Here is a 113,860-nt window from a genome sequence, read left to right on the forward strand (position 1 = left end):
ACCTACCTATTTACCTATTGACCTGTGCCAATTCCAGCGTTTTCTCAACGACTTAGCATTCGCGTTGTTGCGAGAGTCACGAAGAGCAAGACTCGGTAAAGTGCAAGGTCTCCTTGAAGGGTCGTAAATACATCTTGGGCAGGTTGATTGCTGCGAAGAAAAGACGAGCTGTACAGACACTCCGCAAGATTTGACGATTTCTTCAGAGCTCCATTGGCCTGTCGCCATTTTGGTTTTATCGCCCTTCAGCAGCAAAACTCCAAAAGCAAAACTGTCCTCTCTCGTGCTCCGTTCGGTTCATCCTCACCTTTGATGCTACATCGAGAGCTGACGACAAATTTACGGTTAGACACGAAATCTCACGGCGGAGGGGTGAACGGTGCTTGGGTTTGGATGTGGCCACTACTGTGCACCACGAAAAATCCGTAAACCACCGGTGGGAACCACCGCGACATTCTCTCGATGAGCATACCGATGCATTAGCGTTTACGACCCTCCGCGATCCCTTACCCGCAACAACGGCGGAGCGGGCTCGGTGCACTTTGCCAATTCAAGTGCGAGACGCTTTGACTCCTCTCCGGTTGCCGATCTCTTTCCGCTGCGGAACCCCGCAACGTCGATTGCTCACGCCCGATCGTAAATTACTACGAATCTTTCGACTCCCGGTCCTTCCTCGAGCTCGGCGTCTCCCACATTTTTGACGTTTACTCTTCACTAAATCTATTTTACTACTGAATTATACACAAAAATGAGGAATCCTCTCGAGGCCAAAACGCAATATCGGAAAAGATCTTTGGCCTTGAAGCACAATGGACGAATCTCGGTAGTGCCGTTCGGGCTCGAGGGCTCGATGGATCGAGCGCGTTCGTTATTTTTATCAGAAATTGAAAATCGTGTTGGACGAAAATATTTTTCGAAAACTCTCGATAAAACTAGCGAAAGAATTGAGAGCGGAGGAAATCAACTTTTTTTCTTCGAATAAAATCAAATTTTTATTTCTTGGAACAAACCATTGGCAAAAACGTTTTTTCGCATCTCCGTACAACGGTTCGAGTAGAATTTCCACATTTTGTTGATCCGTTGCTTCGCTCAAAAAAAGTTTTCGAGGAGCGATGATAGTTGGAAGGAAAGAAAGATCCGTCGCCGCGGAATGAATCGCGAGCGCGAATGGGAGTGTACCGCGGCCAGGAAAGATGTCCGGAAAAATAAAAAAGCTGCTGGGAGTTAGTATGAATCGTCGATAAAACCAGTAACCGCGCGCGCGCGCGATTACGAGAAGTTCTCATCGAGAAAAAAGCAGTTGAACGTACGAATCTCTCTCGCGGCTCCCATTTATCGAGGGATTGTGCGAGTGTGTGCAAGCTGCTCGGTGCTGGTTCGCGATCGGCCTTGCCAAGGCCTCAGCGGACCGTTCTTCTGTTAAGGAGGTACTCGCACGCATACGAATGCACGTGTAGTTACGACCGTGCAGGAGTCGCGCTACAGGGTGTCCGCGGGCTGAAGCTCCGCGATGCCAAACTGGATTTCGAAGCGAGTTTCGAGTCGAGAGTTCTCCATTTTTCATCATTTTCAAAATCGGCGTTGAATTCCAGTTCGAACGAGTCGCCAAACGCCAAAAACTTCATCCAACGATGAAAAATTAGCCAAACATTTATCGACTCCTTCCGCTCCGGAGTCGACTCGAAATCCTTGCCTCCGGCTCGCGGCCACCGTGTACACTTTTTTACAGGTAAATACACGAGACTCCGAACATCGGCCCGGATAGGAAATACGCTCTCCCCGGCTCGCTCCTCCACGTTCGCGTAACTACTTAAAAAGCTAGTTTATACAGACGCTGCGCGCACACTCGTCCGCGAAGAGAGATCCTCCACGTAAGTGGAGCTCGCTGAGTGAAACGGTTGAGCAGATGTTTAAATGTGCATGTTTCGTTTACACGCTGTCTAAGATCCGCGCTAAATATATTCCGCTGAATCTAGAATATCGCAGACCCAACGTACCTCTCAATTGAGTCGTTTTTTTCGCTGCTTCATTCAACTCGAATGCAACTTTACTAGGTTTCGAATGTAAAGTCGCGGAGTCATTGTCAGATTTGATCGCGGTCTCTGAGCGCGAATCCCGAGTCAAATAACGCTGCAGCGGTGTTTTCCAGTCGAATGGCATCGGGCGGATCTTCGTGAGGCGTCGGGCACAGGATTTTGGCCGATTTCTGACTGGCAAATTCATTTTTTCAGTTTGCGAGTTTTTCAGCGTGGGTCGAATTTGTTTTCTCTCGTTTAAAAAATCTCTCAAGCGCTCAGTTTCTTTTGAAGTTAGTTACAAAAATGAGTTTCGTGGCTCGAGGATCTTCGAAGACTTTGGGAACGACGATCCCACTTTTCTGCAGGGAGAAACAAGGGACGATCGCGATCGTTCCAGTCTCGCGAACGTAGTTTTAACGTGAGGAAACTGACGTCGAATTTCAACGCCGGTCTCAGTCGAATTTCTCGCGCATACCAGCGCGGGCTACTGTACACATCGTTGTCCCACGATTGTACAGTTAAAACGTTAGAATAACGGTCACGCTTAGATTTTCGGGACTGATGGATCCACGCCGTCGTATCGCCTTGCGGCTTCGCATACGTACGAACGCGTACACGCCAAAAAAAGTAAAGCGGGTCACTATTTGTTTTTCGGAGCCGCAGGAAATCACTGTATCGTCGTACTCGCTTTTTAATTGAACTATTATTTTTCACGACTTATCGAAACTTTGATATTAATCTGAGGGGAAACGAAACATGCTCGTTTGCGAGGTGAAATCCAATGTTGATTATCGCAACTTATTTTGGTGAGAAGAAAATTCCGAATTTTGGACTCCCTAGTTTTTAATGGGAAACAATTTCTTTTTGCAATTTGAACATTCGGCCCCTCGGCTTCGTAGCAACAGGTCGGCCTCGTACTTTTGGAAATTAACTTGACATAAAATGCTGAAGTCAGTTTTCGCGGTCGTAATGTTAATTTATTTATTGGAATTTATTTATTCCGGGATGCGAAATTCAGGGACTAGAAGTGTTGAGGACGAAACGATCGAGTTTGAGAATTGTTTCTTTTTTTGAAAATGAATTCTGCGTTGCAGGGTTGATTCGGTCCAGGCGTAAATCTGCAGTAGAGAATTTGAGAGCAACCGCGACCGAGTTCAAACGTTCACTTTCAAATTTTTTTCCTTCTTTGATTCGAATGATTGAGTCGTGTCGAAAAAGCGTGGATATGATCACGATTACTGAACTCGAATAAAAGGATCGTTTGTTGGAACGAGATGAATGGAGACGGAGAGATTGATCAGCCATCGAAAACGATGTCACACGATTTCGCACTACGTTGTTTTTTTTCTGTCTTATCGATTCGACTGACGACACGATTTTTTTCTTATTCTCTTTTCTTTACCTCGGTGTTCCACCAACGAACTCAGAAGAAATAAAGACCGCGTCGGTGCAAGACCACTCGTGTGTGTCGGACCATAAACTCTCTATAACAAATATGCATGAGGCCTTCCAAGCTCAATCGCCAAATTCAACATCGTCCGAAGTTTTTTGTTGCCAAATTTTTCCCACTTGGCTCCGACGATTTGTCCAAATGACTTTTTTTACCCTCGAAACATTGCTCGAATCGAAGAGCAATTTTGAAAAAGAACTTCGTCAACGACTGCAGTACGATGGCGAAAGTGAAGTACGAGAACGAAAATAGCAACGTCGATTCACGAGCCTATTGCGTGGGCTGCTTTTTGACTCACGAAAGTGCGATGCTGGGGCTATGAAAATTTGACGAATTTCTTAAGCATTTTCGATTGTCGAGCTATTCAGGAATATTTTTCTTCTAAATCGCATCAATTCGTCATTCTTAGGAAGCGTTTCATCGATTTTTATCACTTTTAAAGGTAATCCATGAAAGATTTATTTGGATTTTTGCAAAACTCGTAAAAACTCTAACAAAGAGTGAGTTTACGATGCAATGCCCCATACAAATCGAAACCGCGTGTATGGTTAGTTTCGCGACAAATTTTAGCTACAAATACAAATCGGAGGCAATGAAAATAAATGGAACGGTGCATCGGAAAAGAAGTAATAAATATGGTACAACATAATCTAGTTAACTAAAGCGAATTTAATAAATCATCGGAGCGAAACGAAGCAACGTTCAAGAGACCGCTTTACCCATCAAAATCCTCAAAATGCTTTCTCTTTTTAATGCCTACTTTTTATCGATGTTTTGCCAGTGTCTGAAAGCCTACGGAGTGTTGGAGTGCAAGTGTGACTCGAAATGTGTTTATGCCAGCGAAAATGCTGCTTTTTACCACGTTAAAAGTGGACGAAATACGAGAGAAGAACGGCGACGATAAGAACGAGAATTTGATGAAAAAAATATTGATAATTATCTTCAATTTGTTGCTTGATTCATGATTCATTGCTTGCTACCGGTTTACGGAGGCTAACAGGAGATTCGATCGGGGGAACGAAAAAGTTACGTCACACGAAGCCTGCACTACCCAAAATAGACGAAACGAATGCTCAGTGTTTCTAGTGCGAAAAAATATAATGGTTCTCGTGCGAGGAGCTCGTGACAAAAAAGTTTAGCGAAGTAAGAGCGTCAAATAGGACTTTCACTCGGCGCCATATTGGCAGATCGACTCTTATCTTTCTCTCACAATTCTTAAACTGGAATAAAATATGTCACGTGCGAGTGCTACGTACGAGCGATGTTTCGCCTTTCTTGGTGGAGGAATCGAGAGCTCATTAGGGCGACGATTCAACGGAAAAAAAGCTTCAATTCCTCGTTCATTAATTGACCTTGGGCTTAAAAACGAAATATGATCGTGACACGTGGTGGATAAAAATGAGAAAACTTTTTCCAGTTTTTATCTCTCCGTCCTCCTTCGAGGGTTACAAAAAGTTGAACAATCTTTTGTTTACTTCGTCGAAACGAAGGGACAAAAAACTCGAATGTAACTCGAACAAAAATCGATTTTGCACGAGTTCGAATAGAGAGCGTCCATCCACAAAAACGAAAGAGCCCCTCCGAGGGCAAAACTCTTAATAAAAGTGACCCCGATAACCATTTCTCCGTTCAAAGTGAAACAAACACTGGGACGCGACGAGGTTTTTCCCTCACACCTTTTTCCCCGTTTCCACGAGTCGCTTCGTAAAGGATTTTCGTGTTTTCAGACATCGAGAATCACGCTTGTCACCCGGCCGGGAAAATATTTGGGCAAAACATGGTCCGTTAGAAAGGACCGTTAAAAAGCGATGCAATTGGAAGGCTGCGTGTCCTGTGCAACACTTTTTGGTGACGGTGGACACCCGAAAGCCGGTCTCGAAGAAAAAATTATTTTTTCCAAGCTCCGTGGACGCACAATAACCTCATCAGTTTCGATACGGAGGTTCCTGCTCCGAGAATGCGGAAGCCAACGAATTTTGACGAATCGGCGGTAACCCCGGCGAGGGTCGCGGTCACGAGCTTTCCCAACTTCCTTGTGATTCTTCCCAATGCTATTCGCCGCATCGACTTTTCAACTGAGAAGAAACCCCCCCGTGGCGCTCCGCACTGTCGACATTTCAATCTCCGTGGCCGCAAAGTAGCTGAAAGCATGTATACAGACATACACAACGGTGCTGCTTCCCTCTCCTTTTATTGTCCTCCCGATCCCTTTCATTGTCACAAGTGCATGATATATACGTTTGCATTATATCCATAAAATACCTGCTCCGACTGAAAATTTTCCTCCACCAATGGTCCCCCCTCAAGAGCGTTGCGGTAGACCCGAATCTCGTAACCGCGTCCAATTCTCCTGTCAACACGCACCGACACGGCGTACTACGGAGTCGAATGGTCCGTGCGAAGACGCAATTCTTCGAGGGATTATCCAATTTGAAGATCGCCTGGGCCCTCTGGCAAATGCGCAAGTTACTCCCTGCACGTTCCAGTACGAGACCGTGCACAGTTTTCATAGGACGCAGCTTTCCAAGGGCGCTTGCTACCCTTTCTGCCCATTTTTTTCATAAATTTCAAGTTTCTCATCATTCTGACAATTTTTTCACGATCGTAAGGCCTGAAAGGGCTTCCGAGAACGACAAAGAGCGGAAGAGTGATCGGAAGCTCCCCTACAGGAACGTGAATATTGACAGCGCAGGAATGAGGTCGTATAAAAGCCCCGAGTAAATCCACAGGAATAAAACGAATCTGAAATAAATAGTAAGAAGTTTTCAATGCAAGCAGCCGTGGGCCGCATTATATCGTAACTTCCTCAACGTTGGATTTTACGCTTTGTTCACTTTTACCGTAAAAACTCATAATTGAGTGGCTCGCCGATATTCCGCTGGTTTCTCATGGACTCTCTGCATGTGTAAGGAGCGCACGAAGTGGTTGAATCCCCGAGACCGCATCAGGCTCGTGTATATATTCGATGTTCGTTATTCTCGGTGCGCGATTCCGACGAGCCGGAGCGAAGAGAGCCTTCGCTTCGTTGTTTTGCTTTCTCTTTCGGGAGTGGCATGCTCTAGTTCACTCGCACCGTAATACAGCCCAGTGTCCGCAAGGCATCTCATCACGTACAGCTCAAGCATCGGACTCACGTGTTGCCTCCTCTCCTCCGAGCCTGCAAGCACTTTTATATTCGTGTGTACACGGATACACGAATGTACAACTGTTTGCTCAGTACAATGGGGCATGCAGAGACGTACGTGCGTAAGGATATACGCACGAGCGTTACGTCTCCGCTTCGATTCTCCACGATCTACTAAGTACGAGCCGTGGCCATCGACTATGAACGCGATCCTATTCGAAATATCTACAATCACTGCTCCTGGAAGAAAAATAGAGACGGAGATCTCATCGCGAGATTAGTCGCAACGATCAAATCTTCGCAGAATCAAGCTCTTCGAGAACGAATTTGGAGGCATTCGAATGTGGAATTCCTCGCTCGGATTTCGTCACGTTCCGCGGACGCGCGGAGGAGCCTATCGATAAACGTGCAGAACGGCGTTTCATGATTTTAGCTTCAACCTTTGCTAACGAGGAACGTGCGTCGCTGGAGAATCGCCAGCTCCGAAATTTCGTTTCTCAATATTTTGGACTCAGTTTCTCAAAGTCCGTGTTCTGATACAAGAATCTGATCCGGCTATCGCCGGTGTCGGTGGACGTTCCCGTGTCCTATTCCACTTTTTTTCCTCCGTCAAAATTTCTTCGCTTATAAGATTTTCCGTGGACGATCTGCCTACTCCGTCACTCTCTCCGATTCTCGTTAGTTTCGATTCTCCTTCTTCTTCGTTCTTCATCTCTTCGCTTTTCTCTCTGACATCGTTCCACTTGTTTCCTAATTTTTTCCTCCCCGATATTTCCTTTTGGCTTTTCTCGTGAGCGTTCTTCTTCTCGTGTCTCTTCGCTTCTCAGCTCTGATCCTCTGCGTTTACTCATTTTCGAAGCCTCTTGCCAGCTGGAAATTTACAAAAATCATTAACAAAAGTGCAGTTTTCTGGATTGCTGGAGAACCCTGCGAGAGATATTTTCATCGGAAACATCGATGGCAACGAAACTTGAATTTTTTTCACCATTTCACTACTTTTAATAACTTAAAAATTCGACTCGGATAGACGAGTTGGAGCGATCGGTGGGGCGTTTTAATTTGCATGAAAAAGTAGATCGAAGCTTTCCTTGAAACGCGACACGCCGGAGGGGTCATTCGGTCGACGTGACAAAGTGTCGAAAAATGTGCTGGAACCTCATTTCGAAGAGACGCCACTTTCTTCGTTCCCACATCGTTCGAATGTAATCCGTTTATGGTCTTTCGGTGGCCATCATTTTTGTCCTTGGTCCATTCGACCTAGCTCGAAAGTGTTACAAGAGGTCTCCCATTGCGCGCATATCAAAATACCGGAAGCAGGTCTAGAAAAATCGAAAGAATATCGTCAATAAATAGTCGATGTTTCTTCATTGGGAACATTTTCAAAAAATACTTTCTCTCGATATTTACCAATTTTTCGATCTCAATGGTGCCTGATAATTCACAGAGTTTTTCTCTTCGTCGCAGAATTTTTATCACTAAGTTAAAAATAATGTGATAAAAGCCAAATTTTATTTAAATGCTCATTGAACTGATCGACTCAATTCGTCGCCTCTCCTGTCATCCGGAGCTCGATTGGGCAACAACTTGATCCAAAACCTACGAATCCATCGCTCAAAATAAGCGCAATTATCTCTCGAAAGACCTTCGAACACGTTGGATTCTATTTTCCCTCGTTCTCTGTGTTTTCGTATGAATTCAGTTGCGGCGTGATTAGTGTTGAAATCCAGAAGGTGCAACGAGCGTTCCCGAATCTTGGTATCTCCGTGCGAATTCCTCAAGCGTAAAACGGCCCCTCCGATAGCTTCAATTGCTGATGAGAGAGAACATGAAAATTCAAATAATGTTTAAATTAGCACAGCAGAAGTGTTTTCAGGAAGAAGAAATTTGAAAAAATGATAAAAAGGGCTCGCCCGATATTTCGAGCCGCAAAATCATTCTCCATCGGCCAAGCCCTTAAGGGGATGGACCAGTCGGTATATCGCAACCATGAGTGCGAGAGAGATAATTGAAAATTTCGAAATCGAAATGCTTTGACACAGTTTGGCCGATTAAAAAAAGGCCCTGTCAGTCGATTTTTGCCATCATTCTGCGTAGGCTGACATAGCCTTTTTCTAATCGATTAAACTGTGTCAAAAAATTTCGATTTCGAAAATTTCAAGTTTGGTTAACCGACTGATCCATACTCTTAAGGAGTTAATTTCATAAAATTTGGTAAATTTATCCTTTCAAAATATATAAGACAATACATTTTTTTAGATTTTTCTACCACATAGCTCTCGAGTAATTGAACGCTAAAGTTCACCTGTATGAGCATAAAGTTTATATACAGTTATACATCTCGTGCATAAGAACTTCGATATTGAAAAAAATTGTATTTGTGTACTAGATAGCAAAGAATGTCAACACCAAATTTGATGAAATTCTCACATTTCGATATCGTGATCCACCCTCCTTAAGAATGCAGATAATAAGAAAAACAAACGCCGAGTAATTTGTTACCTGAAGAGCAGCGAGTAGTCGGGCGAGTGCTCACAAAAATAGAGTCGGTTAATATTGTAATCGATCGTAAAAAGCAACGGTCTCATTAAGGGTGAGTTAAGACTCGTTATTAGATAATTAGGCGGCGTAGAAACGAAACGGGAATATCGTAGCCCGGAAATATTTTAATGGGTCAGGGAAATGTCATTAGCGCACGTAGTCCCGAGAGCTCTCGGTATAATTAGTATTTTCGTGCGTTACCAAATATGTACCTCGAAATGAGACGGAGCGCTGGAAGAACGTGTTGTTTGAGTTTTGAGTGAAAATTGAAGTATGGAAGGAGCTCGTCGAAGGAAGCGATACGAAAAGCATCGTTTGTGAATGCTCGGTCTCGACGAACGCAGAAACCACGCGGCGGCGATATGGAGATATGAAAAGTTGGAAATTTCGGAATAGAGTGATCGCGATTGCGTATGAATCAAATAAATTAAGCAATAACTCAATTTAAAAGGGGAAAAATGAGTGCTCAATGCGCGGAGACATTGATCCACGTGTCCCGCGACACAGTTCAACGTCACCGTTAACCCGAAAATGGTGCAACGCGCCAGCATCGAACGGCAATAGCGCCCCCCCAGTTATGTAAAATAAAGCATTAAAAAGGAGAGAAAAAAAGCGTGGAATCGGCCACTCGCGACAGCCGGACGAAAAAAACCCTCGGACTTTGCCATTGTCATCGAGGCGTGGAGGCTCGTGGCCCAAGATCGGGCGTAGAGCCCACTTGACTCGCGTACCGAAGAATTCGGCCCTTACAGCGTTACATACGCGCGAGAATCGACCGAGCGTGCGAGAGCGAGAGAGAGAGAGACAAAGACACGACCGCGCTCGATTGGTCACGAATTTCCGTTCGACAACTTTTTGCCCGATGTCTCCTTTCCCATTTTTGTCTCTTTATCTCTTTACCTATTGCAACGTACAGGGTGAGCCTAGAACGGTGCTGCTCAACGGCGGACCCCTGAAATCGATTTTCCGATGGCCAACGCTGCAACGGGGTCGTTGCTTTTTTCTTGACACGAAATTCCCGACTGAAATGTCGGTATCTAAAATACGATTGTTGCACGCATCGAGAAAAACTACTGCACGAGCACACACATTTTCTCTCGTAAGTGCTAATAACGATACATCGATTAATTGCTTTTGACATCCTCATTTCCAGCACTGATTACACGTTCTTACTTCCTTATGTAAAAGCGGAGGCACACTGAGATAAATGAGCGCATGGAAAAAGATATCCATAGCACGCTCGTAAAATGGGAGAAATAAAAAAAAACTTCAATAACGCATAATTTGCGCTCGCTGGTGCACCGGAACTCGTGCAACCTCGCGAGTAATCGGATGCGACAAAGGCCATAAGAAACAATTGAATGGAAAAAAGCGCATTAATCTGTGCCTTAGAACCAGATCTCACTGTATGTGCGTTTTGCGTTTACGTATTCGTGCATCTGGCAGTGTAGACTTTTTCCTCGACAACAGCGCCATAATTACATTCGCGACTTATTCTCGTTGGCTTTTGTGTTATTGGACAAGTTGGTATTCATGTCTACGAGTAATAACGCACGATCACTTGTCTGTTTAGTACGTGTTCACTAGTGTAAGCATCGCTCAAAGGAGCTGACACAAAAGTACACATATATAAGACGTTCCGCCACCTTCGGCCGAGTTTTAGACTCTCACGTTCCACGTTCCACAACTTTCCACCGGATTTCTCGTTTCTCGCCTTCCTTCATATTCGTTCCAATGATTCATTCCTCTCGATCGTCCCAAATTCCATTAATTACTGTACCTGAGCTACTTACCACGTTAGGAAATGAGCCAAATTCTCGGTTTTTCCAACTCCATCGATCACCCATTGACCGCGAGACGGAAATCTCTGTTCCTCTGTTCCCTACGAACCTAACCTTCAAATCTCTGTGAATACGACACTCTTATTCGCATGAACAAAAAATCAAAACGAGGAAAAACTCGTTCGAAGCTACCCCCACACAGATACCAAGTTTATGAAAAAAAACGTGAAGAATCTTATTTTGCTTTGAGAGTAAATTAACTGTCGGAAACTCCACGCCAAAGTTCTTCGTCAGATCAGAATCGGTTACACCACACCCGACGAGTTAATGGAGCGTCCGGAAACCGGAAACATTAAACCCGCTTAGCAGCGGGCCGAATCTTTACGAGTTTTATCGGAATGGCCCATATAAGTAAAATAAATATTTTTATACACTCATCACGCGTATAGACGAGGCTCTCACCAACACGCGCAACTTCTTCGTATCATAATGGCCCATACGTGTGTTTAATTAGTAAATCACATATGTGCTCTTATATACATAAATGTCATGTATTCGTGGTACATAAAGAGTACACACGGGGCTGTACGTGGGTACAAGTTCAAGAACAATGGTCGTCACGATCTGTAATATACGATTTTGCACAGCACACCGAGCCGAAGTCTGTATTGTGACTCCAGCCTGTGTGCCACTAACCTACAAACACGGTTACCTATGTTATATACCACATTGGGCCGCTCTGGTCGTACGTACTCGGACCGAACACCATCGCCGCCGAGCCATCGGGAGACTCGGAAACGAGCCTCCGCTCGGTTATTCCTCACTCTTGTCAGTATTATGTATGCCATATATTGTAGATGTGCGCTCTGAAATTTATGTGGATTTTGTCGATAAGTTTCGGAATTGACGTGGCGCGTGCGCGCGATCGACTACCTTACAATTTTCATATATTTATGATGTAAAAAAACAACGATAGACATTAATGCTTGATACTCTCCACTCATATTGAAAAGGTCAAGACTTTTCCACGAGGAAATCGAAGCATCTCTCAAGATTAACTGTTCTATAAGCATTATGAGAAAATGGTTGGCTGAGGTCCACAAGTGTGTTGTCGGGCTTGGAGTGAATCACTCATCGAGCGATATGTGTAATTACGGAACTGCGTTAACCTAATGACGGTCCTGTCAATATCCGTCGGTGAAACGAGTTTTTACTCGCGTATCAAAAATTCGGGATCGCCTGAAACGGTCAAGTTTATTATAAAATTGTCCATAGGGCTCGTGATGATAGCGCAAACTCGAAAGTGCACTTTAAGCGCGCGCTAACGGTTACGTTTATCCCGAGATCTGCGCTCACTTCACTCATCTTCTACCGAGACTCGTACAAATAAACGGATAAATCAATGTCGCTATGAATTTCTATGTTTTCATAATTTCGTCAAGCAGCCGTTATTCGCAGTCAATATTTCTTCGAAATCGTCACACGGTCAGCACAAACATGGGTTAGAAATTTTCCAAAACGTCTAAAGTGACTCTCCACAAACGAATATTGACGAACGTTTTTATTCGTTATTTCTACATTTCGTAATTTACCTCGATTGAAAAATGTTCAAAATAGTGCTCATCAAGTTATCGGTAAAAATGAGTTGCTCTGGCAATCATCGATTTAATAAAATCATGAAATTTTTGACAAAAGGTTAACGATCGAAGTAAAGTCAGTTCGTACTAATGTATGTGGAAAAACATCAATTTGACTCATCAACCATTGAAGATCGATTGTACCGAAATAGTCGGATAACGACCTTGAAACGTTCTTCACCGGATCACCTGTGAACTTGACACTCATCGCGAGTGATTCTCAAAATATATGTATCCACTGAAAATAATTTTTCGCGAATACCGGCACGTTTTTGTCCTCATTCCATATCTTACACATGTACCAGCGTCGGTTTGAAAAACGCGTTTTTTTAGTTTTTTGCTTTTCAGCAAAAAAATTTGGCACTTTGCCATTTTCCGCGGACTTCTGTAAAAGCAAACGTGGCGATGGCGCTTTACAGAGCAAATATTCGATGTGCACATATATACGCATATTTACGAATGTATTCTAAGCAGCTTCTTCCTGGCGTTCGCGAGGTGGCGTTAAACTCTCCATCTCGATTGGCCCACTTGTGAAACAGGACAAAACTGGCACACCATTCTCGTGTCGACGGGGAAGGAAAGGATTGCTCGTCGATGCGAGTATTGCGAGTATATAAAAGCGAGGGAGACAAAAATCGTGGGTGGGGAAGGATACGCTCGACTTTGAATCCGGTCTACAGAAACTCGTTAATCATCGTATACAGGCGAATTAAAAACGAAAAAACGGACAAAACCTTTTGGCAGAACACGCGTTTCGCTTTTGCTGCGCGTCGGAATAAAAACCTGTGAAATTTTGCACCCTTTCCAAATATCTCCGTCTTTTCCACGCGTTTTCAGAATCTACTCTGGTCCGGTTCACACATAACCTTATTTTTAACTGTAACGTTTTCATTACGTCGTTACGCGGTGCCGTGCTTTTTAGGACCCACTCTTAATTTCGATCCTGATGGTAAATAGTGCACAACGTAAACGTCTCCCCCAACATCGAAAGCCTAAACAATTAAAATGCTTTCTCACTCTTCGTTTGGTCTCCAAGTCACTGCTGCTACATAAAAATTCTCAGTTTCAAATATTCACATTGTGAATGAACACGGTTTCGTGATAGATGCGGGATGCGGGCAACAGAGTCCTCTGTGATGACCCCTTTCTTTTCTCCCTCTCCGTTAGGAGAGCCATGTGTAAAAAAAAAGACCGATCCGAACGGTAACACGGAAAAGTGAGACTGAATCCCAAAATATCCTTTGATTACTCGCAGCTTCCATTTTTACATCCGTAACCCGTAACCCATCGATTTCACACGTTCGCGACTCGATTCGTGTAAATAATTCTGTTATACTGATCGGTACGCGGAAAAATATGAAAGAATCGTCGACAGACGATCGCGAAATTCATTTTCTGAAAGAGCAATAAAAATGTATGTACAGCGCGATATTCCGATGAAAAGAGATTTATTGTTCCGAAATAATAGTGAATTCAAATAAAAATTCAAGAGTATTGCAGGTGATCGTCAATTTACATGTCGTTAAATTGGCGTCAAGCTAATTCCTGGAAGAGAGGTTAGGAAACACAAATTTCGGAAAAAATAGAACGACCGAAAATGATATGTCCCTAGGGAGTCTCATCGATCGAATGATCCGGTGCCTCAATTTCGTGAATTAATGGATTCCTGAAAATATTAACGATAAAAAAAATACAAATGCTTCGTAACGAATTAGGATAAAACTTGGAGGGGTGGATTGTGTTGGGCCTATCCAAAAGTGGAACTTGGATGAGACTGTAAAACTGTGTCGCTTCTTCGTATACACTCGCTCCCCTTCCCCTCGTGCGACTACTTGGTATGTCCTCATTTTTTTTGTGACCCCCAAAACTCGAGGAAGAACTCGCGTCAGAGTCACGAGCTCCCACTCCTGCTTGATTTTCTTCACGTAAGACAGCCCCCCGGATCGAGTACGTGTGTGGCAGGCAGGATCGTGATGTTGCGGGTGTCTGACAATTCACACTTTATTTTTCATTTGTCGACATTTCGATGATAATCGGCGAGTATTTGAATCGAATGAACTTCGACATTTCCATTCGTAAAAGCTAGCAAATCGAGAAAGTTCAATCAACAATAATTTAGTGACTTGAATTATGAAACGTAAAGTGAAAAATCGACAGACCGGTTCATTCAAACAAACAAAATTGGGAAGAAAAATCAACGAACTTCAGCACACTCGAAAACTTCATCGAGATTTGTCTCAATCCAAAATCGAATGAAGAAAAAATTGTTATTGAATTCGACTGGGACACCCTTTGTATAAGGCACATTTCGAAGGTCACGTGTATGCCATAGTTCCTCACTCTAAATGATTTTGGAAGATGACTAAGGTGTAATATTACTCGTGTAAGCGAGCGTACCGAAATATGTGTATATAGGCACGTGTGCACCTTATAGTCGTTGGTCCTAAATGTACAGTGTTATATGAGATATTCTATGGGAAGTGGAACAGCTTCTAGACCGGATCAGTGGTTTTAACTCTCCTCGAGTATTTTCCGCTTCACCGGTTCGCTTCAAACGTAGGAAGAGTCAATTTTCAACAAAACTTTAAATTTTCATAACCTCAAACATCGATACCAAAACGATGTGGAAGACAGCAGGTGACATGCGATTAACGGATAATTTTTTTACGTCATGTGGTATTTTACGTCAGTGGTTTTAACTCTCCTCGCGTATTTTACATCGAGTATTTTTATAGCAGGTGACATGCGATTTTTGGATAATTTTTTTACGTCATGTGGGATGCAATAAGAACTCAAACGCCAAAATTTTCATTTGGGTTTGTTGACAGGTTAAAATACTGAAGAATTTTTGAAAAATTACACGATAAGACATTCGGTGGAAAGTTCATTTTGAGGTGCAGCACTGAACATTTTTATATCCACCCTTCTCATTTGCTTCTCATTTGCATGGGTTTTTGGAAATGAAAAGTTTTTCAACCTGAAATTTCTTTTGTCATACTTTTTTTTCAACTCACCAAACGTTCAGGTTCAGATTAAACAAAAACGACGATTTGTGCCGACTGTAAAGTATGTATTTTTTGTATAAATAGAACAATAATATGAAATCTTTCAACGACGCAAAAAGCACGCTCCAAAAATATGTTGGATGATTATTTTTAAACTCTTCCTCTAAATAACATCTTATCTACACTAGCTCGGATAAATAGCCACGTCGGACAACGTATTTATAATGAAATTTGTACATTCGTCAGCATTTTGACCACATTTCGATGCTTACAATCTTGTGCATTCGCAACTCGAGCCATAAATAAGAAACTTGAGTATGGATCAGTCACCTAAACTTACTTGGAATTTTCAATATCGAAATTCTTTGACACAGTTTGACCGGTTAAAAAAGCTCACTCAGCCCACGCATGGCGATGGCAAAAATGGGCTGACATTTTTATTTTTTCGATTGGGCGAACGGTGTCGAAATATGTCACTTTCGAAATTTGCAGCTATCTTTCTCGCCTCACGTCTCGTCTCACGTACCGACTGATCCATGCTCTTAATAATACACGAAGATTCTCAATTAAAGCTACATTTTTTCTCGCATATGCATGAATTTACACTCACAACTGTGGATACACCAGCGGCTAGAGTCGTTCGAACAATTGACTTTGTTTTCTGTGCTCTCCATTTGATCACGCAAATGAAACGTGAAAAATGTTGGTATTGAGAATCGGATAATTTGTTGCTGAAAATGATAGAAACGTGGAATATTTTGAGTTGTCAATGATCGATAGAATTCGTTATTTGCTATTACAAATTCCGTCGTAGCAAGAATTCAGGTTTTCGTAAATCAAACAAATGATGGTCAATGCCAGCATGAAAATATTTTGCGACTTTTGATCGGCTCAACGAACGTATCCACAGTTTTCTTATGTACACATTTATACACGGTATCGACCTCTTCCCGGTCACGATTCCATCCTTGGAACAAGAGTTCCAAAAAGCTTTAGCGCTCATAAAAATTGCAGAGATTTTTCGATCGGCGTTTCCTACACTTGAGGGCTCGCACGATGACTCAACTCGTACGATAAGAAAATATTTCCTGTGTATGTACGCGAGCTCGGCGAGCCAGAAAAAACTGCTAGTCAGGAAGCAACATTTGTGATTCCCCAATTTTTCATTTCGCGAATCATTAGTGTCGGTTGATGAAAAACTACGAATTGTAGATTGGGGAGGAAAAAAAGATTGGCGAATTACAAAATTTCATTTCGTTCGCCGGACCACCAACGTTGCGAACTTCGGTGTCATTTCTTTGATTTCTTTTACGAAAAATCGAGAGGAAAATTTGTCTAGCTACGGATGTCGGCCGAGAAGGGGTTAGAAGAGGTTAGAAGAGGCCTGACGTATGATAAAACGTATGATAAAGACGATGAAAATGGACGAGGAGAGTAAAGTTCAGGAGTAGTATTTCTTAATCTCCTTCAACAACGGAGTCTCGGTGAGTTCGTTTATCTCAACGAATCGTTTGTTGGCTCGACTGAAGTAGTAAATATCGCCGGTGTAGATATCGAACCAGAGGGCATGGATGTGAAGGTCGTGTCTCTCGAGCCGTTTTTTCAAGAATCCGTACGACGCGACGTTCTGTAGTTGCTGGAGAGTGTTGATCTATTAAAATGTCAAATAAATTGCTTATTTTCTGTGAATTATGCAGAATTTTATTTTTATCAAATTCCGAGAGATGCTGACCTGCGACAGTTTGTCCTCGATGGCAAATTTGTCCTCAGGGTCGATGTAAGCGACGAATTTCCGCATCGGTGTTTCAGCTTGGAAAAGTATGGGCTCCCGAAAACCGGTGATTTCGAGTTGCTGAAACTTGGCCAAACTGCTGCTCGCATGGGCGCAGAGCCAAGCTCTCAAAGGCGATATTCTTCGGTTAGCCTTTCATTTATAAAAGCGTTTCGTTCTTTGAATGAATGTAGAAGAAATTCAACTTCCCTCACCAAATGCAGAGTTTTTCAAAAATTTTATTCTCACTTGGGACGCGAACTCTTCATCCCTCAGTGCGTAAAGTAGATTCATGGCTTTGCAATCGCTGTGACCGCAAACAATAACGTGCCTGATGTCGTTGACGACGCATCCGAGTTCCAGGGCAGCAGGCTCGCACATCGTTAGTTCATCCACGAAATGTTGACAGTTCGGAACTATGTTGCCGGCATTTCTCACTGCGCGAGAAACAAAAAAAATGTATTATTCGATGACACTTTCCATCGACGTATTTTTCGAACACGTAAGTTATTTTCTCGAGACACTGGACAGCCCGAAGTTTAAAAAAAAAAAAAAAAAACAATTCTCCGCTCAAAGTGAACAAATATTATTGTTACGAAAGAGACGAAAGCTGACTAAGCGCCGCTGTTATCGTTTACTGATAAAACCGTTTTTACATGTGAATTCATCGTACCGACGAACATGTCTCCAACGTTCGTTTCCGTAAATCTAGTCGGGATCATCCGAGAGTCCATGCAGGTAAAGAATACTGCTTTGGGCTGCGGTCAAACGAACGACAGAGATCAATCATTTATTTTTCAAACGTTTTATTGTTGTTGTTGTTGTTGTTTTTTTTTTTTCCATTGTTCCAAAAAGATCGGAAATGCGTTTTCATGAACAGTCGATTCGTGATTACGACGAGCGAGTATGTATGAATTATTGTGTGTATTTCTGTACATGTAAATAAAATATATTCGTATTCATATGTACAAGAGACTTTGTGGACAATGATCCCTGTGACCTTCAGTTCGGGAACGAATTGCAGTTGGAAAAAATTTGACAACGGCTTATAGAGGATAAAATTTTCTACCAAAAAGACACCGACCACCTTCCCTCATTTTTGACAGTTTGTTCTCTGAGAGGCGAACAAAAAAATCGTGCGAGTGCTCGGTTTACGTGAAACGCTCTCGGAAGCAAATTTTCGAAAAATCGAGCATAATCGATCGGAAGCTTTTTGTAGAAAATTTTATGATCTACGAAATTGATCGTGTACATTTTTACTTGATCTGTGAACGTTTGGGCGAAAATCGCAGTGAAAGCGCGCAACTTCGTCAATGTCCGCGCGACCCACCGGCCGTCAACGGGCGAAGGTCAAATAAAAAAACGCTGTTAAATTTTACAACTGGGAATTCAATGCGTAACTGAATTCATCGGTCATTACTCTGTTAGCGGTAAAAAACGCTGTGAATAACACTTGAAAAAATTGGTTCAGTTTTCCTCCTTCGAAGGTTTTAGTGCTTACTTGGAAAAAAATGAAAAGAATATTTTCATTGGATTATAATAGGATTCACTAACACGAGTCAACACGCAAGAATAAATTTTCGTTTTTGATCTTCGAGCCTTGATTAGGAAAAGTACGAAATCAGGAACCAACCCTTAATGATCAATTTCAATGCTCTTAAGCATATTCTTGAAAAAATAACAATGTTGGAAAATTGATGAGTACTAGTCGTAAATGAAAAAAAATGAAAAATGTCAGCCATGTGCATTCGTTGTTAAAATTGATTGAAATGCAAACACGTGAGAATAGATAATAGTATAAAAAAAGAAAATTGTAATGACATTTCAGAAAATACGATTGGGATTGACGTCTACATAGTAGACGTGGAAATATTATTATGATTATGAATTAGAGGAAAACATTTGAAATCGTGTTGAGTGAATACGAAAAACTGTTATCGTGAATGAAAAAGAGTCGAATAATTGCTTACTCTAATATGAAAATGACGCAAGAAACACGATAATGTGACAAGCTATTTTTAGCGGCAATAAAAAATGTATATTTCGTTCATGCATGATTCTTCACGAAATAGAACTTGTTAGTTTGTACCGTACCTCGGGGTGATCCCTAACTTGTTGGAATTGTTTCACCATTCCTTCGCGATGACATTTTCTATACTTCATCACTCCCTTCAGGATTCGATCCATTGCGTTGGTTTATGATTGAATAAACACGATGGTGAGTAAGTAAATGGAATTTTATTTAGTTTTGTTACTTCACTCAACTTGAATATTCAACATGTTGATCGGGATGACACGCAACGTGCACTGTGCACCGTGGGTGCTTGATGACAGCACGGTTATCCGCCATTGCCAGATAGTCGCCTCGAAAAGTATTTCATGCCGGGCCGCGGCCACTGTTACCGTGAGATGATAAAAAAACTGTAGTATTATAATTATCGTACGTCTGTGAGGCTTGGCCGACTGATTTTAGATTTCTCACTTTTTTAGAATACATTTTTTAGTTTTCGTATTCATGCACTGATTTTTAAATAGTATATTTACCAGCATGCGCGCTAGAACTTTACAAATTGCAGTACCGACCGAGCGACCGACGACGTCATCGTGCTACGCGCTCTCTCTCCACGCCGTTGCCACCTCAATCATGACTAACTTCAAGTTTGTTACACTTCTCAAAATAGGTAGAGGGCGTTGCGAAACGCAAATGGTCAAAAAAATACACTGAAAAACACCATCGCATCGCATGTAAACCTATCCAGTTCTTCACTCACCTTCATCATTCGCCTCTGTTTTTTTGCCGTGTCGAAAAAGTTACACGGAGAATGGAAGAACAGCAGGAAAATGGTGAATTGGCTGTCGCCGAAACGAATAACGAGGAACGAGATGTGAGTCATTAATTCATTCAACATTAATCATTTATTTCAAGTAACTCATTCGGTTATGTGTTTTCGACGTTTCGCCCAAAAAAAATTACGTTTTTTTGCAATTTCATCAACCTCAATTGTTTTTGTTTTGCCAATCTACTAAATTCGCACATTTTTCTCGTTCGGATGAGATAATTAAATTTTATCCGACTTGACATCAATTCGTCGTTTTTCTCACAGTTTACGGTGACAATTGAGCAATTGAGCCACAAATAGTCACGAGGTTACGATCCTCCATTAATGGAAATCGTCACGTCATCGCCAACAATTACGTATAGTAATTCAAAATTTTGTCCCATTGCATGAATAGCCCTACTTTTTGCATTCTTTTCGATACTTTCTTCCTATTCAAACACTTCACCCATGCATTGAATCAAATTCCGTTTTTAGTACTTCCAAATTTCATTCAAAACTGTCGGTCATTTGAAATAAGTGGTTTAGAAATAATGAAAGGAGCAATTCCATTCTTTTGAAATCCAAAAACGCACTGAAAAATTCTCAACATCGTTTTTTATAATTATTTTCATAGTTTTTTCTTTTATTATTAATTATTTTGATAGTATTCTACATTTCTAAAGTATCTAACAAAATTATGAGTCCCAAATTTTCGTTGTTAGAATTGATTTTTTTAAAGTTATAATTCATTATATTTTCTGATTGAAAAGAAATACCAGTTACATCAAAAAAAAAATCACAAAAGTAATTTAATCAACGCAATTAAACAAAATGGATGAGAAAAGTTCTTTCTATGGAATCTATATCAATCAATGAAATCTTTGAGCATACATTTTTTTGAATTTTGACATTAAATTTAGATTACTTTTCAATGAGTAATGAGAACCTGATTGGAGAATTGAATTGAAAAATAGAAACTGCAAGTTGCATTATTTTAATGCAATATAACCTCCATTCATTTCTCAATATATTCAATTCTCTTGTACCATGAAATTTTAGATTATCAATGACGATGAAGTTTGCAAAGTTGGAGTCCAACGAAACGATGTAAAAAAAGCCTCCAATAATTCCAATAATTCTCCAAATTCATTTCCTGCTGAATCTGCAGTTTGAAGTTTTTCAACCTGTACCGATACTTTGTGAAATAAAAAATTGGTGAATTAGAAATGTTTTTTTCGTTCATTTCGTTGGACTCGAACGTTGCAAACTTCAGCATCGTAGATTATCAAACATACTTTATATAAATAAGAAAATCAATACAGTTGTGAAGAAAAATAAAAAAATGCTTGTATCTTGGGAGTTCAAACTCCAACTATATTCAAATATAGCAACTATAGATTTGAGTAGACTGTGATAAAAAAAATCGAGCTATGCCAAAATGGCAGAATTATAATCTATAAACAATAAAATTTTGTACGTATTGGCATAGCACAAACTTAGAGTTGAACTTTATGTTGCAGATAAATGCAGAAATTGACGAACAGCGAAGGAGGTACCAGCCAACAAGATGGGAATCTTTTTTCGCAGTAACGAAATCATTAATAATCAGAGCATTAATCATATATTTCATAAGTTCTTTCTTCCAACGGTCCCAACCGGACACAACAAATTTAAGCACAAGCGCAGGTAGAAGTTTACCTGCGGTACGGGTACTTAATATGTTTGAGAATGGTACCCACTTGGATCTCAATGTTTTCATAAGTGAATCTGAGGTTTTCAAAGACTTTGGTAAGCCACAAGCTCATGTGTGGACTGAAAAAAATCTCATTTACGGTGATTGGTCGAGCGGTCCGGATAACGATGGATCCAGGGTAATGACGCACAATTTTACACCATCCGATCAGCTGAAAAAAAATGGCTCCATTTTCCTACATGTCTATGTAACAAAAAGTGGAAAATCGCCAGATCCAAATTCTGGCAAAGACATTTATGCTGGCCACTATGTATCATATGCCAGGAAAATGTTGAACAAATTCAAAAAAGTCAGATATCAGAAGAGGCATAATTTGCTGACCGGTGAAACAACCGCGAGCGAAGAAGAAATCAAGGTGAGAATAGTATTGAGAACAAAAACACAACACTAAGTATGGATTTATTTGAATCTTGTCACTTCTGCTCAAATTTCAAATCGACTTATGAATAAAAATAGTCTACGAGAGATTTAAACTTATCATAATGAAATCTTTTGGTAATCCTGTCAATAATATTTCATGTTATTATCGGTTACAGAAAGCAGAGGTGATGGATCAGGAAATAGTATCTCACTGGCATCCAAATATGACTATAAATTTAGTGACTGATCAAACCAATTGGGTGCAGGGACAGGTTCCTCCGCCGCTCGATGAATGTCAGTAAAATTCTGCTTGATTATTGTTCTAAATTTTATGATGATTATGGGTTTATAACCATTAATATCGTTGTAGGCTGATTTCAAAAGCTGCATTTTTTCTGCTCAAACGTAGACTTTTCTCTATCCCAAACGATCCAACGATATTGAACATTTCGTTTTACATAATAGTGGGATTTTTCGCACTTCAATGGCATTGCTTCGGTCTTCAAAGGCGCTGTGATTGAATACTTCGATGCATAATTAAAAATTGTTTTTCGTGTTTCCAGACATCGAATTTTTACCCAACGGTATGATGTACAAACCTGCCGTTTATCTCAACGATTTTTGGAACATGCAGCGTGATTATCAGCCCTTGAACGACTCGATCAAAACCCTGGAGCTTCGTTTGACATATCAACCGTTGTCCCTCTTCAAATGGCAACTCTACACAGCTCAGTCGATGAGAAATAAGTGGACATCGTCACTTATGGGTACGAAATAATAATTATTCCTCAAATCTCAAATCAAATCATTTCTAAGTGAAATTTAGCAAAGTTTCAAATGATTTCAAGTGATTTTTTGAAACGTCACATTTTGCATACACGAAGAGAACAAATATTTTCACTTTCAATCGTTCGAAATGCGAGCAAAAAATGTGTCAAAGTTTTATAAAGAAAACCATCGTAAAGTGGATCATCTCACAAGTCCTCATGAAAATAAAAATTTAATTATTGTGTTACCTCAAATGATATATTTCAGGCGATGTAGCGGACGAGGATGACAGCGATCAAGATACCATGAAAGAAGCCATTCTCGAGACGAATCCTTACCTTCTTGGTATGACGATCGTTATTTCGATACTTCACAGTATTTTCGAATTTTTGGCATTTAAAAACGGTGAGTAGTGACGATATGAAAAGGATTGTTCTCCTAAACTTTGATTCAACTTATGTTCCCAAAACTATTGGAATATTTCTGTAAATTCGGGGACAAACATTGAACGAATTATATAATGAAAAAATGTCTGTTTATTTTGTCAACAGATATCCAATTTTGGAACAATCGTAAATCCCTGGAAGGTCTTTCGGTGAGATCGGTATTTTTCAACGTGTTCCAATCGCTCGTAGTGCTCCTGTACGTTTTAGACAACGAGACGAACACGGTAGTTCGTATAAGTTGCGGTATAGGTTTGTGCATAGAAATTTGGAAGATAAACAAGGCTGTGGACATAAGTTTGAACCGTGAATCGAAGATCCTCGGATTATTCCCAAAAGTATCATTCCGCGACAAGGGTTCTTACGTCGAATCGTCGACCAAGGAGTACGACAGACTCGCATTTAGATATTTATCGTGGGCGCTTTACCCATTGCTCGGTGGTTATGCGATTTATTCGTTGATGTACCTCGAGCACAAAGGCTGGTATTCGTGGGTCTTGAATATGTTGTACGGTTTCCTATTGACATTCGGATTCATAATGATGACGCCTCAGTTGTTTATAAATTACAAGCTGAAGAGCGTTGCTCATCTGCCATGGCGTATGATGTCCTACAAATTCTTGAACACCTTCATCGACGATATTTTCGCGTTTGTCATTAAAATGCCAACGTTATACAGATTAGGCTGTTTCCGCGATGACATTGTGTTCTTTATATTTTTGTATCAACGATGGATTTACAAAACCGATCATACGAGAGTCAACGAGTTTGGTTTCACCGGCGAAATGGATGCTCAACAAAAACCTATCGAGAACGACCAAAAAGCCATTGCCGAAAACAATAGCAATTCTAAGACAGATAATTCGAAGAAAACTAATTGATTTTCGTGGATCATCGATCGTCCGGTTCATCACCGTCGCGTATTTATATTCGATTGATCTTAAATATTTAAATTCAATGAAATCGAAGTTTAATTTCAATCTCTCGATCAATCGCAGTATTAGGTGTACGAAATAAATTGTTGCGAGGTTGTAAATTGTAGATACGTGATGTTATCAATCGCCCCAAATTCTCGCGGGCGTCTGCGTCCTTATCGTTCCCATACTAAACCAAAACTACGATCGATCGTCAAGAACAAAAGAGCCAGCCGAGAAGAATTTAGTCAAGTCATTATATTAATTAAATCAATGAAAAACAACTAAGTACAGAATGATAAATAACCAAATGACAAACCAATTGTATTGTGCGATGTTCGTTCGCTTGCGACGATTTTAATTCAATGCGCTCCGTTTACGCATGTGCCCGCAAAGAAACGTCGACAACCGTTGGCGCTCTCCCATCGAGTTCAACTGCTTTGTGAAACTTTCCAAAGTACGATATTGCAATAATAAAAACAAAAAATCTACTTGATACGAATCTCAACCTTATTTCTTATTCCGTTCATTTGTCTCGTGCTCATATGCCATAATTTTGACAAAATTTTTCTTTGGAATTATCTGTTATCGTGTTTTTCTTGACAAAAATCAAGCCACACTCGCTTCTGTATGGAATCAGGAGAATTTGCATTTGAAACTGTTTTTGGACTCTCGGAGAACTGCTCGGCATCGGGGAATCCAAATTTTTCAATACTCCAGACATTTCCGCTTGGATTACATCGAAATTTTGACGAATTTATTTCTTCAGGTTCTTTTCGAAAATGAAACGAATTCACAAAAGTACAATGAAATGTACAAGTAAAAATGATGAACGGTTTTGTAAAAGAGAAAAAAAAATAATCCAAAGGGGTTGGAGTTTCGGAATGAGGCGCCCGATGGCTCTCATGCCAATCGAACCTATTTGCGGCTCAACGAAAGCTCTAATCTGTTAATAACTGCCCGGACAGGGTTATCTCGAAAAAATTAGCTGATTACTAATCAGCGTATTGTAAATCGTCAGTTTTATCGACGAGGCTATTGTGGGAACAACGAATCCGTGCGGAAAGAGAAAACGGGTAATCGGGCATGCCAGAATCGTTGAATCTCGGTGTGAAAGTAAAAAAAGATACGTGATTTATCGATTTTCCTCGACCGAAAGCAAGCAGAGACTTTTTAGGATTTTGTGATAAGTCAATCTTCGAAAATGGCTCCTACGACTTGCAGTCCGGATTCTAAAATCACGTGGATCTCGACATGCTTCAAAAATACTAGAGCGGAATGTAAAAACCGTTTTTTAACGGGATCCCAAGCATCTTCATAAATCGTTAAAATTATTCAGACAATTTATATTACCTGACGTGATTCCAATTCACGAATTTACTCTGAGCAGAAAAATACATTTTTTCGAGAATTTGCGAACCATAATCGGTCAACCTTATACCGAATTTGAAATTTACCGAAAATCTTTTGCTCGATGTCTGCAACATATCCCAGAATACAATTGTGGCGTTGACTTCATCAACGCTCATTCTTTGTCTCAATAAACCTGTCAAAATTACAATAATCACTTTTTCTGATTCTGAACGGTTGCTAAATTTCCACGGATTATTGAACAGATAATAATTATAACGCATCGTAAAAGTCTTTTCTAATTTTATTTCGGTCTACTATATTTATTACACGGTAAAATTATCTGCCGATGAAATATACTACAGAGTCGCGTGCCTACTTCAAACTTGGAGAACTAAACAGTTCTGACCGACGCTTTCAGCACTGATGAACATGTGTACGTATTAATAATCCATTCCTGGAAACAACTGCACGACCCAACACCGACTACCAAGTTACAAAGATCATTTTGTGGAAATTTAATAAAAACTAAATAAAACATAGTCACTCCCTGCTCCGAGCGCTATCTTCGTCTCGTAGGGCAAGTATAGATTAAACCATGACAAGCACAATTGAATGACTAAACGTTTTCGAAAAGAATTACCATTAATTTCAACATAGTACGTAATTCGTAGACGTTCCAGCGTCAAGAAATGTATGGAAGTTATGAAATTTACTTAACTCAGATAAATTAGAATATTTGCAAAATTTTTGATAAATATTCGGAACGACGAAGCTTCGATAAGCGTGCTCGCATCACAATTCGTGGCGTATGTTGACCACCTGCTGGGAAGTTGGAGAAATGAAAAAAGAAAATGGAGAATAATCGACGAAAAATTTATGGTGCAGTTCACAAAAATACGCCAGAAATGAAGCAATTTTCTTTTTGTAAAATTGAAAAGGGATTTCTTGTGAAAATGAATGTCCTTCATTTCCACGATAATCTGTAATCTAGTCTGATTTATTTCCGAAAACTTTCACGCACGATTACACTCTCAGTCGTTTTGTTGAGTTCACATGTACTTTGGATAACGGTTATTAAGGTTTTTTTAAAGTTGAATGTTAAAAAACTGTTTGAAGCTAAGTCTACGAGTGCAAGTTCGATAAAAAAAACTCGTTACATCATGACAGGCGTTGACTAATCTACAGTTGAATTCGAGGCCGTTCAAAGGTTGTAAGAGTTAACCCTTCGGCGTGAGTTTAAAAAATCCTCAACAAAAGAAAATCACAAAGCGACGGAATGTTATGAAACTTCAAAAAACTGTACGATGTTCGAAAAAATGTTAGAAGTGACAATAGGCGATAGTCGTAATCGATAAAACATGTTCATGAAAGCAGTCGATTACGGAGCGTTGTAAAAGAAACAGAATAAAAAAAGGCAAAACGCGCGAGTGTTTATTTACGCGAGCGTACAATAAGTAACAGATAGTGCGGTTGCAGTAGTGATAAAACTAATAATAAGATGAGATAGCTTGAAGCATTTCTCGATGAATCCTAGTAACGGGACCGAGTCGAACCGATTACTTGAGGTGGGGGTACAGTTATAAGTCCGTAGTACTCGGCCAATAACTTGCAGTTTGCAGTCACTCGCGACGCGATCAGTGAGAACGGGAACTTGCGAATTCTTGTACGTGGACTACGAGACGAGTGTTTTGCTTGTATCGTGCGTGTGGCTGGGACTCGCGCGAGTGCAGATGTGTGTAAATGTGGAACGTGTTTGTTTGAATTACTATTACATTGGTGGGCGTTAATCTTCTAGAGGGTAATTTTATACTCTGCAATAATAATAATTATTCTTATTGTTCCGGGGATAAAGCTTTTTTGATTGTTGTGTTATGCGTGGCGTACGATAGGATTATTATTGCGTATACCGAGTGTCCAAAAAATTCGGTCTCGCACATTTTCGAGATAAATACGGAATTGAAAGAATTACTTTTCGGACACTGTGAGTATATAATTTGCAAAGGTTAAAATGTTTTATCAAACTTCACGTGGATCCAATATAGCAGATGATAGAGAAATATCTTCGTAAAAAGTTTTATCATCGACTCGAAAATACACGCTTGACAGGACGTTTTATGTGTAAACATTTTTATTGCAGAATAATAAATAACACGGGCCGTTTCGCAATCGTGAATTCGTTGAGTCTGAATAATTCTTTTTTTTTATATTTTTGTCAGTCCCGACAGGAAACGGTTATTATTTTACATGTATGTTTGAGACCTTCGAGTCGTTGCACAACCATCATCATCCGAATGGTGATTCGCCTTCTCATTTAATGGAAAAATAATCGCGATAATTATTCCTATCCGAGACGAGTAGTAATTTTTTGTAAAGATCTCATGATTAGTCTTTCTACAATTCCTTGTAACAATGCCTGAATTGGAGGTCCTCGAGTTATTTATAGCCGGTGTAGTTCGAACAGTGAAAATAATAATATTCGGCACGATGTTTCCTCATCTTTTTTCCCCTCACTTTTATAGTCACATCTCTCGTTGTGATTGGGCAAAACTTTCTACAACTTACTTCGCTCCATAAGACAACGTCCGAGCTCTCCATTCGCCGTGTCCTTCAACAAAATAATGCCGATCGAATCAACAAAAATACCTAACCGTCAATATTCTTCTGCGAACCCTCGAGATCAGCTTTTTAGTATCACGCCTGACAAATTGTTTGCGATGGAAAAGGATCGCGAACGTCACTGAAAGTTTTATATAAAAATACGAAAAATAATACAAAATCAGTCCGTTGAGGCAAACATGCCAAGTCATGATTCTTCTCGCGTTCGACAAAATTATGGCCTCAGTGGAGCCTCGGGATGATAATGCACTTGGAAAAAGTCGAACTTGTCGCATCAAAGATTTTCCCAAATCTTCTAGTCGCTCGAGCTCTATTGTGTCACGAGAGCGTATCAGTCGCACTGTAAATCACTCGAAAAGCTAGTAAAAAAGCTACCGAGGCCAAACGCGATACGGGACTATACGACACGCATCTCCAAGCAACTAACGTAACGCGGAACTTGCCGTATGCGCTTGTCTCCGACTACGATTCTTTTTTTCCACCTTCGTTAAGTATTGTACAATTATACTTGTAAACGTCATTAGATAACAGTGGGTATTTAACCGTCGTGGGGTATCTATCGTCAAGCTGTCCTTCGCGACAGCGGAGGGATTCCCTTTTTGCTTGACTCTGAGAATTTCGAACGCCGGCCATTGTGCACACCGTTTCACCGATCCCGGTAATATTGACCTTCACGCGCTTGAAATCAAAACACAAACAGATTCGATTTTTGGTGGCCAGCGTCGATATTTTTCTCGGAACTCGGAACTAAACATTGCCATTTCCAAGAAGAACTTCTCACTCCGCGGAGAAAGTTTGGCAGGTTTTTGTAGTTTTCCAAGAATATTTATAATTTTAAAGAAAATTGAGCTCAACGTTGCAACTTTTTGAACAAATCGACCGTTTTGACGGAAGCTGAGACAAATGTTGCACTTTTTTGAAAAAGTCTATTACTTTAGAAAATTAGGCTGAACGATAGAATTTTCTGATAAATCTAACGAGTTCGAAGAAAATATGGGCGTGATGCCGAAAACCGATGATCGGACGGAAGCTCTGCGCAAATCTCCTCTCGACGTTCGGAGATAACTTTCTAACGCATTCCCGTGGCTACTCGCAAGGATTACTCAGAAAACGAATTTTTTAAATATTTTTTTGGTGTTCTGTCAAAAAAAAAACAAAATTCCAGCAAACTGAATCCATTTTGGTAGACTAAAAATTAGTCAATGTGCCAATTTTTTCGTTGATTAGCCAACGATCTAGTTCGTCTAACTTAATCGTGAAATTTGTTCATTGGCAATCTTATCTTGAACTTGAATTTTACAAAGGCATCATATTACTTCGTTAACTTTTAACATTTATTGAAAATTTCGTAATTTCTAACTCATGTCAGACGGTGAATAACATTAAAATTGACTAAGCTCTTACTACGAAGATCCTTTTTTTAAGAAAAACCTTACAGAGTGAACATTGCCACGACCATTTAGACCGTTCTATTACTAGCTTGATTATTTTTATTCGCCACATTGAAGATCGAACAAACTCGTATTTCCGCTTTATCTTACGCGATCCGAGGAAATAATCGTCTTCAGATACCGTCTTGATCCAAATTTTTTGAGAATCTCAAAAATTATACTTTCATAATAATATTAAAGTTTGTATCGTTAGAATACGATGAAAATAGGATTTTTGTACTTTTTTTAAAAACCTATTAAAATTGTTCGTTGTAGGCCTCCGAACGCTGACACGATGAAAATATTCGTAAGAAATTGGGCTGAGAAAAGGGGCTCGTGGTACCGCAACGAGACAAGCTTAAAAATCATGTTTCGTGTTTTATATTGACAAATTGTTAATCAGAGTAACGCATTGTCATTTGGAGGACGAGCGAGTTTAAAAGTACGACAATAGAGTGCAGTTAGATAAAAGAAACAGAGTGTGCACCCGCGCCCATGATCGATCACGTAATTCCATTCTCACAGTCTCTCTTTCACGAAGACTATGAGCCCAGAATCGTTCGATGTACATGACTCGCTTTGCATGATAAAAGGAGTCAATTGATGATTTAACCGGAATACTGGGGAGTTGATGGATCTTCACGGCTCGCAGGCCAAGAGAAACATTATTAACTATACAGCTGTGTTATTATTATTTCTTCCATTAAATATCAGGGACACTTGAAACAGATCGATGTGATTTGAGACAGCAGCCGCGGCTTATCGGCTGAACGATCCCATTGTGTTTCGTAATAACTCTCATTTCCAACGTGATAAATAATCTCACGGGAAATTCTCTTAAATTCACTTGTTTCGTATTTTATTACTTTATGATGGACTGTATTATGATGTCTATTGTCACTTTATTATCGTTGATTTTGTTACTTGTCACTTCGTATTGCTCTGCTTCTGTTTTCTCGTTCAAAGGGATTCTGGTTGTCATCACCAAAGTGGGTTTTATCATGGTTTTATTTTCCGATCAAATCACTGTTTGTCATACGAGCCGGAATTATATATATTGCTTTCGAAATAATGTTTTTTCGTGCCTCATTGTTTCGTGGGGTCCCAAAAAATGTGCAGACTTTTCAAAACGGTCGATCGATTGCTCAATCTCTTTGTCCTAACTCTTCCCTGCGACGAACGCCCGATAATCCGACCTCAATGAAATCTAGTATATATTCTCGGCTATCCGACTCTGCGACACCGCATCGGTAACAAGAGTTCCCGTTATCTCGATAGAGCGAACTGTAAACGGCCTGATTTCGCCGTGCATTCGAGCGCTTTTCGAACGCTGACTATTTACACAAAATGTTAAAATAATGCTTCGTCATTTTTTCCATATTTATCAGTACGCGGATTCTGTTCGAGGATTTGAGTTTTATTGCTCTCGTTGCATTACAGTACGATCAATGTTCGCGCACACTTATAAAAGAATTTTTTTTCCTCAACCTTGCAATTCCTTTGACGTATCAAAGAAAATTCTCAGAATTTCTGCAGTTACCACTTCTCGAGGAATTTCGCACGCGAATTATGTGTGAAAAGTATGGTTTATTTTTCTTGCGTTGGGACCGAAGGCCTTCTTTGTGAAAGTGTATAACGAAAAGTACTTGGATCATCCTGAGAGCTCGTTGAAATAACCTTGATTTCAAGGGTCCTGTGTAAGACGAACGTCTTTGAGGGCTCTTCGATCAGCCGCAGCGACCGATCGCCAAGATGTGACCCGCAAAAAAGTTTGTTCTTCGGTTATTGTTCTTGCTCTGTCCCTAACCAAAAAGACTCACATTTTCTGATCTGAATAATTTTTATTTTCAATGGAGCATAGATAATGCAAAAACAATTATATTTCCGTTCGCGTGTATTGTGTTGAGCGAGAAAAATTTCGAATTTATATAACCGGGTTTTGCATTGACAATGTTGTACGAGCATGTAAAATTATAGTCGTCATCAACGGAAGTCGATCGGTTAAAAAATATTCTATATAAAGTAATGTTGACGCAATGATCGTTCACAAATTTGCCTGAGTGAGATCACATCTTGATTTCTGTTTTTGTCTTGTTTACGGTTATCCTCTTTTATTGTCTGCGAAGAAGACAAAAACTGTGTTTTTCTGATGCTGAAGAGAGTGCCCGGTGCTTGCTCGCAGGCATACGGAGAGAGGGCGCGAAAAGCGAAAAGTGGGGAAAGGGAGAGACAGAGAAAGAGAGAGGAGTGAGTGAAAGAGCGAGAGTGAAAAAGAACGAAAAAGAGAGAGGGATAGATCAAAAACGAGCAGCGCGGTTATAGTGAAAGCTCGAGCAATTTAGAGCCCGAAGTACACGGAACGCACAACCTCAAGGTTTTGCAATCGCGAATACCTTTGTACAAAAAAACTTGTTGATTTCTTTCCACAGTACTTTAAATGTAATCGAAAACATGGAGAATCAGGGAAATCATTCAATGGACGAATTTTGTGGCTCTAAGTTTTGGGTAAGTGTCATATTTGTCTTAATTTCCTTTCCATTTCGCCTATGAACGTTCATTTTCCACGCATTTTCCATGCCGAAAATCGACGTACCCGAGCTTTCAAAATTTTCAATGACAATTTCGATGACCATCGATATTCATGATGATTCCTTCAACTTTGTGATTCAATCATTTCCACTTGTTATACAGTTACATTTTTCGTGTTTTCCGGCCAAAATTCACAAATACGGAGGTTACATTTTCGTCCTCAAATCTACATCTTAACGGCTTCACTCTTTTTTGCGTTCACTTCTCTTGGAAAACTGTTAAAGTTTTTCCTCGAAACTGAAAATTAGGTTAAAAAAATCTACACGAAATTTCTGAAGTTATTACACACGCAGGATGATAATATTCTGGATACCATCCGTGCAAAACAGATGAAATCACTATCAATGTTCTGTAAGGTTCATGTAATAGGAAACAATTGATAATTTGAAAAATTTGATAGAAAAGTTCAAAGACTACCCTTCCCACAAGTTTCAACAACGTTCAATTTATATTTACCAAATTTGAAGAGCACTATTGAAGAGTTTTCAATGATCGTTCGCAGGATTTAGATTTATCGTGGAACACGGACAATCCAGATTTAACGGATTGTTTTCAAAATACTGTTCTGGTATGGACACCGTGTGCCTTCCTATGGGCATTAGTGCCAGTTGAAGCTTATTACTTGTTACATAGCAAACAAAGGAACATAGCCTGTACGTGGAAGTTCTACTCCAAGGCTGTACTTAATGCGGCTCTCGTCATACTTAGCATCTCTGACATTGGATATGCGATTTACAAGGCGTCTTCGGCGGTAGTGTACAACGTTGAATACTGTTCGCCAATAATCAAATTGTTGACCTTTGTAAGTGGAAAGAAATGGTAGAATGTTATGCATTTTGTTTTATACACCTATACCTGAATCATATTATACACATACCTGAATCAATATAATGATTCAGGTTCGTTCGCTCGAATTGTTCTAATCGTGTCATTCTTGATTATAGGTGCTCTCTGGTGCACTTTTGCACTTCAACAGAAAACACGGCATGCGTACTTCGGGAACTTTATTCTTATTTTGGTTTTTCCTTGTTTTGTGTGGAATTCCACGCTACAGAACTCTATTGAGCAGCCTTGATCAGGTAAGATGGATGCACAGGAAACTGATAAAGCACCGTAAGAAAAAATCATATTTTGGGAATGTGATTTGTTGGATTTTATTAAAATAATCTTGAAAAAAATGTAGTTTTTCAAAAAATATCCGAGAAACAGAATAGAGTATGAATGGTGCTTAAAATGAGAATTTGCTAGGTTTTCTTGAGTTTAAATAAAAATATTTGATTGATCGATCGACGCAATAGTTAATTTTTATTGAGCGAAAAATATTCATCACTCCTTTTGTCAGCTCTTGATTTCTCATGTTTTTTTCAATATTTCTAGGCAGAGGTGACTTATCAAGGCAATTCTTACATGATATATTATCCGATAGTCGTGATAATGTTTTTGCTGAATTTCCTTGTGGACGGTGAACCAAAGTTCTCAGAATATCCATCGGTATGTTGATGTAATAGAAATGTACTGTGTAATGTAAAGTATTTATGATGAAGTATCAAAGCATCTGGTAATTTTTTGGATCATTATATTGAAGAGTATGGTTTATCCAGACAGAAAGACCATGTCCTGAGCAGGCTGCAGGATTTCCTTCGAGGATGTTATTCGTTTGGTTCGATCCTCTTGCGTGGCAAGGGTTCAAAAAACCTCTAGAAGTTAAGGATCTATGGTCAATGAATCCAGAAGACACAGCAAAAGAAATTGTACCCCGATTCGATAAATACTGGAACAGCAGCCAAAGGAAATCAGAAAAGTAAGCTTAGGATTACACTCAAACTTTTGTCATGCTTTTTTCAATGTCAGTTTCACGAAGTTTAATTTATTCAAGTTTCAAAACATTGAGATGAAATTTCATGTACTAATGTATCCAAGATATTTTCAAAGATAGTCAAAACTCACTCAAGCTGCTCTTACCTAGGATTGCGAAATAAATTCATTGTCAGTATCCAATTATTATTCTGGAATTAACAAGTGACAGAAACACCCTGGCAAACACCTGTTTCCCATAAATTTATATATTCTAATTTGTTATGATGTTTTTTCGTTCCACAGTGCTCAAGCAGCAAAGGCATCGTTTCGGAAAGCTTCAGGACAAGTTGATTTCAACAGTGGTCGCAAGAAAAAAGTCGCCTCTGTACTCATGCCGCTTTGCAAAGCTTTTGGTCCGACGTTCATCTTTGGTGCTTTTCTCAAATTGTTGATGGACATTTTGACGTTTGTCAGCCCGTTGCTCCTAGAGTAAGTATCAATGTGAAAATCAGTAAATAACTATACGTTTTTAAGTAATTTACAAAATAATTTCTCAACATTAGTATTGACATTGGTTTTTTTACATTTTTTAGTATTTACCTTCTGTAAAATTTTGTATCTGAGAATTTTGATTATTTCCTCTTCATAAATTTTACAGGAGGCTTATCGCTTTCATCGATGGTCCGGAAGAGATGTGGAAGGGTTACTTATACGCCACGCTGCTTCTGCTAACGGCGACGATCCAGACCATTGTACTTTCGCAATACTTCAACCGAATGTTCCTTGTTGGATTACGCATACGAACAGCACTGATAGCGGCAATTTATCGGAAAGCTCTGAGAATGTCAAACGCAGCACGAAAAGAATCAACAGTTGGTGAAATAGTCAATTTGATGTCAGTCGATGCTCAAAGATTTATGGACCTTACGGCTTACATAAATATGTTGTGGTCTGCGCCGTTGCAAATTGCTTTTGCTCTCATCTTCCTCTGGCGTAAACTAGGACCTTCCGTATTTGCTGGACTCGCGGTCATGATTATTCTCATTCCTGTTAACGGCATGATCGCCAACAAAGTTAAAACTCTTCAAATTCGACAAATGAAAAGCAAAGACGAGAGAGTCAAACTCATGAACGAGGTTCTTAATGGCATCAAAGTACTTAAGTTATACGCCTGGGAACCCTCGTTTGAGCAACAGATCCTTGCTATCAGAACAAAAGAAATTCAAGTACTTAAGGAAGCTGCTTACCTCAACGCTGGAACTAGTTTTATTTGGTCCTGTGCACCGTTCCTCGTGAGTGTATAAAAATTACAGTAACATTAAATCGAAGAAAAAATTTAATATCCTTCTGATGGTGCATTACACCTTTTATCCTGTTCAGAGAAATCATTCGAGTGATGCATAAATTTTATTTAGTGAAGTGAATACTTTTCTTTTTCAGGTATCGCTCGTTTCATTTGCGACTTTTGTCATGATCAACGACGAGAACCATCTCGACAGCACAACTGCCTTCGTGTCCCTCAGTTTATTCAATATTCTTAGATTTCCACTTTCTATGCTTCCCATGATGATAAGCAGCATGGTGCAGGCATCTGTCTCAGTAAAACGTATAAATATTTTCATGAATACGGAGGAACTTGATCCGAACAACGTGCAACATGATCAATCCGAGAGTAAGTTTGTTTGCGAACTATAAATCCATTAAATCGTGACTTGATCATTCAAGCTAAAAATACTAAAAATATGCGCAGAATTATCCTTTTTTTTGATCGAGAAAAACAAACTTGGTGATGAGAGATTCAAAAGTAGGATTGAGACGGCCTATCAATGGAAGTCGAATCTGTAGTCATTCTTAAAAATTAAGCACAATTTGTTGGATAATGATATGGCACTGAAAAATTGCGTGACAGAAAATTTGAAGCAAAATTTGCATCATGGCATTACCCACGAAATTATTAACTGACTATGATTAAAATTACTTTTTATTCTTTAGTACACCCGCTCATTATTGAGAACGGAAATTTTTTGTGGGACGAGGACACTGGCGAAAAACCAACTCTCCGGAACATCAATCTACAGATTCAACATGGCCAGTTAGTTGCTGTCGTAGGCACCGTTGGCTCTGGCAAGAGTTCATTGATATCTGCATTTCTTGGTGAAATGAATCGAACAAGCGGAAGAGTCAATACTAAGGTTAGCTCGAAAAATTCGAATGAAATGAACACGTTTTTGTGTAACAACAACAAAAATATTGCTAATTATTTGAAACACTCGTGCAAAACGATTAAAATTTGAAAGAAATCGTCTCTTAAAAATCTTGAATAAAGTTCATCGAGCGTTCTTATATGACTAATACACAATTGTTGTTAATACAACAGGGATCAATAGCCTATGTTTCCCAACAAGCCTGGATTCAGAATGCAACATTACAAGACAACATTTTGTTCGGGAAGTCCCTCGACAAAGCTCTGTACAATCGTGTTGTCGAAGCTTGTGCGTTGGGTATGGATTTGAAAATGTTGCCAGCGGGCGACCAGACCGAGATTGGTGAGAAAGGAATAAATCTTTCGGGTGGACAGAAACAACGAGTCGCGTTAGCGCGAGCTGTATATAACGACGCCGAAATTTATTTTCTCGATGATCCTCTGAGCGCTGTTGATGCTCACGTCGGAAAACACATATTCGAAAATGTAATTGGACCGTCGGGTTTGCTCAAGAAAAAAACGAGAGTCCTTGTGACTCACGGAATAACGTACTTACCCGAAGTTGATAACATCGTCGTACTTAAGGACGGCGAAATCACAGATCTTGGTACTTACAAACAATTACTTGATAAACGTGGAGCTTTCGCCGATTTCCTCATTCAACATCTTCAAGAAGGTACTTGTCATTTTTGTTCCATTTTATTTTATACATCCGGCAAGGCAGAGTATCGATTGTCACGTCTCGAAAATCTTTATCGTACAATATCGAGATTTTAAGGTATTTTATATTTCCAGGGAGATCCTTTCTTCCTAGAGTTTTATAGATAATTTTTTACTCTGTTTTTCTCATTATTCGAAATGCAAGTTTTGACATTTCTATTGGCCAAACTATTAACACGTTATTATGTTTTCCATGGGACGAAGTTGGAAATCGTAAGTCAATGAAAAAGTAATTACACTTTTTCCAAAACTTTTTGATATGCGGTTTCGTGAATTGATTGCATTTTTATTTATTTGCTTGAGAATCCCTAAAATACGCCATTTTTTATGGACGATTACCCACACTGTTCTCTGTGTTTTTAGATTTGAAGTAGCTCGTGAATGATGGCGCTTCGTTTAGATTAGCACTTTAGTGAGAACCTTGGAACTTTTTTCGTACCTTTCAACATTTATTGAAATAATTTATACGCGACTCTTTCCAACTGAGCCTTACTACTTTATTTTCATTTTGCTGCAGTTTTGAGTTTCCCTGTATTGCGTTACGAGTGCAAAAATCCTTGCGAGTACTTACCCTTTGACCAACAACAACATTGGTGATCGTGCTTCTTTCGTTTCTTCGAAAAAATGCGAATTCGTATTTCGATCACAATCAAAAGAAGCACAATTGTATTGCTCGTTTTTGTTTTATCGGAATTCATGAAAATGTCCGTCACGCTCAAACGGTTAATGTACTGTTAAAAAATGTTCTAACAGTAAAACCGGACGAAGAATCGGAGGGTGATCTGTCAATCATAAAACAACAATTGGAATCGACTATGGGAACAACTGAACTACAAACAAAATTGTCGAGCGCAAGATCCAGAGGTTCCATTACTCACAGCGAGTCCGGCTCTGCTAACGAGTCGATAAACGGATCTTTGCGGAGGTATAAAACATTAAAAATTCAGCCTCAAAAAGTTATAAAAACTAAAAACTTGTTGCGTATGAGTGAAAAGAATGAAACATTACTGAAAAAGAAAAGTTGTTTTAAAAAAAACCAATTCTACTAACGTCTTCGGTAATAAGTAACAAATTGACAAATTATTTCATCGTTACTATTTCAAATTGTTAAAAACTACGAAAACCTATGAGAATTTTGAAATATTTTCGAACTTTATTATTATTATAAGTTCATATAGAAGTACTGTAAGCTCATATCGAAAATACGATTCCATTTAGACAACAATCAACGGAGAGTTACCACTCAAAGTCCGAAAGTCTCAATCGAAGTGCCAGTGTAAAGGGGAGGGATTCTTTACAACCAAAAACCGGTGAAAAGATAATTGAAGCCGAAAAAGCAGAAACTGGCAGTGTAAGTAGTATATTCATTTTCTTAATTCATTATTACACTCGCTCATCTCAAAATAGTCACTGAAAAACATCTGAAAGCAGAGAAAAAATATGTAAAAGAAACGAAATTCGACCAGCCATAAAAATAAATAGAATAGAAGCCTCAAAAATTGCAAAAAAATTCACAATGACACGTGCTTCCATTATTCTTCAACTAAGTTTGAAATTATAGGTAAAATTGAGAGTTTACGTGCACTATTTGAAGTCAATCGGATGGTTTTTGTCGATATCGACGATCATCATGAACGCGGTCTTCCAATCGTTCAGCATCGGGTCAAACGTTTGGCTCACCAAGTGGTCGGACGACAATGTGACAAGCACCTCGGGCTCGATCTATTATGAAAAGAGAGACACGTACCTCGGCGTGTACGGAGCTCTGGGCTTGGGTCAAGGTATGTTAGAAACTTAAGAACCAGCGTTTCCAGATATTTATGCTAACACCCTCTTCGGTATGCGCCGTCATACCGCGATATTTCATATGAACTGATATAGATTGCCTAGATGAGAACAACAGAGAATTTTCAGAGCGGTTTCTTCGTCGCCTGGCTTATTTTCAATTTGCGTGAATACCCGATTTCTCTTTCGACCAGAGAACGATTCGTCTGAGAATCGTAGCAGGAAATGAGGTCGTTTTACAGTTTGAAATACTTCGTAATACAAAGAAATTCTGGAATAATCGACCACCAATCAAATGTTGAGCACATTAATTTTTATTTGGAAAATAATAACGAGTTATCACGTTCAAAATTATTGGACTAATTTTTTTTGTTTTTTTTTTCTTACCTTTCGGTGTTATCGATCCTTAAACGATTCAATAATATCTTTTTGGTCATGATCGCAAATTCATGTTCTTAGCGTGTGAATTGTGAGTGATTTTCCTAATTTTCGTATTCAGGAGTGCAAACTGTTATTGGATGAATTTTTCTGCTGCGATCATACTTGGAATGCGTTTTCGGTTGTTCTCCCGCCTCGGAGCGGACTAAACGTACCCTTCTAATCCACTCGTGAGGTTTAATAATTAAGGAAACTTTCCCAATAAAATGCAAGCTGTAGCCTCCGAAGAAGTTGAGCCGCGATAACTCAAAGCGAACGGAGAGTTTCACGTTTATAAATATTTCATGGCACAGGTAGAAATCGATGCAAAGTTTTACAAATTTTAATGTACAATGAACTAGGAGTAAAAAACTGTTTCGACAGTTAACACTTAGACTTACAAAATCGTTTGAAAACGATATTTTTTGTTATTTTGTCTGGAGATATTACACTAACACATACGAAGGTGAAATTTACGTCATTGGAATGCAACGGAAATGCCAAGCCTCTGCATTTGACTCCGTAAATTGTTTCCAAAGTTTTCGAACTCGTGATTATCCTTGAGTAAATAGTATAACAAAGAAATTTTGTTGCATCCAAGCGATGAAAATTTCAATATTCTGTGAAATCGTGTTAATTTACTAATTGGTACGTACGATAGTCGAATATCAAAGCTAGAGCGAGTGTGGTTTGCTGTGTCTTAACTGCTGCAATAAACCGATAGAAAAGTATCAAATATGCCAGAATATCGCACCCGAGTGTAGATATTCTAGCAATATTTCAAACAGCCATCCTGCGTGACGTTCAGAACGGCCCTAATATAATAATGCCAACATCATTCTCTCTCAAATCATTCATCTATTGGCACTCACGCCAATCGCATGTGCGTACATTATCTTTTTACATTTTGTTAAATCTCTTGTTTCGTCTTGACTCTGAACTCTTAGAGTTTAGACTTTTATTGTATTTCTATACGATATTATTACAATGTAAATATGGTTTTGTGTTGAGATTTGGGACTGAGATTCGTGTTTTAATGATACAAATGAGCATGCTGTTTGTACAATGTTTCGTTTTCTTGCCGATAGTGCTTTCAGTAGTTTTGTTTAACACTTGCAAATCATTTATTATTCGATTTATTTATTTATTTTTATTTGAATTTTTCTTCATTTTGATTTTATCCTGATTCCAGTATATCGTTTACAAAATTCAAATTTATTCCTTATTTATAAAAATCGGATAACTGGCCATCGAAGTCGCACTAGTTATGATGAAGCATCACCCAAAAACTCTGATTACTTTCACTCCCTAGCAGCGGGAATAAATCTATATTTTTTTCACTAATCTAGAGATTTTTCCTCCTTTTATACTGTGTGACTAGTAAATAAAGTCAGTAGTGATTGGAGACACTCGAAAAAATGAGTTGAAAAATCGGTTCATCTAATAATGCAAGAAATTCCTATAGGATACGACTTTTGAGAGGGGATGAACAAAATTATAAAAAATATTAAATTTATTTGATTTCAATTTCTTAAAAGCCTTTGAACTACTCCTTTCAGTTGAGCTGACATTTTAAATAGATTTTCTTGATCCACATAAAATAAAGGCTTGAATTATGAGGGGTCAAATGTAAGTGGAGTGGCTGTGGGATGCCTCATTCGTACGGCGGTTAGTACAACGTTTTTCTGCGAAATATTCAAAAACTGGCGATAAATATTTTGATTCCAACAATAAACGAGTCAACAATTCAATTGCTAAAAATATTTCTTTTTAAGGTTCGTGAAATTCCCGTGCTCGATGATAATTGATCAAAACTTTGTGCACGAGTTTAAACGGAAAGAATTAGATCGATAGATTTCTGAGAATTCTGAAATTGTACAGCAACATCTCGTGGAAGCGAATTATTCAAATGAAAAAATTGGGGATAAAATTTGAAGGGTCGGTTGAAAGTGGGAAAATTACTCGAGTATCAACGACAAACACGATCGCGTTTATCATAACGAATTGAAATAAAGTTAAATGAAATCAATTTGAGGTTATAAACCTCAAAGTCAAAGAGACAACAAAATGTAATTGGTTTAAAAGCGTAAAAAAAAAGTAAAAATAGAAGAAAAGAAAAAATCAAAAACCAAAGACGTGTTTGACATGGATTTTCAGCAAGTTTTGTGATGTTCGCGCAACTGATGGCGGCGTTTGGTTGTTTACGAAGCAGCATACTGCTGCACTCTGAATTATTGTTTGGCACGATGAGAGCTCCGATTGGATTCTATGACACGACACCATCGGGCAGAATATTAAATCGTTTTGGGAAGGATGTTGACGTTATAGACAACGTATTGCCACTATGTCTTAGAGCTTGGTTGGATTGCCTCGCAGGGGTACGTGAGACGAAATATGGTTTCAATTTTCCTCACGTAGAACTTACAGATCTTTATAACGAATACGCCATTGTGTCACATTCCTTTTCGAGGTCTTTAACGAGTTTTTTCAACGTTTTTTTTTCTTTTTGTCTTCATCAAATCGTCCACATCTCCCAAGTAGTGGCCTGTCCCTAGGACGGGGGTTATTAACCCAAAGAAATCAGCGATCATTCGAAACTGATCTCAGACGAGTTGTTCGGTGTGCTAATTACCGTCAGAAAGTGTGGAATCATCGTTGTTTGAATAACTCTATGATAAAAAGAGGCCCATGGATCGATTTCGTATTTGATGATGCTTTCAAATTTTCATGACTAGGATTTGCGAAATCTGACCAGTGACTGGAAAGAAAAATTTAAACTAAAATTATTATTTGGGAAACTGGAGCGTCAAAGCTATGAGTCGATCAGCCAATGATGCAAATTGTTTGTTAGAACTTCACTGGGAACGGGGTACATCTGTCGAAAACTGGAACAAATTGTTTTTATCGAGGATCAAAGTCATTTAATTATAAATTCATTAGTTTCTTTCTCAGGTCAGATTTTTGATTTAAGGTACTTTCGATCCTAGATATAAATAATATACAGTCATGTTTTCTCTCTTAAATTTAATTCTGTTGACCTGAAGATAATTCTATAAGCGTTTTAATAGAACGTGAGAAGATTTCCAAACTTTTTGGCGGTCGTCCGAATGATATTCTAACCAGGATTTAAGATCGTGCCTTTTTCGTTGAATCATACGAACAATGAATCGCAGCACCGCAATAGTCAGTCGCATGCGCACACTAGAACGAATTTATTTGTCCGTATTCATAGGATCTTTCAATGGATAGGTCCGACAGCGTAGAGCAGTGCTTTTAGAGTCGTTTCAGGCCTTCGCAGATCAGCAAACTCGTTAGTTTCAAGAATTTTTGTAAATGTGATTCTAATTCCACTCGCATTTTCTTTATTCCATCGAACCATTGTTTTTTTTAATCCATCGCTCACTTTAACGTTAAGTGTGCTTCGATAAGCCCACCAATCAACCGTGTTGACTGGCGGCAGCTTTTTTATTATTTTTTTGGCAAAAATAAGACGAGTAAGGAGAAGTTCACAGCTTTCTCGATCAGGATCTCGACAACTCTGTAGAAAAAAGACGACCGACGTGGCACACCTTCGTTTAAGCTGATTGATCGCAATTTCAAATCCGAAAATTATCGAATTTTTTACATTCATAATTTGGATTTGAGTACTTACGAATAACTTAAAAATATTATTGCACTTTTGGTTACTTCATTTGAAATTTATCAGATTTTATCACCGCACGATTTTTCATAATTCACAAAATACTTCTAGTAAGAATCCACAGACTTTTTAGTTTACTTTGTGCCTGCACGAAAACACAATTTGCGAAAATATTGCACTGAATCCACTTTTGCAGTGATTATTTCTTTTTTACCACTCTCGTGTGTCACGTTACTGGTTTCTTTTCTACAGATGCGGCAACATTTGAACCGATGTGAGAATTGTATCATCGGCAATCTAATACTTCAATATTTCTTCGTTTGTCCAAGTGTTGAAAACGTGGCTCATTTGAATGTTGGTGACAGAAGTCTCTAACGATATCACTCGCTTATTTTCGATATTGCAGCTGAGTAACACGATTGTTCGTTATTTTTACAATACTTATTTCTAACACTGTTCTCGCTATGATGCTCAGTAAGACTCGTATTTTAAGTTTATCGCAATTCTTGTCTTTATTCACGTTTCGTTTGATATTTTATCCAATTTTTCAAATTATTTTTAGTTAATACTAATCAATTCTTATCTCTTTCAACCATGTTTTTTTGCTTCAAGGTTAAACCGATGGCGAAGACGATAATGTTATTCTGCCCCTTGTAAAAAGCAAGTCGAAAATCATTTTTGACCGTCCTGCTCATTTCACATGATACAAGAACTTCAAGAAATTTCGTTGCTAAATTTTTCACGAATTTAAAAAAATCACTGTACTTACGAAGTAACAGCAACTCGAAAAATCTATGAGGAAGCTTCGAAAGTAATCTGGGAAAGAGCAAGTTCCATTGAAATCAGTTGATGGATCGCAGTAATGACTTTCTCAATTTCTAGATTTCCTTCCTTCCGTTTTTCTAGGTTTGTGTAACTTTGAGGAGGCCTCGTACACTTACGACGAATATTATTATAGTCGACGAGTATCCAAACCCTGAAATCGTCGATTCCCTTGTGGCGGTCCGACAAACGCCTTGATTCGTAGAACATCCGATAATATATTGAGAAGAGAAAAGAAAATTAGAAATTGATGATTAATTCTACCTTTTTAGGTGAATGCCCACGTTCTATGCAATTGTCATGATGAACCTCAAATTTTCAGGGATAATGGTATGTGCGATATCGATGTGTGTCGCCCTTGGATCGATCCGGGCTTCGGTGCGATTGTTTGAATTCTTATTGGTCCACGTTCTGCGAAACCCCATGTCGTTTTTCGATGGTACACCGAGCGGACGGATACTTAATCGTTTTTCAAAAGACGTCGATGTCGTTGATAACTTACTGCCTATGCAGATTCGTTCTTGCCTCCAGACGATGACCTCGGTACGAATTAAACTTATTTCATGTGTCCCACACGTTTTAATACGTTGGATAGAGTAATATTGGAATTTTTGTGTAACTTTATATTCTCGTTTGTGTTCATTACTCGTTGTAATAAAGCACAGTTATTGCTTCGGGGTCAATACAGATGCAAGTGTGTGCAAAATCACCTGTGCAAGCTTTCAGAAGAACCTCGTGCTCGGAAGATCCCAACTTTGATAAATGCTTTGTATTTTCTGAAGACACAAATCTCATCGGTGAATGCACTTCTTTCGGGGTTAACATTGGAAACGTTCTGGTAAACGTTGCTCGATGTTTTGCCAAACTTTGAGCCTCGAGCACTCAGCTTTTTCGATGTTACAATAACCGTTCAATCAAAAAATTATGCTTCAATTTTGCATCATTGTTTTCACACTACCTGCTTAATCTCCGAATGACTGGAAATCGACGAATTGTTTTTCTCATTGGAGTACTGATAAGCTAACGAAAAAAATGGTGATTTCTAATTGTCGCAGGAATCCAAAAATCTCTTCTTTCATCGTGATTCGAGGTTTTAGTGTGACGCCCAGGTAGTCCCATTCATGGAATATAGAACATTTTTAATCGAATCTGAGGAGTTTTCCACCTACGAATTCTTCGCACTTTCATTGTTTGGCTATCAAAGATTTCTCGTCCTGGAATTCGAACGACAGTTGATGGAGATCGTTCGGAAATCTCAGTCAGTGTTTCCCTATCGTGTTCTCAGGACATATGTGCGGTGGTAACTTGGCATAGGTTCTCTCGAGATCGACTCGATCGCAGCTCCTGACCTTTCAGTCAGGCACCATTCCATGTGATCTGCAGATTCGTCCCTATCGAAAATTGAAATTGCAAAATGTTCGATCCTAACAGCATTTAGGATTTTACGAACGAATATTTTCGACGTCCTTGTGGAAAATTACGAACGCGACGGTCAAACGTCCCCGTTTCAAGTGACTAGGAATGTTTCGATTTCCAAGAACTCGGATGTTCATAGTTCGGAGCTCGTTACCCATCATCGACATCCTCGCTGAGACATATCGAATCGTAATAACAATCGTTCCAATCATAACTGTAATGTGCAGGAAAAACCCTGAAATTTTACTTTTTCATGTAAATCACATAATCTTTAAATCGACTTTAGTGCTTCCTGTACATTCTCACGTTATTCTACGTATCGTCGATGTACATGTTTCTCAGAATGTAAGCATTTTGCCTCATTTTCAAGCCACGTGTCATTAACGAGTGAAGCAACGCGTATCGAATCGTCATTGAGAATTACTGTGACAGCAACAAAGTTGGGAAACTGATTCGAACGAGAAAATGCGAATTTTCTTGAAAATCAAAAGCTCTCGCATCGAGTTTCCTCCGCTTCCTAGTGCCTGTCGTAATTTTACAGTTTCGATTCTCTCCGTGGGCAAACGTTGATGTTTCGAAACGAGGAACCAAGAGCAATCGAGCCAAATAAGCTTTGGTCGAGTGTACCGAGTTCGTTTGGTACCGATAAGTTTTGCTGCTTCGAAAAAATGACATGAACGCTTGCCCGGAGTGAATAATGCTTGTATCATTTTCGATGGTGATTTTTAAAAATTGGAAAATTATGTACGAACGTAGCTCAACGTAACGAGATGCAGTTCAAAGAAGGACACTCTTATTGCGTGAGCAATGGAAATCTACGAATACGTGCCATGATCATTCACTTATAGAAACACGATTTAACCAAAAATCTTAATTCTCATCATTCTATTTACTCGTGTATCAATGTTCTCGAATTATTTTAGGAATAGCTTACAAAACACGTGTTTTCAACGTTGAGGTTTAATATCTGACGCAGACTAATCACATGAGTGTCAAATTTTCCAAATTTTAGATAAGCAGAAGCTTTCACTGATAAACTCTAAAATACTTTTGTTCTGCATGTTCATTCGAAGTTCGATGCATCGAATTTCGATGCACTTATGTGACTGGTTTCAAGTATCGATATTGGCTCAAGTTTTGTCTCAAACACTTTTAGAGTTTAACGTCACGTTTTACAGGCAGCTAAAAATCATAATGCTAATGAGTTATTAAATAATTGTTTCTGTAGCATCTGTTTTTCAAACAATTTTGATTTATCCTTCCGCATATAAAAAAATTTCAAAAAAACTTGTCATTATTAACATAATCAATTGAAAAGAATTGGGAAAAATGGGATCTCATTACGAAGCTTTTTTTCTAAATTGATCGTCGTCACAGGCTTTTCGTCCACGAATTTTATCGAGAAAACAGACGAACGTTCGTGGAAAATAGCGATGAAAAAAAGTCTGCACTCTCGCAATATCTGATTTGCAAATAACGAAAATTTCAAGGAAGATTTTTAGAACCTTTAGGAAGAGCTGTAACAACAAATTTTATTAAATTACACCATTTTTCATTGTAAAATTGATAATGATAAAATCATGCATACCTTTTTTGATGTGCAGTCAAAGTTTCTCGTCGTCGATCTGTTTTTTATATAAAGTTCTCGAGGATAACGTATAACAAAATTTAATAAATAATTTCAAAAAATTTCGACGGATCGTTCGTGCGAATTGCTATTGGCAAAAGAGGCTACCAGATCTCCACGAATCATCTCATTCGCCTATTATTTTAGCTATCTCTACAACGCGAGACGTTAAATTGAAAAAAAAGAAGAAAAACGATAGAAAATGGTGTTGAAGCATATTCGTGATTTGTTGGTCAATGTTTTTCCTTCCTTTACATTCTTCGTACAGTCCGACTTGAAGAGTATTATTGTTACAGTATTAAGCGTGTTTATTGCCTCACTGTCGGTAAACGTTGGTACGCTGAGATCATCGGCATCGTTGCTGCGCGAAGCTTTGCACAACGTGTTGCGCGGACCTATGTCCTTCTTCGACACCGTCCCGATCGGTCGTATACTAAGCCGTTTCAGTGCTGATGTCGATACAATGGACTCAAAGCTACCGATGTCAATTACACAATGGTTACCCGGTTTGTTTAGGGTAAGCTCACGATCGGGGAAGGTTCAACATTTCATTAAAACACCTCTTATCTTCTACATACATTAATGTGATATCGTCTATTCAGTTTTTCGTGCATCGTTCTCATTGTATCTAATAAATGGGAGTTTAATGATGATATAAATAGGGGATATTCGATTGAACGAGAAAGCATTTTTGGCGAATGGTATTTCTGGGCATTTGGTGAACAACTTCATGAGTTTTTCATGTTTACACTTACATTTTTTTTTTTAATTTTCTCTTGTGTTCTGAATACGAGACGTCCTGAAAATCACATTTGCCGGAAATTCAACTCTGTTAGAATGAACCGTATTTATGAGTCTAATTTGTGTGTTGGTATTACCATAAATGTTTATGTATTAAATATGTGTGTGTGTGTGTGGGGGCGTGTAAACAGAGCTTAGAAGTTCAAATTTTCTCTCAATATTTACGAAGGGTTTTGCTTTTTCTTCTTTTTCTTCTTCTGTTTTATTTATTTATTTATTTATTTGTTATTCTTCAGCTCTCCTTAGTTCAGCATTTTTATTGGACAAATGTCATTTAATTTGGAATTATTATCTTATCTACCGAATTCGAAGATTTTCAATTCACCTTCGTTTAACAAAGTTTTCACATGCCAGGGAGGAAACGAACATGGATTAAACGCTCTTCGCAACAAACACGATCGTGCAAATCCCTTTTTTGTCTCAACAGCAGAACATTCGTCGTTTTATTTGAACAATAACATAGGGCAACATGGCTCATCAACACCATCAAAACCTCACCAATTCGTCACCTCAGTTTCACGGCGCCTAACTCCTCACGTACGGACAGCACAAGCTCACACTTTTCTCCGTTTATTTCAAGAGTATGTCAAAATCTACACTCAGCAGAGTCGTCAAACTTCTTAGACCATCTCGAAACAAATGAAAAAAGAAATTTTTAACTATGACACACGAAAAATAATGAGATTCGTGTAACCAGAATATTGAATCGACAAAATAGAGATTCCAAAATGTCAAAAATTCGCATCCAGGCCTTCAAAGTTGTCGATAATTGAGAGGAATTTTCTAACGAAGCTCTCGAATAATACGAGCACTGAGAGAGTCTCCGTACGTGAAGAGTTGACGTTCCTTACAATTACGATAGAAAAATTAAACCACGTGACCTGCATAAAAACACAGATGGAAAATGAATTGTACGCTTGTGAATGTTACGTCGTAGATTTGTTGTTCAACTAGTTTGGAATTTCTTTGTAAATACGTTTCGTCTCTTGATTACTTTTCTTACGGTGTTGATGTTTGCATCATTGGAATGCAGCAATTTACGGTGAGACAGCCTTCGGAATGGAGCAAGTGAATCCACCGAAAAATGACGTAAGATCTCGAGAATTGGCAATTTGATTGGCCTCTCGCTGCATTCCAACGAGGCAATATTCGAAACCGTTTTATACTCATTTTTCTAACAGTGCTAATGAGCTCATTTCGCCTGTAGTTTTGTCGTATGTTGTCTTGCTACCATCTGCGTCTTTCGTTTTCTCTCTTATTTCAAAGCATCTGTCATCGCCATCTCACCATAACGACCACAATAATGCATGCCACAGCAAACTTCACCCCCTCGCATAGCGTGAATTTAGCAACATCCCGGCAAACGCAAAATCGACGACCAAACATGAGCAAGTAAAAGGGAAGAAAAAGAGAGCGTCAGACAAATGTTTCCCAGAAAAATCTCTTGATTTCGTCAAGACACGATCATCCCCCCAAGTCGTTATTCCACCGTTCAACTCGACCTAAAAAGAAGGCTCATTTCGAACAATGATTTTTCCCCCACTCCATTTGAAAATCCGGAATTTGTCGTCGGTACACAGAAAACTCCTCGTTTATCAAAGCATTGGACGGTTCAACGAACATCGATACTTCTGGCCTATCGCCGACCTTTGAATCACTCGATCCGAAAATTTAAACTATTTATATTTATTCAAAATTGTTCCAATTTATTTTCAACGATTTTCAGATCTATCGGGAATATAAAAGCAAAAGTGCGAAAAATAGAGCGGAATTTTTCGTCGGTCACGTGTCTAAATATCCTGACAAGTATAACCGGACAAAAATATTCAGTGACGGAATATCCAACGATGTGATTCTCAAGGGATCAGTCCTAATTCCTGATTTGCAGAAGTAAAATGAACACTCTGACATACCGATGAATCAATGCAACGGAAATGGAGTCGAGTCAATGGGATTTTACTGAGAAATCGAATCGTGGACCACGATAATATGACGAACGTCGTATTTTATTAAAAATTTCAATCCAACGACAATCGAACCGGACAAAACCCCGAGGCGATTGAACCCAGACCAAAATCAGAAATTCGACGAAAATATTTTCTCGTCCCTTGGACATTTCATCGGTGAATATATCGTTACGAGATATTTTGGTCCAGAGCCAACTCCAAAGGAGAAGGCTCGATTCGCCGCGTATGTGGAGAAGGATATTTAGACGTGGCCCGGTGTTGTTTCGTCATCGAAATAGCTCAGCAGTGGCTTAACTGAAAAAGAGATCGACCGAAAGGAAATAAGCCCGCGAAAAATGATCGTTGACCCCGTCTCTGATGTTGTAGCGGTGGCGAGTTTTTTCTGCGATTTGGCACCACAGCTGGGGTGCTGGCTGGCTGCGCGCCAGATGCACGTACTGATGCTCCGAGGGGTGATGCGTGCTCCCTTGACCTTCTTTGATACGACTCCCACTGGTCGCATTATCTCCAGGTTTGCTAAAGATGTCGACGTGCTGGACACATCGCTTCCCCAGCAAATTTCCGATAGCATCTATTGCCTGTACGAGGTAATTTTTTTCGCAAGAAAACACACACCGCTCGTTTCTCACGATGGGAGAAAATATATACACATATTTATATATCGTTTTTTTTATTCCGTTAATATGAAGGAAAAATGGAAAAAAGGATTAAAATTTTGTTATATTTTTTCGAAAAAAAAGTGAGAAGATTGCATACGAGACTGAATTACTTCGGCACTGAACCAAATTTATCCTCTTATTCGCGGATCCTTCCTAGCTTTGCGCTTCCCCTCTAAGCGTATTTTCGTTATATTTCTTTTAATTATCCTTCGAATTAACATAATAACAGTAGTTGTTGATTTTGTTTGTCACCTTTTACCACCTTATCGAATTGCATCCGGTAGCTCGTTAGTTTAAGATTGAATTATTGTATATTGTAGACGAACCTGCGAAGCTGATAACGTTCCCAGGCTCCCTGTATCTTTGTACTACTATAGAACTCTCCTCTAAAGTACACGAAGCGGTGTCAACTGGGGATAGTCGTAAGCAGTTATTATAACCGATATTTTACGAGAATTCAGTTGTCGACCCGTTCCCAGTTATCGCTGTCAAATGTTATCACTCTTTTTCACGAGTGCTTCGGTTCCCATTTTTGTAGCCCGAATTCTCGACGTTTGCTCGTCGGAACCTTTGCCCCGTTTCCTGACTCTCCCAAATGAATAAACGCGTCGAAGAAATTCGAAGCCGAAAGCGGTGGATCGAAGTTTTTTTCAATGTGATTCCCTATTGATTTAGAATTCGTTGTCTTCGTCCACGATAACAGCTGATTTTTGTGGTAGTTATTTTTTTATATTTCTCCAATTCCGAACGTTGACGATTACTGTGCTGCAGTCCTGCGCTCTTCAATTACTTCATGCGTGCGAATCTCACTCACCCAGTTCCATTCTATCCCACAATTGATTTCACATAAATCAGTGCTCGAGTCGAAAAAATTCGAGATGCGTTTATTCATTGAAAATCCATTCATTTATTCGTTCGAAAAAAATGTATAGTCTACCGATGCTTTGAAAAAAAAATGTATCGGAAAAGTCGACCCTTGATTGTAATCGTAGCGTCGAACTTCTTGAATTGTCACAACCAATTACTTGATAGTTGAATCTCACCATTTGCTTATTTCTCCGTACGAACCTTCGTTTCTGCATTTCTAGAAAACGCCAACAGTTCGTCTACAGTTTAATTGATTTTTTTTCCAGAGAAGTTACTTTAGGATGATGCATCGTCTACTCTTCTCCATCCATTAACCTGTAAATAATTGAAGAAGTGTCAAAGTATGTCGACGTATTTGCATCCGAACTAGACGCTTAGAGCTTATGGATGTTTGTATGGAAATGTTGGCTGATGGGGTTCTCTTTTATGCACACATACCTACAAATAGATAAAAATTGTAGTCACTTTCAGCGACACTCTAAATAAAATGAAAAATTTTGTGTTTCAAGGATTTCAATCGTTCGAGAATCGAGCGTTCAAGTCGCTTGTGAAACTACAGAAAAACGAGCATCATCATAAAACAACCAAGAATCGATGGGGGTCATCTGTTGTTTTTGTCTCAAATTGTTTCTTTATTCTTGCTTTTATCTTTGATGCAACCAATAATGATCCCGAGCCCAGACGATCTAACGATTTGCAGCTGGAACGCGAAACTGACTTTGGTTTTGCCTTTGTTCGATAACAATGGGCTCGAGAGTTGCAGAATAAATAAATTTAAAAGAAAAACATTGTTTTTGTAATGATTGCTGATTTTCTGGGGTTTTACAAGATCCGACGTATAAAATGGTTCGTTGAAAAAGCTCAAAAACGTTAGATGTCGAATATTTTGTCCATGTGCTCGACCAAGTTTGATTTCATATTCAATCGAGGGGACATCGAAGCTAAGGATCTCCGAGCGTAAACGCTGCTCTTCCGTTCTAAACAATCAAAGGACCGTCCTGGAATTTGGAGAATTCTCCAGAACCACTGTACTCCTGAAGTAAAATATTGATAACTTGGTGTCGACACGAATAAATTTATATCTGTTTGTACGTATGTGAATTGAGTTGGTGATTGAGAGGTACATGTACGTGTGTTGGTGGGCCTGTCGCTAAATATAAAAAAAAAGTGTTTCGTTTTCGATCGAATACATTTGCATGGGTCATTGGTGAATATTTTTGTCACACACTTCTGCTGCTTGTGATTCGTTTTGGCTTCTTGATATGTGTTGCGAGAAACTTCAACGTTCTAACAGAATTTTTCTTATTTTTTATGTATTTTCATCGATTCCTCAATTTAACGTCATCGATGTGAACAACGATGATGTCCCATCACTTGAATCAATGCTCATTTTTTTTATCCTTATTTTTTCAGGTCATTGCCACTCTCGTGGTCATAAGCTTCAGCACACCGGTATTTATCTCGGTTATTTTACCGATCGGCGTTATTTATTACTTTATACAACGCTTCTACGTCGCAACATCCCGACAGCTCAAACGCCTCGAATCTGTCTCGAGGTCACCGATCTACTCCCACTTCGGGGAATCCGTTACAGGTTCGTATGACAATTTTTTTAAAGTCTGAGCAAAATATTGATTTGGGAAAAATTTTCTCAATTTATTTTTAGTTAAGATTACGAACGTACTCTAAATTCGTTGATTTCCTACAGGCGCGCAAACGATCAGAGCGTATGGAGTACAAGAACGATTCATTCTCGAGTCGGAGAACCGGGTTGACTTCAATCAAGTTTGTTACTATCCGAGTATCATTGCGAACAGGTAATTTAATTAAAAATTTCAGTCCCAAAACGCAACTATAAGTTTCATGTCTTTTTCAAGGTGGCTGGCGATTCGACTCGAAATGATGGGTAATTTCATCATTTTCTTCGCGGCACTGTTCGCCGTTTTAGGACGAGAAACGATGAGCGCTGGTCTCGTCGGCTTATCCGTCAGTTACGCCCTTCAAGTAAGTACTTTGAACTTACGAATTATACTTATTACTGATAGCACACTCCGCACACTTATTGATTGAATATTGAATATTATTGAGTCCATAAACAGATTAATTTATAACCCACTCGAAAATGTAAAATGATATTTTTTGACCAATGTATCGAGGATTTCGAGCTTCGGTGTGTAAAAATTAACGGCTCCTCGAGAATGAAGAACCAAAAAATTCATTTTCGGCACTTAACTGTGACGTTTTGATTCAGATAACGCAAACATTGAATTGGTTGGTCCGAATGACGTCAGACGTAGAAACGAACATCGTAGCAGTCGAGAGGATAAAGGAATATGGCGAAACACCACAGGAAGCAGCGTGGGAAATAGTTGAAACGACACCACCAAAGGATTGGCCTTCGGAGGGTCGCGTGGAGTTCCATGATTTCAAAGTTCGTTACAGAGAAGGATTGGATCTCGTTCTAAACGGACTTAGTTTCTCGGTGAAAGGTGGTGAAAAAATTGGCATTGTGGGAAGAACCGGGGCCGGAAAATCTTCGTTGACTCTCTCCCTCTTCAGGATAATCGAAGCTTCCAACGGTCAAATCACTATTGACGGTGTCGATATCTCGAAGCTTGGTCTTCACGCTCTTAGATCACGACTTACGATTATACCTCAAGATCCAGTCCTGTTCTCCGGAACTTTGAGACTTAATTTGGATCCCTTCGATCGTCATACTGACGACGAAATTTGGAGAGCTCTGGAGCACGCCCATCTCAAGGCATTTGTCAAAAGTAAGTTAAATTTACAACCGACATTCGACCTGACTGATTGAGAAAAATTCAATTTCATTTCACTAGAATCTTTTCAAACCACAGTTTTGAATCGATTCGCCGCTATAGAAGCGTAACTGCAGAACGCAGTGGCAGATTCTTTTCCATAACTAACGATACATTGTCATCGATAAATTTGAGAGTAAAAACAGTTGCGAAGAGGCTAGCATAACGCAACTGCCCAAACAAATAGTAATTTTGGACATTAATTTTTATATTGGAACAATAAATCATTCATTTGGAGTAATTCAAATGAATCTGAAATTTCTTGACGACGATGTATTATTGACTTATGGGAAGAAATTCAACAATTGTATGTTTTATTTCTGTGGTAATTCCTGAAAATTGCATTCCGATGAAACTGTCGAAAACTAATCAACTTCGTACTTTGTTTTCTGGCAAAAATTTTGGAATACCATTCATGGTTTTTCTTCGTTATTGTTGACCATGCGAAAATGTAAGTTTTATTGAAACAATAAACGAATAAAATAATTACCCCGAAGGTGGTGTCTCTCGAAAACTGCAAATGGTTGGGACGACCGGTACGAGAAATGTCTAAGTCATGTAATCCCATGCATGTTGTTATCTCTCGTTGTATTAGTCAATAGAATGATCTACTGATTTTCCCATCGTAGCCCCCAAAACTTGCTGGTATTTCATAGGATTTTGAACTTTCACGTGTTTAATCAACTTTTTTTTCTTAGGCCTTCCGACTGGTTTGTCGCACGCAATTTCCGAAGGGGGAGAAAACTTGAGTGTCGGTCAACGTCAATTAATCTGTCTCGCAAGGGCTTTACTCAGAAAAACGAAAATACTCATTCTTGACGAAGCTACGGCAGCTGTAGATCTGGAAACGGACGATCTCATTCAAAGAACGATACGACAAGAATTTAAAGATTGTACAGTCCTCACGATCGCACACAGACTCAACACTATCCTCGACTCGGACCGGTAAGCTCGAAACTTTGATAATTTCAGAGGTTGGGGACTGGACACGAGTCACTGATCAAACTCCATCTATTTGCTTCCTCAATCGTTAATTTTAAATTAAATCTCAAGGGAGGCTTCCTCATTTAATTTTTGATTTTCTGTCTTTAGGGTCATTGTCCTCGACAGAGGGTACATCAGTGAATTTGACTCGCCCGAAGTATTGCTCGCCAAACCGAACAGTACTTTCCACAGTATGGCAAAGGATGCTGGCTTAGTGGCGTAATAGTTAATCCGTATATTTGCGCGATCGGTTTACAAATCATCGTGGAACCGGACGATCAATTACTAATTAAAACGAGAACAATTGAAAGGGGAGGACTCAGATAATTTTTTCGTAGCACAACCCTACCTCCCCTGTGAAATAGTGAAAGTATTTTCAGGCCACAACTCGTCATTAACGTTCAAAAACCATATTTGTTCAAGAAAATTGAATCGAAAGCCTCTTATTCGAGCTGTATTGAAGCGATTGCGTCCCTGAAAAATTTTTCAATTTTCGATTTTTCTGTTATTTATAATCTCATATATATTCATTACGATGTATAAGGGGAATAAGCTGGCGAGATATCAGAATTACCCGAAAAAATTCCAACATTTTTGATAGATATCATTTATCTCATCGAATATCTTTTTTCTCTTGCATATTGGACTCTGTTTTCATCATTTCAATTACCATTTTTCGTATCACTAATTAAATAGTAGTAAAATTTTCATGAAAACATCTCTGTCCTTTCAGGTTACGCAATTTCTTCTTTGGAAATCCAATTATTCGATCCATCATAGAAATGCACGCTTTATGCATAAAGGATAGGCAGATTTTTGTTTTCATATTAGACACAGAACATAAATGAATCGCGAATAATTCAACAAATGCACTTTTTTTTTATGACTCTGGAGGTATCAGAACATTTAAAAGTGAGATTCGCTTCATCATAGAAATATAAAAATGCACTCGTTTAAACTAGCACTCATTGTATAGTCATCTCGAACTACTGCCATTTTAGCAGCATATTCTGCTTAATTTAAAACAAAAACGTCGGCTATAAAATCACGACACTGTTGTAAGATGATGCTCTTTATGTTCGCGTTATTTGCAGTTTATTATTCCTATTTTCAATATTGGTATTATTTATTATAATCAGTGTCATATAATTTCGATTTTTTTTTAGATGTTCTTGCCCAATTTTATTAATACAATTCGTTCTTTCGAGTAATGAATAGAATAATAAAAACTTTTCCCACTTATTACGAGCTATGATCTATCGCTTATTATTTGAAAAACAAACACGCTTGTAAAATCTTCTGTAGAAGAAAACTTGAATGATTGGACTATCACAGTATTGAACTTTTTTGTTGTTGTTGTTGTTGTGACGTAATTTGAAACTGTTTATTCTATAACGTAGACGTAGCCCTGTTTGGCTTGCGGCTCCATATTCAATTATCTTCCACCATTTAATAGTACAAACCGTAGATGTATTTTTCCCTCGTTCAACATCACCCCAGAGAAAGCTTCCACCTTTGTGCTTAGTTGTTTTTCTTTTTTAAACTTCAAACTCGTTAAAAATAAATTATTTTTTCTTTTTTACACAACAATTAAACTCCCTATTGAGCAAAACGAAACTTACGAATTTATCAACGATCAGACTTTATCTCATGTACATTGTATACATAATAAAAATGGGGACACAAAATCTCCGAATAAATACCATTATTTATATACATATGTGTAAATTAAGTTGAAAAAAATGCCTCAATATTTGACGATTACACCCTCAATTCCACAATTGCTCAGTTGTCGTTGACAGTAATTACTATGCAGAATGTCCCAGATTAAATCGATAATCATTTTAACTTCACGACCACATTACTCGTACAAAATCTAGGTTTTCAGGTCGGATTGTTCTCAATGAATTATTGATAATCAAAAAGACGAATCCGCGCTGTTAGACCGTTCACATTATGAACACGATTCAAGATTTGAGAAAGTACTTAGAATCGATATGATGGCGCATAAAATTTTCCACAAAACGGAGATGCCATTCTCATTTTGGCCAACCGTTTCAAAACTTGATTCTAAGCTCATTTGCGAACATGCATTTTTGAGCTGATTTCTCTATTCGATTTCAAAACCAAATTACGAAAAACAAAAAAGGCTCGTGGAGATCGATTCATAAAAGATCTCACGTTCTACAAATTAGGCGAATGTAAATTGACACTTCTTATGCTTCAGTAATTCAATGAGAAAGTCTGATGAAAATTCGATCTTAAATTTGAGTGTACATTATTGACCGCGTAACCTGGGACGTTCTGCTAAATGCTACGAGACGTGATGATAGTGCATATATTTTCGATAATGGGCAGAAAATTAAAAATAAAATAAATGACAAATGAGAAACAAACACGTTGCTCATGAAGAAACAGTGAAAATTAAAAACGGAAACAAAAAAAGAAAACTCCACAACACGGCATGCTAGGACTTCGTAGACTCTGCAATCATGTTATTTCTTATCGTAAATTTAGGTGCCAGAAGGGGAAGTGCCTTCTTATAGTACGATTTGTGTAATGTACATATGTAAACTGGGCCCTTGTACAAGAGTGCGGTAAAGTGTTGTACTAGTTCATAAGATTTTGTTTTTTTTTCTCCTCTTTTTCTTCACGTATTTCTGGTAGTTGTTCGATCACTCATATAAATTATCTCTGAAACTCTTGTACTTTTCATCAATCATTATTATGATATTCGGCCAAAACAACAACGTTACATGTAAATTATTATTATAATAAACTCGAAACGTTCGCTATCGCGACTCAAAGTTTACCAAAAATTGTGTATTTTTAATTGTTCCTCAATGATGTCCTTCAGCAATGACGCTTTTGAATTCCCTCTTTATCGAAAAACAACGACAAGAGCTTTTGCAACCACCACTTTTTCGTTGAAACTTAACCATTCTTTCAAAGGCACGTGTACACAAATCCTAACGATATGAGCAATAACAATAGTCCGTGAACGCTTTATTGTTGGTTAGTGAAATAATTTATTAAAATATAAATTACAATAGACTATTACATAACAGGTAATATTGCGCTGCTTTCGAATGAAGCAGATGAAACCAACACACATGTAATCTATACATAAAAAAGTGCATGTGGACTTTCGAGTTTGAGTATTAGGTCTGGGAATGTGTGGCAATACATCGTACCGCGTAGAAATTAGTGCAATTTTTGCAATATAGGGACAAAATAAGGGTTGCAGTCGAAATATTTACAATAGATTTCACAGAGATTTCGATCGTGTGCAGGTTAAATTTAAATTCATGCAGATTATTCCACCCTAATTATTTACACAATTCGAGATTCGACGTCACTAGTCAATGGAATTCCATTCGCTGAAAATTTTTTTACAAATTTGCCACGACTACTTTGTCACAAATTATTTTTAGCGTTTACCATCTTTATCAGCTCATTCAATTAATCAAATTTATAACTCTACAATTTAAAAAAAACCGTTTTGTTCACTTTTGCTTATTAGTCTACGTTCTTCGGATTGTTGAATAAGGATCATTGGAAATTCTCATAAATTACGAGTGTATTATATGAACGTATGTGACTTGAATGTAGTTCACTGAAAAATCAGACTCTTCGATTTGTTATTAAAAAACAAGAACACTGGAATTTAGGACAAAAAACTTTGCATACTATACGAAAAAGATCGGGTTTTGGAATGACGATGTAAAGGTCATTGGTTCAATCCGCGAAAATGACAAAATATGAACGATATAAATTTCAAAACTGCAGTGAAAATACACAAATATTTCAATTTCTTTGACTTTTCAGCTTGAAGAAAAAAATATTGCCGATAATCCCCGCGCAATCTTTCTACAATTCCTGACAATTTGTGCTCTCCACTAATCGGGCTTTATGAAAACATAAAAATTAGTGAATTTTTAGAAAACTCTGAAGACATGCTTCAAGAAGAGTGAAAGATTGCGCGTCCTCGGCTCTTGTTTCAATATTTTCCACAATTTCTTTTGCTCGAATGCACATTATTGTTCAATTTTTACCGTGAAAATCGTATCAACTGATTTCATTGATCATTAAAAGCGTTTCGAGATTCTGTTTTTTTTTTTTTTTTTAAAAACGACGGGAATTAATTCCGTTCCGGTTCGTGCGTCCTAAGTTTGTGTGCTGCCGAACAACAAGGTCAACAATTCAGGTTGAGACAAATTTCTTTTGTACTTTTGGACCATATCCTGGATTTTTAGACGTCTTCTCACATGGGGTGGATGATAACTGCAACATATTGGAAGAATAAGTCAATAATTTGTCACTCCATTCGACCTGATCAAACGACTGACATTTGATCATTCATCTAATTGACAAAAATTGAATTAGAAACGAGATCATCGGGAGTCTTCGATTCAGGAATTCAAATCCTCACTTCATGATATGGTCAAATAATATTTCTTCACATTTCTCGGTGTCATTGTTACGACAAATATCAAGACATGTCTTCATCAAGCTTACAGAAGTTTTCTCTCGTACCTGTCATTATCTAGCCTCCTTCGACGGCCCATATTTAAGGCTGTTTGTCGTACCATCGTACCCAAGGCTCTCCTCGAAACGATCATTCCATCAATGAGGGGTGTAGCCAAATTTATTCTCGACACTGGACCTTGTAGTCTAACTCGAAGTAAACCGTTGCTAAGAGCTTGAAGAAAAATCACTTGGACGTCTGATGGTAGCAACGTCCTGGAGCTTTCGAGACCGGTGTTTGTGCAGGGGAGAAGATCAGCTGTAAGTTTTTTATTTCCCGATAATTCAAGCCTAACATCATTTTTCATGTATCCATTTCCGGTTGTTTGCATTAAAATAATTCTTATGGGAAACTCTCTTTTGTAGCCATCTCAAAGGAACAGCTCTACGAAGTTTATACTCACAGAAAGAAGAAAATCAAGCAGATTACACTAACCAATTGGGAACTGTGCATAATCCTCCAAACTTTCGAGCCAAACGACCATAATTCTCGTATCCGTTTGGCCCGGAAGATGATGCCGCGTGGTTCTTCTCGGTCTGACAGGTTCCGTGCTCGATACACTGGGAGGTCCCGAGCCCGGAATGCTCGAAGGTTGTTTCTCAAGGTCCAGTGACATTGTGCGAGGACCTTGCGAGTTCCCTTGCGACAGGGTGATTGATGTTCGAGAACCAGCTGACTCGCTGATGCTCCTTTCAAACCAATCTTAAAGAATGAGAAACAGAAAAACGGAAAACTATTATTTGAGAAATTAGAACAATTTCGGGCTGATTGAAATTGAACGTACTAAAATTGAGGCCGATTATCTGCGAATTTTTTCTGGAGGAAGAAAGAATTATTAGAAAAAAAATGAAAATTCAATTTTTCAATTTCTAAAATAAAATACTCGTTCGTTTCATCGAGTTTATTTTTATCCATTGTATTTTGCAGCACGTTTTTCGAGAGCTATCTTCTAGGAATTTGTGAGTTATGATTGCAACCCGAGGAGAAAAGAGGGAGGAGGTGGAGGTAAATTTCAAGGATTGAAACCGTAAGAAACATGAAAAACAAAAAAGACAGTCGTAAGACAAATATATGGAAAATGATTGCGCGAGCAGGCAACTCGGTAATCGTCACGTACCAGTCTCCTTTTCTTGAAACACTTTATCTTCGATAATGAATCAACTGAATTCGATTAGTAAGCAAATTATTGTTCACAAGTTGGCAAGCACTGACGCATATATGTAAAATTTGTCAATGCCGAAAGCAACTACGTCGTATATTATTGTACCAATTGTTAGGCTACTGAAACGTGTCAGTTTCTGTAAGGAACTTTTCAAGGACCTTCCAGCTAACTTGCTATCGGTACGAGGATGAAAGCGATTCGACGAGAAGTGATAACATTGAAGATTGTCCAGGAAATCAGCAAAAACTATAAATACACGGGTCCGAAAAGTTATAACAATGAGGTAGAAGACTCGTGAATCCAAACTCTGATCGTCTACGGAGTGAGCTTCACCAAAACGCGAGTGAAAAATCCACGACTGCACTACCAAAGCTCCACAGCTGGGGATTAAAAACGAAAATTGGAACGAGGAGTTGTCCAGAGGTGAGTTTTCAAACTTCCAAGAAGCAGGACAGGCCGTAAATTTAATTTAATCCTTTTTTACTGTTTGAATACGAAAAGCCTTTGACAAATCCAGCAATTTCTGTGAGCGTGTCTGCCTATTTCATAAAGAGTTCACCTTCCAGTTGAGTCTTGAGAATATTCTAGTTCCAACTCTCCCTAAAATATTTCACAGTCAAACTAAGTTTCGAGCTCGTTCGAATCGGAAGTGATCATTTATATTTTAATAAAAAAAAAAATAAAAATATAAAAATTCCTTTGAACTCATAACGTTATCTATTTGGCGATTTGTTAATATTTCGTATCGAATAAAGTTTCGAATTTCAGTGATCGCCCGGCGAATTTTTCATTTCTTCGAATGTCTGTAACAAGTGCAACAATGAGTGAAAAAGGCTCGTTGAAGGACGTGACTCATCGACTGTCACCACGACTGACCACGGACATTTCGTCAATCATCAAGGGAATAAACCTTTCCAACCAATTGGCATGCATTCCCGAATTCGACGGTAGGACGCCGCCCTTTGAGGACTTTTTAGAGACACTTAACAAGGTATCGATTTTCGTCACTCCCGATCAGGAGTCCCAATTTCTGACGGCAATATTGGGCCGCTTGCGAGGAGAAGCTCGTCTATGCGTGGAGAACGAATCAGTTACTTCAATCGAGGACTTGAAGAGAATGTTAAAGGAAGGACTGTCACGTACTCGACCATACGCAGATTGCATCGCTGATTTAAACAGTTTACGTTTGAATCCGAATGAATCGGTTCGGAGCTTATACTATCGTGCAAGAAAACTATCGAGCATTGCTAGTATCGCTTGGAAATCAGATTACGGTTTTCCTCACCCTACATTGCCGCTGAATAAAATTGCTGTTCGCAGTTTTACTCTCGCGTTACCCACCCGTCTGGGTGAGCTCATATGCTTAGCTGATCCGGCAACTCTCCGGGAAGCAGTTGAGAAAACCGAAAAACTCTTAGAGTTTCGGGTCAACTCGGACGCTAGGCACCGCCGCGCGGCGGACTACCGTAGATCGGCGAAACTTCGCACATTTTAAACTTTTCAATCGTCCTGATCAACATCGTTTTCGCGTAACATTCTCTTGGGGAGTTGATAAAGAAAAATAATGTTTACTGCAGAAAAAAGCTCTTAAAAAAAACTGAAGATCAGGCGAAAATTCTTATATAATTCTGAAAGAGGAACTCGACGAAAAAATTTCGTATTCAATCAGATCGTCAACTAATTAAAATTACTTTTTCCTTCGCACCAGTGAAAGATTCCGCAAAAAAGTTGATAAAATTTATTTAGATTAGTGCACTTTGAAAGGCAGTTTAGCGATCCTATCTGTTGATTTTCTATTTTCCATGAAATTTGGTGACAAATTGTCATCTAATTTTACTTCATGATTGATGCAAAAACAAGAAAAAATGGTGACCAAATGGCACCATAACGCGAACGATAGCGCACTTGCATTATAATTATTATTGTTGCAGTAATTAAAAACACGAATGTATCCGCAGCATTGAGTCACGTAGCATTGCCATGGATGAATCATTTTTTTGAAAATCTCATTTGAATTTGAACATATGACGTGGGCCTCGTTCTCCACAAAGTAAAAAATTAACCTTTTGAAATCTTCATCTCGGAATTCATAAGACCATTGAAAAATTTCTGTAAAGAGATTAACAAACCTCATTTCTTCGACATTAATTGGAATAAAAAAAAATCTAGTTATGAGTTTCGGAACTTTACTCAAAGTGAATTGATTAACGCAACATCCATTTGCACAAAAGCAGTTGATCGTTTCTGAAAAACAATAACAATCAGTTTGATATTTCAAAGTTTAATCATAATTTAATATTGAGTAAATGTGTAAACAGGTGCTTCGTAAGTTTTTATATGATTAAAAATTGTGAAACAAATCGAAAATAATAGAAATTGTTTGTTGGACTTTGCGGAATCTGTGTAAAATATAATTGGAGTTCAAAGTTGAAACATTTCGTGTATTTTCATTTTGTACTTTCCCCAAACCTTAGTCGAGCTCGTAGAGATTTACGCCCGTATCAAACGAAGTCGCGAAATTCTAGCATGAATAATAATTTTCTAGTTGGTGTTTTGCACTTTGAAAAATATTCATATCAAATATCAAACAAATAAAAAGAAATCAAGTTCGAATGAAAATAAATTGAGAAATTTTTAAGAAATTGTTTTTTTAGCTTTTTGACACGAATAAAATCTACGATCAATGAAGTCAAGTGAATAAATTTCAGAATACAAAAATGATACAAAACGTCAGTACTGGATACAGATAAAGATCGTGAGCCTAGGCCAACGAAATGAAACTCACTTTGTCCATTACTAATATCGCTGCTGTAACTGACATCTTCAACATTATCGACGACTTGACTGGGTAGGTTACAGTGTGCCGGCACGACGAAAGCTATCTCCGAACTAACATCAGCCCAATAAAGCACGTGAGTATCTCCGTTGTAAAGAGCTCCACCGTGATTATTTCGAGCTGGCTGTGGAACATTTGGGTCCAGAGTAACGCGCCAGGACGTGGATACGTGGCCAGTCCAACCGGCGTGACCCGATACGGAAACTGGCCATCCAAGAGAACTCAGGAACTCAAGGAAATTTGAGGACACGTTGTTTTCGTGGAGCTGAAATTTGATCCAATATTTGCATGGATGAACATTTTTTTCAATTGAAATGTTTTTAAAATATCTTTTCACATCCGTGAAATACGACGAGGGAAGACTTTTCGAGCTAAGTAATTCTCAGCTTATATATATTTTTTTCTTACCACATTGGAGACTATTTCCATCGGATTTTTTTGGCCAGCTTTAACGTAAAAAATATGGACAGTGTCGCAAGTTCTCGGGCTGATATGATCGAGATTTTCAAGGTCAGTACAAAAACCAGGAACGTTTTGATCGAGAGCGGTGAGGCCACTAGCGACAGATTCTTCGTTACTCTTTCCTTCAAGATTTAAAAATCCAAAGTGACTCAGGAATAGCCTCGCTGTTTGGAACTCATGACAGATCTGCGGCGGTGCGCAATCTTCAATTTTCTCATTCTGATCGAATCCCTCATTGAGTTGCTCACTTATTTTTGATTCGAGCTTTATTTGCCTTTCCAAAAATTGTGACAACAACTGGTGTTCGTTTTTCACTGATTCGGTGTCGTTCATGACCGCTTCAAGACTCGGAATCGACTCGTCACTAAAATCAATAGTTTTTTCGATTATGGAACAATTACTGATTGAGAATTTTCACTAACAAAATTCAACACGGAGTTTCACGATGCAGTAAAATGTTAAATTCAATTTTATCATTGCAATGGCATCCAAATCGGATACTTACACTTTACAATGTGGAATTCTGTCAATATTGTCGGGGAAAAATCGAGGTTTGTATTCGACACGCGGCGTGGCTTCAGCGAGTGGCAAAGGCCTTCCAGGATTCATATTGATGCTTCTAGTGCTCGATCTGTGTCGCGGCAAGTGTCGAAGTTGCATTGTCCAAACGTGTCTACCAAAAGGTCCTCGAATGAGCACTGTCACCGTTGGCTGAGGATCTTGATCATTGCCAAGGGGTTCTTCCAAGAGGGCTAGCATCGTTGCATTTTCGGCTACGAAATATCGGAAACGCTCCACCGCAGCGGGTCGTCCTACTCGACCACCGGGCCAGCTATTGCAATGACGAAGTAACGAAACTTCGTCGAGCAACGAAGACAAAGATTGTGCCCCGCAAGCACTCGGAAAATAACCGACCTGAAAGTAGAAAAATTCGTTTCAATGGAACACCACAAATGCAATGTCGAAGTGATCGTTATCACAAATAACATTGAATTTAATTGCCTGTTCTAAAATTGTCGTTAGAAGCGCATCGGCAGCATCCCGAACTCTCATCGAAGCAGGCTTCAATGCTTTCTCGTCCTTCATTTTAATCGGCTCGCCAGGTTTCCCTATACTTTTCGTACCCGAGACTCCAAGTTCTACAACTTCCAGTACCGTGGTTAAGCAGTCCTTGTCCTTTGAGGATACAAAGGTTTGTTATAATGACATTGAAAGCCGCAGGTGGAACAAAAATTGTTGTATTCTTTCAATTCTTTGATATGCATTTTTATCCGAAACGTAGTGAAAAATACACTTGAGTTTGTTAGAATAATCTACGAGACAAATTTGGCTGAGAGTAAAAAAAAAAAAATTGAAATAAGTAATAAATAAGATTGCAGTCATGAAAGAAGAACCTGCAAAAGTTGAGGATGCGCTGTCAACCAAGTTGTCAAACAGCCAAATGCTGCAACAATGGAGGAATGAAGATCCTTGGAGTGAGCCGGTGGTGGACGCCAGCATTGGTAAGTTATGTAATCACACAGCCACTTGACAGCACGTTTGCATTCAAGAGCATCTGTAAAAGAAAGTATTTTTAAAAATTCACTCGATCGTGAAGTCCAAATATTTTACGCACTTTCATTATCTTTGTACTTTGATATAAATATTTGAATTTCATTTGTGCATGAAGCTTATAAACGTGCATACTTTGACGGCGATCAAACCTGTCAGTCGCCTTGCTGCTTAATGACATGAATTGAAGAATTAAAAAAATTATGAAAATCATTTTTCGACGCGTATACAGCACTGGTCCCGAAAATTCAAGTTATTTTTGTCACGTAGATTAAACATTTTCTTTGACCCGTGATATTTTTTCGCGACCTATAATTGCGCCCATAACCGTACAACATTTTTACAAACGATTGCAGGACTTTACACCAAAAAGGTGCCTCAGAAAGGTTTTCGTAGTTTCTGATTTTTTTCATATTCTTTCCGTGAGTTAAAACATTTACACAGGAAGTCGTGATGCTTTCTGCAAATAATTTTTCATCGGATTTCTACACTTTGACATTCATTACAAAACTTAAAATCTTCAGATTATACAAAATCGTGTTTTTTAAAAATATTTTGACTCATTTTCAACATTTTTTTTTTATGTCATGAGCAGGGCATTGGATGTATGAAATATGTCTTCGAATATCATAAAATTTTCTATGATATTCGATAAAAAAAAGTAATTCTTATATTTTTTCGTATGAAAATCAGTAAAAATAGATGGCAAAACTGAAATAATATTTCTCACGTGGGATCACGTGGCGTCTGGATGGTAAAAATGTAGTTGCAACGTGACAAAATTTGTAGACCAGTGCGACCGATGACTTGAGTAATAGTCACCTGTTTCACGGATGCGAGTCCTTGCTAGTCCAGAGAGCATTTCGAGAGCAGCGAGAGAAATGTTGAGATCGGTTTTCCATGAGGAAATGAGCCTGTGACAAACGAGATACGTGGCTCTGACGAAAAGAGCATGCGCTGAGTCTGAAACATTCGTCATTTGATTTGAACAAAAATAATAATCGTTCGGGATACTAATTAAGGCATACGGTGAAAGCGATTATTTTCAAAATCCAAAATACAGTAATATAAATGATACAAAAAGCAGAGGCATCATACCTCGATTACCTCGTACATATTTTAGTTTGCATTTTTATTTTTATTTTTTTCTTTCTGTACCGAAAATAAGTTGACAGTAATTACTTGAATTGGGAATTTCCAAGTGAAGAGATTCAAAATATTCCTATTTACCGAAAGCAATGCATTCCTCTTGAAGTGTCGAAATATCAGACGTATCGCCGAGCGAGCGTTGGTCACTGGAAATGCTTATTTGACTGGCCGAATCGCTGCAGACTATGAAGCGGTGTTTTTGTGGGTGTTTTGGGTTTTGTTTTTTCAAATTGTTTGTTTGATTGTTTGCGATGACGGCACAATGGTGAATGCGTAACGGAATACAATCCATAAAAAATCAAAAGAAGATCAAATCAGAACAAACACACGTCACACAAGCGCATGATAAGCAGTTTACAGCAAAATTTATGAGCGACTTCAATTCATCAACGCTTCACCTTTCGAATCTTTCTTTTTTAGCTGAATGATTACATACTGTTCAATACCATAGGATTGTAAAAAAAGTCATTTTTTAAAATTCATTTTTCTGCATTGTACTCTCCTGACCATTCATTAACGAAAGTTTGCTTCAAATACTTTTTCTATCATTCTAAAATACCTTAAAATATTTTGTCGAGTGATACGTGATCATACTTCAAAGGCTCTTAACTTGTTCAAAATTACAGAAATTCAACACTTCCCATTTATTGGATAATTTGACTCTACTGATTTTGGCTTTTATGAAGGTACCCGATGGGTTTTTGTGGAATAATGCATTTTTAGGAAATCTTGTAATTAGTATGCAATTCGTCAGAGTGAAGACAATTCCAAATTTGCCTAAACTGATAGAAAAAAAAAAAATACACAGACTCCTCGCAAATGAAGCGATATTTGATCAGCGCGAAATAATACGAGCTTACTTTCGCCAAGTATAAATCTTCAAGACAATCGTCAAAAGATCTAAGTAAGTGAAACTGCGAGCATTAAAAGTGTCAAGCAAAAGTTTTCAATATGAGATATAATGTATAGAAAAACACTCTAGCCAAAAGATTATCCCACACGCAATGAAAATTGCAATTGTTTTTCACGACCATGGTTCATCTAATTTATTAAAACAGAATCAAAAATGAATATTATAAATAACGCACTCCTTGAATAATTTTGGATGCCTCCTTTGAAAGTGCAATCTCAGGATCTTAAAGCTTGAAATGATAATTTAGCAAATTACTTAGGAAAAGTATTTACAGCTTAAAAACATAATTAATAGAAAACTAATGAACTAGCGGAAAAGGAATTTTTACTTCTGAATTTTTTCCAAATCGGCTAAACCACCGAATATTAGAATTCGTATCTCAATTTCTTTAAATTAAGACTACAGAAGGTGAATTTATTGAAAATGGTCATGAAAATTAGGAATCGTGATTGATCATTTATAGTTGGTTGAACGATTGCGGTTCATCACACAACATTTGATTTGGAATGATCTAAAAGCCGAAGTGATACGGACAATTTCACAAGCGTAGGAAAAATATGAATAAAAAAAAAAATCAAACGATATAGTGCACTAAAATCTCCATTTCAAAGAAAAATGAGCGTTACTTCACCGCTAAACGTACCGGAAGACAATAAGTTTGTCGGTGTGCTATTGGGTATGTAACCAGTAATGTCCGGCTGTGTTACTTGTTCTACTTCTTCGGCCGCCGCTGAATCCTGCACACTGAGTAGAAGTCCACCTATGAAAATGTTTGAAAAAAATATTACTTAAAATATAAAGCATTCAAACGCAATCGATTTTCAAAAAAACTCATTTTTTTGTCTCATACATACAAGACGGACCAAACGTAATGTCGACAAAAGAGGTGTATTTGCTTACCGACTGGAGCAAATCCTCAATAGATTAATTGGAGGATAATACGAGACATAACGAATAATGATGTATTACTCACCAAGAAGCATATGAGTGTTTTGCGGATCCGTTTCAACTTGAAGAGCATTTATTAAAAGATTCATAAGCCTTGGTTTCAGTGATGCAAATGTTAACTGATTTTTCTCCGCGTTTAGGACAGTCGACAACGTTGGAAGTTCCCGAATCACGAGGTTCTGAAACCCGAAATTCAAACATTCCAATAGTGTGCGTTGGATTCATATTCGACACTGAATTTATTGAAAATATTGTGAACGCTGAAAATACTCGTTTGTAAAAGAACTATTTGCAAGAAAGACAACAAAATTGGGAAATTTTCGTCGACGGTTACTGAAATTGTTTTATGTATTCGAACAAAGTAATGGGAGAGATTATGAAAATTGATATTTTTAACAAAAAAGATTTGTTAAACCGCTTGAAAAATACATTATAATCACCTGATAGTGCAGAGGTAACGCCAACATGGAAATCAGTAGATGAATTGAAGCTCTTCGCAATTCGATTTTCGATACAGAACTCGATTTTAATTTCAAATCTTTCTCTGGCAGCACGACTTCGAGTGCCTTCAATACCGCTGGTGCTAATACTTCGATGCCATCGAGATCCAGTCGAAACAAGTCCACAGAATTCAGCAAGATGCTTGCCAAAGTTTCGCCACATTCTCTCGACTATGAATTTTTTAAAATACAGGATTGGTTGATAAAATACTAACGAAACTCACAATTATTTCATTCTAAACGAAATCGCATTTGACCGAATCATCGAAAATTCATTTTTCTTTTTTTTAATATTGAAATAAATTGGTCAAAATCTTTCTTCTTTTAGGATTGCTTTTATATTGATTTCTGCGAAAATTAGTTATCCAAACAATATTCAGAGATAATTGGTACGAAATTTGATAAAAAAAAAAATCGTTTCAAAAAAGGAAGTTTGTAGGAGGATGAATAAATTCATAGAAAAATGATAAGTTTTTCGATGATTCTTTTTTACGAATTTGTCACTGCGCGATAAAATCTCACCTCATCGACTTTAAGGCCGTGATACATGGCTTGATAAAATCGAGCCAAGTAAACCGGGAGAATTTCCTCTCCCGTTTTTTTAGCGCAAAATATTCGACACAATGCACCAATCGCTTCTGCACGCCCGGATTCGTAGCGATCTATGCTCAGCGATGGTGGAATCGCACTAATCGTTTCTTGAAGTGAACTTGGACCGTCCACCAGAACCGAAGATGGACGTTTCGATGCTCCCAATGGCTCTGTGAGTTAAAAACAATTAAAAATTACGTAAAATAAAAAAAAATGAAATATTGGTGCCACACGAATTGTAAAAAAGCCAACGGGATTAATTATCATTTGAATCATTGTGAACAAATTTTGCATCAACAGCAAAGAATTTGGAGAAACTCACGTGGCAAATTCTGGGACCATCCATCCGTGCCGACGAACGCAGCTTCGAACAACCATTCACCAAACAGATGTAAAATACTGTTGCATTTTGGACGGCCTGGAGCCAATGGAGGCCGAATATCTTGCCCGAGCGAGGTCACGGCTGTAAAACAATTTTTTCCAGATTCAAAGGCGTACGAAATGAAAATTCAAGAGGAATATCCGGTAAAATCTAGTCGTGTCTAAAGAATTGTCAAAAATGTATGATTCAACATAAAAATATTATCAAACACCATAATTCTTAACAATTTATTTCATTCGATAATGTTGATTTCTCGATTTCTCCTGAATTCTCAATTTTTTAAATATTTTATTATCACGGATATTATGAAAGCTCGAAAAAAGTCTTCGAGTTTAGAAGAGTCATGCTGGACTCACAAGTTGTACTGGACGTCGATGGTGGCCCGGAATTGGCTACAGCGGCAGGTTGGGCGTTCGAAATCCGACTAGTCGTCAGTCCGATGAGCGAAGCTTTTGGCATCCCTGAATTCGATGATCAATATAATGAATATCGTTGAAACAATAAATTGGAGAATTTTTTGGTAAACAACAAATTCTCGACTGCATTTTTTATACAAAACGATTGCAAGATAAAGTTTTTTTGCAGATTTACGTGCTTCGTGAATGTGTATGAACATTTCTGAGGATCAGCGAATGATCAACTATATTAGACAGTTAAAAAATATTAAATAATTACTCGAAATGGGCCTAATTTATTTGTGTGTTCATTTACTTCCAACTTTTTTCATTATCCAATTTTATCAATAACAGTTATTAGTTGTAAGATATTCAAGAAACTGGCCGGGGTAACACAACGTAGTGATCATTCACTGAGGTTTTTAAATTCGAAATACGTCGATTGTGAACTGAAAGGAAAAGTGCTGGGTCGAACGATTGACACAAAACATAGAACGAGAATAAAAGAGTGCTGGGGAAATACCCTTGGTGACTGCGGAAGGTGTGACGCTGAAACTTTTGGCGAGTCTGCGTTGTGTCGGGGGCGTAGGGGAAGGCTGAGGCTGATCCTTGCCAGCAGGCCTGTCGGCCCCGACACCACCAGTGCCACCGGGACCGGAACCCGGTACGGCACTGGTCGCGCAACATTCCTCCCAACAGCATGCCTGTGAGACCCCTGGAAACATTTTTCAAATATCCGTGCAACCACCGACACCAAACCCTTTTTCCGTCTTTTTGTTTAACGAGATACAAGTGAGAATTTGCATTTTTTACAAGCTTAAGAAATGATGGTTATCAAGCGTGCCACTTTCAACAATCCTTCTCAAAATATCTGAAAAAATATCAAATGATGAAATGCTTGATGACAAAAAAGTGCATTATTTTTTATTTCAGATTCGGCCCTGAGTTCACGTGATTATGAAATATTTGGCAAATTATGATTCTACTTTTATTTTTGGTCTCAGTATTTGTATAAACTTTTTCATGTATAAACATATCCAATCTTTGGATTTGGATGATTTTCAAAAAATCATCAGTGAATGTTTATTATAAATATTAGTTGAAATTATTTATGTTTACAGTTCATTTAATAAAGCAGTAAAATTTTAAGAGTAAAATCTTAACTTTCATGGAACGACGATGAAAACAATAAGCAAAGTAGTGTAAAGAAAAAAGTTTGTGAAAGTTAAATGAAAGTAATGTTTTTTTTTCAATATCCATTGGAATTAAGTTAAAAATATATAATCAGACTTCAAAATTTTAAGAAAAAATGTGGTGACGTTGAAGGAAGATTTGACTCACCTAAAAACGCGTCGACCTGTCCGGCAATACCTTTGATAGCTTTTAAAAAAATCTGCGGTAGCCCTTGCAAACAGGGATGCTGACAAGGATCAACAACATTCGGACTGGCTATTGCATACTGTAGGAAAGCTTGAGTCTGCGATACGACAGCTGGTCTGCAGAGATCGACGGGGTCACCGACTGTACGAAGTAGGCGATACCAGGCCTGGGCGACCGCTTCATCGGACATCGTAGATGGTACCAGTTGCGCGTCCTCCTCATCTAAGTAGACAAAGGTTTGAAAATCAAATATTCATAAATAATTCACTTTTTTTTAGTGTAAATACTTCCTCAATATGCAAAGACCTTAATATTTTCACTCATTCTCACGATCGAACACCATTTGAATCGATTTTCGTCTAATTTTTGAATTTTCTGTTGTTTAAAAAAAAAAAATCGCTTTTTTCTGATTAGCCCGATCCAATGGTGATATTTTTGCAGTGTGATTGATAAATTAATTATTGAAACGATTATGGAAAAATTTGTTTCATTACGTACTTATTTTTAATTCAGGGAACATCGGCCCGTACATAATGTGCAATAATTTAGCTGTTAACGCTAAACAGACCCGATTCCATTGTTCGATAAGAGCGAGTCTGTGACGCCAGCGGAGACACGATTCTCGTAACGTTCGCCAGAGTGGTGGCGAAGGGAAGTTCCGCTCGCAAGCGACCAGCCAAACCTAGAATAAATGGTTTATAGAAAACCCATACATTTTCAGCTATGAAATTAGCATTTTTTAACTAAATAGTTTAATGATAATTTCCATTGATATGTCTGATGGCTAAATTAAAGTCCAATATTTACTGTAAAAGTTGAAATAAAAATGTGCCACTTTTCAGGATTTATCTAAAAATTATGGCTAGAAATATAAATTCCGATTCAATTCACATACCACGTGGTCTTAAAGACGAAGATAATAATGAAGGCATGTGAAATTAAATTACCTCTAACAATACGCCCAGCACTCTCTCGCAGAGCTGCTCACCAGCGTCCTCTCTCACGGCTGGAGGTGCTAACAAAGCATCATTAATACCGATGAGAAATAGTAATAAGCTTTCCCACGTTTCACCATCAAGAGTTGCTGGCCCTCTTGCAACTTGTTGCAACGTTCTAAGTACTCTGTGGCACAGTACTGCTTGTCTATTTATCGTATCCGTTCCTACGATAAAAATATAGAAAAGAGTACGATATTGAAGCAATTTGAAAAAAAAGAAACAAAACGAATGACAAACAATTTCTTTTATAGAGTATTTTTTGAGTTTGATACCTAAATCCTGATATAAAAATGGCCAGACTATGGAAAGAAGAAAAGTTAAGCATAGTGTTGAATAAAGCATTTAAACATCTCAAATTAATGATAACAGCTTTGTTGAACCCTTTTCGAAGCTTTTTGTTATTAATTTATTTATGTGCTCAAGTTTTTGAGAATTCATCAAAGGTAGTGTTTATTTTTTAAAAGATTCAAGATTAGTAAAATACAGCTATGACCAGAGGAAGCGAGTTCTTTTTTTTAAAACAGAATGTTTATATTCTAGTTATCAAATACTTCTGGACGAAAGTTTCGCATGAAGAGGGTTGAACAATAAGCTGACAGAAAAGATCAAGAAATTACTGTAAATTTAAAAAAAGCCTCACCCTCGCCTTTTCTGGGAACAAAAAGGTTGTGAAAATGACTGATGATTTTTCTGGCATAGAAATTGGTGTCTTCAACAATGGGCCTTGGTACAGATATTTTTGGTGAGGCATAAAGCGCCGAAAGCCATTCACAATAAACGTTGACACAGTCCCGAACCGTATCATGTTCGGCAAGAGGCAACGATAAACCGAAACAAATTACTTCCATACACCATTGCACTTCTTTGTCAGTGGTCAAAGGACTTGGCTCCGCTGCTTGTGTTATACCCAGACTTGTCGCTAACTGACGAACTATTGATAACGCAACCTCTCGACCAGCAACCGGTGAGAATTTCTCTAACACACTTTGAGACTCTTCGGAGCCCCGCTGTATCAGGGCACTTAGCGATGCCCATTCGGAATACATTCCTCCCCCTGAATCCTGTTAATAATAATTCTCATTCGATCATTCTATGCTCATCAAAGTACTTTGAATATTTAATCAGTAAAATGATCTCTGAAGCTGAACACAAAATTCAACTTGCTGCTTGTAATGAGTCAGAGAAAATGATAAAATTTTCATTAATTGAAAGGACTCTTTTTAAAAATATATTACAGACATGCTTCATTACAGTTAATAGATAATTGGGTTTACATTTGATATGTAATATATATTACAATAGAGTTGATATTTTTTTTATCATTGGGGTAATGTAGAATTCGACACCACTTCTTTTAGTTACATAAAAGACATTTTTCAAATATTGGACATATAAGTACAAAATAAATATATTAACTGTAAACTGTAAACTGTAAAAATAAACTCTGAAAAGAAATTTCTAATGACACAAGAATATCAATGGATCTATAAAATTAAACAATTAATGAAATAAAATTTTTCAATGACTTCCGAAATCGAATAAAGAATTATGAAAAATAATGAATTGATAAAACCAAAGCACACATCGAATCATAGAGTAACAAACTTTAAAACCACGATTTTCGAGCGAATATTCACGTTATACAATGAGAACAAAATAGTCGTGCTGTATATTGTTGTGTACATATGCAATTCTTTAACTTCAAAACTTTTCAATGTCGAAAGTTATACTCACGTTTGTTAAAAATACACCAAAAAACTAGTGCCACTACAGTTAAGTGTTTGTCAATTTAAAAAAAAAACCGAGATTCACGAGCTGTGTAGGTGTCAATAGAAACAGCACTCAGCTTCTGGCGTGTAAATGAGGTTAGAACACTTTTTTCGATTAATAGAATATGCATTATTCGCTTGCGCGAACGTATGCGTTATCATCGTGCACAGGAATAATCATAACTTCGAGATAAAAGTTTTACCTTGAGATTGACTCTGTTGAATACGCCTAAATTCATAGATTATCATGCGCGTATGAAACTTTCGGTTGAGAATAGAGCGACAAATAATTGACAAGGAGCGGGGGGATGATCTGTCAAAAGTTTGGCTCAACCAGGCTCAACAGCGTGCTATAATCATCATAATAATCGAGCCATCAGCTGTTGACTATTATCGACCGGGATGTTTATTACGAAATAAAATATAATATATATAATTGGGTTATCAATCATGCGTTGAAACTTCTTATCAGAATCTATCACGCTATATCCCGTCACTTTTCAAATTTATTAGGATTTCCAACCAAATATTTTCCTGACAATTGAAATACTGTTAATACACCAGCAAATACAAACTTATTGAAAAGAATAAAAATCGAATTCGCAAAATATTTCAGTTTCAAATAAAACTATATTAGAATGCTTTAGTTACGGCCTATATAGTACACGAAAAGTTTACATTATTATTGCAATCCACCCAAAAATGTAGTACTTCAATAGTTTAGAGGGAAAATGCTCAAAATGTTTTTACATCATTTTTTGGTTAGTCGCAATCAAGAAAATAATGCTTCACTTGCATTTGTTAATAGAAAAACGCATAACTATACCGTCTTTTTGGTCCTGCGGGCAGTCAGGAGTTAAAAATATCATTTTCTTTCCTATCAGTTTTCAATTTCGACAAAGATTCTTTGTCTCTACTTTGTCGACCAACGGGAGAGCTTAACATAGGCGTACATAAAACAAACACGAAATTAGGTGATCTGCATTTTATTAGCGACTTATATTTGTTTCAGTTTTGCCATTGAACCGAAGTATGTACTCCAGATGACGCTCGGTTAATTGAACACAATAACAATGATAATAATATGACGTTAATGGTCATTTATGCTTATTTTCATTTATATTTTTCGCATCGTTAGTCTATAGAAAATTTTCGTTATAGATTATGACAATTACGAGTATCATTCGCTCTCTCACATTTTCCACGTTTTTGTAATATTCTCAAGATATTCTCATGAAAATCATCTTCCCACTGTCCAAAATTTGAAAGCTTCGTCGTTAACCAAATAATTTTCGTTTATTGTTTCCATGTCCAAATGTAAAATCTCTTCATGGCCTGAGCAGTGTACTTTTAGTATATTTACGAAGCGTTAAAAAAAAATACGTTAATAGCGGAGTGAAACAATGGGAAATTCGTAAATAACTAGCGAAAAGGTTCGGTTGTTTTTTTCATCGAAGATATTTAAGAGTATGGATCAGTCGACTAACCTCACTTGGAATTTTCGAAATGGAAATTCTTTGATACAGTTTGATCGATTAAAAAAGGCTCTGTCAGGTCAGCCTACGCAGAACGATGGCAAAAATCGACTGACAGAGCCTTTTTTTAATCGGCCAAACTACTGTGTCAAAGAATTTCGATTTCGAAATTTGCAACTATCTCTCTCGCACTACTCACGGTTGCGATATACCAACTGATCCATCCCCTTAAATACTTCCAAACTTTCGTACGATCTCGTGTACGACGATTGAAATGATGAGTCGATGAATAACGTCATTGCGTTTGTTTTTTCTTTCTACTGATGCCTCCATCTTGCATTCAACACGCAGTCCTTACACAGAAAAAAATTTGAACAAATCGTCGTTTCACTTGTTCTCCTTGACTCGGTTACCAGAAAACGGCTTTACGACACATGCAAAAAAATCCAAAACGAACTCCTCACTATTTATTTGATAAATTTATAAAGCGGCCAGAATTAGAGGATATAAAATGTCAATCACATTTTTACTAAATTTAGGTGTTTCTTCGTACTCTGTCAAAACCACAGATTTTCTAATATTATTTTAGGCACACGCGACAAATACTTATACCGCTATACTCCTCAGCGGAGAAGCAAAAGTGTCGGCAGTATTCCGCCAATCCTGAAATTATTTGAGGAAGTTAACAACTATGTTACTACGATATTTAAGAAAATAAAAACTTTCGGCGTTGTCGCTAAAAAAAATGCATTGTTTTTACACACGAGGCTCTTGAAGTTATGGACACGAGCTTCAAGCATCCACTTCGTTCGTGTCATATTAGCTATATGGTGAACCTCTAGTGGATAGTGGATGTCAAACTGAAGAGTTCGTCGCTGATATGATCGTAGCAAAAATTTCACTTCAATAGAAATTTCAAAGCTTCTCGGAAGTAGAAAAATCTAAAGAAAATAATCGTTATGACGTTGAAAAATCTGGTTTTTTTCAACGTAAACGCAGAGTAGAGTTTTGGTTTTTTCTCAGCTCTTCTTTCGGAGGGGAAAGACTAGTTTTTGTAAATATTTAGTAAATGATTATTTTTCCAGATTCCTGTCAATACGTTTCAAAGTATATAATTATACAAAATTATCAAGCGTGAAGCAGTTTATTTTCCTCAGATTTCCTACGTACTGCGAGACACATTAAAATAGCAGCGGCTAACCTCACTCTCCACGACAATTTCCCTGTGGGAAGTGAGGTGAGTATGAAAAAATCTTTATAAATTCTAATTTTGACAAAAAGATTTGAATCTTCGTAATTTCGCGTAAAGTACTGATGAACTGGGAAGTATTTTCTAAGAATCTGGATAATGGTGACAAAATTCGAAACGCCAAAAGAAATTTGATAAAATTAAATCCACGTTAAAGTGTATTATGTTCGAGTGCAACGGTTCATTCGATTTTTTTTCAACGAAGCTCAACATCCATTTGTACTTGGAGGAACCAATAAATGGTCAGATTTTTATCAAAATCGTAAAATAAAATCTGCAAAAAAACTATTCTTCAAATTCATTGTTCAAAAATGAAAAAGCAGTTGCGTTCTAACGATGTGATCTTCGTGTTGAAAACAAATTGCCATTTTTTTGATAAAAAAAAAAATAAAAAATAAAAAAACGATGGGTAAATCTACCATGAGGTACAAATTTATTCAAATCAAGATTCGTAACTTAAAACAAAAGTCTGAGCTTAAACAGAAAAGGAAATAGAGTCAAATCGTTCCGCCATTGAGGTCGGAGGTGTCGTGTAAAAATCAACGAAGGAATAAACTCGTGACGACTAACTTAGCGAGCTGCTGAAAACACGTTTGGTGTAACGCGTTAATGATACGATGTACATTCACTCTTCTGAATAATGAGATGGATTAGCAGCGATGAGAATTTTTTGAAGCCGAATGACAAGCGAAACGATTGGTGGTCTCGATCGATTGATGTTTCGTTGCAAACTTTTATCTCGAACAGTTGATATTTACGGAAAAAAGTTTTCTTTCTCAATATCTCCTGTTCAGGGGATAACGTGTTATCGTGAAAATCTCTTTGCACTCATGACGCGACTATGTCCGCGCGTCATTCGTCTCAAAGCACTGGTGTTTTTGTATAAAGATCGACGTTTTAGTGTCCCGCATGTTTATGGATGCCTCTGTGTAGAATTCAGTTTGCCCCTCAGTGGATTGCGACGAGACCAGATTCCAGGAGTTTTTGAATTTTCGCGGCGATCGTTGGATTTTTCATGTGCCTGAAAACAATTGAATTTATTAGACGAGGACTCGACTACCGTTCATCAAGATTTTTTCATTCAATAGAATTAACAAATAAAAAGTTTCAAAAGGAAGCTGGAAGTACGAGTGTGAAAGTAATTGTGACAAAGTTCGAAAAATAAAGATAAATCTTACTCTTGCAGTGCTTTCGGGTCGCTCTGCATTTGTTCGAGGATCATACGCATCGCTGGATCGCGCATGATGTTATTAACTTCAGGATCGGAGAAAGCTCGTTTTCTGAGTTCCTCAGGGTTGGAGTCGTAAGATACGGAACAGCTGCGGAAGCCTTCGAGAGCTTCAGCATTGTTGGGGTCCAATTCGAGGGCGGTTTGATACGCTCTGACGGCTTTTCTGTGCTGTTGCATGCCTTGCAAAATTTTACCCTTCCGTATCCATCCTTTCGTGAATTTAGGGTCTAATTCGGTGCACTTTTCACAATCTTTGAGACCGAGATCGAAAGCAGCTAATTTGGTGTAACAAGCAGCTCGATTACTGTAATATTTCGCTTCGTCAGGATTTCGCTTAATAGCTTCGGAATAGTGTTTGACAGCGGCAGCGTAATCGCCTTCTTTGAATTTCTGATTTCCAAGCTCCTTTTCCTCTTCGGCTTTAACCGGATCAATGTACGCTTTTCTTTCCTCCTCTTTGATCTTCTGATCGATATCGGAAAGTAGCGTTTTGATTTCGGGTGTTCGATGCTCGGACATTGATTTCTCGTAATAGACCTTCGCCTGTTTCCATTTTTCCATTTTCTTATACGAGTGACCAATGCGTGTGAAGGCTTTTGCTATGAGCTTGAAATCAGCACGATTTTCGCGTCCCAGCTCAATTGCTTTTTCGCATTGTTCAATGCACTTGGGGTATTCGGCTTGCTCGAAATAAACAGCAGCTATGTTGAGGGAGTAAGTTATGTCGGTGGGATCGAGCTCGACCGCTTTGTTGTAGTGTTTTAGAGCAGTTTCGAAATCCTTTTTCTTGTAAGCCTCGTTGCCCTTCTTTTTTTCTTCCAGTGCTTCACGCTTCTCAGGACTCAAATTGTCTTCCGGTTTCGGTTCCGGTTTGGGTTGTGGTTTTAGCTCGGGCCGTTTCGGTGGATCGACATCCATCGCTTCGTCGCCACCGTCCATCAAATTTGCTCCTAGTAACACGCTCAAGGTCGTAAGTACTCGAGGATCTTCGAGGGAACTTCCAATTTTCGCTGAATTCGTTCGCAACTGTCCCAGTAATTTTAAGTATTCAGGATCGTCCAGCCAAGCTCGTGTTCGCGAATCGTTTCGCAGTTTCACAAATATATCCGGTGAATTGAATGGATTCATCATTTGACTCTCCACCTCCCGCAAACTTTGCTTATATTGCTGATTGCTTGGGTCACGCTCAATTGCCTGCTCGTACGCTTTCATCGATTCCGGGATTTTTCCAAGATACGCCAATGCACTTCCAACCCGTGAATAACCTTTTGCCCAATCTGGCTTTAACTTCACCGTCGTCTCCGCATCTTCTAATGCTTTCTCATACTCTTCGGCTTTAGCGTATGCCGCTGATCGGTTACTATACAGTACATGATTTTTGTCGTCCAAGGCTATCGCTTGTGTGTAGAAATTAATGGCATCTTGAAATTTACCTTCCTGCAATGCCACGTTCCCTTTGTCTTTCAAGGCCGAAACCTACAAGCAATTTAATAGAATTTAGACAAATATTTCTTATGAATAAACAGGCAGGACACTTGGAGAGACATTTTAAAAATTTTTGATGAATAATTCAGGAATGCAAAAGATTTGAAAAAGAATATATAGCAAGTGTTGATACGATTCAATAATATTGGTATGAGTTGAGAATAACGCTTTTTTCAGCACCCGCAAACCCTGAAATTAGGTCATGATAGGCTGTCATTCTACTAAATTGTAGTATGAAACGGAATCAAATGAAATTCGTAAGTGTTGTTCGCACTTATAATTGCTTGATAATTTTTTTTTTTTCTAAGACTCCCATTTTCAATGTATAAATCTTCATAGAAATCGGGAGCTACTGTCCAGAGTCTCAACTGCCCCTAAAATACAGATATACCCCGCCGTTGTATGATCGTCAATGGTATATCTATATATTGGAGGCAGTTGGAACTCCGAGCAGTAGCTTCGTGTCGACCTGATACCTTACCAGGAAAAACTTGATGGTTGAACACCAAAAATTTGATCATCGAATGATTCCTTAATTTGTAAAAAAAAAGATAATGAGAAATGGAATTACAGTGACATTATAAATTCAAACTGAGGGGAGGGGGGGGGGGGGGGGGGCATACAAATTAAAACTGCTAAAAACACACGAGTTTCGTTAGTCCAACTTTGTATAAAATCGACACTCGAAAACGATCGATTATGTTTCAATTTTCAATAATTAACAACTACTGCTGGATAGACGATGAAAAAAAATGGGTACATGCGGGTAGAGATGAAAAATTACGCAAAAATTGATCGGAATCTCGTATTTGATGGAAAATTCTAGATTTTGATTGACGGAAAATATACTTGAAAAATATTTTGTTCATTTATCGAGAGAATTTTGAGATGAATTGTTAAGAAACCGTCGCGTGGATAAAATTTTTGCAGTTTCTTTCTCTCCTTGATTACCGGGTCGATGACTGCGAGAAAATGATCCCGCACTATTCTTGAGTGTAAAAAATTTAACGACCATATTTACCTGATCCATTGCGAAGATTTATTGTCGATGAAATATCTATTAGTAGATCCGTCGATTTTCACTTTATTCTTGATTTTATGCGTGGTCGTCTAATAAAAAAGGCTCCTTGTTCTATTGAAGGTAATCAACGAACACCGGTGTGATACGCTCTATCGCTCTGTACGTGCGCGCCCGCGGGTGTGTGCGAAATTTGGAAGGTTCTCGAAGCGATATAACAATCATCAGCGCCTCTGGAAATTTCGAAAGATACTAGGGGAAACGGGCATTAGACCGGTTTCCAAAGGAAGATTTTTGTAGCAACACCTTTATGCCCGTTTTCTCTAACGTTATAATCTGAGTTTAAACTCGGTTCATCCTATCTCGAAACTATATGAAAAAAATTGAACTGAGTTTGAACCGCGTCGGAGAAAACGGCCATTACATTTGCTTCATCATCATCACCGCATTTTTCTAGAACCTACAATCGTCGCTACGAGTTTTAGAGTAATATGAGCTCTTAATTTTTTTTTGTGTTTCAAAAATCTAATCATCTACGAATAGTTTGTGAGTCATTGGTAGCATAATAAAAACGTTTGTTGGAAAAGCCTCTTGATGAAAAATTAAAAAAAAAACGGGCTTCTCATTTTTATTAAAAAATGTTCAACAGGTTATTCAGAGGTTAATTCAAGTAACATTTTTTGTAAGCACGCATATTATAATCTAAACGTTTGTCAAATAATGGAACATGTCAATAAAAATAAGTAAAATAAATTATTCGACTACAATTAGCAGGAAGATCCCTTTGATATCGGCGGCTTGTACTCGCAAAGTAAACGAATCACTGTATTTTTACCCAACTGCGATAATACAGTGGTTGCATCACGCCCATGATACAAAGGATAAAACAAAGCGGGGTGGAAAATATAAAATTACGACCATTGCGACTACGCGTATAAAAGACATTGATAAACGGATGTTTTTAAATATAGAAACTAATTAAATTCAAGAAAAAATATTCAAAAAATTAAAAAAAAAAACAATTCGAGAGTTTATATTTATAGAAGCACATGATGATGGAAGAAATAATTTCAATCAATTTATTTCAATTAGAATCAAACGCTGAGTCAGTTTATATTTTGTTTCTTCTAGCATCAGTTTATTACAATATTTCCAATAATGGATACCATCTTGAATGATCGATTTTTTGAAACATCGTATATATAGTAAAGCTCTATTTCATGCAACACGATTTTGTCTCACAATAAATTGAAATACGTAATTATGACTGCATCTTGACAGGGGGTCGCACCGTAAAATCTTCCTCCATTGAAGATGCTCAACGGAAAATTCCTATTAAAAAAAAAAATTAACACGGAGTGAATACGCTTTTCCAAAATGTATTTTTTTGATTTTGATAAATCGTGACATTTGTGTGTGGAAAAATTGGCTTTCTTTTGTCGGAAACAATGAAAGTTTAAAAACAAAACTTTAATTTTCCATCGATAATGCAACGAAAGTGAAATTAAGACAAATTAGTTTGAAATATTTCTTTCACGTAAATACCGTTTGATAGTATAATCGATGATCAGCTTCATTTTCCATTTTTTGTTGATCTCGTGTAAATTGTAGTTGGCATGCAGGATGTGATGAGCGCTATATTAGCAGCAAGGAGGACTGTCACCGTGATGAGAAATGAATTGCGGACCATGATGCTTTGCAATTGTACGAACACCGGACAAAAGACTGCAAATTCTTCGTGTATATATAGCACTCGAAATTGGTATCTTTACACAACGTACGGTCACCGTATTTTATTGATATCTCCGAATTTACGTCCTCAAAAATTGTGCGCAAAAAATCGAGTGTTGCTATATATATCAACGCTTCTCAAATGTGGCGGCGCTGATGACGCGTTTCATTCTCGCTTTCGCTTCCTCCCGTAGGCTTATATGTTCGGGACATCATGGCAACGAAGACAAATTCAAACTGTCACGGAGATGGGGTAGTAGGGAGTGTTGTTTCTCTCTCACACATTTGGACATAATAAGCGCGTGGGGTCGAGGGATCGAATCCTACAATTCGAGTTTTTTTTTTGTAAGACTTATATAAATATTTGAAAGCACTTCTCTTTGTAATGTAATTTTTGGAAAGCAACCGCCATTGTTCGTTTTGAGTCAGCGCTTTGTCGTGCTGATCTCTTTAAATTTCTGAATCTTTATTTACTCATCATTGTGAAAATGTCGTGTTACACGTGTTTGTGTGTGGTGAGAAACAGCGGACAGTTTTGTTGTTCGTTTTTTCCAACTGAACCTCGATACATTCGTTTTAATAAGATTTTATTTAAAACAAAAATTCGTAACCGGTTTATAAACTTAATATCAAAAAAATTATAACCCTTAAACCTCAAGCCTTCTCAAGATATAAGCAAGTAACAATGTTTAATATACAGAAGTACTAGTGCGGTTGAGTGGTTACCATCGGTGGCCGTCGACCCAGAGGTTTTGAGTTCGAATCTCGAGTGATGGTGTTCTTTTTCTTTTCTGGATGATGAACATTTTCTTTTATAAATATTTTTTCAATGAAATTATAATATTTTAGTTATAAATTAAATGAATTTAATAGTCATGGGCTCCCATATGACTCGCGCGGAAACACCGCAATGACCGGTGACGTCACAGAGCGAACGTCACGCTGTCACAAACGACGGATTGGGTCGCGGCAAATATCCATGAGCAGAGATTATATAATGCTGAAAGCTTTTTATCTTTTTGTTAATCTCCATGTTATATCTGAAATGATAATCCCCTGATGTTCTGATGGATAGCTCGACTGAAGTTTTAAAAACTTGTATAAACAACGATTACATATCACTGATATGCTTTTATCCTGATAAGATAAGAGTTATACCAAAAAACATGCTTCCCGAAAGTGCGATGTGAGATTAAAGTTATTTACACATTTAGAAGACATAAATATCAATAAATATATGATTTCTGAATTCGTTTATTCGAATTGATTTTTTTTCGCTTCTACGAAAATCCTTTGCAGCATGTCACGAGCTCATCACCGTCTAATGTCGAATTTACACACCAATAGGGGCGGGTTGTTCCAATTTCTAGGTTAGCTTATCTGGCGGGTAAAAGCATTGACTTGTAGATCTTTAATCCTTCGAGTTCATATGGATGACGCAAGAAGTGTACACTCGAAGGGTTCTGTCGGTTCTGTCAGATAGACTTACCTATAAGTTGGAACAACCCGCCCTAGGAAGACTGCAAAGTGAAAAACGATCGGGACGCCACTTATTCAGGGGGTATCGTCGTATCGTGCGAGCTAAATTTGAATATTGAACCACTTGAATATCTGACTTGGTCTGTATACCGATCGTCAATATAGCGGCGATTCGATCAGTATCAGTCAGTATAAAGCCATCGGTTTAAAAGTTGAGAAATTCACCACTCGGTTCGCACGGTCGACATTTTCGAATTTCGAATACGGCAAGGTCACGTTCAAAGTCAAACTAACATGCATACAAAACAAAACCCAAAGTGTATACAAGAGTTACAAGACACGTGGTCCTCCACAAAAACGTTGAATAAATGCATATTATCGGTACAGACAATGAAGATCGATTTATCTCTTGCATTTCCGTACTGTCACGTATTTGTAGTAGAAAATTTTCAACTAGCTGCGCACTTTTGCCACAGCGCGATATCAAGTGCCACCAAACAAAAACATTCATTTGTAACAAATCATTATAAGTACAGTCTCGTGTTGAATTCATAAGCAAACTGGGAAATCCATCTTCGGATATAATTATTCTCAAATGTGACGTCACAGTGGCGAACTGTCGTTGCTTAAACAAAGATCGTGTCTACATGTGCAACAGATGTTTTCTCACACATATATAGTATTATTACTTTTTTTATCATCTGAGATGAATTTTAATATTTCATTCATGTCTGTACTCGTAGCAGTGTTATTTTTCGCGCATTTTTCTATTGCAAAGGATTCAGATGAATTCGTAGGTAATTCAAACGAAAATCAGTTGCTTCGCTCATTGGTCGTATTCAGAATTTCAAGATTACTTCATTTATTTGAGTTTTTTTTATTCCAGAAAGTCCTGCTACTGTGCCAAGAAAAACCGAAAAATCTTTTCAATGGTCTTTTTATCCAGAGAGTCCCAATCACAACGATCAAAATGATACATTTATGAGGTATCACAGGAACCCTTTCCTCAGAGAATTTTTGATTCCGTCTGGAAGAGAAAACCACAAGTCTGAGTTGTACAGATCTCCTAATACAGAGTCCTTAAAATCTGTGGCAAATTTTACCCTGGTGATCAGTTCGCCATTCGATTCCAATCATTCTACGTTTAAAATAACTCCTAAAGTATCACCATCTGTGAGCTTGCGACAACAACCTCGGAGCCTCGAATCTTCAAAATCAGCTACAAGTAAATAGACTTGACAATAAGAAAAAAAGATAAAACTTCGATGCAATCTGGATCTCAATAACATTTTTTAATATAAAATAATTTCACTTTACAAAAAAAAAATTGATTAATGATGAAAATGATGAATTTTACAAATTTCAGAATGCATTGAGTATCACAACATTGTAAATCATCAAGAAGGACCAATTGCAGCATTCCCAGGCACAGATATACCGTTGCCGACATCAGGAGTAGCGGAATCCAGTTGTTTGGTGGGTCACCTAGTTGTGGGAGGAAGAACATCGTCAACAGAAATATTTCCTCATGTTGTTGCTCTTGGGAAGCAAACTGAGGATCACAATTTTATTTTTCAATGTGGGGGGTCTTTGATATCTCCTAAATGGATTTTAACAGCGGCTCATTGCACACATGGCCCGTGAGAACAATTTCCTTCCTTTTTTTAGAAATGAATTTCAACTTTAATAACTTTTGAATTCGTAAAAATCAAACGTGCTTTCCTCATACAAATTAGTGTTCAAATCATGGAATTTTAAACAAAATTTATATCTTCCAGCGGTGGTGTGACAATTGCTCGCCTGGGAATCGATCGTTTAAGCGACAATTCAACTGGATCGAGTATCAGTATAAAACGTACGATTCGACATCCCTCGTACAGTCCTCCTGCAATGTACGGTGATATCGCTCTCTTGGAGCTCGAGGAATCCGTCAATTTTACAAATCGCATTCAACCTGCTTGTTTACACCAACAATATCATCATGGGCCACCATCTGCTTGGGTTTGTGGCTGGGGCGCAACTGAATATGGTATTTCCAACGAAATCTCGTAGCAATTTTATTTATATTATTTTTTGTCCTAGAATTATTCATGAGATTTAAATCCTTCACGACTAACTCCAGTAACTCCAATTGTTTCATTCCTATAAAACTGATTTGATTATTTATTCGAATGTTTATTGAAGTCTTACGTATTATGTTCCGGGTATTCTTACAGGAGAAGAAAAAAGCGATACGCTGCAAGAGGCATTCCTTGATGTCGTGGATAACATCGCATGCGCTATAAAACATAACAGTTCAACAATCGCCGTTCCGGATGGTGTCGTACCTAGCATGATTTGTGCTGGTTCTCCTCGTGATAATTGGCGAAAGGACACTTGCTATGGAGACTCTGGTGGACCACTGCAGATCCACCATCCAACGCATCCGTGTCTTTATGAAATCATTGGTGTTACGAGTTTCGGAACAGGCTGTGCTTTTGCAGATTCACCCGGTGTTTACACGAGAGTATCGCATTATCTCGACTGGATTGAGAACATCGTGTGGCCGGAAAGTAGCTAATTTATGATTAAATACATGGATTTCGATTAAAAAAAAAAGTAGTACGAAGAATAAACGCGGTGAATATTTGAATACACTAATTCATGCTATGCCGAGCTCCAACCGGTTCGGTCTGTCGAGGTGTAGCATTAACTAAAATATTCAACAAGTTCTTGAGCCGGCCTTCGTGATTTGACAGTTAAAACGAGACAACTGTTTGAAAGGTATAAAAATCGTATTTCTTTATTAGATTTTTCGTCATGATCGACAATTATGATAACAAATGTATACACTCGCAGGATATGAGTGAACAGTAGTGCGATGCACTAATACGGAGATACTTGGAAATATTTCAAAATACATTGATTTTTGATGTTACAAGTGTAAGTTTTGGTGGTCGGGAGTTAAACGTGCTATTTTTATTCGAAGGATGAACATCGAGAGACTAGAGAACACGAAATGTCGATAAGCGTTTTGTTTGAACTCGTAGACTGATATGGGAGAGTGCGAACGAAAGGAACGTACGATAAAATAGTGATTGAGATGACACACTGATTGACTAGAAGTATCCACTTTATGGATCTTTCTATACATTTCAGCTCCATTCGTACGTTCGAATTTTACGATCGTGTATAGTTTCCCATGTGAGCCCATCGCCGAATGGTGCGTGAGGTGACGGAAATAATACATGCCACCAACTCCTGAAAATTGAAAGAGAGATCCATTTTTTTCAATTGCATCTGAAAAGTTATTTCAGGAGAAACTCAAATAAGAAGATCGAAAATGGTCGATGTTTTATCACGATAAAACCTTTCTTAAAAATAGAATTCTGAGAAATATTACCTTCCACGTAGCCCCAGAAAAATTCGCCAATTTTCTCTCGGACCAAAGTCATAAGGATTTTCGTAAGTTCTCCCCATTGCTTTAAACTTTGCTGATTCCGTACTATTTATCCGTGCTTCGATGCTCGTCTCTCCCCTTGCTATGAGACCCGCGTGCCACCAAGTCAATGAGCCCAAAGCTGCGAACGTTCCAACGCAAATCAATCCAGCAAAAATTATGACTCGTCTTCGCCATTCTTTTTCTCTGGTCTCCTCAGCCTGTTTTGCTATTTGAGCGATTTCTTCGGCGTTCAGGTGCTCGAACGATTCTGTCTGAAGTAGACAAAAGTTAATGCATCGAACGACATGACATCTTTGTTCTTATAGAGACAGAAATTGGACACAAGATTTTACAATCATTAGATTGCATCGTAAAAAATGTAATTGTTGTGAAAAGAAAAAACAAACCAATGGAATTATCTGGGAATTGTTTATGCGGACTGGGTGACCATCCAAATCCGGTTCAATAGCAGGAAAAAATTCTTGATATGCTATCTCGACGCCGAAAATCATAATGAACGTTATTCCTAGTACTGTAAAAGCCATGTACTGCAAGAAGTGTCTGTGATTGAAGTGGCCCACGCAGTTGTTCAACCACGCTGAATTTGATCTTGTTCAGGCAAATACACTTTCAATTTTGACCCAAATAATTTCCAACATTTCATAAGCGGCGGAAATAGATTCAATTTGAGTAAATTTTAAGAGTAAAGGGGGAATTGAAACTTTCACAATTAAAACGTGCAACGAGGCATGCAAATAAATAAGAGCCTCTCATTTCAGTGTTAAATGGTACAGTATTTAAGTTTTCACACTGAAATATGCATAAGATGTACACAACATAAAGGATACGACAATGATGGTCCATTTTAAGGACGCATTTGTTACAAATTGAACAATGATGAGTTCTAGGAGGTTTTGGTTTTATGCACTTTTTACATATACTGACTGCTTCAGGAATAAGTCCACCTTGCGGTGGATAACCAGCTGGCACATTCACACCTTTGTAGTAATGGAAGCAAACGTTAGCCAGTAACCAATTACCAATAATTAATAAAATTACAGTTGCTGGGGGACTTTTATTCCACCAATAGGGCAGCCCTATCCAATAAGCGATACAGACGATTGCAGCTGTCAATATTGTTACCATAACAACGAATACCTGCAAAATGACAATTAAATAATTAAATATTTTAATGGGTATGTTAACGTGAAATTACTGCTTCAGGAATAGTTTGATAAAGTTCTTAGTTCTATTTTTCAGGACGAATTAAAATTGGGAGCAACTTTGATGGAAAGGTATAAATTTTAATGCGATTTTTTGTATTTTTTCAGAATGTTCCAGCTCAAGGATAAAGAGAAATGAGAAAAAGGTAACTTACAGGTCCAAGACAGGCTGTGAAATTCTCGACAAACCAGAAAATTGGTTCCATGAGTATATCACAAGCGTATGCCACATTTAAAAAATCATTGTAAAACAATGATTTGACAGTGATGGAGAGACGTGACCACTTTTCCTTGAAATAGGACCTGTACTCCGAAAATCTTGGAAAGTTATTCAACAGCTTTATAACAATGAAATGATGCATTTGAGACGAATTCAATGATAGCGAATTTCTCACCTGAGTACTTTCGGTGCTCTGAGAAGTGACCACTGTATTCTTGTCATTATTCCGGAGTATCACGTCGAGAGGTAAGAAAAAAATGAACTAGAATTTTCACAGCTTTGGATAATTCTAACGATCGTTAAGAAGTTACACATTTTATTAGTCCTCGATATTTCTGTATCGCATTTTACAGATCTGGAATCGCTTCGTTATTTACTCATGGCTCCCAAAAATGATGAACGTTCAACAATGAATGATCAACCAATACTAAGCCTCCTCGCCGTTTGTAAATAATAATGGCGCTCACGAACAGATGATCCGGTGACATACTCACGTGGCGTACTCGCGCGAGAAAAACCAGTAAATTTCATTGAATCGATACACGTGCTCGTGGATAATGTAGGTCGTCGTGAAACTCAAGTAGAAATCTACTGCAGAGCGCACCGAAAATGAATTCTCCGGTGAATCTGTAAAATTTATGTACCCATCGAAACTTGCACACAGTTACTCTATCTTTCAATTTGGCATTTCGAACTATTTCGGATTTCTGATAAGAAGAGGAAAAAACTAGATCAATGAACTGATATTAAATTCGGAATTTCACGAAGCCTCACCATTGCTGCACGAGTCTCCAAAGAAAAAATGATCCCATTTTTCGAAAAATTTATTTATGTTCGTACAAAACCCTCACTTGGTACAATTGGCGTATTAATTTTTCGCTCATTTGGGTCTGTGCTTATTTTCTTGATTATTGATTGCGGTTGAAACCAAGAGTTTCGAGTAGGCAGTGAAAGCTTGGATATAAAACAATCGATAGGATCGTTTTAAATTTCGCTCATGGATCCCTAAAAGACAGATGATTTGAAAAGTCAAAAAAAAATTTTCCAAATTCGGAGTAAAATACCTTCGAGGCATGATAAATTACCATTTTCAAAATTTATAAATTCGAGTGAGTGAAAATTCGCAGTGTTTTCCAGGCGCCAAAATGTTGGGCAAAGTAAGCGAAATTGAAAAAATTTCTCACTACTGAATTTCTTCCCTTTGTGAATTGAATTCAATTTACGAAAATTTACTATACTTTCGATGCTACTCGCTACTACCTAAAATTTGTATTATGATATACGAAGATGTGTGTAATTCACCATCACTTATTCACAAGATGTTAGGTTTCGTTTTATCATTAATAAATACATAAAAATAGGCAAAAATTTAGGTCAAACCATCAGGTACCAAATCTTTATTGATACCACAATGAAACTATTTTTTCAACTTATCCATTATGAGTAATGTCGGAAGAAAGATAATAACAGTTTGAATATTTGAATTTTAATAACAATTTGAATATTTTATTTCTCTCGTGATTAAAAATTTTTTAAATTACTTGTTGGAAGGCTGTTTATCAGGTATTTGATGTTTGTTTCATTTCCAGCGCGAATGTATTTCCATTCACGTGGGCCAAGCTGGAGTACAATTGGGGACTACAAGCTGGGAACTGTACTGTTTGGAGCATGGAATTAGTCCGGACGGTAAATTAAAAGATGATTCTCCAAGAGCATCGGAAGAGGATGAATTCGGGGCTTTTTTCGATCAACCAACAGTCAAAAAATATGTTCCACGTGCTATAATGGTCGATCTTGAGCCGTCGGTAGTTGAACAATTTCGCAATTCCTCGTACCGCAATCTCTTCCATCCGGATCAATTAATTTGCGGAAAAGAAGACGCCGCGAATAATTATGCCCGCGGGCGTTACACAGCCGGTCAAAAACTCATTGATAATTTGACAGAAAAGCTGCGACACCTTACCGAAAGTTGCAATGGTCTCGTTGGTTTCCTCATATTCCACTCAGTTGGCGGAGGTAGAATATAATCGAATTATTTTATTCTTTTTTATGCAATCAAATTCTTATGATCACGAAAAAAAATCTGGTTTTGATAGATACAAAAATTCCTGTTTAATAACAGAAATTATTTCGAACGCGAAAACCGATATTTGAACCACCATGTACTTTCACTGAATTATATAAATCGAAAATCTTCAAATTTCCGAAGCACAAACTATTAAAACCTTGCCTCTCCTGGTTGTATTAACTAGAAGAATTTGATTTCACTCAAAATACTCCAAAATTTCCAGTCTAGTCGGGTATTTTTCGTTATTTTCACAGGCACTGGATCTGGTTTTAATACGCAGTTGATGGACGTCATTACCAATCATTTTGGTAAGAAGAGCAAGCTCGAAATTTCGGTATACCCATCGCCGACGATTAGCACAGCAGTGGTAGAGCCGTACAACGCGATTCTGTCGACCCATTCGACGATGGATTATTCGGACTGTACAGTTATGGTTGATAACGAGGCTCTCTACGATATATGCCATCGTAAATTAAATCTGGATCGGCCTATGTACAGAAGCTTAAATCGCGTTATAAGTCAAGTGGTATCGTCTATGACAGCGAGTCTAAGATTCGGCGGGCCACTGAACGTAGATCTTTCGGAATTCCAAACGAACCTCGTGCCCTTTCCACGCATACATTTTTCTGTGTGCTCATACGCACCGATAATAAGTCACGCCGTAGTTGATCACAAAACGATGGGCGTCAACGAGCTTACGAGCGAATGCTTCTACCCCAAAAATCAAATGGCCAAATGCGATCCTTACAGGGGAAAATACATGGCTTGTTGTTTGCTCTATCGCGGTGACGTCGTACCCAAAGATGTTAACTTTGCTATTGCCTGTGTCAAGCAAAAACAGGGCGTGGCTTTCGTCGATTGGTGTCCAACGGGGTTCAAGGTAAATCGATTTTTTTTTATGAAAAAATGAAACTCGTTTTTTGCTTTCGATTGCATGGATTTATATTCTAAAAACGATTTGATATATATTGAAGCAAATTGAATCTCTCACGAGTTACACTGTGCAATGGTGAATAAAAGACGTCGAAACGAAATGATATCTGCTGATTTTCAGGTCGGTATAAATCATGAACCACCCACGGCGGTTCCGGGTGGAGATCAAGCGACGGGGCAGCGAGCAGTGTCGATGTTGAGTAACACAACGGGGATAGCAAAAGCCTGGATGAGATTGAACCATCGATTTAAAATGTTGTACTCGAAGCGAAGTTTCGTCCATTGGTATCTAGCCGAAGGTATGGAAGAGTCGGAATTCAACGAAGCAATAGAAAACGTGACTGCGCTGGCATCGGATTATAAAGAAATAGAACAGGATACCAAATCATCTGGGGATCCCATGAGTGAAGATGAATTTTGATGCAAATTTAAAGATATATTTTGCAAACACTTTACACTATTTACTACAACTTTTTTTGGCAAATCTGTTCTTCCAATAATCCTTTTTTCATATCTTTTCTTTCGATCTGGTAGAAAAAACAAAAGTAATAAAGAATACAGGTCGGTTTTTATTTTCATTAGCATGGCTTTATTCGTTCTTTCGCGAATGATGCAATCGTTGAACATTTTTGCTTCTCACATATCTTTTTCGTCACATCATTTATGTGTACATAATATATTTTAATCGTCAACGAGGCAAGCGCAACGAGGTACAGAGATAATTCTGAGAATTTCTTGTCCTTTTACAATCATCCTTCGTCGATTACATTAAATTCGTGCGCTGGATTCGCGTACGAGCGACGTTTACGTTTTTTCAGACTCGCGAAATAGTTTTTCATAAATTTTTCAGTAATGTATGTATATATCTTTTTTTACGAGTATTTATAATATAAGTGTCTCTTAGCTTTCTATATATATATATATATATATCTTGAGGAGTTTTTTAAATGTATATTCGATAACGTCTGTAAATGATCAATATTATTAATATTATTATTGTTATTTTTATTGGTATTTCTCTCAATGTTAAGTAGTAATAAGGTACAGGAGAATCACACGAGGCGGGGCCGAAGAGGGCCGCGTTTCTCTTATTATTGGTCAACTCTAATCAATCGCGAGTCACGTTTGTTATTTCATCAAACTCCATTCTCATTAATATCTCCAACGTTTCATATTTTTGAAAGATTATTAATCTAGCGATTTCTTTCATGCTCCTCTTGCTTTCCATATTGTTATTATTTTATATTTTTCCGATCGTGACTGTAAGTTTTCATTAATTCAACGTACTTCTTGCAATCGTGACAAGTAATTTGTGTTCTCAACACTGCACAACTTTTGCATACCTCGCGTATCATTTTTTGATGAATATGATTCTTCTGAGTTGTTCAAATAGTTTTAGAGATAAATCAATCCTTAATTCTTTTATTTTTCTATTCTTTTGAGTTCAATTATAAAGTTTCGAAATTTTTATCTCAATACTTTTTGTCTGCGAACCATGCATAATCATTTCGAATTAGAATAATATCAATTGAATCGTTTGAACGGACGTAATGAATAGCTTTTAATGTCACTGCACGGATTACTCTTTAAAGAAGGGAGAAAGAAATGCGAAAAGTTTCGCTCTGAAAGAATGTGATAAATTTGTGAAATTCGCATCTTCAATTACTTTTCTTGTTGAGAACACGCACTATCGTTGCGAAGCGACGCAAACAAGTAATTACATTCCTTGAATGGAAGAATGGAAAAGACTTTTTAAAAGTTTGATAATTCGTAAGTTTTTTAACAATATTTTTCATTCCGCAGATTCAACAATTCATCGTCTCTTTTAATCAATCACGTTTCCCTTGACTCATCAGCGCTCTTCTATTGAAAAGTGAAAGAAGTTTTGGAAATTCGTAATAAGGAATTCGAAGCTGATACATTTCTCGAAGACGTTTCGATCTAAGGATAATATTAGAAGGAAGAGAATAAGAGGATTAAGGAGAGAGAAAAGAAGAGGTAAAAGCAGTGGCCGAAACGCGAGGGCACTTTTTTTTTCATAAATTTTCAAATTTGATCGTTTTTATACTATAAAGACATGAGAAATGCCATTTCTTGATAAGATCAAGGAAAAATCATCAAACATCATTATTCAAATGAACTTCAAAACAATATCAAAAGCTTTCTGCAGTTTTGTGCTCGGATAAGCAACATTTTTCGAATACTACATTCACTGTTGTGACAGTTCATCATTAAGTTGAAGGGTAACAAATTGTTAATGTAATCATGTGGCATAATTTCTCTTTCATTATTGTATAATACTTCAATAATACTGCAGTTTTTCAGTACCTTTCGCTCGGCTATATGATATTTTGTGGTAATATTAATCATTCGATATAATCGTCGGGGGTTTGAAAGACTTGGGTAGATGGTGAGTGGTGTATCATACGTTTGAACGTATGTACACGCAGATTCTCCATTGAGGATATAATTCCGATGAGTTTTATCTTTTATAGAACAATCTTTAAAATTTTTCCGATATTCTTTTCCCCCTCTCCGGGTCGTTGTTCCCTTGACGAATAATTAGTTTTGAAAGAGAATTGAGTTCGTCGTAGTCGATACGAGTTCGTCGTATCGACCACATTCTCCATTCCTCTTAATATTATTGAGTTAAAATCATCTCATAAGACCGTATCGAGGGTACCGAGACTTCGGAGTAGTTGCTCGTCCTTTGAACACCATTGTACGAGTTCTTCGATTGTAACAACACCGTCTTTGTTCGCATCGATTAACTGAAATTACGATTTTCATTTTTTTGAAATCTTCATATTTCTCAAATCTTATTATTTTTATCATTTGTTTTTTTTTGCAATTTCTTGTTATTTAATTTTCAACAATTTGAAAAATGTTCAAATTCGAAAATGTAAACGTCGATGGTGTTTACTAGAAGAATAGTATTTTCCATTGGTCAAATTTGAATAGCTGTCAGGTAAAATGGTTAATTCTAAAAATTGAATGATGAATTTGTTTTTCTGTTTAGAATTTACAAAAACTTTTCCTCACATGGAAAATACGATCTACGTGCTCTCTCGCTGCTGTTCCGGGCTCCAGGATTTGTGGCTGCGTGTATCGTCCCAACATTTCATAGATTGACCCAACTACATCCAACATTTCCTCTTTGCTGATAAGACCATCACCATCGAGGTCGTAAAGACCGAAAACCCATTGGAGTTTTTCCTCCACCGAACCTCTTGATACTTTTGATAAAATTGACAAAAATTCCTGCAGGAGACACAAAGTAGAAAGAAACATTTGTTGGAATAAAAGTTATTTTCGTCTATTATTCAAAAAATCAATCCGCCATTGACAACTAATTAATGAGTTTAACGAAGAAAATATTTCAACATTTTATATGCCGATGTGTATTTATTATGTTCTTATGATTCTATGCAAATTCATCGATAGCGTTCACTGTATTCGGTGAATTTATAAATCATTTTATTTCATAAAGAACGAAAGCTTACCTCGAAGCTTATTTTTCCCGAAGGTTTCGTCTGCATCGTATTAAATACGTAATGCGCATATTGACTGGCATCTAAAAGAAATTATTCAATATTTTCAGATTTACATTAATAAAGGGAAACTCCATGAAGAGGATCACGAAAATGGTCTGAACGGAGGAAGATTTCCAACGCAGATATCAACATACGAATAGTCAAAGTTTTACACGAGGAAATTGAATTGGTGACGAAAGTTTTGCGGCAGAGAAGAAGTTTCAACGATTAAGGAGGAGTACGATGATAAATTTCGGGGAGTATGCCAACGAAACGTCGAGTTTCATGATGTATACGTGAGAGAGGAACGAGAACAAAGTTCTTCGGATGGAAACGTCCCAGAGATAACGATACTGGGTAAGAAAAATGTCGTTTTGAGGAGAGAACACACTCAACGAATGAGCTCTTGGAAAAGGATCATATGAGGTCGTCTGAAATGTTCGACTTTGCACTAGGAATATTCATTTGTGTCTCGGGAAACATCGGATAAGTACTGCGTATTCAAAAAATGACTTTAACAAATCAATCACCTTTACAATTTCGATTACACGATAAATTATGAAAAACCTTTCTTTTTTACCTTTCTCAACGACTCATAGAGGGATGGATTAAATGGAGATCGTTTGGACTCACCACCCTGAGGAAAGAATTGAGAAAAAATATGCTTGAAGGCTTCCTCGTCGACGAGACCGGTCGGGCATTCCTGCTTGAATCCGCGATAGATGAGCTGAATTTCCTTACGGGTGAATCTCGTTGTCGCCGCGAGCGTGTTAAGCTCTTCCGGCCTATGGCGACCACCTAGAGCAAGACTGGCTGCTGCAGAACCCCCCAAAATGCTCACGTCATCCTCAAGCTCGTCCTCTGCAAGATTCGAACCGGTCCTAAACTCCTTAAGACTGTTTCATTGAGCTCAAAACTTTCGAGATGCTTGACCCGCAAAAAGTTGCTTTTCTCCAGTCGGTGTGAGAGAGTGCGAGGTATTCTTTGCTATTTTTTACTTTATTTATTTACGTTAAAGAGTGCAGGATAGTCATTACCATTTATGAGAATATCATCCAACGAGTTCGAGGTTTCTAGAATCATTGTTTTTGTGGTTTTTGAAAAGACACTTGTCAGAGGGTAATGTGCAGGAATATCAGGCAAGATAGAATGTAAACAGCGCGGTGGCTCCAAAAAAATCGATCAATTTCCGTTTTTTCCAAAGTAGAAACAATTTTCATTTTTTCTGGATTCTCAAAAAATAGATGTATGTCATGAAGAATTTTCTCAAAATACTCCAGAACTCCCTTCGATAATTTCATCTATTTTTAACTCGGAATATCGATTAAAGAGTGTCTGTTTATTCGTCATTTCCATCAAAAAATTTAGTGCTCGATGTAAAAGTAATAATGCTAATAATTTGAGGCTTCCAAATTTCTGTCAATACATGTATGAAATATTTTATAATATCGGATTGCTTCAGCTAACTTACTAGCTTTAATGCTCTACTTTACGAAGCATTAATTTTTGATCAAGGACTTGAAGTAAGGCCAAATGAACAGTCGATTTTTTTTTCAATCGCCCTAACTCATATATTCATATATAATAAAATATTATATATAAATATTAATCGCGTGGAGGAGAAAATTGCCAGAGAGTAAATACACTCATCTATTAACTAATTGTAGATAGAAGTGTATTAAGGGTAAAAGAGCTACCGAGCGTTTTTAAAGTACAAAAATTTCTGTAATACGCTAATAAGTAAAAAGTATATGACTACGAAATAAAAACTGCACCCGGAGAAAAATCATATAGTTGAATCAGAGAAATACTTGGTTCGTGTGTATCATTTGAGTGCCAGGATTGTTATAAAAAATTCAATGATAATTAACCAATACGATTTCGAAAAGCCTACGATGGGGTTGACAACGACTCCAATTTTCCATATTAGAACTTCCGATATTTATTTTCGAAGCTTCAGTTCATTTTTAAAAAGTGAAGCGAATGGTGAGACGAAAAGTAAATCAAAAAGTACATTGAAAAGGTTTAGGCTTAATGACATAATGATTTGATCATTTCTTTTCATCGTTTTTCAATCAGCTGTATTCCTGAAAAATTTATTTACAAAGAAATTTATATTCGTCTTATGTGAATGAATAAAAAATTCAATTCAAGCAGAATATATTCAGTCTCGAATCAACCGGTTTTTTTCTGGGTTTACAGGCTCGTAATAAAATATGATTACAGAGTCTAACATATCGCTACTCGTCTACCAATGAAATGGACCTGGAATAGAAACGAGAGTTGTTTCGCTGAAACATGAGTGAATGTGCGAACGAGAGAGGGAGAAAGAGAAAGAGAAAGAGAGAGAAAAAGAGCTCTCTCTCTCGACGTAGTGCAAATATTTACAGCCAGCACTACAAGTGAATCGATCGAAATGAAGATCGCATCGCTGAACGAGTACGTTACTCATGTCGTATTAGGCGGGTTTCGATGAAGTGGGGTTACTCTTGCTTTCAGATCAGAGACGTTGAGAATTTCGAATATTTTCATCATTTAAATGAACCACTTCCGGCATTTTGAAATTCCTCTTCTGACTTTCGAATCATTCGAAACGAATATCGTTGTAAAATTTACAAAAAAGTCTGTGACAAGTATAGATAATTATGAAAATAAAATACTTATTTTGATTCGTCAAAAACTATTGACCAGTCAAAAATGTTTATGGAATATTTATGATTAAAAACTCAAAAACGCGTATACTTTTTATTATACGGATCATTATATGAAGAAATTCTTCACGTCTCCGTTTCATGCATCTATTCGCAAAAACTATAATTTCCTACAAATGAGTTATATGATGGATATTTACACGTCGTCTCGAGAAACTTGTCGCATGCGTCAAATGATTGCACCAATCTTTAGCTAGTGTTTAAAACAGTCGTTCTTATTATGTTTTCAATCTCCTGATCTAATTTTGAAGCGAAAGACTAGGTCCATTCTAATTGAAGTTTAAAAAATCTACATTAAATTCGAAAACTATGATCTATGAGTTAGAAAAGCCTTGTATGAATTTTACAGCCATTTTTTTTTACCTTATTCACTCACTTTTGGAAACAGGGATAATTCTGAAACTTTCATCCTTCGTTAAACTCGAAATGTCTCATAGTTTTTCCTTTCCCTTGTCGATTTTTGTTTTAGAGCTTTTTCCATCTTGGCCAGCTCAATATTTTATGCATTCGTTCTGGTTTTGTGGTAAAACAAGCTTACAAACTCTCGAGGAAATTGCTTCGCACGTTTCATCCTAGGTGCGTGACAACTAGAGTTCTTCCGGAGAGTCGTGAATTTTTCATAACGGTACCACAAGTTTTCCGCGAATAAGTACATTATTCATTCTACGTTTGCTCTGTACTCGTAGAGCTAGGAAAATCATGTTGTTTGTGAATTCGTGAAATTATGTGAATTATTCTTATGCGCACCTTTTCGAAGGTAAATGCCGAGAGGAATTTCGAATGGGAACCGAATCTAGTTTTCCTATTAAAAACATTGTCTTTTATTTCAGACTCAAAATTGGTCAACAGCCAATTTTCAGTGATGCAAGCTTCGAAATTGATTAACAATACATTATGTTAATTGAATTTTAGCAAACAGGAATGCCATACCGATGAAAAAAAGGAAAGAGATAAAAGGAAGATGTGAAAAATTCGAACTTGAATCGATAATGACGTTAGTTCGCCCCTGAAAACTTGTGAAAACGTTTGTAAAAATGCACTTATTTGCAAGGTTCGGCTTATAGTTTTACATATGAAACGAGACTGCACTCCAAAAAGTCAGTTATTACAATTGCAAATTGATATTTGTTCGCCGAAAAGGATCGCAGAAGCTTAATGAAAGCAGAACAGGAGGAGCATCAAAGAGAAAATTCCGAGAATCATAGTTGAAAGGTGAAGCTAAAAGATAGAAAGGAAATTCATTCACCACGAAGTTTTTTATGTATATGCTCCCGTAGGGATGAGGAAAACATGAAAGAGGAGGGAACATTTTGACGATCGCGTTGGGGACGATTCGCACTCTCGATGACTAAATCTTTTCCGACCTCAATTTCGGTACTCAGCGAATCGAAAAAATCCTCTCTATTTACCACATTTGAACACGCGTGAATTTTTGAAAGGCTTGTTTTATCGTTGGTTTCTTATCTCTAAATATTAGAATTAAAATTTGTATTCCTAGATCTTGATCTCCAAATTTTAGAATTCAAAACAGAGTTCGCTTATCTTATTCAACGTTTCAAAAAAATTCAAAGATATTTTGGAAAAAGGAAAGAAATTGAGACAAAAATCATCGTTGTGGAGGAACTTTTAATATTGATTGCACAAAGGAAGGAAAATATCGTTTTTTATCTCAACAGTTTTTCTGTTACAATATTTTTAAAATTTTTACGATTGAGAAATCCCTAAGATTACTCAATCATAAACATAGTGGCTGAGTATCGAAATTATGGTGGACCGAAGGTTGGCTCCCGAATTGCGTGGAGTGCTATCTTGGAGTCAAAGAACCGTTTGAGGTGTTGATTAAAGATGAACGCATTTATGAGTCACGAGAGATTCGATGAGAAAAAATATCTTCATAAATAAAAGGGTCTGAATACAATTTCTATATATTCTACTGCGTCGTCACGAGTCTGCGGCGAATACGTGCGAGGAGGAGAGCTCCTGGTCGTGTCCCGGGCATTCGGGTCACCATGACAACCGAGCAGAGCTCTTTCTCTCTCTTACTTGCCCTTGCTCCTACTCTATACTCCATAGAGCCTGTATTTTCAACCCCCTAAAGGAAAGCATAAAGCACATACACACTAACGGCCACTCTGTCCGATCAATTAGCAAAATCCTTAACTCGTTTATACCCAATTTTACGACAAAATAAAGAGAAGCTTGGATCCTTAAAGAAGGAACTATTTTAAAATTCTCGGGATGTTGAACCTTTTTTGGCTTACTTTTTGATCTAAAATAAAAATGTTTTTTTCTTTTAAATTTGGAAACATTCGAACATTTTTTTCCATATTGGAAATGAAATTCAGAAAAACCCTGAGCTTGTAGAGCGTTCTCCAACAAACTGGCCTCTGGCTCTGAATTTCTTGACGTTTTAGGTTTTCGTGGACGTGCTTTATTGGATTTTTCGTACACTTTTTTCTTTCTGTTTTAGAAGATTCAGGCACGATGGATTTTTTTTTCAATTTGTAATTCAAATCCAAGTGTTCTTCAATTTCTAACAGGCTTCCGTTTTTTTCTTTCTAGAGATTTCAAGGAGTTTATTCATTCTGGCGGTAATTGAAATCCAACGGATCCATACAGCGTAAGGCACAACGGTCGACTGAACGGAATATCATTCATATTAAATCAGATCCCAACGAAATCGTTTTCCTACAACCACGTTTAAAAGGGAAATCTCGAAATAAAGTATCTCTGAAAATCAGAGATTACAAACGTCGAGATTGATACGACGCTTCGTATAAACTTACTACACAAAACGCTCACGATTATAACATTTTTATTAACAAGCTTCGTGAAATTTTTCGTTGCTATTGGAAATTTCGTAGAGAAAATCTATTACAAGGACGCAGAGTTACCGTCAAAAATGTGAGTTTCTTGAATGCAGCGAGTGTACTTTTAGTTTTACAATAATGAGCAACTTCGTTGCATTCCATGCGAGCTTTACCAAGATCTCTCGAAAATAGCGAATGCTGCAGACTAAACTATTTTTTATCTTTTGACTACAAAATTGTAGTACTTCGAAGCAAGTGACAAAAGCAGCCATGATTTGAATGTTGCCTGATCAGAGCTAATGATCCGAGACAAAAATTAATATGGATTTTCCCAAAGCTGAATTGATTTTTCCATAATAGACTTTACAGATTGCAGTAAAAAATGATAACTTTCGACACGTTCAATTTTTATTGGGCTTGCAAGAGCTTGATGACTGACATGATGATTCAATTCGAAGCTTGACTTTTTGAGCTCATGAGTAGTTTTGAAAGCACAATTGGAGTGTGAATTAAAAGTTCGTTAACAATACAAAGATGTCCCCATTCAATGAAATAAAACTAAGCAAAAAAAAACATTGAACTCGAATGATAAAAAATTCAACTAATAAAAATTAGACGGTGGGTTACGCCTCCTTTCCGTGAATAATTCCCCTCAAAGGGAATAAATAAAAAAAAGCGCGCTTTAATTCATCACAACTGCGGATGTGTCAGCTTTGAAGGGCAATTCAGAAATTGTATTCCGTTCATATCTAAAGTCTCGTACTTGTTTATTTCATATTCATTAATTCAATGAAACTTCTCTGTGTTTTAGCTGATTAAATTAACTCGCGGAAGCACCAAGTGCCGGAGGAACGTTTACACAATGAAAATGAGGATAATGTATGCCGGCGCATACGATTATTCTCTCAATCTCCACGATGGAGCCTCAAGGGTGTGGAGAAGCTGCGAAGGTTGTGGAGGAAGATGAAATAAAGACTCTCTTTCAATTCATAATTAATGGCACGGGAGCTCCCTTCACCAGCACTCCGTTACTCATTAATAATCAGAGTATTACTGTACCTCCATGAGTAATTAATCAGACATGGGCAGTAACTCGTTATTTTCACAACGAACTATCATTTTCATATCATCACTTGAATGTCTTAATTACGAATACAAATTTCTACTTCCAAGTGTTGTGGTACCATGCAATATTGACAAATGATAGTTTTCACGAATAACTACTCCCGTCATATGATTCTCATTCTCTTGACAAATTTTTTTTTATGAATTACTAATTCTCAAGACGGAAAATTCGGCTTTAAGATTTTAGCAAAAGCATTTTGCTCACGTTTTTGTACGAAGATTCAACTCCGTACATTCAAAGTTGTTAAGACACTGAACTAACAGTTTCTCATACACAGCCTCCGGGAAAAGTCAGAAAAGCTTATTCAAAAGGAAGGCACAAAAAAAATTCAAAAGAATGATGAAAAAATCTAACAATAAGAATTCATTTCGTACGACAAAAAAATGTTTGAACATCGGTTGAACAATTGTTTGTAAAAATGGTTGACTCATTAATTTTTGATAATTTTGACATTTGATTTATTATTATCTATTTCCAGTGACGTTCCAAGTGCCTGATGTTTTTAAAATCCTCGATTTTTCTACGAACTTCGGAGGACTTCAGCTTTTCGGGATAAATTGATTGGCATGGATCCATGTAATTATTCTTCAAGTCACTCATTTCTCTTTTTCCCAAATACGTAAATAACAGAAGCTTTTGTCCAACAATAATATATCAGTGAAAATGAATTTTCCTAACATTCGTACAAGTTGTGAATGACAAGTCTAATTAAACATCTGTTTATAGGTGGATTACATCCGCGTCCGATATCACCCGGTGTCGTATTCCAAAAACAACAACAACAACGCCGAAGTTATCTGACTAACCAGGACACGGGATAAATTGCATCGTAATATGTGTATTTATGAGAGACTGAAAATAACAAAGTCACACACCAACGTCGGTGACGATGATGATGACGATCCTCGTTGTCTCGATTATCGACTGGTACAATTACTTGATGAGGAAATTCTCGAGCGTGCTGCTATAATGTACAGTCAAAAGAGGAGTTAGAGAACGTTTGCGAAGAGATAGATGGACAGAGAGAGATAGAGAGAGAGAGAGAGAGAGAGAGGACAGAGCGAGAGGTGATGTTTGTGCTCTACGAAGATTTTCCATACAATTGTTCTTAACTAATGATTGCAAAAAAAAACTTACTTTTTGCACGTCCCTTACGAGATTCCATCTTGTAGAGTTTCCACCAAAATTTCCCACTCGAAGAGCTCTTTGAAAGTTCTTAGAAAGCTTTTGTCGAATGGATGAAATGGTTTAATGAAAATATAAATTATATTTTTTCTCGATCATCGACCTGCAATACGGAAATAATCGACCACGTGTGTGGCTCTCTGTTGTGTCGGGATGAACTTTGAATTCGAAACAATTCCAATGATGATGCAAATTATTCCAAATATTTAAAAAATTTTAACGGTCTTGCAGGTCATCTGAATTTAAGGACCTTCGATGAACAAAAACGTGCTTACAGTCTTTATTCTGGAGGAAATTTTGCCGCTGAGAAAGAGGAAGTATGACAACACACGATGAGCCTCGTTTCGCTACGATCACAGACTGAACTGTATTTGACGCAAAAGCACGGGGTACCGTGCTTGCGCGCAAGTCCAATGTGAACATTTTTCTTCTCCGTAAAGCAATTCTCTCGCTCTGGCTCTCCCTCTCTCTCTCTCTTTTCCTATCCCTCTTTTGGTCTGTAACTTGTGGCGGTAACGAATGGTTCACTGTACATGACACGTTATCGTTTTTCCTCTACATTACTACCTGGACTCGATATTTCTTCATTTTTTTTCGTCGTTTCGGGCTTGAGACATTCCACTACACTGCCAAGAATTTCGATAATATGCCTGCACCACCGGGGTTCCGTTACGATGAATTTCATAAATGTTACATGACTAATGACGTTGGATATCTCCCCTTTGAAGTGCATAACTCTACATAAATATACATCTCCCCTATAATAATATCGTTAAAGTGTCATTTTTGCCCGGTTATCGATCAATACAACCTTGATGGCTCGTGATATATAAATAGTAAAGAAGGATGCTAAATTTATTTTCACTTTGTTTCTCCTCATTATTTTCTCACGCTCATGAAATTTATGCTACGAGTTCGGAGTGAGCTTTATTAAATTTGGCTCCGTATCACGAAGAAGCTCTTGTGAAACTATAAAATAACGAGGAAGTAGAAAGAACATTTTTTCTGCATAGTTCGGACTGCCTTTGAAAAATTCGAAAGGGAACTTTATATTTCGCTTTGACGACACGCCCCGACCTTTTTCATCTTTTCCAATCCGATCTCAATTATTTTTTAATGACGTTCAATGCGCTAAAAGGATTCTCCGATATCATAAAATCCACGGAGCTTCGAACACACAAATAGAAAGGATGAGTCTGAATTTTCACGGAAATGAATTTTCATCTCTTCGAGCATAACGAAAAATGCACCTCAAAATGGGGACAAAATGTCGGCTTTTTTCATTCACTGAGAAACTCGAGTTATGAAAAAATACAGAGATCATCTCTTCGTACTATTTATAATTTAATAAGAAGAGGCTCTTCAGCCCTTGTAGTATGCTTGTCGGAACGAGGATGTGGGTGAACAGCGCCCTGGAGCTCTCTAAATACATCTCACAGGTTTGAATTTTTTACAATTTTTTTTGCTCAATTTATCTGCCCTTTTTTATAGTAAAATCATCACGTGCTACGTTTCGTCGCTCATTACAGCATTAATAACATCGAACAAGGTTGATGAATTAGGGTTGATGAACAATAATCGATTCGATTATTAATTCATCTCCCTGGATAACGTTTTCAATTCGTTAATATTCATTCGTTGTGTCCTCTATAAATATTTTCCAGCGTTGAAAATATCTCTAATCAATCTAATTGTCTCCGTACAGTAATCTCAAAAAATCAACTTTACGGTTTTTTTTTTAAATAATCTAAAGTTCTCGGTCACTATTCATTTTGTTTCTCGGTAACTAAGAATGTATTGCAAAAAATCTACTGAACGCGTTTTACATGAGCAAAAACGAAAGTCTGCATGGATTAATCGACAAATTTAGTTTTATTTTGAGTTGAAATACTGGGCAGAAACGTTCCGGAACAGGAAGCACTTCAAAGCGCTCTATCGAGTTGCGTGAGTACGAAAGAGAACTAAATAGTGGATACTTGTTTTTCTCGCCCATGCATGATTATTTAAAGAAAAGGCTTTCCTCTCACGAAAAGCACAACGGACGACTATTTTATTTTTCACTATCTGGAAATATTGAGTCTCACTGAAAGAATACAAATAAATAAAAAAACGAATTTTTCAATGTAATCCTGATTTGACCAGTCGATTCGGACTGTATATATATATAGCAATGGTGCGTCCGCTTTATTGAAAGCGGATGATTTCGAAGGTTTGAAACTACTCGAAAACCTTTTAATACTTATAACCGCGATGTGGATAATCCATGAAAGAATAATTTGAACAAAATATTCATATAAGGCTTTTCAACATCATTTCGATCAGAGCAGAGTAACGAAGGATAGTGACGAGCAACGACTTACGCAAAGAAAGCGTTCAAATATTCGCGTTGCCAAAAGTTTTCCCCCACTATCACCGATACAAAACCCACTCTGGATATCGTTCAAAACAAGAATTTTCCGTGAAACAACGTTTGTCACGATGAGTAACGGCGGATTGAGGTACCCTAGCAGCTCATATTCTAGCAGACGAATTACTCGCGAAACCGGTGTTCATATTGAACGTCGCTTTCAGCGAGACAAAGAAAAATTTGATGGTTAAATTTTTGGAGCTCTAATAACAGATTTACAAAATACACGTGTTCAGTGTTGTATCAGCGAGTTCAGGAAAAAGTCGTTTAAACGAACGAGGAGAAATGGACAACGATCATGATCTCACTCACTTGTCGTACAAGGAGCTTCAAGCACTTGCTTCGGTGTATCAGGTGCCTGGTAATATTAAGGTAAAAAAAAATTTTCACCCGTTTGCACGCGTTACGCATTCCTCTCCCACCCATCGATCTATTTTGTGTAAGAGTTCATGCGTGAGCCTGTAATTCACTTTATTTTCGCTGCTCGCGACACATCGATTTTGCTTCTTCGATATACTTTGAAAATTTGTACCCGTGTTCGAAATTTCGTATTTAAAATAACTTTCCAAACCAGTCTTCTTTTTTCGGTCTCAAGTTTTATCCTTATTCATTTTTTTCAATGTAATTTGTACCTCGTGCAGAAGCATTTGCTGATTAGGACACTGCAAGCGAAACAAAGTGGAAATCAGCTTGAAGTCGAACGAATGCTCACAGAGGTTCGACAGACCCGGAAAAAGAGAGTTAAGAAACAAAAGCTGACTAATATGGGCGTACCGTCTCCAATTCACAGTCCGAATTACAGAGTTACTGATGATCGTTACTACGCGAGACATCAGCCGCCGTATCAATGGGTAAATTCCTTGCTATTTCGAAAACCAATTTCCGACGAATCGATTCGTTATTTCATCATCGTAATTACAGACGATTGAGTTTTTTGCTATTGTGCATTGTTCAAAATTTTTACCTATAAAGGCGAGGATTCAATATGGCCGCTCGATGCATAATCATATGACAGCGAAACTTCAATTTTTTTTGCATTTTTAACCTTACTATTGCATGCCATTTCGCTCTCTAATTTTCTAGAAACTGCGATTTTAACATCGGGTATGCGAACTTATGTTTGTTAAATTTTTTTTACTGCCCCAAAACGTTACGAATGGCGTGTAAAAGCGGCAGACTGATCAGTTTGTGGCGAAAAACAGAATTTGTAACTGTTTGATAAGTTTTGCACAGGTACTGGCAAAATATTCTAGTTGTTTTCTATACCCTGTAAAAAAGCATGTGGTTTAAGTGCAAATGAATTGAAAATTAAATCGTTTTCTAAAGAAGAAATCAAATTACTAAATTACACGAGGTGATTTTACGACCGAATGATTTTCTTCGCAACTCATTATAGCCATTAACAATCACAAACTTTTCAAATGCAAAGAATTTAAGCGATTGAAAATGAAATGAACATGAAATGTAAAAAGATTTAGCGCTAAAAAATGCATTTAACAATAGAAACTCGATTATTTATTGATGACAGAACTTGATCTTGAATGGATCAAACAACTGAAGAAAGGATCAAGTCTGAAACAATAACCGACCTAATTTTCCATGTATATTTCTTCAGGTATTTAGAAGATATAAGAAAGAGGATAGGCGCATTGAAAGATAATAAAAATTTTGCAACTGAGCGTCAAACTGAGCGAAACAGATTGCCGCAAAAAAATCTTTTGCAAAATTATATTTATTTCATATAATTATATCAAATTTATTAGAACTTGATGCTTCAATTCTATGCATAATGAATAATTTGGTCGTGAATGAGGTCTTGAAGCGGGTACTAGAGCTGCTATTGCAGAATTGCCAAAATAAATGGTGATAACAAATGTACAAGTTAATTACCAATAAAAAAAAATGTTTACAAAATAGTTATTCTGCTGTACTTGCATACTTCCATTTATATTTCATAATTATACAGACTTTTCATGTATTTGCACTTTTAACAATGCTTGTGAACGATAGACACTAAAATAGCCAGTAAATATAAAAGCCTTTGAGATTTTTGTATTGAAACAAAACTAAAGTCGCTTTGACGAGGGAGTTGAAGATTTACAGTTTGATAGAAATTCAATATAGAATACGGAAGTCCTTCATTCTAATAAAAAATGAATTTCCAAATGAATAATTTGAATAAAATAAGATAAAATAAAATTATAACATGATATTCATATAAAAAAGTACAGATTTGGGAAAGCATTATTGACAAACTGATTTTCAAAAATACTTTCATAATCACAGAAAACTTAAAATTGTAGGTAGGAGCGGAGGAAGAAATAACAATGAAAGAAGACGGCGTGATGAAAGTCCCAAATTACATGGAATTTCAGCAATTCTTGTTCCATCGATTACAAAGAGATCAATATCAAATGTTGCATAGTTTGAGCGAGAATGAAGTTGGGCAAGGTCCCTCCATTGTGGATCTTCGTACAGGTGCAGGATCATCTGTACCTCATTTACTGAACATGGAAACTGATAACGTTAAATCAAGCGTGACGATGGATCCGAACAGCTTCGATCGTCCTTCGAGTGAGATGGAGTTACAAATAATCGAAAATCCGAACGAAAACAACCAGACGAGGCCTGAGTTATTGAAGAAGTTATTGGAGGCACCAGTAGGTGCGAATCTCGGTGAGATTGCGAGTCCAGATGCGAATTCCCCGCGGATTTGGTCCGTCGATCAATATGCAAATAGTGGCAATCCCGTGGATGATTCGGACACGCTTACCGCAGAATCGGACACCGAAAATGACGAGCTCTGGGATCCAAGTAACAATAACAACAACAACAACGACAACAACAACAGCAACAACGCTATGCATTATTACGACGCACTGAATAATTCGAAGAATTATTCATATTCAAACGGTTCCGAAACATTGAGCAGAAACAACGAAAGTATTGGTCAATTGCGTAACAGTTTTTCGAGTGGAACGATACAGCAGTATTCATTCGGCTATCATCAAGTAACCGATATTCAGTCAAACTGCGACAAGTGGATCGCAACGAATAATTTTGTTAATCGTGATTCCAGCTACACTGAACACATCACCGAAAATTCTCGGTTCTACAATTCAGTTTACTATGAAAATAATGTTGCCAGTTCGAGCATCACCAGGCCAATTAATCTGGATCGAAAATTCCAGTTCAATGGGCCAAACGAGAGTCTCAATTATGGAGATAACCAAACGGCTCTTCATGGACAACGTTTCAATTGGTCCACTGAAACTCATCCTTACTATCAGAACCACAGTGCACTGACAAATCCTTCAGGAATTACCAATGATCCATATTCTCAACAAATCACTAAACAAATCATCCTTGATTCTAATCGAGAGTATTGTGTTCAAGGATCAAACGAAATCAACACTGTTCAAAATCCTTGCCATGCAGAAATCCAGTCCGTACCTGAGACCCAATTTTCTGGTCATGCTTACAACAGAGATTCTGCTGCAACTCCCTTTCACAGTCAACATGAGAATAACAACGATACGCAGTATTATTCGAATTACTATCCTCAGTATTCTCACCAACATACTGAACACTTGGCTACCTTTTCCGGAACTATAAATCCGAATCAACAGTATCACCAAACTAACGGCATCGCACAAGAGACAGACACTCATAAAAATCCCACTGAATCTTCAACAACCCAGACCGTCTCCAACGGTGTGTTCTCATTTTTATCTCTCAAATCAAACCTTACGCGACTCAAAATGTTCTTTTCATGCTCTGATTTTTTTTATAGACAAACTTGGGAAGAAACAAACGATCAAACTTACATAACTTGTTTCGAGGAATTTATAGAATTTTTCGATCACGTACCATCATCACCATAAACTGCACAACGAAAAGTATAGATTCGACTTTTTTTGAATCTTTATTCAGTTTATTTTTCTCAGTCAGAATTATAAAAAGTTATCAGATTATTGTTCAAATAGAATATTTCTCGACTGATAGGACACTTTTTTTCTATTTTTTGGAACATCAAATAAGTGTAGCATATTTATAATTTTCATTGCTCTAAAAAGTTCTGCTTCCGTAATGATTTTCTTATACTTTTTTTCTTAATCAGCTGATTTATCGTATACATTGCCAATACAAAATCATTTTGTAGATACAAAATTAACAGATGGATGATTATCTCTGGTAAAATACTGCTTTCAAGTTATGGACCTCGAACCCGTGCAACTGATAGATCACCTTAAAATAATCTGAAACTTTTGGGAAATTCCGAAGCTTAATTGTTTGCTGAACAAGCAAGAGAAATTTTTCTCTTGTACATACGAAATTTTATGTAAAAATGACGAAATCTTCAGGTTGAGAGGGAATTGTAACAATATTGAAAAAAATTTTCTCACAGGGATATGTAAAGTGGAAAAATAATACCATTTCCACAGTTCTAATTCAGTTAATTATTTTCCTCTCAAGTTTTGTAATCAGTCCTAAACCAAGAATAATGTCGTCTGCATGCCTCGGGGCCCTTACTCGGAAAAGTTATCAATTATTCAATTTGATGAAACTGCTGCCTTTGCTGCGGTCAGCTGTCCCCGAAATACAGCAAAAATGCATGAGACCAAACTCGAAGAGCATAAAATTCTTACGACCGAGCTACAGACAGTCCTTTTCTATTTTAAGTAGTTTACTCCTGAGTACGGATCGTATAAAAACCGTAAAACCCCTGGGCTCACGTAACTCGCGTGTAATTCTTGAAAACCAGGTCGTTTTTCGAGTTGCTGTCAGGACCGAATTTCAAAGAGTATAAAAGTGTTATCAATCGTTTTCATGTGGAAAATTTAAGGATCGAGCGAATCGGTCTCGTAAATTTTCGCTTTTTTTCACCTGTTCGACAGCGTGTACGGTTAAGTGCACGACTCTGTCCACTTTAATAATCAATAACTCATCAGGAAGAGACTGCATAAAAACAGCACTAGACTTACTCAGAATTATTGCGATTTATGAAATAAATAGCTTTTGAAAATCTGTCAAAATAAATATCGATTTGTTTCAGGGGTTCTTGATCCCTATTGGCCACGATGGCCGATGAATGCGGCCGCAACTTCAACCGGGAATCTGGAGACGATCCTAAACCTCCACGGCCGTAACAATAGCGGTTTTGATTATTCAAAGAAGAACGAAACGTCATGCGTTTTTTGTTACACCGCGCCAATCGTAACGCAAAGGATAGAGGCGTCGAATACGTTGTGTACGCCGAGCAAACCACCGATCGCGGAGAGCCGACAGCATTTGTTCACACCGAACGTGTTGGTTTATAACGATGCTTCGACCGGCATGATAATGGCGAATATGAGCGAATCTTCGAACAGCGTCGAGAATCACTCTCAGGATCCGTTGAAAATGGAAAATTTAAATTTGAGCAAAGATCGCGATTACGAGCTCGGAGTTTCCGACGGTTCGAGCGACGATTCCATAAACGACGTTTGGATTCATGACTATGGAAATTATCCGGTGAGTTCGGACAATGCGTTGCACAGTGCCGAATTGACCAATGACGAAAACGACGACGATTTGTTCTCGACGGTAAGGGATTCCTCGCAAAATTCCATCGGTGATCAAACCATCGAAAACTTCACTGACATGAGTTACTAGACATCCAATAATCATTGCCCTAAATGCTCAACCACTTTGGAAAATACCATTTGCTCATTGCGTCATTTGTTAGTACAAATAATCGTGTTTCTTTAATAACATCACTATTAAAAAAAATTAAGTTACGCGGTATGTGAAACATAGATTATCGTCATTGAATATGTATATCAATCTTAAGTACAAAGTACATCGTGTCATTCAGTAGTGCGGTTCTTGTGACCTTATATCCTCAAATGGAATGTAAATTCGATCTCCATTGAGTACTTGCAAGTATTGTTTAATCGTTAATTATTGATTTGAAGAAACGAAAACGGAAAAAACTATGTTTTTTCATGAGTTATCACATTTTGTATACAAGTTTCATAACTTTTTTTTAAATATCTATAATAAATATGAATTTGACACTGCATGTTGACATTCACTGCACGTTTTTCATTACTCCTTCAGGTTAATAATTAGCACTTATTATCAATGAATTAACATTGTAAATCAAACAATTTCACATTTATTGGCAAAAATATTTGAGGTCGTTGAATCTCAGTTGCGTTTTCGAATTTTGATTTTTTGCTAAGCGGTCGTGCGTAGGGCGTTCTAAACCGTTATTCATTCAAAGCGTAAGTGCGTTCGTTAGTTCCATGCTGTACAGTATTCGTGAGCACAAAATTCGAGGTAGCAGTCTACTGAAAACTCAAAATGCATTCATTCGTTCAATTAACAAGTAAAAAATCGCTGAGAAATTGGTATTTTGTAAAACTTTCACATTTTCTCAAAACAATTAAAGAAACGTTACGCTAACTTCGGTTGAAATTTTCATGTCAAAGGATCCACTGAATACAGGCTTTTTTTTTCAAAATTCCTCAAAATCTGCTGTTTTTATTTAAAATTTCATGTCTTTTTTCCTTCAGTGACATTGTCATGTGAAAAAGTTTTTCAGGCTCATTACCAGTACGCTCCAAAAGTGAAGAATGGAAAAAAATTGAGGAAATACATAAAGAAGTTCAATTGTTTTGAGTAATGTGCTGGTAAAAAAAGAAAATGGGAATGGCTTGATCGAGTGCACGCAGTTCAGCTAGCCAGCGACTTACCACTTTCCTCTGGTGGTTGAAATTGTGCACGAATATAATTCAAGAATCTGTGAGGGATGGATTCTTGTCGTCGGCCTTTGAACAAAATTTCGGTGTCCGGGCATCGCGAAGTGGTTGGCCGATCGGAAGATTTTCCGGGTGTAACGTGAACGCTGTACATAGTGGTTTTGAGACTGGGAAGAGGAAGAAGTGGTGACTCGGATTAAGCTGTGTAATATTTAAGCAAGCGGCGGAATTTCGGGAGCAACCAGAGAGAGAGAGAGAGAGAGTAAAAAACACATCCGTTTTGTTTGAGAAATACGAGGCAACTGAAACCGACGTTTTTCCGGACTGCGACTTGCATTTCGTTGAAAAAGAAGCTTGACATATGTAAGTGTGTACATGTGGGGGGCGAGAAGCTGAGCGAACTGAAATTTTTTCCTCGCCCGAGTTTAATGAGGTACTCGAAGCGCGAGACTAATTATTTCGGTTGTGGTTGCAGTTTCTCGTGTTGTACACACGGTGATGAATTTTAGCTCGAACATAACAGCAGAAAAGCTCAGAGTATTTACATTTTATTCCATATTTTATATCTCGCTTCGACGCGGCCACTTTAAAAGATGATTTAACTCAATTGCACTCGAGCGATGCACTCTCTTAAATTGTCACATTCATAATGCAGCATAATCATTCGAAAGAAATGAATGAGACCACCGTGTACATATCGACACAGCTGCACTTGCTAAATGGTTGACCTACTATATGCATTTTTCTCTTTTTCCTCTCAGTCTCATTCTCTCGCTCTCTCCAGCCTCTTCTTTAATACAGCGTACTCGATTTTGTGTGTTTAAGAGGTCGAGAACATTCGTCTCGGCTTCTCGAATAATTCGCTCGTATGAAAACAACCCCAGTAGAAACTTCAGGGGATACTGCGCGCTAATCCCTTTAGAGGCGATATCCCTCGCTCCTAATAATAGCAAATCAACCAAATTTTTTATAAGTCGATCGATCGAGATGATTCACAGTTTCGAGACGATTATCTGCGGAGATGCCATTTATTCGAAGCTTCTTGGAGAGTTTAGTCAAATATTTTTCATTTCGGTTCATCATTTCGTTTATAATTGCAATGTTTTTAATTATTTGCATTTTTTTTTAGAGACCCAGTCTTTTACACACTAGAGGAAGGAAAATTTTCTATTCTTTTGCCTTCTGTTAATAGATTTTAATACTTTTTACTCGAATGGTTAATTTCAGGCAAGATATCACTGGAAATACAGAGCTTACACGGTGTTTTTCGAATTTGTACGAAGATAACTTAAAAAAAAATGTATTGATTCCTCTCGTTTTATTCATATTGAGATTCATTTATTTTATTTTAT

The 113,860-nt window shown here is 37.7% G+C and overlaps 10 protein-coding genes and 3 long non-coding RNA genes across 41 annotated transcripts; 6 read left to right on the forward strand and 7 right to left on the reverse strand.

The window, feature by feature from the left end:
• Window positions 1-4,861: 4,861 nt before the first annotated feature.
• On the reverse strand, window positions 4,862-11,055 carry LOC122407914 (uncharacterized). 3 transcript variants are annotated; one of them, XR_006260315.1, is made up of 7 exons: window positions 9,092-9,476; window positions 8,000-8,402; window positions 7,748-7,911; window positions 6,731-7,462; window positions 6,309-6,634; window positions 5,731-6,210; window positions 4,862-5,609 (listed from the first exon to the last, which is right to left on the reverse strand). It is a non-coding gene; the product is annotated as an uncharacterized lncRNA (long non-coding RNA). The 3 variants fall into 3 exon arrangements; XR_006260314.1 differs by lacking the exon at window positions 9,092-9,476 and adding an exon at window positions 10,924-11,055 and having other exon boundaries at window positions 6,309-7,462; XR_006260313.1 differs by having other exon boundaries at window positions 6,309-7,462.
• Window positions 11,056-15,597: 4,542 nt separating this feature from the next.
• Window positions 15,598-19,556, reverse strand: CAHbeta (carbonic anhydrase beta). 2 transcript variants are annotated; one of them, XM_043414683.1, is made up of 5 exons: window positions 19,419-19,556; window positions 17,998-18,082; window positions 17,574-17,761; window positions 17,286-17,477; window positions 15,598-17,204 (listed from the first exon to the last, which is right to left on the reverse strand). In XM_043414683.1, exons 1-5 carry the CDS (start codon window positions 19,509-19,511, stop codon window positions 16,995-16,997), a joined length of 768 nt encoding a protein of 255 aa, XP_043270618.1. In that variant the 5' UTR covers window positions 19,512-19,556; the 3' UTR covers window positions 15,598-16,994. The 2 variants fall into 2 exon arrangements, with proteins under 2 accessions (XP_043270618.1, XP_043270619.1); XM_043414684.1 differs by having other exon boundaries at window positions 17,005-17,204; window positions 17,286-17,451; window positions 17,540-17,761.
• LOC122408095 (cleft lip and palate transmembrane protein 1 homolog) lies at window positions 18,172-24,877 on the forward strand. 2 transcript variants are annotated; one of them, XM_043414680.1, is made up of 7 exons: window positions 18,172-18,228; window positions 20,006-20,209; window positions 21,664-22,251; window positions 22,433-22,550; window positions 22,820-23,023; window positions 23,292-23,429; window positions 23,576-24,877. In XM_043414680.1, the coding sequence occupies exons 1-7, from the start codon at window positions 18,187-18,189 to the stop codon at window positions 24,346-24,348; spliced, it is 2,067 nt and encodes a 688-aa protein (XP_043270615.1). In that variant the 5' UTR covers window positions 18,172-18,186; the 3' UTR covers window positions 24,349-24,877. The 2 variants fall into 2 exon arrangements, with proteins under 2 accessions (XP_043270615.1, XP_043270617.1); XM_043414682.1 differs by lacking the exon at window positions 18,172-18,228 and adding an exon at window positions 19,525-19,542.
• A 121-nt stretch (window positions 24,878-24,998) lies between these two features.
• MRP (Multidrug-Resistance like Protein 1) lies at window positions 24,999-57,712 on the forward strand. Of its 13 annotated transcripts, none has more exons than XM_043414669.1 (23): window positions 24,999-27,715; window positions 32,210-32,285; window positions 32,872-33,171; window positions 33,314-33,448; window positions 33,747-33,860; window positions 33,971-34,170; window positions 34,470-34,655; window positions 34,825-35,458; window positions 35,607-35,838; window positions 36,159-36,358; window positions 36,544-37,045; window positions 37,294-37,302; window positions 37,843-38,014; window positions 38,308-38,440; window positions 38,651-38,870; window positions 47,093-47,313; window positions 52,504-52,684; window positions 52,799-52,907; window positions 52,968-53,094; window positions 53,342-53,864; window positions 54,407-54,445; window positions 54,608-54,854; window positions 55,002-57,712. In XM_043414669.1, exons 2-23 carry the CDS (start codon window positions 32,232-32,234, stop codon window positions 55,114-55,116), a joined length of 4,653 nt encoding a protein of 1,550 aa, XP_043270604.1. In that variant the 5' UTR covers window positions 24,999-27,715; window positions 32,210-32,231; the 3' UTR covers window positions 55,117-57,712. The 13 variants fall into 13 exon arrangements, with proteins under 13 accessions (XP_043270604.1, XP_043270605.1, XP_043270601.1 ...); XM_043414670.1 differs by having other exon boundaries at window positions 24,999-27,532; XM_043414666.1 differs by lacking the exons at window positions 24,999-27,715; window positions 47,093-47,313 and adding an exon at window positions 41,449-41,669 and having other exon boundaries at window positions 31,907-32,285.
• A 190-nt stretch (window positions 57,713-57,902) lies between these two features.
• Window positions 57,903-74,791, reverse strand: LOC122408092 (ral GTPase-activating protein subunit beta). 8 transcript variants are annotated; one of them, XM_043414658.1, is made up of 24 exons: window positions 74,661-74,791; window positions 73,329-73,749; window positions 72,961-72,987; window positions 72,638-72,852; window positions 72,189-72,372; window positions 71,652-71,912; window positions 70,834-71,025; window positions 70,272-70,376; window positions 69,856-69,996; window positions 69,465-69,703; window positions 68,883-69,113; window positions 68,468-68,621; window positions 68,138-68,254; window positions 66,663-66,764; window positions 66,255-66,395; window positions 65,585-65,599; window positions 65,276-65,436; window positions 64,884-65,057; window positions 64,387-64,796; window positions 63,828-64,245; window positions 63,369-63,684; window positions 59,857-60,123; window positions 59,430-59,679; window positions 57,903-59,177 (listed from the first exon to the last, which is right to left on the reverse strand). In XM_043414658.1, the coding sequence occupies exons 1-24, from the start codon at window positions 74,694-74,696 to the stop codon at window positions 59,060-59,062; spliced, it is 4,695 nt and encodes a 1,564-aa protein (XP_043270593.1). In that variant the 5' UTR covers window positions 74,697-74,791; the 3' UTR covers window positions 57,903-59,059. The 8 variants fall into 8 exon arrangements, with proteins under 8 accessions (XP_043270593.1, XP_043270592.1, XP_043270596.1 ...); XM_043414657.1 differs by having other exon boundaries at window positions 65,585-65,602; XM_043414661.1 differs by lacking the exon at window positions 74,661-74,791 and adding an exon at window positions 74,423-74,585 and having other exon boundaries at window positions 65,585-65,602.
• On the forward strand, window positions 60,581-63,016 carry LOC122408097 (uncharacterized). Of its 2 annotated transcripts, none has more exons than XR_006260361.1 (3): window positions 60,581-60,595; window positions 60,699-61,006; window positions 61,339-63,016. It is a non-coding gene; the product is annotated as an uncharacterized lncRNA (long non-coding RNA). The 2 variants fall into 2 exon arrangements; XR_006260362.1 differs by having other exon boundaries at window positions 60,749-61,006.
• Window positions 74,792-77,591: 2,800 nt separating the features above from the next.
• Window positions 77,592-81,295, reverse strand: Stip1 (Stress-induced phosphoprotein 1). Its single transcript, XM_043414993.1, has 3 exons — window positions 80,919-81,295; window positions 78,360-79,888; window positions 77,592-78,202 (listed from the first exon to the last, which is right to left on the reverse strand). The coding sequence occupies exons 1-3, from the start codon at window positions 80,925-80,927 to the stop codon at window positions 78,130-78,132; spliced, it is 1,611 nt and encodes a 536-aa protein (XP_043270928.1). The 5' UTR covers window positions 80,928-81,295; the 3' UTR covers window positions 77,592-78,129.
• Window positions 81,296-81,980: 685 nt separating this feature from the next.
• LOC122408297 (uncharacterized) lies at window positions 81,981-83,623 on the reverse strand. Its single transcript, XR_006260423.1, has 3 exons — window positions 83,373-83,623; window positions 82,461-82,969; window positions 81,981-82,247 (listed from the first exon to the last, which is right to left on the reverse strand). It is a non-coding gene; the product is annotated as an uncharacterized lncRNA (long non-coding RNA).
• A 563-nt stretch (window positions 83,624-84,186) lies between these two features.
• Window positions 84,187-87,042, forward strand: LOC122408294 (serine protease 33-like). Its single transcript, XM_043414997.1, has 5 exons — window positions 84,187-84,207; window positions 85,012-85,350; window positions 85,492-85,765; window positions 85,904-86,154; window positions 86,342-87,042. Exons 2-5 carry the CDS (start codon window positions 85,107-85,109, stop codon window positions 86,683-86,685), a joined length of 1,113 nt encoding a protein of 370 aa, XP_043270932.1. The 5' UTR covers window positions 84,187-84,207; window positions 85,012-85,106; the 3' UTR covers window positions 86,686-87,042.
• LOC122408293 (palmitoyltransferase ZDHHC16) lies at window positions 86,881-89,306 on the reverse strand. Of its 2 annotated transcripts, none has more exons than XM_043414996.1 (6): window positions 89,165-89,306; window positions 88,925-89,072; window positions 88,395-88,704; window positions 87,954-88,144; window positions 87,508-87,818; window positions 86,881-87,365 (listed from the first exon to the last, which is right to left on the reverse strand). In XM_043414996.1, exons 1-6 carry the CDS (start codon window positions 89,209-89,211, stop codon window positions 87,260-87,262), a joined length of 1,113 nt encoding a protein of 370 aa, XP_043270931.1. In that variant the 5' UTR covers window positions 89,212-89,306; the 3' UTR covers window positions 86,881-87,259. The 2 variants fall into 2 exon arrangements, with proteins under 2 accessions (XP_043270931.1, XP_043270930.1); XM_043414995.1 differs by having other exon boundaries at window positions 88,925-89,087; window positions 89,165-89,297.
• On the forward strand, window positions 89,107-92,477 carry LOC122408292 (tubulin alpha-4 chain-like). Its single transcript, XM_043414994.1, has 5 exons — window positions 89,107-89,235; window positions 89,343-89,509; window positions 90,579-91,005; window positions 91,312-91,937; window positions 92,112-92,477. The coding sequence occupies exons 3-5, from the start codon at window positions 90,774-90,776 to the stop codon at window positions 92,409-92,411; spliced, it is 1,158 nt and encodes a 385-aa protein (XP_043270929.1). The 5' UTR covers window positions 89,107-89,235; window positions 89,343-89,509; window positions 90,579-90,773; the 3' UTR covers window positions 92,412-92,477.
• Window positions 92,478-92,556: 79 nt separating this feature from the next.
• LOC122408295 (Kv channel-interacting protein 2-like) lies at window positions 92,557-112,810 on the reverse strand. 4 transcript variants are annotated; one of them, XM_043415000.1, is made up of 6 exons: window positions 103,631-103,732; window positions 103,308-103,394; window positions 96,157-96,384; window positions 95,494-95,564; window positions 95,033-95,251; window positions 92,557-94,761 (listed from the first exon to the last, which is right to left on the reverse strand). In XM_043415000.1, exons 2-6 carry the CDS (start codon window positions 103,333-103,335, stop codon window positions 94,651-94,653), a joined length of 657 nt encoding a protein of 218 aa, XP_043270935.1. In that variant the 5' UTR covers window positions 103,336-103,394; window positions 103,631-103,732; the 3' UTR covers window positions 92,557-94,650. The 4 variants fall into 4 exon arrangements, with proteins under 4 accessions (XP_043270935.1, XP_043270936.1, XP_043270933.1 ...); XM_043415001.1 differs by having other exon boundaries at window positions 103,308-103,458; window positions 103,631-103,648; XM_043414998.1 differs by lacking the exons at window positions 103,308-103,394; window positions 103,631-103,732 and adding an exon at window positions 112,503-112,810.
• On the forward strand, window positions 105,895-111,826 carry LOC122408288 (putative uncharacterized protein DDB_G0282133). The gene is made up of 4 exons (XM_043414992.1): window positions 105,895-106,134; window positions 106,404-106,613; window positions 108,066-109,476; window positions 110,819-111,826. The coding sequence occupies exons 1-4, from the start codon at window positions 106,048-106,050 to the stop codon at window positions 111,415-111,417; spliced, it is 2,307 nt and encodes a 768-aa protein (XP_043270927.1). The 5' UTR covers window positions 105,895-106,047; the 3' UTR covers window positions 111,418-111,826.
• Window positions 112,811-113,860: the final 1,050 nt, after the last annotated feature.

Source organism: Venturia canescens, chromosome 3 (assembly GCF_019457755.1).
Source record: "Venturia canescens isolate UGA chromosome 3, ASM1945775v1, whole genome shotgun sequence".
Classification (NCBI taxonomy): Eukaryota; Metazoa; Arthropoda; class Insecta; order Hymenoptera; family Ichneumonidae; genus Venturia; species Venturia canescens.

Bases quoted from the DNA above. Each gene is read 5' to 3' on its own strand.
- CAHbeta (XM_043414683.1), bottom strand. From the start codon at position 19,511: ATGGATCGAATCCTGAAGGGAGTGATGAAGTATAGAAAATGTCATCGC. The intron at 18,083-19,418 runs GTACGGTACAAA...GTTTGACCGCAG, and splicing joins AAGTTAGGGATCACCCCGAG to CCCAAAGCAGTATTCTTTAC. The intron at 17,762-17,997 runs GTACGATGAATT...TTTCTCGCGCAG, and splicing joins CGTTGGAGACATGTTCGTCG to TGAGAAATGCCGGCAACATA.
- LOC122408295 (XM_043414998.1), bottom strand. From the start codon at position 112,662: ATGTACAGCGTTCACGTTACACCCGGAAAATCTTCCGATCGGCCAACC. The intron at 95,252-95,493 runs GTAAGCTTTCGT...TGTCTCCTGCAG, and splicing joins CGGGAAAAATAAGCTTCGAG to GAATTTTTGTCAATTTTATC. The intron at 94,762-95,032 runs GTGAGGAAAAGT...TCGTAATTTCAG, and splicing joins ACGTAGATCGTATTTTCCAT to TTAATCGATGCGAACAAAGA.
- LOC122408095 (XM_043414680.1), top strand. From the start codon at position 18,187: ATGCGTTTTCATGAACAGTCGATTCGTGATTACGACGAGCGA. The intron at 22,252-22,432 runs GTGAGAATAGTA...TATCGGTTACAG, and splicing joins CGAGCGAAGAAGAAATCAAG to AAAGCAGAGGTGATGGATCA. The intron at 22,551-22,819 runs GTCAGTAAAATT...TCGTGTTTCCAG, and splicing joins TCCTCCGCCGCTCGATGAAT to ACATCGAATTTTTACCCAAC.
- LOC122408292 (XM_043414994.1), top strand. From the start codon at position 90,774: ATGGTCGATCTTGAGCCGTCGGTAGTTGAACAATTTCGCAATTCCTCG. The intron at 91,006-91,311 runs GTAGAATATAAT...TTATTTTCACAG, and splicing joins ATTCCACTCAGTTGGCGGAG to GCACTGGATCTGGTTTTAAT. The intron at 91,938-92,111 runs GTAAATCGATTT...GCTGATTTTCAG, and splicing joins GGTGTCCAACGGGGTTCAAG to GTCGGTATAAATCATGAACC.
- LOC122408293 (XM_043414995.1), bottom strand. From the start codon at position 89,211: ATGACAAGAATACAGTGGTCACTTCTCAGAGCACCGAAAGTACTCAG. The intron at 89,088-89,164 runs GTGAGAAATTCG...TAACTTTCCAAG, and splicing joins AGAGCACCGAAAGTACTCAG to ATTTTCGGAGTACAGGTCCT. The intron at 87,819-87,953 runs GTTTGTTTTTTC...TGTCTACTTCAG, and splicing joins ATTCCCAGATAATTCCATTG to ACAGAATCGTTCGAGCACCT.
- LOC122408294 (XM_043414997.1), top strand. From the start codon at position 85,107: ATGAGGTATCACAGGAACCCTTTCCTCAGAGAATTTTTGATTCCGTCT. The intron at 85,351-85,491 runs GTAAATAGACTT...TACAAATTTCAG, and splicing joins ATCTTCAAAATCAGCTACAA to AATGCATTGAGTATCACAAC. The intron at 86,155-86,341 runs GTATTTCCAACG...GTATTCTTACAG, and splicing joins CTGGGGCGCAACTGAATATG to GAGAAGAAAAAAGCGATACG.
- MRP (XM_043414669.1), top strand. From the start codon at position 32,232: ATGGAGAATCAGGGAAATCATTCAATGGACGAATTTTGTGGCTCTAAG. The intron at 33,172-33,313 runs GTAAGTGGAAAG...TCTTGATTATAG, and splicing joins TAATCAAATTGTTGACCTTT to GTGCTCTCTGGTGCACTTTT. The intron at 47,314-52,503 runs GTAAGCTCACGA...TTATTTTTTCAG, and splicing joins GGTTACCCGGTTTGTTTAGG to GTCATTGCCACTCTCGTGGT.
- LOC122408288 (XM_043414992.1), top strand. From the start codon at position 106,048: ATGGACAACGATCATGATCTCACTCACTTGTCGTACAAGGAGCTTCAA. The intron at 106,135-106,403 runs GTAAAAAAAAAT...TACCTCGTGCAG, and splicing joins AGGTGCCTGGTAATATTAAG to AAGCATTTGCTGATTAGGAC. The intron at 109,477-110,818 runs GTGTGTTCTCAT...GATTTGTTTCAG, and splicing joins AACCCAGACCGTCTCCAACG to GGGTTCTTGATCCCTATTGG.
- Stip1 (XM_043414993.1), bottom strand. The intron at 78,203-78,359 runs GTAAGATTTATC...AATTGTTTTCAG, and splicing joins GACCCGAAAGCACTGCAAGA to GCACATGAAAAATCCAACGA.
- LOC122408092 (XM_043414657.1), bottom strand. From the start codon at position 74,696: ATGAATTTAGGCGTATTCAACAGAGTCAATCTCAAG. The intron at 71,026-71,651 runs GTGAGTCAAATC...AAATGTTTCCAG, and splicing joins ACAGGTCGACGCGTTTTTAG to GGGTCTCACAGGCATGCTGT. The intron at 66,765-68,137 runs GTACGTTTAGCG...ACCGCTTCATAG, and splicing joins GACAAACTTATTGTCTTCCG to TCTGCAGCGATTCGGCCAGT.